Below are 138185 nucleotides of genomic sequence, written 5' to 3' on the forward strand. Positions count from 1 at the left end.
AACATATACATGTACGTACGAAATGCTGATACATTTTAAGGAGCCTTAATGCGTTGTCAATTGATTCTTTCTGACTTTTTGTAATTTTGATATACGCTTTAGTATGTTTTGTTTATGAATTAGACATGAATTAAAGAGATAAATATATGACCTTTCAGATAAATGTATGGGGGCTTGGATTTTTTAGTTCTTGTTGCTAAAATGAGCTATCGCAAATTCAGGTGAAACGATTGATCAGGCGCTAAAGCTCAAATATTGTATCGACACTAATTAAGGGCTGTAAGTTCGGCGCTAATATTTCTCTAAAATATCCTGCGTATTTTTGCTAACATTTTTTTAGTTTTTCTGTGTAGAGTAGTGTTTTTTCTTGTTGTAAGCTTTTGTTTTGGTCTGTTTTTATTTCAATTTGATATTGCCATTATGTTTATTGATGTGGGCCTTTTTCAAAAAACGTGGATTTTCTTGTACAATCAATATTTCTAAAAAAGTGTAAATATTTTTATTCAATTTTTAGATACACCATTTAGCTTTTGGTGTGTGTAACAAGTTCCAGCAAATTCAATATAAAATTTAGCTACAGAAATTGCTTCCAGTGGGTTTCAAAGGGTCCAAAATCCCCAAAATTGCTTGTACGAAATTGAAAAACTAGTCTTTTTTAAATGCTGGTTTTAATACCCAGCGGAAATTATTATTTTTCTTTTGTTATTATAAATATATAGGTATCACTGCAGGTATGTATACACAAATACGGGGAATTATTAGATTTTATTAGCATTTTTTTTTTACTTTTCATTTCGTACTTAAAAAAATGTCAACTACATAACACAAATGAAATAATGTTGCCAATAAACAACTGATTATATCCCTTGTAACTAAGGAAGTGTTCTCTACTTACTCTTCATCCTCTGATGACGTGCTTAAAGTTACAGGATGACATCATTGATTCATTTCATTATAGATTAGTTTTGGTGAGTACAAATTACTCCGTAATTTTATTCTATGTCAACTTTGTAACGGCAAAAACATTGATAAATTTTGGCATAAATATTTTTTTTTACATAAATCATTCAAAGTCTATAATACTGACTCTAATTCAATAAAAACCATTTATCTGGTAGTATTAGGGTCAAGAAAAACATCAAAAAACCACAAATAGGTCAACTACATAACGGTCAACTACATAACGCAGTGAATCGTTACGTAGTTGACAAAAAGCGTTATGTAGTTGACAATGCTGAATTAAATTCACTTTAAAATATGTTTCTAAAAAGTGTTATTTTAACCATGTTAACTGTTTTGAAAAAAGTGTGATGATTTTTATGGAAATATATATCAAGCAAAATGTAAATATTATTAAAAAAAAATTAGGGACTGAAACTAAATCCGTTATGTAGTTGACATATGTCCCATACTTGTTTCTATGTTATTTTTTAAAATATTTTTGTAGTAGCATTTAAGATTGCATATTTTTATTTCAGGTTGTATTGTTGTTAAACTATTCAATTTCATATATTAAAGTTGAAAATTGAATATTTTTTTGTATTGTTATTTCACAACTGAAATATCCACATTTTTTGAAAATGACCCATTTATAATATTTTTTCCCTCCTTTGTATCTAAGATAAGAACACACCTTCCCGCACAAAAGATAAAGAATTAGACCTGCAGATGACTTTTTAGTTTTTGTTCAAGTAGTATTGGATTTCTGTCATAGATCTATATGGAAACCCGCATTTCTTTTTAGCTCACCTGGCCGGATGGGCTTTTGATGACATTTTTAGGAAATAAGGCGTCCATCGACGTCATCTGACGTGATTCTGTCCATCCGTGTGACATTGTTAATCATCTCCTCTGAAACTACTTTGGAGTTATAGTCACAGAAATGTATTTTTTTAGCTCACCTGGCCGGATGGGCTTTGGATGACATTTTTAGGAAATAAGGCGTCCATCGACGTCATCTGACGTGATTCTGTCCATCCGTGTGACGTTGTTAATCATCTCATCTGAAACTACTTTGGAGTTATAGTCACAGAAATGTATTTTTTTAGTAAATTTTACAGTTTTTAGCTTCCAATATCTCAAAAACTTAAGAAGTTAGAGCAAGTCTGACAAGAGTTAAATGAATATAAAGCGAAGGTAATTGAAATTAACATAACAAAAGAACGACTTGATGTACGATAAAATTGAGACTGCTTAATAAATATAGGTAGCCTTTGTGAGAAATAAATAAAGATATTATATAATAAAACAAATACTTTATTCAAATAACTATATATGGTGAGAGGTATAGATATATAGATCGATAATGATTACATGTACATGTACATTTGTACAAGGAAGGGTCAGAAATAATATTGACCCTATACAGATCATAGTATAAGGATGATGCAAAACATCGAGGTTGGGTTAGAATAATATTCAGTTTTCGAATTCCAAACTCATATTGCTTCGGTACAAATATGTTACTTTGAGGATAAAGACTTTTTAGTTCAGTTTTAAATTTATTTATTGATTCCGCATCACGAGTTGAATCATCAAGTTTATTCCAAAGACGTATGGTTGATGGAATAAATGAATCATTAGTCGATGCTAGTCTGCAGAATGGAATAATGATGTCATTTCCATTGCGTAGAGGATAGACCGTCATACTTTTTTTGGGGGGAATTAAATTTGTCAAATATTCTGGAGCATTATTTTTTGGAATATTATAAAACATTTGCATTTTTCTTCTCTCTCTCCCTTCAGCTAATGTTTCCCATCCAAGTTCTTCATACATAAATAACCCTTGAGCTTGTGAATATAGGTAACTCCGTAACTATTCTAGCAGCTTGGAGCTGTAATTGCTCCAGTTTATTGATATAACCTACCCCAATATTATCCCATACTTCACTGGGATACTCAAGCAAAGGTCTTATAAAAACTAAATAGAGCTTTTCTAAATTGTTTTTTTTTTAAACATTGCTCTGTTCTTATACATCCCGCCTGAGTCCCCCAAGGAACGGTACTAGGACCAATCCTCTTTCTTTGTCACATAAATGATCTACCGGATGCAGTAAACGCGTCAATCCGACTGTTTGCAGACGACTATTTGCTGTACAGGGAAATCAAAAATCAAAATGATCACAACAAACTACAAGAGGACATAAAATCAATGGAAAAATGGACAGACGATTGGGGTATGCGCTTCAATGCCAAAAATGCTATATGCTTAGCCTGAAAAGTAAAAGCCAACGGTTCTATAACCTAAATAACCACACTCTCGAACAAGTGTCATCTAACCATTATCTCGGGCCACAAATACAAGAAGATCTTAAATGGAAGGAACAATCAACAAACACATGCAACAAAGTCAGTTCCACGCTTGGCTACCATAGTAGAAACCTACAAAGCTGCCCTATGGGATGCCGGAAAACAGCATATATAGCACTCGTAAGATCTATTATGGAGAACGGATCAATTATTTGGGACCCATATACCCAAAAAGACATCCACATATTGGAATCCATACATAATTGTGCTATTGTAAAAAAAATTGCATTCTTGTCTTTCATTTTTGCTAAGGTGATTTGTGTAGGCCTTTTTTTTAAGGCCCTGCAACGAAGTTGTCGGTGCCATATAGTTTTACCCTTGTCCGAAATTCCGTAGTTCCGTCATTTTTGGCATGCGAGTTGACAATGATGAGTTACAGATCAAGTTTATGTTTCGTTCCGCTCCGCTAATTTGTGCTGAAATTATGGGCTTTGATAAATTATTGAAAATCACAGTTATACGGATTTTTTTTTTCTATACGCCTGCAGATTTTTAGCTGATTTTTGATATGTGAGACTATCGCCATGTTTGTGTCCACATGTGTTATTGAAATTACAGATTTTTCCACTTTTGAGGACGGGTCCATTCGTGTCGCTTTGACACATCTAGATTGGTTTCTTTTATACATATGTAATGTTTATTGGTTGTTAAGGTAACAAACAAGAAGAATCTTGTTGTATATATGCATATTTCATATAGAAGGAAGCGTTGTGTAGATTTAGACCTTCGGCGGGAGAGTCAGTGGTTGGGTCCATTGGTATGGGGTGTTTGAGAGGTACTCTTGTGTTCAGTATCGGGAACATTTAGAGAACAATACTATCCAGTAAATAGTGAATTCGCCCTAGAGTAAATAAGTGGGTGAGGAATACAAATCGGATTCTGTTGATGTTCTTACAGAAGAAGACTGGCTTACAATAGTGAGTACGCTACATAGCTGTAAGTTTGGGTGACAAGAGGACAACTTGTACTGGGGACAACTTGTACTGGGGACAACTTGTACTGGGTACAAGTTGGTCTAACATTGGAAGTTGGTAGAGCAGACTGTCTCACTCGGAGGACAAGTTGTTCCAGCCCACACTGTCTGGTAGTGATAGACTGTCCTACTAGGAGGACAAGTTGTACCAGTACGCACTGTCTGGTAGTAACATACTGTACTCGCCCGCACTGTCGTATAGGACAGATTGTTCTATTAGGATGACAGGCTGTGTTATAAATATATTTGTGTATATATAATTGCTTTTATTGTTCATTGTTACTTTGTATCGGCAAGGAGCTACTGTATATATTTTGGTTCATTGTGAATAATATAAATAGTTATAGTTTTTGGTATTGACGTATTGTTTGTGAACAACTTGGATCCAAGTATTTACTGGAACGTTCGTTTAAAATATAAACGCCTGGTTACACGTTACATATTTGGTGGCTATCGGTTGGGATTCAAGTTGTCTATCAAATACTATTTGATTGATTGATCGTCATTTAATTTATTGTCAGTTAACATCAATGTTTACTTTAATAAAAGATTAAAGTGAATCAACCGTGAGACATAGTTGTAAGTCACGGCTGAGTTGTAACACGATTGTATTATTTAATAAAAATTGTTTCATTTTGATTACAGTAACACTGTACTGTAATAAATGTGTCAAATATTGGCGATCAGATTGCTGAAATAAGTAGACAAATACAGTCTCTTAGCGAGAGCACAATACAACATGGACAAGGTTTTATATCTTCTGCACCTTGAGGTCAGGGTGTACGTCCAAAAGTTGTTGAAAACAAAGTACATGATTTGGGCGTAGTGACGACAGGGCCATCTCTATCAACATCTGTAGGATTAGCCATGGGTGATACACTACCTTTGCTAGATAGGGATATCATAAAAAATCCTCAGGTAAATAATAGAAAATCCATAGGGCAAGATAAAATTCAAAATTTTAGTCCTAAGCAGGAATCAACAAAAAATCAAATCACTGCTCATACTTTAAGCTCTGGATCAAATGATGTTAAAATCAAACCTTCAAAATATGATGGCCTTACTCCTTGGATTGATGATTTTTCACACTTTGAGATGTGCGCCCTTGTTAATAGGTGGTCTGAACATCAAAAAGGTTTGTACTTGGCCGTGTCACTGATTGGACAGGCCCAAGCAGTCCTTGGTGATTTACCAAAGGAAAAGAGACAAATATTTTCAGACCTAGTATTTGCACTGGAGGAACACTTTGCTCCATCCAGTCAAACGGAACTTTATCGGTCAGGACACTGAAGTCTGGAAAAAAGGTGGCAAATAAAGACAAAGGCGCTGTCATTTCAGCATCAGAGGATGCAGGAATGTGTGTTGAGTTACTTATTCAAGATATACTAGTCAAGTTTGTAATGGATACTGGAGCTACGTTAACTCTTGTTTCTACCAAAGTGTACGATCTTATTCCTGACTTGTATAGGCCACATCTGAAGGCTACTAAGTCACAAATTACGTCCGCATGTGGAAACTTTTTGAACCTTAGAGGTAAAGGCAATTTTAAACTAGATTTTGGTACAGAAAGGTTTACTTCACAGGCCGTAGTAACCGAGCTACAAGTTGATGGCATTCTTGGTTTAGACTTCATAAAGAAAAACAAGTGTCTGGTTGATGTGTCTGAAAACATATTTCACATCGATAACCTTAGTGTTACCTTAATTTTTCAAGGTACATTAGGATGTTTCAGGGTGGTTTCTACAGAATCTGTTACGATACCAGCTCGATCAGAGATAGTAGTTTCTGGGAAAGTTTGCTTGTCAGAAGGTTAGACATTGCCAACAAATGATGTTTTAGTAAAAGCTTGTGAAAATAAAAGGAAAGATTACATTTTGACGGCACGTTCCTTAGTCAAATCAAATGACAGTATACCAGTCAGACTCATGAATGTAGAGAACGAGACTAAGACTATATTTCCGGGCACAACTATTGCACAGATGTGTGAAATCAGCCACGTAGCAAAATCTTTGCCCTCTCAGAATGACGGACAAAATAAAAAGGCGTTGAGGTCAGATTTGCATGATCTTTTGAACAGAACATCTGACAAATTATCAAGGTCAGAAAAACAGAAGGTCAACAGTTTAGTGCAAGAATATGAAAGACTGTTTGCTGAAACAGATATAGACCTAGGTAAGACTAGTTTAGTCAAACATGAAATAGAAACTGGTAATGCTAGGCCTTTCAAAGAACCTCCTCGCCGCACACCTTTTCATTTATCAAAAGTTGTTTATGACAATATAGATAAAATGTTAGAAAATAAAGTTATTGAGCCTTCACACAGCCCATGGGCTGCAGCTATAGTTTAAGTCAAGAAAAAGGACGACACGTACCGTTTTTGTGTGGATTACAGGAAACAGAATAACGTGACTATCAATAAAGACGCATATCCACTGCCTAGAATAAATGCATCACTTGACCATCTTGTAGGCACAGCTGGTTTAGTACTCTTGACTGTTGTTCTGGATATTGGCAAGTTGAACTGGCCGAGAAAGATAAACATAAGACGGCATTTACGACTAGAAAAGGGTTGTTTCAGTTCAAGGTAATGCCGTTTGGGTTGTGCTGTGCTGTACAAACGTTTGAGCGTTTAATGGAAACTGTTCTAGCAGGGCTCCAATGGGAGGTATGTCTAGTATATCTAGATGACATTATTGTTTTTGGCAAGACATTAGATGATATTTTGGTTAATTTAAGGACAGTTTTTGACAAATTAAAATCAGCAGGCTTGAAGGTAAAGGCTTAAAAGTGTAACTTATGTGTTACCATGGTTCGTTATTTAGGGCATATAATTTCAAAAGATGGCATAGCCACTGATCCTGAGAAAATTAAAGTTGTACAAAATTGGCTTGTTCCAACAAACCCTACTGAAGTTCGTTCACTTTTAGGTCTGTGCAGCTATTATAGAAAGTTCATCAAAAACTTTGCCTCAATTGCTAAATGTCTGCATGTTCTGACTGAAAAAAGAAAAAGGTTTGAATGGATATCTGATTGTCAGCATGCATTTGATCTACTTAAACTAAAGTTGACAAACGCCCCAATATTAATACATCCTGATTTTAACAAAGAGTTCATCTTAGACACAGATGCTAGTAATGTCGCATTAGGGGGTGTCTTATCACAAAGTCATGAAGACGGTAAGGAAAAGGTTATAGCTTATGCCAGTCGCTCAATGTCTAAATCCGAGCGTAGATATTGCGTGACTCGCAAAGAGTTGCTAGCTGTGGTATACTTTGTGAAGTATTTTAAACCATATTTATATGGGAGAAAATTTACGATCAGAACGAATCATAGCTCACTTCGGTGGTTGTTGAATTTCAAAAACCCAGAAGGCCAAGTGGCTAGATGGATTGAGACTTTGAGTACTTATGATATTCACATCAACACCGACCAGGTAACCAACACAGGAATGCTGACGCACTTAGTCGTATTCCCTGTTAACAATGTGGGTATACGTTAGACTTGCAGTCAAAAACGAGCAGTGATTGTCACAAGACTGAAGAAAGTCAGGTTAAAATAGTAACTAGTCAGGTGCCTGACCATGATACAGATTGGACGTTGACAGATAAACAATCAAACGACCCAGACCTTAAATTAGTTAAACAGTGGCTGACGGATTGTCGAGGGCCACAATACAATGAGGTTTCTGGTAAAGGTTTTTTTTATAAGGTCATTATGGAATCAGTTTAATAGTTTAGAACTTCAAGATGATTTGGTATTCAGACATTTTTATAACAATGAACGGAAAATTGTGAAATTGCAACCTATAATCCCGTTGTCTGGAAGAAAACACGTTTTACACTTCTGTCATGATGCAAAGTATGCAGGTCAATTAGGTATGCGTAAGACTTTTGAGAAAATACGCCAGTCTTATTATTGGCCAGGTTTGCAAGCTGACGTTAGAGCATATGTCGCTGGTTGCGATACGTGTGCTATAAGGAAAACCCCAACGAAAAAGAAACGTGCTCCAATGGCCATAGTAGAGACAAGTAGTCCTATCGAAAGGTTAGCTACTGATATTCTTGGGGAACTTCCGGAAACTGAAAAAGGCAATCGGTATATCTTAGTTGTATCAGACTACTATACTAAATGGACAGAATCGTTCCCTATGCCCAATATGGAAGCAAGCACTGTTGTCAAAATAATTGTAGAGGATGTAATAGCTCGATTCAGTGTCCCGTCCTGGATTCACTCTGAGCGATTCGGCTTCTTGTAAACCTCTTGTTAGTCAAATATACTGCAAAGTGTATTAGGCAAAAACATATTTGCTGCAAGTTATAGAAGCCTTCTTCTGTAATGAATAACATGTATATATGCTAACTACTTTTAAAGTCCTGCTCCTTTAACAAAATCAATGTACATTTTGACAATAAAGCGTCTCCATAGGTTGTTGGTATAGTGCAGTCCTCTGCAAGCAGACTTTATCCAAATATATTCTTTTGGTAAAACTAAGTAGAGATCCCTCTCAAATTCCGTTACATTTATGACATTTACGGTTTTATTGATAAAGAATTCTTTAATTTAGATGCAAATTCACATTTTCTGGTATGTCTTATTCGATTGTATAATGCAACCTTGTATGCTGAAACTATTTTATTTTTATGAAATCACGATATTCCATAACTTGCATTTCTATTCATACGATAATATATGTACTCAATATGCAGGAGCTGTTTGAATGTACTTTATAGAAATTAAAAATTCACAATGGGGACACTTATGTAATTTAGGTTTTTGGTGCTATTATTTATTTGAATTCAAATAAATTAATTTACTAAGAAATAAACAATTTTCGGTTAAAGACGGGAAACTAAATTCATGTGTCAGAATGAAATGATATACACCTCTTGTCCTTGATTTATGTCTCATAAAAAGGGGAACTTAGAAATTAGAAATAGCTTTACCAAAGCATTTATGATTGTCTTTACACTTACATTTAGACTTTTGAAACCCATGTATTTATTAATATCTGAAACTATCTGAAGATAACTCTACCGAAGCGGAATATAATATGTACGAATAAAGAAAAAAAAACTTTTGTTTTTAAATCTTTGCACATTAATAAGATTTATTCCTATGAAGAATAAATCCGGTTATCGGAGGAAAGTGGGCTTACGTTTTGGGAGTTGTCCCGCTTTGCACACGTGGATGTATTATGAGTCGCGTTGATTATTTTAACCTTGATAACTGTGACGTCATCATTCTTTCTTTACCACGTACGATACAGCAGAGGGAAGACGCAAACAATTGGGTTCCGTATGAATTAACTAATGTTTGTTTCAAAAGTTAATAATATTTCTTTGATTTGGTATATGAAATGGATGTCTTTCAAAAAATCTTATTTTACTGAAAAGGTTCGGAAAGTTTGAAAGATAGAAAAAGCACATGGTTTTGATCCAGTATATCGATAAAATATAGTGTTAAAGATTTTATATCTTTTGTTGTTTCTTCTGTAAAGAGTTTCTAAATATTTCATTGTAAATTTTTAATTGTTGGTTTAATTCAGTGGAAATCATGAATTATATTTCCAAAAATAGAAATTTTAACAGACCCGTAATTTCAGATATCTTATATAAACTGCGCACATGGTTTTATTACAAGACACGTGTCGCATGGACGTCTGCGATTTTAAAACTATCGTTATATGAAATGTTTCATCTGCTACACAGCAAGCAATTTAAAGAGAAACCAATAATGAATAAATGTATGAAGTTTATAAAATATATATGTATATTAAATTTGCGAAAGCAAATTTACAGATCTAACATTGTTGGGTTGATGTTTAGACGAGTTGTATATATAGTATAACTTTTCAACGGTCGTTTCACTAATATTATTGTAGTAATTTTTCAGTTTTAAAAACCAAACATCTTATGGAAATGGGGAAAGCAGTGCGTATGTCACAAAGGCCCTCTAAAAGTCCTTATAAATGCAGCCAAGGGTACTGCAGAGGGACGTACCGAAACCGTTGGGAAACAGATCTAGCAATGTCGTTGGACAGCATACTTCCACGCAAGTTTTAGCTACATGTATGATGACTCCAGAACTTAGGAATGAAGTTGTTCAGATTGTCAATGCCCTTATTCACTCTTCAGCTACTGTTAACTATGTTACATCTCCTGACTCAGTCAATGAAAGGCAACAATCGAATACAGGTATAACACAACGTTCTAATATTTGCCAATAACTAGTGCAAATGATAATCTATGTTTAAATGTTTCACAAAAACTTGGAACAAAATAATTAATGGTGAATATGTAGATTTAGGTATATTGCTTTAATACAAATTCAGGCACAGAGCAATCAAATTCTCTAACTGTAGATACAAATGGACAGCTGATTATCCAAACTAAACTAAGTAATAAGATTACTGATATTAACACATGGATAGATGCTTTCCTTATTTACATAAGTATTTATGTTGGTGTACATTTAGAAGATACACAAATGAAAATATTTTAACATGTATGTATTCGGTTAAGTTGGGTGCAAGTCGTTCAATATTGGACCAGGTTCGAAGGACTATAATCAACAGTTTCGTCTAAAGAAAGCTAGAAATCCAGCTTTGTCATGGGCTACTGTTGACCAAGAACTTTGGCTGTTATATATTCATACAGTGCAGCCAAATGCACCTAGTTATGGGGTTAATATGGTTAACACTAACAGGAAATGTTTTACGAGTTCCATAACATAGGTGCATGTATGTTACCACAATGTCGATACATTCACAAATGTTTGAGATGCAATTGTCCCCATCCTGCCATAAATTGTAGGGTCCCTCAATATGAGAATGGGTAATTTATGAAAGATATGATATTTTTGTTTGTTTTTAGAACTTGTTCCAATACTATTGGCCATAGTTATATTATTTAAGTTCAAATTGAGGGACAAACAAGTTATGTTTCACATAGATAACTGTTCTTTGGTTGCTATTTAAAATAAACAGTCGTCAAACTTGACACAAGTTATGCTGTTGGCTCGACTGCTCGTATTGCAAACAATGGTGTATAATATACAATTTAACAGCATGCATGTTCGCAAGACGGCTCAACTCTGATACAATCTTTCATAACAGTAGGAAAGACATTACATTATAAACTGATATTGATACCATAAACTTATACATCATTAATTTATTATTCTAAATTTTCATAAATTTACTTAAAACACACAATCACCTATATAAGATATAAAAATTATGTGTATATGCACGAACTACTGTAAAAGATTATTATCTGATGAAACGGTACGGTGGTCTCACAAATCAAGAGCTTCTTCAATATACATACAAGTAGATTTTTATCCTTTTTCAGACATAGGATTTAACATTTTAAAAAAAAATTTCATCCAAATTATTTGATTAATATCAATAATTTTATATTTTAATATTAGACCTATTTTTGTTATATTGCGGACATTCGATCAAGAAATGAATCTCATTTTCAATTTTTCCAGTGCAAAATTTACAAAATCTCTCATTAGAGGGTATTGTTGGTCTTGCATACCTACCAGTTTCTATTGCTAATGAGTGTGCACTTGTTCTTAATTTAGTGATAAATAAAAAGTTAACCACAGTTTCCATCTTTTATCTTAGATAGTTCAAATTTAATTTTCTTTTTGTAGAAATCATCTAGTTTCTGTTTGAAATTACTATTACAATGCTTGTTAAAGGGTATTCCAATATATTTCATTAATTCAGATAATTTATTAGACCACAAATTTTCTCTGTACTAAGTAGATATTTTAATAGGATTGATTGATTGTTGGTTGCTTAATGTCCAGTGGCAAATATTTCAGGCATATCTATCAGGACGAATATTTACACAGTGTCTGTAAATTGTGTCATTTTGGGATAATTTAGTTTGTATCAAGCCTATACATTGTTATGACACAGTGTCTGTAAATTATGTCTTTTTAGAATTATTTAGTTTGTATCAAGTAGATATTTTGGTAGGACACAGTGTCTGTAAATTGTGTCTTTTTAGGATAATCTGGTTTGTATCAATTAGATCCATTGTTAGAACATAGTGTCTGTAAATTGTGTCTTTTTAGGATAATTAAGTTTGTATCAAGTAGATATTTTGATAGGACACGGTGTCTGTTAATTGTGTCTTATTAGTATATTTTTATATGTATCAAGTAGATACATTGATAGGAATTGTGTCTTTTAAGGATAATTTAGTTTGTATCAAATAGATATGTTGATAGGACACAGTGTCTGTAAATTGTGTATTTTAAGGATAATTTAGTTTGTATCAAGTAGGTACATTGAAAGGACACAGTGTCTGTAAATTGTGTATTTTAAGGATAATTTAGTTTGTATCAAGTAGATACATTGATAGGACACAGTGTCTGTAAATTGTGTCTTTTAAAGATAATTTAGTTTATATCAAGTAGATACATTGATAAGACACAGTGTCTGTAAATTGTGTCGTTTAAGGATAATTTAGTTTGTATCAAGTAGATACATTGTTAGGAAACAGTGTCTGTAAATTGTGTCTTTTTTGTATAATTATGATATCATTTAGTCACCACTTTTAGAATCACTTAAGGCACTTTTATTGCATGTAACTATATTTATTACTTATATGTCACTTGAAACAAATTAAAAGGGTTTATAGGACAGCTAACTGTTATCCGTAAAGAAAGATCACGTTGCAAAATTTTGCTAATATTGTTATAATAATAATAATAATAATAATAATAATAATAAATTCTTTATTTAAAGAGGGTAACTCAATTAGAAATAGTCTAATTTTCATTGAGGCCCTCAAACAAAATACATGCATACAGTTAACATTCATACATTCATACATTAAATTACAATATATATTACTAGTATATACACAATTCAATCATTGAAATATACTTTAGGGTAATAAATGACAATATTTGATATAGTTTTGTTAGAGGAAAACAAATTATTTGACTTGCATATAATTTTCAAGAAAATGATTATAACTATGTTTCTTGAATAATTCCACATCAGGACATTTTTTTATTTCGAGTGGTAAATTATTCCATACTTTGGTTGCAGAATAATGAAAAGATTTTTTATAAAAATTTGTATTTGGTCTTGGAACAAAAAGATCATTATTAGAGACAGATCGTAAGTTGTGGCGTTGCACATCATCAATATTTAGTATTGCTAAGTAATCAGGTGTTAGCCCATTTACAATTTTATACATTAGAATTGATTGTTGGTATTTTATTCTTTTAGTAAAAGATAGCCATTTTAAAGAAGAAAACATGAAATTAGATGGAATAGAAATATCGCATTCCAGTATAATTCTTGCTACTCTTTTTTGAAGTTTTATGATTCTATCTGAATCTTTTTGTAATAAATTTCCCCAAACTGAACTACATATGTTAGAATATATGCATTATAAAATAGTTGCCTTGTGTGTATTGGCAAATATACTTTAATTTTATATAAAAGTGATACTTTAGATGAGATAATTTTACATATACGATCAACATGATCTTCCCAGCTTAAATTTTCATCAATGTCTATTCCAAGTAATTTGAAAGAATGGACATTCTCAATACATATTTCGTTGACGGTAATACATAATTCTGATAGTTGTTTAAGTTTTTGTTTTGAACCCAATTTCATACACTTAGTTATCCCATTCTCAAAAACGGATCAATGTTGTCATGGTACATGTATAGAAATAACATAAACTAAACTAAAATATTGTCTAATTTATTGGTTAAAAATATGAAATACAAAGACCAAAGGTTAAAGTCCCCTTATTCTCTGACTTTGGTGACAAGTACCAGTGTTCATGTGTTCTAAGTTTTAAAGGTTTGAATACATGTAGGAATAATGGATTCAGTTTCATTTTGAATCGGAGATATGGTAAAAACCAATAAGCATGAATAAAGCAGCCATAAGAATGTACACCTTTGCCGCTTAGCTATATATACAATTGGGAGGTTGTTACATAAAATAGCCTGAAATATATAATAAGCCCGGTATATTCACATCTGACGGCGTTACTTTATCTCATGTGGGCAATTGTTTTTTTCTTATTTCATTACAGGGTAATTTTAATATAAATATATGTGTGTGGTCATTTAAAAGTACGGTCACGGCGGGTGTGTTGTGTCGCTACCGCATTTGTGTCGGTGGTCGAACTCAGTGTTCAATAACTCTTGGCATAGTCACTGAATTCGACCATGTGGCGAAAATAGCGACACAACATCTACAAATATATTATGCTTCTTATAATGGAATTATGTATCCGCTGAGCTTCTGTTTCCCAGGGCCAGCATCCGATATATTTTGGAAGCAATAATGTTAATAAGGATATTATATTGATATATAAGGAAATGACATTATAAGGAATAACAATAAGGTGGAAATAAGGAATAAGAATAATGTGGAAATAAGGAATAAGGAATGGACAATAATGTGGAAATAAGGAATAAGGAATGGACAATAATGTGGAAATAAGGAATAAGGAATGGACTATAAGGTTTAATTATATATACTAGGGACTTGCCAATTATGTTTCTCGGCAGTCCCATTCTTTGTCAAGCCGTGGCCGTACAATTTTGTACTTTTGCCAAATAAAATATTTCTTACTTTATATTTGTATGTCATTTGGACCCACGTTGTCTCAGATAATAAGATTTATTCCTATGAAGAATAAATCCGGTTATCGGAGGAAAGTGGGCTTACGTTTTGGGAGTTGTCCCGCTTTGCACACGTGGATGTATTATGAGTCGCGTTGATTATTTTAACCTTGATAACTGTGACGTCATCATTCTTTCTTTACCACGTACGATACAGCAGAGGGAAGACGCAAACAATTGGGTTCCGTATGAATTAACTAATGTTTGTTTCAAAAGTTACCCACCCACCCACCACTTAGATTAAAGACATACTCCTAAAATGTAGTTAATATACACGTGTTAAATATTATATTATGTTATATCATGTTGTTCGTTTTTCTGCTGTTTTTGTTCTATTTTTCAGGTTGAAATGACTGGTAGCTTATTCCGATTGTAATCCCAATCCTTCGTCACGGCTTCAGACAAAGACTCCGACCATTGTAATCCCAATCCTTCGTCACGGCTTCAGACAAAGACTCCGACCATTGTAATCCCAATCCTTCGTCACGGCTTCAGACAAAGACTCCGACCATTGTAATCCCAATCCTTCGTCACGGCTTCAGACAAAGACTCCGACCATTGTAATCCCAATCCTTCGTCACGGCTTCAGACAAAGACTCCGACCATTTAATGGCGAAAATAGCGACACAACATCTACAAATATATTATGCTTCTTATAATGGAATTATGTATCCGCTGAGCTTCTGTTTCCCAGGGCCAGCATCCGATATATTTTGGAAGCAATAATGTTAATAAGGATATTATATTGATATATAAGGAAATGACATTATAAGGAATAACAATAAGGTGGAAATAAGGAATAAGAATAATGTGGAAATAAGGAATAAGGAATGGACAATAATGTGGAAATAAGGAATGGACAATAATGTGGAAATAAGGAATAAGGAATGGACAATAATGTGGAAATAAGGAATAAGGATATGGACTATAAGGTTTAATTATATATACTAGGGACTTGCCAATTATGTTTCTCGGCAGTCCCATTCTTTGTCAAGCCGTGGCCGTACAATTTTGTACTTTTGCCAAATAAAATATTTCTTACTTTATATTTGTATGTCATTTGGACCCACGTTGTCTCAGATAATGATTAATTATTGTTATCTATTGTTCATTTAATTATTTGATTAGTATCTGAAATATGTCTACCGCTTGGTATTTAATCTCGGTGTGGTAGGAAACGATTATTACATATAGATTATATTATTTGGATGAGGATTTGAGCTAGCCTATAAAAACACATTAATTAGTTAACATACATTCGAGACCAAAGGATATTAACTTTGATAATTCAATTAACTTATTCACATATTTTTCTCTTATGATTTGTGCGTGCTTGTTTCTATAGACAGTGTATATATGGTCCAAAAAATAAAATCATAACTAAAAATGTCTTGTTCGGAGAATGATAGTACTAACAGTGGTTCCAGTCCGTCAAGAGAGGTAGCTTTTGACGAGTATGGTCAATTTGGGTACGCACTAGAGCCAGAGTATACCGAAGAAGAGCTCCATGAAATGGAAGCTGCAGAAAGTTCCCGAAATCAAGATATCCTTAGCAACCCTCGCCATTTTAACCGACATATTTGTGTTCGTGTACTAAATGCATAGTTATGCCGTTATTGACGGAATGTCTTTGTTGCCACGAATTTACTCTCTTTGATGGTAATATCGAATTGGGTGAATGTATTAGTGACAATACCGATTTCAGAACAGTTTGCCTGAACCCAGTTGTTCTTGAAACCAGGTATATTCAATTCAAAATATTTTATCGTTCAAGTATCAAATGTACATTTAAACAAAGGGATTGGACAAAAGGCAGCTATATAATTTTTTTGAGGTACAAGCGCCATAGAGGGAGAGCTCCAGACGTACTAACTCACAGCCAAAGCCGACTAATGGCTTATCGTCAGTTTGTTTGTTGGGTCAGAAAAGGGCAACCACTTGGCAAGAGAAACAGAGTGACTATTCCAGCTTGTGTTGTTAACATTATTAGGAAAGCATTTCCGTCACAAGATGGTGTTTATGAAGGCTTCAAAGAATGTGAAAGTGACACGTCAGACGCAGAATAGTTGTAAAATAGACATATGCTAGATTTGAGGCTCAAAATATTCTTTTGTATGTGTATAGATAAAATATATATGTCTGCTTTAATTCTTTCATGTTCACATTTAGTTGAATTATACAATATACTTTTACTATTGTTCACTGTTGAAGGCCATACCGTGACTTATATAGCTGCTTAAGTCCACTTCATTTGGGTACGTGTCTCCCAAGAAAACAAACCACAACTTCTTATTTAATCAAAGGACTCATCTTTTTGCGAAAGTTTGGTATGCAAAAGTACAAAGTTATAAATGGGTGTCTTGCAATATCGAAGTGATAATCTATTTGTCAGATCTCTTAAATCTTTTGACGAAATCAAACCATCATGGTATATTCTGCTTTTGTATAGACCCGTCACCGAAGTGTACTAAATGATATTCATATTATACATGTTAAATGAATGAACAAATAATAAACTTATCTTTTTATTGTTTTCCGCCTATGCCGTCTGCTCATCGCTAGAAATAAAGTTTCTCGCACGAAAAAATTGTATTAATTCCAGAGTAAAAATTTAAAGAAATTATTTTCCATGTTTTCTGGTATTGTACGAAAGAGAATTGACCTAACAAAAGAACTGCTATCTTATGCTGTTAGTAACACATGTAGAGCAGTGGGTCGTTGTTGGAAATATAAATCTTAGAAAGTGTATCATCTGTTAAGCTTGCAGGTCACTGAAAGGGGAAGTCCCATACGGAAGTAGGTGTTGAGAATGATTTTTTTCTTATATCCAATGACACATATTACATGCGTGTTCTTGAACGTTTGATACATTATTTACTTAATGTTCTCATCAAAATATTTTAAATCTCACAACGCATGAATACTTTAGCTATTTGAAAAAAAAAGATATTTTAAAAAATTGACAGGAAATTTAAGGATCTTCTTGGAATGGAATGGAAAAATTACGAATAGATATTCTTTTCAAGTGTGAAAAACGTCAACCAAATTTATTCATAATCGGGAACGTCCTTATTAAAATAGTCTTCGTCTCACAACGTATAATACTTTAGCTATTTGACCAACGATGTTTAAAAACAAAAGACAACGAATTTAATGTCATCTTTCCCTATTTTTGAATGTAATGATAAGTCTCTTCAACTGGCAAGAATACCCCTAAAGCGGACAAGCAGTTTAATCTTTAAATTGCTGTCATTGAATATCAAGAAAGAAAATAAATCCGAAATTTATTTAAAACTTTAATACTCAATAGTTTTCCTAGAAAATATTCACATCCCTTGGGGATTATTAGTGTATGTCCAGTTGCATATATATTACATGAATGTTGGAACAATTGTGATAATGACGAATTTCTTCCTTTATTCGAGAACAATCTAATTGATATATAAATCTGTGATTTTACTATGTTCATAACTTCGATGAACCAAAGCAAGTTATATATCGACCTTATTTAAATCAAATTGGTTCTCTTCGACTAATCATCATTATGCCTAGAATGACCGACTAATCATCAACATGCCTAGAATAACTGACTGATCATCAATATGCTAAGAATAACCAACTGTTCGTCAATATATTCTAAGAATAAGAATAACCGACTGATCATCAATATACTAAGACAGGCTGACTGATCATCAATATGTCTAGAATAACTGACTGATCGTCAATATGCTTAGAATAACTGACTGATCGTCAATATGCTTAGAATAACTGACTGGTCATCAATATTCTTAAAATAACCGACTGGTCATCAATATGACTAGAATAACCGACTGGTCATCAATTTCCTAAGAATAACCGACTAATCATCAATATGCTTAGAATATTAAACTAACTGATCAGCTTCTTCTTCTTCTTCTTCTTCTTTTGGTATACAATAGTCTATCGAATTCGTTGATTAAATACTGTTGGCATACGTGGACTAGTCTATTTACAAATCTTTTCCCCAATTTACACAAAATGTATGTTTCTTTCTTATGTTCAATGTATATATGTATATATTTTAAATTGCGCTATAGTTCCGTAACTTTCTATCCAGGCGTATAAACGAATCGTCGACAAGTGCGTACATTTTTTAAATCAATATGTCTGGTATGTTCCAAATTGTCCTTTACTATTGACAACGAGTATATATTACATTTTCCCAAATTCACCCTTGGAAAAAATATGTAAACAGATTTTTATTTCTTCAAATCTTTTTTTTTTGGGGGGTATTATTTATATTTTATAAATAATATTCTTTACACCAGAAATGTTATTTATAAACAAGCGTATGAGTTAAGTAATGACTAGTATCAATTTCGGACACGAAAGACAGAGATGTATATTATACACCTGATAGTTAAAAATAGAAAGTTATAAGTTATCGGCCGTGTACACTGACCAATACCTACAGAAGTGAAACGATGCATGAACTTGCAAGCCCGACAGGAAATCGATTGAATACCTGGACGTGTCACCTCACACCCCTCACAATACCTTTGGGAGTAATACCTTTAGCCATGCTGGTGATCAGATGAGCGAAGATCCGAATTTATTTGAATAAAGTTTATTACTTTAAAGAATTATGAACGAATTAGATTTTCGAAAACAATTTTCACGGAACACTTATTTAAGATTTTAACTTTGACTTTTTCACTAATTCCAATATTAACAGTTTAAAAATAACAGACTATGGTTATTTCAAAAAAATAAGAACATTTTCCGTATCAAGTTAGTTAGTCAGATAAAACAACCGTACGATTGACAAGATATCGACACGCAATTACGACTACATCGGTTACTGTAGTTTTGGTCCTTTGTGGTTTATAGACATATCGTGATTATTAATCGTAGAAGATGACAAAATGGCGGAACGCAGAGAATTGATACTTAAAATTTAAAATCGATGGTGATCTCTTATCTAGCGGAATAAAGCTTTAATATCTATAAATTTGAGAATTTTTATACAGAATGGACATAATATCAATTTTTGATTTTTTTGCGAAGTTTCCCTTTAACATGTTTAAGGTAAAGGAGGAACTAGTTGATCGTATATGGTAGAAATTCCATAGGAACATAAACCGATCTCTAAATCTTAACAATGCTAAACCATGTCGATGATTGCACTTGCAAAATGCAAGTTCTCGGTACTTTAACTTCTAATTTAGGAATTGTTCTACCCTGTACAATATGCACGTGAAATCTTTGAATGAATCATTTATCAATGACTTGGATAAATTTGGCAATAAAGAGCATAATACAGCTACAGTAGTCGCATGTGCACACAAAGTTGTAAGTATTTGATCTAAACTTGTGTTTTATGCTTTTTGGTTTGTTTTGACAAAATATGTTCAAAATAACATGGCTACTAGTATCACATTTTCCCCATAGACTGACATTATTTTAAAGACTTTTTATAAGGAGTTTAAAACAATTGTTGGCTGGTGTTTGGAGATTTTTTTTATTGTTTTTATTTTGTTAAATGTCTAGACTGCAACAAGAAATCTATGTCACGACATTCAGGATTCAATTTATTAGACATTGTTGCTTACCTAAGCAAATACGAGATTAGTTATGTTTACCGTACTGTGTAATACATTCTGTTTGGATGTAAAAAGAATAATTCAATAAATTCACTTAAAAGACATACTGCATATGTATACTGTGTATGTTTATTCACACATATAAAAATGTGATTGAAAAGATGGTATTCTTTCAAAAGAAAATAATGAAATCGACAGCAGATGTTTTCTCTTTATTATAAACAGTTTTGTACGATACCATCTGTCAAGAGTCAATTATATTATGCATTTGTTATCATAATTTTTATTCAAAAATTGTAACTTCTTTCTGCTGAGTCAATTTTTATCTTATTTAAAATTGCAATATTGCGCAATTAAAAAAAGCAAAAATTTTATATCTTACAGGAAATAACTAATTCATTTCTACGTTTTGTTTAAGATCTATTTCAATAATTTTTTTACAACATCACACTATATATAAATGTTCATGCATCCAAAGCGCTTTTTTGAATTTACCTTCATAAGATACGCTCAAAACCAATTATTTGAAAGCCTAAGATTTATAAGAACAGAAACAGTTGAAGATCTATATGACCAAAATATACCAAATAAAATAGCTGAAATCCAACTTTAACTTTAATCATCAATATGCTTAGAATATTAAACTAACTGATCAGCTTCTTCTTCTTCTTCTTCTTTTGGTATACAATAGTCTATCGAATTCGTTGATTAAATACTGTTGGCATACGTGGACTAGTCTATTTACAAATCTTTTCCCCAATTTACACAAAATGTATGTTTCTTTCTTATGTTCAATGTATATATGTATATAACTGAGGGAGTGGAAAACTTTTTTTTTATTTAATTAAAAATTTTATATACACAAAAATAAAGTTTCAAGCTACAGAATGAATGGTGTTATACATCACATGATACAATACTTATCATTTAAAACAAAACAAACTGTTTTAGATTAATGGCAAAAATTATAAATTAACTGGTTGTTGCTTGATCATTGCATCTACTGGTTTATTTTTACGAAATAATTTTTTAAAATTATTTTCCTGCATTGGAATTTTGTAGATTTACTGACGACATTTTTTCTAGGCTGTTGGTTTCCGTCCCACTGAGATATACTCTATTCTTGTTTGTTATTTTAATTTATTTCATAATTGTAATTTAGTTTTCCAGATGAAGGAAGGAGCAAATTAAACAACCTTAGTGAGCACGCTCATGTACCCCACGTCCCCACATTGTCATTGGAGAAATTAAATAAGTATAAGAAAAAAAAATTGTATAAGAAAAAATATTGAATAATAATTTCCTGTCAATAAACATAGTATGTCCTTATTATCTACAAAATTTCATGAAATTCTGTTGTGTGTTTTCAGAGGAGTTGAGATGACAAACTGTTGCAGAAGTACATTGAAGCAAATAAGTTCAAAGGGGCATAACTCCTAGAAAAAAAAATTGAACCGTAATTTCCTGTTGATATGCACATCTACATAGTATGTCCTTATTATCTACAAAGTTTCATGAAATTCTGTTGTGTGGTTTGAGAGGAGTTGCGATGACAAACTGTTGCAGTAGTACATTAAAGTAAATAAGTTCAAAGGGGCGTAACTCCTAGAAAAAAAATTGTAACGCAATTTCCCGTCGATATGCACAACTACATAGTATGTCCTTATTATCTGAAAAGGTTTCGTGAAATTCATTTGTGTGGTTTGAGAGGAGTTGCGATGACAAACTGTTGCAGTAGTACATTAAAGTAAATAAGTTCAAAGGGACGTAACTCCTAGAAAAAAAATTGAACCGCAATTTCCCGTCGATATGCACAACTACATAGTATGTCCTTATTATCTGAAAAGGTTTCGTGAAATTCATTTGTGTGGTTTGAGAGGAGTTGCGATGACAAACTGTTGCAGTAGTACATTAAAGTAAATAAGTTCAAAGGGGCGTAACTCCTAGAAAAAAAATTGAATCGCAATTTCCCGTCGATATGCACAACTACATAGTATGTCCTTATTATCTGAAAAGGTTTCGTGAAATTCTGTTGTGTGGTTTGAGAGGAGTTGCGATGACAAACTGTTGCAGTAGTACATTAAAGTAAATAAGTTCAAAGGGGCGTAACTCCTAGAAAAAAATTGAATCGCAATTTCCCGTCGATATGCACAACTACATAGTATGTCCTTATTATCTGAAAAGGTTTCGTGAAATTCTGTTGTGTGGTTTGAGAGGAGTTGCGATGACAAGAAACAGGACTGACGGACTGACGGACGGACGGGCCAAAAACATTATACCCTCCGCAACCCGTTGCGTGGGGTGTAATAAAGGTGATATCAATTTGGTTTCATACTTTTAATATTTGTTTCAAAAGAGGGTCATTAAGATTTGTTAAATTATTTCTAAGAGCAAAAGAAATGTTTTAGTCGGGTGATTTGTTGGAATAACATCCATCTTCAACACTTCCAGATTCAATACCTGATACACTTTTGATGAAAATACGACTGTTGTATCTATCATATTCTTTATTTTGTCAACATTGTTTAAATCATGAAATCATGAATGGGTTATTCATTACAAATTTCGCATGCATATGCTACAGGATAGGACATTTTCTTTCTATATCCTAGGTTAACCATAGTTATCGTGCAGCAAGCATCACATTGATACTATATGGTTAATTTATAATATAAAATAAAGGAGAAGTGTTATGATTGCCACTACACATATATCCACCAAAGGCTAAATTGAATGACGTATAAATATATACCTTGTTTATTGGGTATGTTATTTTCTTACGGTGTTTATTTTGCGTGTTTTTTTTTCTGAATTGTTTTTCGATTTCTATATTATACAATTTTGATCAACTAATCGAGATTAAACGGTGATTTTCAAACCAGGCTCAAGCTAGCAGCCACTCGCCAGCAGCCACTTCGCTAGCAGCCAGTTTTCAGATATGTCTATAAACCCAAAAGTTGCAAAAGATTCAAACGTACTTTAAATGTTTTTATCAATCATATAATCACAAAATAATCTGTTTTTATATATGAGTGAGTAGCCGAAGACACTATTTAATGTTTTTTTTCTTCAAATTAACATGTAATTTCCTGATCATTACTTTATTCGCTTTTCATATACCAAACATCGTGCTGCGCGCAATTTTAAATAGTGTATGAAGAATAGTAAATAGCTATGCACTTATTTAAATGCTGGCAAAATTGTTGTTACATGACATCGACGTTTCCATAAGAAATCAATTTTGTGATATTGTAAGAAATAGCTTTCCATAGTCTCGGTAGTTCCTAAAAAGTATTAATAGTTTTGCATTACAAGAATAGAAAATTGCACTCGTGCTTTGCTATTTTTTTGTCAGACACATTTATTTTGACAAAAGATTCTACTTCTGAACAAGCGGAATGCGCTCACATTTGATTATACGAAAGGTTTAATTGTTGTACTTAATGTATGGTGTGCACGGAAAATATAAATTAGCAATTTATAAAAGAAACCTACCTTTGGACCTATGGTGAAATTTTCCCACCTGGACCTTTTGACCCATTGGACCTTAGACCTTTACCTATCATTTGCACCTATTGGGTAAAAAAGTATTGCCGTAGGGAATTTTTGACAGGCTTTTGAAAATTTGGGGTAGGCATGTTTGACCCTTAAGACCTAAGTTCGGACCTATGGTGAAGACAAACTATGAGTTGTCCCACCTGGACCTTTTGGCCCATTGGACCCTAGCCCATTACCTACCATATCCACCTAGTGGCTAAAAAGTATTGCCGTAGGGATTTTTTTACACTCCTTTAAAAATTGGGGTAAGGCATTTTTTTTAAATCTAACTTTGGACCCATGGTGAGGACAAACCATGAGTTGTCCCACCTGGACCTTTTGACCCATTGGACCTTAGACCTTTACCTATCATTTGCACCTAGTGGGTAAAAAAGTATTGCCGTAGGGAATTTTTGACAGACTTTTGAAAATTTTGGGAAGGCATGTTTGACCCTTAAGACCTAAGTTCGGACCTATGGTGAAGACAAACTATGAGTTGTCCCACCTGGACCTTTTGGCCCATTGGACCCTAGCCCATAACCTACCATTTCAACCTAGGGGCTAAAAAAGTATTGCCGTAGGGATTTTTTTACACTCCTTTAAAAATTGGGGTAAGGCATTTTTTTTAAATCTAAATTTGGACCCATTGTGAGGACAAACCATGAGTTGTCCCACCTGGACCTTTTGACCCATTGGACCTTAGACCATTACCTATCATTTGTACCTAATGGGTAAAAAAGTATTGCCGTAGGGAACTTTTGACAGACTTTTGAAAATTTGGGGTAGGCATTTTTGACCCTTAAGACCTAAGTTCGGACCTATGGTGAAGACAAACTATGAGTTGTCCAACCTGGACCTTTTGGCCCATTGGACCCTAGCCCATTACCTACCATTTCCACCTAGTGGCTAAAAAAGTATTGCCGTAGGGAATTTTTTACACTCTTTTAAAAATTGGGGTAAGGCATTTTTTTAAAAATCTAACTTTGGACCCATGGTGAGGACAAACCATGAGTTGTCCCACCTGGACCCTTTGACCCATTGGACCTTAGACCATTACCTATCATTTGCACCTAGTGGGTAAAAAAGTATTGCCGTAGGGAATTTTTGACAGACTTTTGAAAATATGGGCTAGGCATGTTTGACCCTTAAGACCTAAGTTCGGACCTATGGTGAAGACAAACTATGAGTTGTCCCACCTGGACCTTTTGGCCCATTGGACCCTAGCCCATTACCTACCATTTCCACCTAGTGGCTAAAAAAGTATTGCCGTAGGGAATTTTTTACACTCTTTTAAAAATTGGGGTAAGGCATTTTTTTAAAAATCTAACTTTGGACCCATGGTGAGGACAAACCATGAGTTGTCCCACCTGGACCCTTTGACCCATTGGACCTAAGACCATTACCTATCATTTCTATCATTTGCACCTAGTGGGTAAAAAAGTATTGCCGTAGGGAATTTTTTACAGACTTTTAAAAATTTGGGCTAGGCATGTTTGACCCTTAAGACCTAAGTTCGGACCTATGGTGAAGACAAACTATGAGTTGTCCCACCTGGACCTTTTGGCTCATTGGACCCTAGCCCATTACCTACCATTTCCACCTAGTGGCTAAAAAAGTATTGCCGTAGGGAATTTTTTACTCTTTTAAAAATTGGGGTAAGGCATTTTTTTAAAAATCTAACTTTGGACTCATGGTGAGGACAAACCATGAGTTGCCCCACCTGGACCTTTTGACCCATTGGACCTTAGACCATTACCTATCATTTACACCTAGTGGGTAAAAAAGTATTGCCGTCGGGAATTTTTGACAGACTTTTGAAAATTTGGGCTAGGCATGTTTGACCCTTAAGACCTAAGTTCGGACCTATGGTGAAGACAAACTATGAGTTGTCCCACCTGGACCTTTTGGCCCATTGGACCCTAGCCCATAACCTACCATTTCCACCTAGTGGCTAAAAAAGTATTGCCGTAGGGATTTTTTTACACTCCTTTAAAAATTGGGGTAAGGCATTTTTTTTAAATCTAAATTTGGATCCATTGTGAGGACAAACCATGAGTTGTCCCACCTGGACCTTTTGACCCATTGGACCTTAGACCATTACCTATCATTTGTACCTAATGGGTAAAAAAGTATTGCCGTAGGGAACTTTTGACAGACTTTTGAAAATTTGGGGTAGGCATTTTTGACCCTTAAGACCTAAGTTCGGACCTATGGTGAAGACAAACTATGAGTTGTCCCACCTGGACCTTTTGGCCATTGGACCCTAGCCCATTACCTACCATTTCCACCTAGTGGCTAAAAAAGTATTGCCGTAGGGAATTTTTTACACTCTTTTAAAAATAGGGGTAAGGCATTTTTTTAAAAATCTAACTTTGGACCCATGGTGAGGACAAACCATGAGTTGTCCCACCTGGACCCTTTGACCCATTGGACCTTAGACCATTACCTATCATTTGCACCTAGTGGGTAAAAAAGTATTGCCGTAGGGAATTTTTGACAGACTTTTGAAAATATGGGCTAGGCATGTTTGACCCTTAAGACCTAAGTTCGGACCTATGGTGAAGACAAACTATGAGTTGTCCCACCTGGACCTTTTGCCCCATTGGACCCTAGCCCATTACCTACCATTTCCACCTAGTGGCTAAAAAAGTATTGCCGTAGGGAATTTTTTACACTCTTTTAAAAATTGGGGTAAGGCATTTTTTTAAAAACTTACTTTGGACCCATGGTGAGGACAAACCATGAGTTGTCCCACCTGGACCCTTTGACCCATTGGACCTTAGACCATTACCTATCATTTGCATCTAGTGGGTAAAAAAGTATTGCCGTAGGGAATTTTTGACAGACTTTTGAAAATTTGGGCTAGGCATGTTTGACCCTTAAGACCTAAGTTCGGACCTATGGTGAAGACAAACTATGAGTTGTCCCACCTGGACCTTTTGGCCCATTGGACCCTAGCCCATTACCTACCATTTCCACCTAGTGGCTAAAAAAGTATTGCCGTAGGGAATTTTTTACACTCTTTTAAAAATTGGGGTAAGGCATTTTTTTAAAAATCTAACTTTGGACCCATGGTGAGGACAAACCATGAGTTGTCCCACCTGGACCCTTTGACCCATTGGACCTAAGACCATTACCTATCATTTCTATCATTTGCACCTAGTGGGTAAAAAAGTATTGCCGTAGGGAATTTTTTACAGACTTTTAAAAATTTGGGCTAGGCATGTTTGACCCTTAAGACCTAAGTTCGGACCTATGGTGAAGACAAACTATGAGTTGTCCCACCTGGACCTTTTGGCTCATTGGACCCTAGCCCATTACCTACCATTTCCACCTAGTGGCTAAAAAAGTATTGCCGTAGGGAATTTTTTACTCTTTTAAAAATTGGGGTAAGGCATTTTTTTAAAAATCTAACTTTGGACTCATGGTGAGGACAAACCATGAGTTGTCCCACCTGGACCTTTTGACCCATTGGACCTTAGACCATTACCTATCATTTGCACCTAGTGGGTAAAAAAGTATTGCCGTCGGGAATTTTTGACAGACTTTTGAAAATTTGGGCTAGGCATGTTTGACCCTTAAGACCTAAGTTCGGACCTATGGTGAAGACAAACTATGAGTTGTCCCACCCGGATCTTTTGGCCCATTGGACCCTAGCCCATTACCTACCATTTCCACCTAGTGGCTAAAAAAGTATTGCCGTAGGGATTTTTTTACACTCCTTTAAAAATTGGGGTAAGGCATTTTTTTTAAATCTAACTTTGGGCCCATGGTGAGGACAAACCATGAGTTGTCCCACCTGGACCTTTTGACCCATTGGACCTTAGACCTTTACCTATCATTTGCACCTAGTGGCTAAAAAAGTATTGCCGTAGGGAATTTTTTACACTCTTTTAAAAATTGGGGTAAGGCATTTTTTTAAAAATCTAACTTTGGACCCATGGTGAGGACAAACCATGAGTTGTCCCACCTGGACCCTTTGACCCATTGGACCTAAGACCATTACCTATCATTTGCACCTAGTGGGTAAAAAAGTATTGCCGTAGGGAATTTTTTACAGACTTTTAAAAATTGGGGTAAGGCATTTTTTTAAAAATCTAACTTTGGACCCATGGTGAGGACAAACCATGAGTTGTCCCACCTGGACCCTTTGACCCATTGGACCTAAGACAATTACCTATCATTTGCACCTAGTGGCTAAAAAAGTATTGCCGTAGGGAATTTTTTACTCTTTTAAAAATTGGGGTAAGGCATTTTTTTAAAAATCGAACTTTGGACTCATAATGAGGACAAACCATGAGTTGTCCCACCTGGACCCTTTGACCCATTGGACCTAAGACCATTACCTATCATTTGCATCTAGTGGGTAAAAAAGTATTGCCGTAGGGAATTTTTGACAGACTTTTGAAAATTTGGGGTAGGCATGTTTGACCCTTAAGACCTAAGTTCGGACCTATGGTGAAGACAAACTATGAGTTATCCCACCTGGACCTTTTGGCCCATTGGACCCTAGCCCATTACCTACCATTTCCACCTAGTGGCTAAAAAAGTCTTGCCGTAGGGAATTTTTTACTCTTTTAAAAATTGGGGTAAGGCATTTTTTTAAAAATCGAACTTTGGACTCATGGTGAGGACAAACCATGAGTTGTCCCACCTGGACCTTTTGACCCATTGGACCTTAGACCTTTACCTATCATTTGCACCTAGTGGGTAAAAAAGTATTGCCGTAGGGAATTTTTGACAGACTTTTGAAAATTTGGGCTAGGCATGTTTGACCCTTAAGACCTAAGTTCGGACCTATGGTGAAGACAAACTATGAGTTGTCCCACCTGGACCGTTGGGCCCATTGGACCCTAGCCCATTACCTACCATTTCCACCTAGTGGCTAAAAAAGTATTGCCGTAGGGATTTTTTTACACTCCTTTAAAAATTGGGGTAAGGCATTTTTTTTTAATCTAACTTTGGGCCCATGGTGAGGACAAACCATGAGTTGTCCCACCTGGACCTTTTGACCCATTGGACCTTAGACCTTTACCTATCATTTGCACCTAGTGGGTAAAACAGTATTGCCGTAGGGAATTTTTGACAGACTTTTGAAAATTTGGGGTAGGCATGTTTGACCCTTAAGACCTAAGTTCGGACCTATGGTGAAGACAAACTATGAGTTGTCCCACCTGGACATTTTGGCCCATTGGACCCTAGCCCATTACCTACCATTTCCACCTAGTGGCTAAAAAAGTATTGCCGTAGGGATTTTTTTACACTCCTTTAAAAATTGGGGTAAGGCATATTTTTTAATCCTAACTTTGGACCCATGGTGAGGACAAACCATGAGTTGTCCCACCTGGACCTTTTGACCCATTGGACCTTAGACCTTTACCTATCATTTGCACCTAGTGGGTAAAAAAGTATTGCCGTAGGGAATTTTTGACAGACTTTTGAAAATTTGGGGTAGGCATGTTTGACCCTTAAGACCTAAGTTCGGACCTATGGTGAAGACAAACTATGAGTTGTCCCACCTGGACCTTTTGGCCCATTGGACCCTAGCCCATTACCTACCATTTCCACCTAGTGGCTAAAAAAGTATTGCCGTAGGGAATTTTTTACACTCTTTTAAAAATTGGGGTAAGGCATTTTTTTAAAAATCTAACTTTGGACCCATGGTGAGGACAAACCATGAGTTGTCCCACCTGGACCCTTTGACCCATTGGACCTAAGACCATTACCTATCATTTGCACCTAGTGGGTAAAAAAGTATTGCCGTAGGGAATTTTTTACAGACTTTTAAAAATTTGGGCTAGGCATGTTTGACCCTTAAGACCTAAGTTCGGACCTATGGTGAAGACAAACTATGAGTTGTCCCACCTGGACCTTTTGGCCCATTGGACCCTAGCCCATTACCTACCATTTCCACCTAGAGCCTAAAAAAGTATTGCAGTAGGGATTTTTTTACACTCCTTTAAAAATTGGGGTAAGGCATTTTTTTTAAATCTAACTTTGGACCCATGGTTCGGACAAACCATGAGTTGTCCCACCTGGACCTTTTGACCCATTGGACCTTAGACCTTTACCTATCATTTGCACCTAGTGGGTAAAAAAGTATTGCCGTAGGGAATTTTGACAGACTTTTGAAAATTTGGGGTAGGCATGTTTGACCCTTAAGACCTAAGTTCGGACCTATGGTGAAGACAAACTATGAGTTGTCCCACCTGGACCTTTTGGCCCATTGGACCCTAGCCAATTACCTACCATTTCCACCTAGTGGCTAAAAAAGTATTGCCGTAGGGATTTTTTTACACTCCTTTAAAAATTGGGGTAAGGCATTTTTTTTAATCCTAACTTTGGACCCATGGTGAGGACAAACCATGAGTTGTCCCACCTGGACCTTTTGACCCATTGGACCTTAGACCTTTACCTATCATTTGCACCTAGTGGGTAAAAAAGTATTGCCGTAGGGAATTTTTGACAGACTTTTGAAAATTTGGGGTAGGCATGTTTGACCCTTAAGACCTAAGTTCGGACCTATGGTGAAGACAAACTATGAGTTGTCCCACCTGGACCTTTTGGCCCATTGGACCCTAGCCCATTACCTACCATTTCCCCCTAGAGCCTAAAAAAGTATTGCAGTAGGGATTTTTTTACACTCCTTTAAAAATTGGGGTAAGGCATTTTTTTTAAATCTAATTTTGGACCCATGGTGAGGACAAACCATGAGTTGTCCCACCTGGACCTTTTGACCCATTGGACCTTAGACCTTTACCTATCATTTGCACCTAGTGGGTAAAAAAGTATTGCCGTAGGGAATTTTGACAGACTTTTGAAAATTTGGGGTAGGCATGTTTGACCCTTAAGACCTAAGTTCGGACCTATGGTGAAGACACACTATGAGTTGTCCCACCTGGACCTTTTGGCCCATTGGACCCTAGCCAATTACCTACCATTTCCACCTAGTGGCTAAAAAAGTATTGCCGTAGGGATTTTTTTACACTCCTTTAAAAATTGGGGTAAGGCATTTTTTTTAATCCTAACTTTGGACCCATGGTGAGGACAAACCATGAGTTGTCCCACCTGAACCTTTTGACCCATTGGACCTTAGACCTTTACCTATCATTTGCACCTAGTGGGTAAAAAATTATTGCCGTAGGGAATTTTTGACAGACTTTTGAAAATTTGGGGTAGGCATGTTTGACCCTTAAGACCTAAGTTAGGACCTATGGTGAAGACAAACCAAGAGTTGTCCCACCTGGACCTTTTGGTCCATTGGACTCTAGCCCATTACCTACCATTTCCACCTAGTGGCTAAAAAAGTATTGCCGTAGGGATGTTTTTATACTCCTTTAAAAATTGGGGTAAGGCATTTTTTTTAAATCTAACTTTGGACCCATGGTGAGGACAAACCATGAGTTGTCCCACCTGGACCTTTTTGGCCCATTGGACCTTATATCATTACCTATCATTTGCTTCTAGTGAGTAAAAAAAGTATTGCCGTAGGGAATTTTTGACAGCTTTTAAAAGATTAGGGGTAGGCCAATGGAATTTTGCAAATTGAAAGCTATGGTATGAAAAAATCCAGGCGAACTGGGTATGATTACCACGACTTTCACGGACGGTAGGTCAAGATATGATTTTTAGGACCAAAAAAATTGTGTCTAATAAATTGAATTGGGGATGGTGGTTGGGGTAACCTAAATTGATCTTTTTTATTGTTGGGATGAAGACATGGATCCAATAGCGGACATGGAGTAGGTTGCTGAAAATGTCAAATCCCTGAGAGGTATTACCAAAATGAACCACCTTTGATGGTACTCCGGTTTGGGAAAGATCAGTTGGTTGAGTTGATTGTAACAAGAAACCAACCTTAAATATCAGTGCGTCCGAAACCCAAGACGAGGAAGACGATTATCACCCAGGCAAAAAACTTGGGTTGAAAGGTATTAGCAGGCTGTCGATAGTGCATCCGCCAACGAAAGCCTTGAAAGAGGCATATACTACCTGGAAGATGACCCCCATTATTGCTATGGATGTGCAGACTTTCCTTGACGTCTCTCAGATGTCACTGGAGGAACTTATAACAATTTGGACATTGAAAGGAGCAAAAATCAATGTGGTGCTACACTGTACCTTTGTGAATATTAATCCATCAGGTAATGCAGATGATGAGAACAAGGGATACTTTCACTCGAGATTTTCACCGAGGTCACGATCTTAGCTGAAACCCTTGATTAGATGGACAAAAAGATCGGAGTAAAGATTGCCCAGTGAACCTCTGAAAAATGTGGCTGAACATTGAAAGCAATTGTAAAACTTCAAGTCAATATTAACAAACACCGGCCGCTGGGAGGGTCACAGTACTTTGAAAGAAGGCTGTAAACAATATGAAAAAACTGATGAGGATTGTTTTAAGTGGGTCATACTTTCGGCCTTGCACCATGACGAGGTATACCCAAAACATACAGACATGATAACACAGTACCACCGTGGCAGGAAGAGCTCAATCTGAAAAAAAGATGTAGTTCTCGGTCAGCCTTAAGGGTTTTGGTTTGAGAAGGTCAATTCAACCCTGACAGTTAATGTATTATAAATTAACGACAATGAAGTATATCCGCTGCGCATATTAGACGTTAGCGAACAGCGGGAGAGAGACATCAACTTGGTGCTGATAAAAAAGTCTTGGCTGGTGTTGAGCCAGACTTTGGACCACAATTGTGAGACCCGACTGTGCTACAGGTGCGTGAACCAGTTCATTTAAGAAGTCCTGGAGACCCACAAAGAGTGTTGCGTCAACCACAAGACGGTTAAGATCGAGCTGCCCAAGCTTATTAAGGAAGGGACATACCAGACCTTTGACAACACTCACTCGTTAGGAGTCCCTTTCGTGGTATTCGCGGAATTTAAGTGTTTAACCGAGAAGGTTGAAACCAGGATTTATAAACCACATACGAAAGCCTACCAAAAGCACATGCCTTCGTGTTTCTGCTACCCCATCAAGTGCTTTTGACGACAAGGTGTATACCAAGGCACCAGTTCTGTATATCATGCAAAAGCCGAACGAAGATGTGGCACAGATCTTTGTTGAATGCCTTGAGAGAAAAAATCAAGGCCATTTACACCTGAAACTATCTTATGCAGCATATGGTCTTGACGAAAGAGGACAAGAAAACCACCAGGATGCCACGCACAGCTGGTTGTGTGATTGTTCGCTTGGTGAGGACAAGATGAGGGATTACTGCCACTTTACCGAAAATATAGGGGCGCAGCACATAACCAGTGTTACGTGAAGTACAAAATGTTTATACCTGTATTTTTCACAATCTGGCCGAGTATGATAGTTATCTGTTCATTAAGAACCTGGGATCGACACCGGGGCAGCTCACATGCATTCCCAATTCGGAGGGAAAATACATCTCGTTTAGCAAGACATTCCATGTGAGCGAGTACAAGATGAAAGACGGGGAAATGAAACCCCTTCACCAGAGTTTGAGGTTTGGACAGTCTCAAATTTATGATTGCGAGCCTGAATAGCTTGGTAAACTCAAGTCCAACAGCAGCATTCAAGAATGTATTTGGTAGAGGAGCGTTTGATCCCGAATTGTACCGGGTGATACCCGCGGAGTCCGAAAACGGTCGGAAAATCACACTGTGCGAGGTCATAGACAGGCGTAAGCGAATATTTTGAGCTGGGAAGCAGGCTTATAACAGGGAAGAAGCTGGACAAGAACGCACATCTGACACTCATACAGGGCTACCTTGCGCAGGAGTGCCCAACCTACATTTCTATCCTGGTACTGTCACGACAATAGTATCAACTGCGCCGGGCTCGACGCCTGCATTGCGACGAGTACATGACAGATAAGATTGTATACACGGGAAATGTCTGGGACTAAGCCAAGGCACATCTTTTGGCCATCATTAGTGGGACTGAGTGGGAGGCAGGCCAAGGTTACACTGAAGGATCCGAAATGGTATCAGGACTGAGACATATCACAGACTCTATTGTTAAATTGCAGCCGTACCTTTATGAGCAGGCGAAAAATTCAAAGTAATGTAGGGGCACCGACTACAACATCGATGGAAGTACGGTGAACTATGTAATTTGTTGTTTGAAGAACAAGGCACTTATGATGGCGTTTGATTACTTGACAGAACAGGACATTGAAGTTGAATCACTTGTAATTGACGGTATCGTGCTTTACATGGACCATTTGCCACCAGAACGAATTTCCTGGGTGCTCGCCGTCTGTTCATAGAACGTCAAGGAGGTCAATTGATGTAAAATCACCTCACCAGACATGGATGAAGGCTATGATATACCAGTTGAAGTGCCGGCCATGGACGAAAGTTAACTCTTGCGACAGAGTGTGTACCCTGTTGATTATATGGATGGGTTCAAGCAACTTGAGTAAACCGAGTAAGACGAAAAAGCATTGATGGCAGCGTTCGATTCGCTGACAAGCCCATTTGGATCGCTGGAGGTCAATGGCAGCACGATCAACAAGGACAATGAGCACGCCGGGTGCTCACAGATAGTCAAGGAAGTAATGGATGAAGGTAATGATAAACTTGCTGACGCGCCGGGGAAGTCTCTTGAAGAAGGTTTACTCTTGCGAAAGGGTGTGTACCCTTATGACTATGTGGATGGGTTTGAAAAACTCCAGGAGACCGAGTTGCCACCCAGTGAAGCATTATACAATACCATCACCGGTGAGGGAGTAAGCCATGAACTAATACGCGCAGCAAGTGTGTGAGAAGAGATGGATATCGCCAGCATGAGAGAGTATCATGACTTGTATCTGAAAACGGATGTACTCTTGCTGTGCGATGTGTTTGAGAACTTCAGAGATGCAAAAGGGATTAGAGGTGGCACAGTGCAGCTAGCGCAGTGGTTTGCCAAAGTCAACAACTCTTATGTCGAAGGATTCAATGCCGACAAGCCCACCAACTACTTGATGTATGCGGATGCTGATAACCTGTATGGATGAGTAGCTATCCACCGATCGGTGGCTTTGAATGGATTAACACCGACGTAACCAACCTTTGAGACCCTTGCAGTGATTTATATTGGAGGTAGACTTCGAATATCTCATGGAACTTCATGACTACCACAATGGCTACTCGCTTGCCCCGGAAACTGTACAGCTGAACAAAGTAAAGAAACCTCGGAGACAAACTGAGGTATGTTGTATACTACGTCAACCTAAAACAGTACTTGCGCTCAGACTCAAGATCAGAAAACCACACGGTTATAAGTTTAAACCAGATCATATGTGACTGAAGATTTATATAGATCTAACCACCGCGCTCAGAGCCGCTGCCACCACTAACTTTGAAAAATACTTTTTCAAGCTCATGAACAATGCGGTGTCGGAAAGACAATAGAAAATATCCGCAAGAGGGTTGACCGACAAAGTATTACTTTGACTCTTATTTTAAAGAGGAGGCATGCTGTCAAAAATAGTATTATAATTAATACTAATAATCTATGTTTTTGTTTTTCTTTCAATGCTACATGTTTGTAGTGTTTAATGACTATCGTTTTGAATTTAATATGCCACTGTCTGTTTGTTTGTTTTTGTTGTATATTTTAGTAACAATCCTATTGTTTGGATTTTATACTAATAAAATTCTTATTCTTATTCTTATTCTTATGGTTTGCCAACGCCCGACGAGATTTGTAGCCTGAGATCCTTTTCAAAACTGATGAACTTGAGACGCGAGAGGATGTGGTGTGTGGTCACTTTTGTCTGTCCGTTTTGAAGATGCTGACAATGGGAAAATCGTGGAAAATGCAATCTTTTCGCTCTATAAATAATTGGATAAGTTTGGATCCCATGCAAGACAGTGCATATCCGTCTGGTGGATCGTGCATCATTTCGATATGAACGACAATCGCATTACTAGCCCATGATATCCCAAGGACAGCTCGAATGCTGTGACAAAACGGTAGGTGACCAAGCAGTTGAAAGATGGTATAAAAGACAACAATGAGCTAGAGGCTGCGCTAGAAGCGATCGTGAAATAGCTCTCGAGGACATAAACAAACACCTTGTCGGTATCGAGAAAAAAAGTGGAAAAGTGTCTACCTTGCGGCACAAGAACTAGTGACCAAAGGATGGTATATGCAAAGAAGAATAAGGAATACTAGTAGTTTGGCATTCAGTGTAAACATTGCTGGTCAAAAGCCTATGTATTTGTAACCATCGATATTAAAAGCACCAAGGCAAATGGAAAATATCGATGCAATTTGATGAGTTTTATAGGTATAGTATCAATAATAAATTGTTACAAAGATAACCCCTCGAAGTACAAGGATTCAGAGTTCCTAGAGTATTCATTGTCAGATATTGAACTGGAGTTCGATCCCCAGCCTAAGAAATACGAATGGCCCTGAAATGTAAATTTGAGTCGGCCCCGGGCAAGGTATGAAGACTGTGTTACAAGTGTGGTTGGGTTGTGTTTCATTATTTATGTCCCGATATGGATGAAAGTCTGTTGAATTGGCTATAAACATAATGGAAGATCCCAACGCCCACAACAACCCAAATGCCCGTCAAAACTTTTTCCGGTCATCAGTGCAATCACCGATGCAAACCGCGTAAAGACGTATGTCTCAGATACAGGAATCTTCAGAAGATGGGCATTCGACCCACACTTGAACCATCGCATATAATCGATCGACCTGGGTCGACTTGGTATTCGAACCAACACTATTGGGGTGTTCAAGGCAATCAAAAGCGTTCACACCAACGCCTAGGTGCGTTCGAATGCGTTCTTTCAAACCCTTGAAGGCGTTCGAAGCCGTTCACACCAACGCCTAGGGGCGTTTGTTCCAACGCTATGAATAAATGACGTGCATCCAAATTCCCGTTCCAAAGCAGCGGGAGGCACTCTCAAAGGAGTTGCATGTAACTAAGCGGAGCATTCAATCCTGTAACATGCAGCACCGCCCTGACATGATTGGACCTTTCCAAAGTGTTTAAGCCTGAGGTTGAGGCTCAGCGGAAAGCAGTTTAAAAAAATCACCAAAACAATTGAAGATTTACCTCCAGTTGTGCCAGCCCTTCCTTCTCCAACGCCCGAGTTTGCCGACCCTCTACCTATTGCACCACCTACAACCACCGTCCTCGGATCTCGAGCACAGCAGTATTTGCAGCTCAGTATGACTCCTTCCGCCGACCACAACCTTGGATTGCGATCTGAAAACGATGGTTTTTTCATCCGAAGTTTATCAGTTACTTTTGACGGCGATGATATTTTCGTGGATGGTGTGAGGTACAAAGGAACCCTTGGCCTCTGGGAACTAATGGTGAAAAAGAAACCAGATTCGTTCGACGCTGACGACCTTGACGACTTTGAAGAGATCCTGAAAAGTTCCGGTGCCATGTATCAATGCAATTCCACCCTCTTAAAAACGGCGAAGGCGAACAAGAGTTACAAGGAAGGAAATCGTATCCCACATCTACTAGAGGGATAAGTTTGGCAGTGGGCTGCCAGTCGTGTTTCTTCCTGCCAACTTCATGCAGCTTCTCGATCGCTTGGAACTGTGTGCTGCAGCTTACCGAGCAGGAAATAATGGTGTGCGCAACGAAATTGTGTCGATTATTGATACTATGAAAAAGGGTAGACATATCAGCATTGAGGAATATAAAGCGCTTCATCGTAGCTTCCTATAAATAAATGTTGCAAATAAAAAAAGTTACGCACGAAAGTACGACTACGGTAGGACAGGTTTGTTTGACACAGTAGCCTTGAAAGGTGTTGAAAAATGTGGTTGGTAAAGTGGTATAAACCATCTTCTACTTCGTCAACGCTAAAAATACATATATTATGTTTGACATCCTTACAATCACCGAAGGATTGACTTTCGATGAAAATCTCCAGGGATTTATCAGGTTCACGAATACGAACCTCAAACTGGTGCCAACCTGAATAATAAAGGTGATATCCTAATCAATATCGAAACCCAAGACTTATTACTCCATCCCGCTGAAAGTTATCTTTTGGTAGAGGGGCAACTGCAAAAGAACGACAGTAGTGCATATGCTGATGCAGATCTAGTGTCTCTCTTTCACAATGGAATCATGTATCTCTTCTCTCAGGCCAGCTAATCGAACATATCAATAACCCAGGCGTTGCCACTACCATGTTGGAAATTCTGATTTATCACGACAATTTCTCCAAATCCCAAGGTCTCAACCAGCTGTGGTGCATGGATACATCTACCGAAGCTGAGACCGAAAACACAGGGTTCGCAGCACGTCATGGTAAAATTATCCCCAAACCTGCCAACAAAGGAGCTTTTACATTCACCATACCCCTAAGACATATTTTCGGCTTTTCAGACGACTACGACAAGATCGTACACGAATTAAAGCATGCATTGTCACTAGTGCGCGTGATTCAGACGCCGATGCCATGCACTGAGCCACCGCAGTCAACGATGTGGCAAATAATATTCTGAGTCAGATCTCTTGGTTCGTTCTTCACGTCAGACAAAAACAAGATGTGGCTGTACAAAACCATACAAAGTAAAAGTAAAATCGACTGGGGATTTCGCATGAGGCAGTGTGATTCTTTTGTTGTAATTATTTTATTTTTGAAGATGAAACGTGATATTACATAATACAGTATTAGACACAAGTATAAGAAGTTAAATAACACTTGTAAGGTCAATTAAATCATAATGGTATAATAAGATATAAATATTACAATTGATTTTGTTAATTTAATGCTGCTTCTAACAATTGCCACTTCTGATCCAATTTTATTTTTTGTGTAGGGGTTAAGAAACATACAGTGTATTTTTCTATTTTGATCCAATACTTTAAATATTCTATCCCACCATATTTTGTGGGCAATACGCTCTTACATCTACATTTGTATATATAGTATTTAAGTAACAACAAAATATTATTAACTGTTTTACTGTTGACAAAATCCTCAGACACACCTAAAATGACCTCTTTTGCACTAAAAGGCAAGAAGATGTCATAATTTCTAATCCAATCTATAATGGAAAACCAGAAGTTTATTGTTACATTACATTCCCAAAAAATGTGAAAAATATTGTGATTCTATCACCGTTCCCAAAAACACACAATTCAACTGGCGCTTATCTGCCACAAGTGGTACTTAAAAGCCTACATATACAATCGTTGCAATCCAAACCGACAAAAGTGTGGATAAGACCCATGACGCCGCCGTGTGCGATCACTGTCGATTGCGGAACATAGATATTACTGTCAACGCTGAACGCTACCCAGCCGTCGTATTTAATGCCTTTATTAAATAAAATAGGGTTGCCAGAGTGTTCAAGGAGGCTGCAGACATCAGAAAGAAACACTACAACATGGCCACCCTCCTCAGTAACGGCGGCGTCAACACCGATACCTCTGATTTCACAGGCCTATAGCCGGTGTTTATCATTTATGCATGTCATCAGTCCGAGCGGCTGAAAGAATCCACGGTGGACATCCAGATACGAGCCGAATTCGATCGTAATGTTTCCGCCAACACCGAAGCATTTGCACTTGGAATCTCCGACAGAGTTCTTTACTTCGAATCTGACGGACACAAGATGAACGTCGTGTTTGAAGCCCGAAAATAAATGAACAAAATTATTTTGCAGCAATTCGTAAGTAAAACCGATCTAAAGCAGGGGTTCTCGTTCATAGTATCCGGGAACCATAGCCTAATTCATACCCGCTTCAATCCACTAAAAATTGGAAAGAATTATGAGATGTCATTGGTAAATCATGAGACCTACTACGTATACTCCATCCCCAACATTCACACAGATTCCTATGGCATCAACGATGAAATACAGCGACAGCTGCGGCTCAACAAACACAAAGCCAAAATCATTATCGATGCAAATCGGGAAACCCTAAGAGCATCACTAACTCTCGCCAGGCACTACGAAGAAGATTTCAACTTTACAAATAGCCGCAACACCGTCTTAGGATTAGAACGGCAAATTTACACCTACGATAGGGCTATACAGAAGGGGAACACATTGTTAGTATCATCAACATCATCAGCATCCAGCTGGCAAATAGCGGTATTATCTATGGGAGCTATGTTAATGAAAAGCAGTAATCCACCATCTGTAGTTTCTTTCCCGGTGTCGATACTGGTATGAAGACCCCCCCCCCCCCCCCCAAAAAAAAAAACTGGTGTACTTACCAGTGACCCTGAAAACCATCAATCGCATGTGCACTTATCTCACCGATCAGGATGGTGACCCCATCAAACTCCACGGCGAACACCTCACTATCCATTTTCATCTTCTAAGGGAATAAATAATAACTTAACACGATAATGGTTTGAAAGGTCAAGTAAATAAACTACACCGGGCTGCCAAGAAAGGTTGTCAAGTCTCCATTTGTTTGTCCCATGCAAACCTGTAATGCGAACACAAGATGTGACTCACCTCTCGGCAGGTTAAAAGATTATCAAACTTCTTCAAAAAGTTACTTGTGTTATTAATCTGGAGCTGAGTACCACCCAGATAAAGAAAACATAAAAAAAGGTGGATACCTACACATGTTCGTAGGGTTGGCAATGAGGGCATTTCACATGGTATCTAAAACCATTCTATCTGCCTTGGGTATTGGAGACTTGATTGCTTTGGGTGGTGTACCCGTCAACAAGGCATTGGGATCATGAATTTACCTGAAACTTGGTGGATGCGTTTGAAATTTTAAGATATTTTAATTCTGGTATCTATGGTGAATTTATTTGCACAGTCAATCCCAGTGGTAACGATCTCCACCTCAACCCTCAAACGCCAAGATCACCTATGATGATGGACTTTACTTGAGGCGTGCACGTGGTCAGCAATTCAACGACGAAGCCGGTCTGATATTAGGTGCTACCAGCACCTTCAAAGACACCTCTCCTCGGTATGCTCCTATAAATAAATGAACGATTTAGATATTTAGATTCTGGGTACCGGCAACTAAAGATTTCTACCTCCTGAGTCTGATCAAACATACCTTGTGTTTATTATGTGGCTTTTTTCTCTCTTCTTTCACAAAGGTACATTGGCAGGTAATAATTCAAGGTCAAATTGGCCAAACGGCCAGGTGTAAATCATAGGTAATGGTCTAAGGTCCAATGGGTCAAAAGGTCCAGGTGGGACAACTCATGGTTTGTCCTCACCATGGGTCCAAAGTTAGATTTAAAAAAAAAAATGCCTTACCCCAATTTTTAAAGGAGTGTAAAAAAATCCCTACGGCAATACTTTTTTAGCCACTAGGTGGAAATGGTAGGTAATGGGCTAGGGTCCAATGGGCCAAACGGTCCAGGTGGGACAACTCATAGTTTGTCTTCACCATAGGTCCGAACTTAGGTCTTAAGGGTCAAACATGCCTACCCCAAATTTTCAAAAGTCTGTAAAAAATTCCCTACGGCAATACTTTTTTACCCACTAGGTGCAAATGATAGGTAAAGGTCTAAGGTCCAATGGGTCAAAAGGTCCAGGTGGGACAACTCATGGTTTGTCCTCACCATGGGTCCAAAGTTAGATTTTTAAAAAAATGCCTTACCCCAATTTTTAAAGGAGTGTAAAAAAATCCCTACGGCAATACTTTTTTAGCCACTAGGTGGAAATGGTAGGTAATGGACTAGGGTCCAATGGGCCAAAAGGTCCAGGTGGGACAACTCATAGTTTGTCTTCACCATAGGTCCGAATTTAGGTCTTAAGGGTCAAACATGCCTACCCCAAATTTTCAAAAGTCTGTCAAAAATTCCCTACGGCAATACTTTTTTACCCACTAGGTGCAAATGATAGGTAAAGGTCTAAGGTCCAGTGGGTCAAAAGGTCCAGGTGGGACAACTCATGGTTTGTCCTCACCATGGGTCCAAAGTTAGATTTTTAAAAAAAATGCCTTACCCCAATTTTTAAAGGAGTGTAAAAAATCCCTACGGCAATACTTTTTTAGCCACTAGGTGGAAATAGTAGGTAATGGGCTAAGGTCCAATGGGCCAAAAGGTCCAGGTGGGACAACTCATAGTTTGTCTTCACCATAGGTCCGAACTTAGGTCTTAAGGGTCAAACATGCCTACCCCAAATTTTCAAAAGTCTGTAAAAAATTCCCTACGGCAATACTTTTTTACCCACTAGGTGCAAATGATAGGTAAAGGTCTAAGGTCCAATGGGTCAAAAGGTCCAGGTGGGACAACTCATGGTTTGTCTTCACCATGGGTCCAAAGTTAGATTTAAAAAAAATGCCTTACCCCAATTTTTAAAGGAGTGTAAAAAAATCCCTACGGCAATACTTTTTTAGCCACTAGGTGGAAATGGTAGGTAATGGGCTAGGGTCTAATGGACCAAAAGGTCCAGGTGGGACAACTCATAGTTTGTCTTCACCATAGGTCCGAACTTAGGTCTTAAGGGTCAAACATGCCGACCCCAAATTTTCAAAAGTCTGTCAAAAATTCCCTACTGCAATACTTTTTTACCCACTAGGTGCAAATGATAGGTAAAGGTCTAAGGTCCAATGGGTCAAAAGGTCCAGGTGGGACAACTCATGGTTTTTCCTCACCATGGGTCCAAAGTTAGATTTAAAAAAAATGCCTTACCCCAATTTTTAAAGGAGTGTAAAAAAATCCCTACGGCAATACTTTTTTAGCCACTAGGTGGAAATGGTAGGTAATGGGCTAGGGTTCAATGGGCCAAAAGGTCCAGGTGGGACAACTCATAGTTTGTCTTCACCATAGGTCCGAACTTAGGTCTTAAGGGTCAAACATGCCTACCCCAAATTTTCAAAAGTCTGTCAAAAATACCCTACGGCAATACTTTTTTACCCACTAGGTGCAAATGATAGGTAAAGGTCTAAGGTCCAATGGGTCAAAAGTTCCAGGTGGGACAACTCATGGTTTGTCCTCACCATGGGTCCAAAGTTAGATTTAAAAAAAAATGCCTTACCCCAATTTTTAAAGGAGTGTAAAAAAATCCCTACGGCAATACTTTTTTAGCCACTAATTGGAAATGGTAGGTAATGGGCTAGGGTTCTATGGGCCAAAAGGTCCAGGTGGGACAACTCATAGTTTGTCTTCACCATAGGTCCGAACTTAGGTCTTAAGGGTCAAACATGCCTACCCCAAATTTTCAAAAGTCTGTCAAAAATTTCCTACGGCAATACTTTTTCACCCACTAGGTGCAAATGATAGGTAAAGGTCTAAGGTCCAATGGGTCAAAAGTTCCAGGTGGGACAACTCATGGTTTGTCCGAACCATGGGTCCAAAGTTAGATTTAAAAAAAAATGCCTTACCCCAATTTTTAAAGGAGTGTAAAAAAATCCCTACGGCAATACTTTTTTAGCAACTAGGTGGAAATGGTAGGTAATGGGCTAGGGTCCAATGGGCCAAAAGGTCCAGGTGGGACAACTCATAGTTTGTCTTCACCATAGGTCCGAACTTAGGTCTTAAGGGTCAAACATGCCTAGCACAAATTTTCAAAAGTCTGTCAAAAATTCCCTACGGCAATACTTTTTTACCCACTAGGTGCAAATGATAGGTAAAGGTCTAAGGTTCAATGGGTCAAAAGGTCCAATGGGTCAAAAGGTCCAGGTGGGACAACTCATGGTTTGTTCTCACCATGGGCCCAAAGTTAGATTTAAAAAAAAATGCCTTACCCCAATTTTTAAAGGAGTGTAAAAAAATCCCTACGGCAATACTTTTTTAGCCACTAATTGGAAATGGTAGGTAACGGGCTAGGGTTCAATGGTCCAAAAGGTCCAGGTGGGACAACTCATAGTTTGTCTTCACCATAGGTCCGAACTTAGGTCTTAAGGGTCAAACATGCCTACCCCAAATTTTCAAAAGCCTGTCAAAAATTCCCTACGGCAATACATTTTTACCCACTAGGTGCAAATGATAGGTAAAGGTCTAAGGTCAAATGGGTCAAAAGTTCCAGGTGGGACAACTCATGGTTTGTCCGAACCATGGGTCCAAAGTTAGATTTAAAAAAAAATGCCTTACCCCAATTTTTAAAGGAGTGTAAAAAAATCCCTACGGCAATACTTTTTTAGCCACTAGGTGGAAATGGTAGGTAATGGGCTAAGGTCCAATGGGCCAAAAGGTCCAGGTGGGACAACTCATAGTTTGTCTTCACCATAGGTCTGAACTTAGGTCTTAAGGGTCAAAAATGCCTACCCCAAATTTTCAAAAGTCTGTCAAAAGTTCCCTACGGCAATACTTTTTTACCCACTAGGTGCAAATGATAGGTAAAGGTCTAAGGTCCAATGGGTCAAAAGGTTCAGGTGGGACAACTCATGGTTTGTCCTCACCATGGGTCCAAAGTTAGATTTAAAAAAAATGCCTTACCCCAATTTTTAAAGGAGTGTAAAAAAATCCCTACGGCAATACTTTTTTAGCCACTAGGTGGAAATGGTAGGTAATGGGCTAGGGTCCAATGGGCCAAAAGGTCCAGGTGGGACAACTCATAGTTTGTCTTCACCATAGGTCCGAACTTAGGTCTTAAGGGTCAAACATGCCTACCCCAAATTTTCAAAAGCCTGTCAAAAATTCCCTACGGCAATACTTTTTTACCCACTAGGTGCAAATGATAGGTAAAGGTCTAAGGTCCAATGGGTCAAAAGGTCCAGGTGGGACAACTCATGGTTTTTCCTCACCATGGGTCCAAAGTTAGATTTAAAAAAAATGCCTTACCCCAATTTTTAAAGGAGTGTAAAAAAATCCCTACGGCAATACTTTTTTAGCCACTAGGTGGAAATGGTAGGTAATGGGCTAGGGTTCAATGGGCCAAAAGGTCCAGGTGGGACAACTCATAGTTTGTCTTCACCATAGGTCCGAACTTAGGTCTTAAGGGTCAAACATGCCTACCCCAAATTTTCAAAAGTCTGTCAAAAATACCCTACGGCAATACTTTTTTACCCACTAGGTGCAAATGATAGGTAAAGGTCTAAGGTCCAATGGGTCAAAAGTTCCAGGTGGGACAACTCATGGTTTGTCCTCACCATGGGTCCAAAGTTAGATTTAAAAAAAAATGCCTTACCCCAATTTTTAAAGGAGTGTAAAAAAATCCCTACGGCAATACTTTTTTAGCCACTAATTGGAAATGGTAGGTAATGGGCTAGGGTTCAATGGGCCAAAAGGTCCAGGTGGGACAACTCATAGTTTGTCTTCACCATAGGTCCGAACTTAGGTCTTAAGGGTCAAACATGCCTACCCCAAATTTTCAAAAGTCTGTCAAAAATTTCCTACGGCAATACTTTTTCACCCACTAGGTGCAAATGATAGGTAAAGGTCTAAGGTCCAATGGGTCAAAAGTTCCAGGTGGGACAACTCATGGTTTGTCCGAACCATGGGTCCAAAGTTAGATTTAAAAAAAAATGCCTTACCCCAATTTTTAAAGGAGTGTAAAAAAATCCCTACGGCAATACTTTTTTAGCAACTAGGTGGAAATGGTAGGTAATGGGCTAGGGTCCAATGGGCCAAAAGGTCCAGGTGGGACAACTCATAGTTTGTCTTCACCATAGGTCCGAACTTAGGTCTTAAGGGTCAAACATGCCTAGCCCAAATTTTCAAAAGTCTGTCAAAAATTCCCTACGGCAATACTTTTTTACCCACTAGGTGCAAATGATAGGTAAAGGTCTAAGGTTCAATGGGTCAAAAGGTCCAATGGGTCAAAAGGTCCAGGTGGGACAACTCATGGTTTGTTCTCACCATGGGCCCAAAGTTAGATTTAAAAAAAAATGCCTTACCCCAATTTTTAAAGGAGTGTAAAAAAATCCCTACGGCAATACTTTTTTAGCCACTAATTGGAAATGGTAGGTAACGGGCTAGGGTTCAATGGTCCAAAAGGTCCAGGTGGGACAACTCATAGTTTGTCTTCACCATAGGTCCGAACTTAGGTCTTAAGGGTCAAACATGCCTACCCCAAATTTTCAAAAGCCTGTCAAAAATTCCCTACGGCAATACATTTTTACCCACTAGGTGCAAATGATAGGTAAAGGTCTAAGGTCAAATGGGTCAAAAGTTCCAGGTGGGACAACTCATGGTTTGTCCGAACCATGGGTCCAAAGTTAGATTTAAAAAAAAATGCCTTACCCCAATTTTTAAAGGAGTGTAAAAAAATCCCTACGGCAATACTTTTTTAGCCACTAGGTGGAAATGGTAGGTAATGGGCTAAGGTCCAATGGGCCAAAAGGTCCAGGTGGGACAACTCATAGTTTGTCTTCACCATAGGTCTGAACTTAGGTCTTAAGGGTCAAAAATGCCTACCCCAAATTTTCAAAAGTCTGTCAAAAGTTCCCTACGGCAATACTTTTTTACCCACTAGGTGCAAATGATAGGTAAAGGTCTAAGGTCCAATGGGTCAAAAGGTTCAGGTGGGACAACTCATGGTTTGTCCTCACCATGGGTCCAAAGTTAGATTTAAAAAAAATGCCTTACCCCAATTTTTAAAGGAGTGTAAAAAAATCCCTACGGCAATACTTTTTTAGCCACTAGGTGGAAATGGTAGGTAATGGGCTAGGGTCCAATGGGCCAAAAGGTCCAGGTGGGACAACTCATAGTTTGTCTTCACCATAGGTCCGAACTTAGGTCTTAAGGGTCAAACATGCCTACCCCAAATTTTCAAAAGCCTGTCAAAAATTCCCTACGGCAATACTTTTTTACCCACTAGGTGCAAATGATAGGTAAAGGTCTAAGGTCCAATGGGTCAAAAGGTCCAGGTGGGAAAATTTCACCATAGGTCCAAACAGGGGCGTAGCTAGGCCAAAGTGATGTGTACTCAATGCCGGGGAAAGAAGTCTTACGGCGAGGGGTCTGGGGTAAATGGTGCAAAATCCTGCATTCTCGCGATTTCCTGGGACTGAAAATGACCTCACAGAAATCTTATTTTCATGAGTAACAAGTCAACTTTTGAAAATAATTAAATTTGAAAAAAAAAGTTAGAGAAAAAAAACTTCTAATGTGTAGTGGGTAGAGCTTATTTATATATTATGTAACAATTAAAACATATAGTGCCACCACCATATATTTTAATTGCTACCTATTCAGTCTCAACCCACTATACATTCACTGAGAAAATCCAAATTTCTAAGCCTTAAAGGGTATTTTTTTTTATTGTGAAAATACATAAATAAATCGAATCACATTTCTCTATGTTTTATTTTATAAGAGAACAAGCAGTCTTTCTTTTAGCTTTTAATTCTGAAAGTTAGTTCTGAAAGTAAATGACCATTTCCTTTCCAGTTATCCAAAACCGTGTCTGTTGAAATTTATTTTTCGTGGTATATGTTCAATAGAACAAGCCCAGATAAACAAATGGATTTCATTGTATTTCCTTGGTCGTCTCATGGTACTGAAAGATTGTTCTATTGTTGCCGTCCAGAACGACATACATGCATATATGTTTTAAGTATTTTAAAGATTCCCGGGTATAAATCCTTGTTTATAACATCAAAGTTTGGAAACCTTTAACTATACATTTGTATATAAATACTTTTGAAGTCCCAAAATCTACAAGGAAAAGTTTCAAATTAAATCTGTAACTCCAAACTCCAAACTCCAAAACGAGTCTTTTATTTTTACAAAGCAAGGAAAATAAGCACTTTAAATTTTGCACATGGAGAATAAGCACTTTTAATCTCGAGACACGTATAATTAAATTAAAGAGGCACCCATCTTGCACGACCGAACATAAAATAAAAAAGTAAAAAACACGTTGATCGTTAAAAAAAAACCGGCGAATAGGTTGCAAAAATATTACCCTTAATAGAACATCACTTTTTATTTCATCAGTCATTTTGAAATCTTCATAAAAGATGTCAGGGTAAGGAGGCATAGTAGACGCACTTATTGTATTCTGAAACCCCGAGGACTCAGCTATTTTAATTGTTTGCATCAGCAGCACAATCACGATGCTGGTCCCGAAGGTGTAAAGAGAAAATTAGTTTCCGGAACGGAATATAGTTACAAAGTGACTATTAACATATTTTTATAACACTTTATAATTAATTCTATTACGTAAGTTTTATTCTAACTAGATTTACCATATTTTTATTTTTGTCAAATTTTCGATGTGTACGCAACTGCGTTTTTGCGTACGGGTTGCTACGCGCCTGCCAAAGGTAGGTTTCTTTTATAAATTGCTAATTTATATTTTCCGTGCACACCATACATTAAGTACAACAAATAAACCTTTCGTATAATCAAATGTGAGCGCATTCCGCTTGTTCAGAAGTAGAATCTTTTGTCAAAATAAATTTGTCTGACAAAAAAATAGCAAAGCACGAGTGCAATTTTCTATTCTTGTAATGCAAAACTATTAATACTTTTTAGGAACTACCGAGACTATGGAAAGCTATTTCTTACAATATCACAAAATTGATTTCTTATGGAAACGTCGATGTCATGTAACAACAATTTTGCCAACATTTAAATAAGTGCATAGCTATTTACTATTCTTCATACACTATTTAAAATTGCGCGCAGCACGATGTTTGGTATATGAAAAGCGAATAAAGTAATGATCAGGAAATTACATGTTAATTTGAAGAAAAAAACATTAAATAGTGTCTTCGGCTACTCACTCATATATAAAAACAGATTATTTTGTGATTATATGATTGATAAAAACATTTAAAGTACGTTTGAATCTTTTGCAACTTTTGGGTTTATAGACATATCTGAAAACTGGCTGCTAGCGAAGTGGCTGCTGGCGAGTGGCTGCTAGCTTGAGCCTGGTGATTTTCAAGTGGTAAAAAAGTAAATTCCAACCACACATCAATCAAGTTTAGATTGCAAATTTCTGTCAGTTTCTCGTACGTGTATTCACAGCCTTTCTACCATTTTCTACACAGGGAAACGACTGTACAAAGTCAGGAATATGACAGTTGGTTTTTTTCCCATTTGTTTGAGTTTTTTTATTTTGCTATTTGATAAATGACTGTCTGTTTAGCATTTTCCATGGAGTTCGGTGTTTTTTGTTACTTTACTTTTACCCAGAATTAGTGCCGAAATTTGTGGATATTCTTCACATCACATCATCTCGTGTTTCGCTAGAATTATATATCAGAAAAACGTCGCCTGAAGGATTCTTTGGAAATATAGTATATTTTTTTTTCATTTTCACCGCCATGTGGTAAAATTGTCAGCGATTGTCACATATCTTAAAAATCATCTGTTTATTATAATGAGAGAGAAATCATGAAGGATAAGAAAATGCCCAGAATGTCAAGAGAATCATACTTTCTATTGCCACTAAAAATATCCGAAGACTCTTTATAAGAATCATTGCCTTTAAATGACACACTTTTTTCTTCTTGTAGAGTTCCCGCTCAAAATTTTGGAAAATACGATACACACTGTCAGACATTATGTATACGAAACGCGCGTCAGCGTAAATATAAAATTTCGATCCTGGTATCTATGATGAGTTATATTTACAACCACTGGGTCGATGCCACTGCTGTTAGAGTTTTAATTCCCCGATGGTATCACCAGCCTAGAAGTCAGCACTTCTGCGTTGACTTGAGTTATCATTGAGATGTTTATAATTATAAAAGGACTGTTAACAAAACTTTGATCTTTTGAAATACTAAGGCGTTTCTACCTCAGGAAAAGATAACCTTGGTCGTATTTGGCAAAACTTTTAGGAATTTTAGTCCTCAATGCTCTTCAACTTCGTACTTTATTTTGGCCTCTTTAACATTTTTCGATTCGAGCGTCACTGATGAGTCTTTTGTAGACGAAACACGCGTCGGCGTCAATATAAAATTTCAATCCTGGTATCTATGATGAGTTTATTTACAACCTTCTCAAATGACTGAAGCTGTCAATTTAAACCTATCTAATAGAAACAATTTACCTGTAATGAATTTTAGTGTTGAAAACTGATCGATAGACAGAAGCTGTAAACCAACCGGAAAGTAATCACAACTGACAAGACATGCTTTGCGTACAACTTTGCCACATGAAAGAAATATTCTAATGACTTTTGATTATCTGAAAAAAGGATGTTCCGAGGGACAATCATTAGTCGAAGTACAACAAACCAAAAGCCACATAGTAAAACGATGAGAATGCAATGCTATCATTTATTAATAACAATTAAATACTGGTAATATCAATGGAAAGTCCTATAATAAATTGTTCAGATTACTGACTACTTTCTCAGCTTTTTCTTGCACTTCTCCAGATGCTGAAAAAGAAAAAAAAAGTATGTTTTATTAATTTTCTGAAAGAAAATAAAAAACATCTTAATTTGCTTAAATTATGTTTGGTAAGTGTCTCACTATTAACAAATTTCTAGTTTCCATCAGACTCGTTGCGATTGAAATTGTTTTAACATGCATTGGCAGCTTAAATAAAGAAAAGCGCTTCGGACACGCAAAAGTAATATATACAATGAGATAACTCGCACAAAATATGCATTTGCATATAGAAATTATTCAGGTGAAACTTTTTACAACTTTTAATAGATTTTTTGCGACTGGAAACATATTGCACATGCTGCGATAATAAATATATTTTTTTAAATTGTGTTTGCTATAACAAATGAATTATCTGAATTGAATATTTAGTTTGTCGAACCCTTCACACTAAAAAAAGGCCTTACCGAACCCTATCCGGCATCTTAAAGAGCTTATATTCATTGAAATCATATACAAGCAAGATTGATATTTAAGTCACTGATTTTTTATTAACAAAAATGTATCAATTTTAGTATAGAAAATGTTTTCTGTCTTACTAGCTACCTATATGTCTTCTTCCAAAAGCCAAAACTAAATGTCCTTTTGGACATAAATGGTAGATAATTCATTAGACGAAATTTATATAGTAAAATTGTATATATGAATTAAATATTACCTGTTGATAAACAAGCATCACATTTACAGGATCCAGCTTTTATTACAGGTATGTAAGCCTTTGTCGGTCCAACTGGGTCAACACATACAATATCCAAAATCTGGAATCTTTCTGTTGTTCCTGAACAACATTTACATTGTTTGTTAAAGGACATTGAAGTATCTATGGCGTCTAGTACAAGGAGGGGCGCCATGAAACTAGTTCCGCATCCACCAGAACAGTAGGATATTTCTATACTTCCATTTGTACGACAGAGGCTTGATCCAATTCCATATTCAAGAACCTTACGTTCAGTAACCATTTTACATGTAGCTGTAAATAAAGATATCGTTATCTATAATCTTTATATGAACACCATGTGTTATTTTAATTCAAAAACAGTTACTGTTGTTGTTAAAGAGTTTACATTCTTCTTTCATTGGAACTCTGTTGTTTGAGCTTTTGATTTCGCCATTTGTTGATGGACTTTCTTTGGAATTGGCATTTGTTTATTTCTCTTTTTTGTATAATTGTTGCATTGACACTAAAACCATGCACGTTTCCTTATTTTATACTAGCAGTTATACGGAATTCATCTTCTTTTATATTAAAAAACGTTTTGTGGACCTAATATTTCTACATCTGCAAACAAATATCCATGTTGCCTGAAATTTGTTTTACAAGCCTGCAGCAAAAAGGAAACTAGAATTATCCACTAAGGACTTGTACACATGCTGTTGATAATATTATAGGTACTTCGGATTATAAGTTCTAACCTTATATAGATTAGCAGGTACTTTAACCGATGTTCAATTGTAGATTTTAAGAGGAATACCGTCCTAAGTATTCTTGCATTAATATGTACTGTATTATGTCATGTAATGTTGTCATTTAAGCGGTATATTTAACATTGCCATAGAGCGCAAGGTTTGGCTAGACACAAAGCCAGGTTCAACCCATTTTTACTTAAAGTCTCCTGTACCAAGTAAGGCGTATGGTAGTTATTATCTAATAGGCAATTTTTATGTATGTTGCATTGTCGTTTGTTTTTTATTGCACTTCATTTTTCCCGTTGCTTCGTTGTTTTCCTCTGATAGTTGACGTGTTTCCCTCGGTTTTAGTTTGTAATGTTATGACTTTTGAACAGCGTTATACTACTGTTGCCTTTATTTTCATCTGCGTTGACGATATTATAAAAAGAATCAATCATACAAATCGCTATATATGTTTTATAAACTTACTCTGCTCTGGAATACATGATCGACAACACGCATCGTCTGTTACGTAATCAAGTACTTCGCCCTAGAATGGACAAGAATAAAAATCATTTGGGTATATAGCAAACAAATTTTAAGTTGAGAAATGGTTACTTTTCTTTTTTTTTCATATCGGTAAACTACTGTTGCAAAATTTATTTAAATTACAATTCGGACAAATGGATCAATTCTTATAAAAAGGGGGGGGGGAATATACTGGCTCTGTGGCTCAATGATTTATAAAAAGTATATTTTCTATACACACTGGTAGTCATTCATCATTCAACGATTTCTAATAGAACATTTACTGTACATACCGGTAGACATTCGGTAGGTTCATCACACTGTCTCGTACATTTTACTTCACCATTTATACATTCGCATATTTCACATCGTTCCTCAGAGTTTATAATGAAATCACCCGGCTGAAATATAAATAAAAATATATTAAGCACGACCCAGCCTATCATGGTACGATCACTACTCAAAGGATAATTCAAGACTACAACAAAGGAAACTATATCAACTATAAGTTGAAGGAAGAAAGACAAAATATGTACTTTTTGTTTCATGCAATTGTTGTCTGATTGCAAGATAAACAAATTTATTCGACCTTCTTTAATTGATATTAAACCACAAAACCAACTATTCTGAATTGCAAATTTATTTATTTTAATGATACATAAACCCAACACAATAAACCAAACATACCATATAATCAACGTCATTATAGCGACATTTCGCACACTCCTCAAATGTTACACATTCATGTAATTCATTCCTAAAGAATCCTTCTCCACATATACAGCCTTCGTGATCACAATCGGCACTCATTTCAACAGGACTTGTTATGTTGGCACAATACTTTTCAACACATGTAGAATATACACTCCACATTTCATTTTCCTTCTCACATTCTAAAACGTTAACAAGAAAACGTGCATGATTAAAAGAGAATTTTATACAATACAAACGTTGGTCGCAGTCATCAATAATGCCCTTATGGTTGTGGTCTGTTATCCATTTCATGAATGAACAGATATTTCTAGTATCACACTGCACGGAGCAGTTAATTGCATTAATTTAATTTGCTTATCCAGAATCGAGACGATATAATAATATTCCAAATGAATATCGTTAAGTTATTGTTGACTTGAAAGGGTTGAAACAATGTACATTTCGTCCATGACATCGGACATATGACATGTGAATTCTCACATAATATACAAAGCTCACACTTTTCACCTTAAAATCATCGTTTGTCAAATTGTATTACATTTTACTACGTTTTATTGAATTAGTTTTGAATAATTACCACATGATGGAAGATGGCATTGTTCATATATAGTATCCTGGTCAGCACAATCGTCACTACCACTTTGTAACGTGCCAAGTAGTTCTCGTACTCCACTACCACAGTCTTCTCCATTGTTACTGTAACATTGATCAGCCGGGACATAGTTATAGATACATTCACCTACAATTAAAAATAAAAAGTACAAATTGCTGATTGTTTTAGACATCTTAGTGTAATCAGAGATGTACAGAATTTTACACATGTGGGTTAAGTTCTCTATTATGATTTTATTTACTTATTTCTAGAACCGTATGTTAAATTGAAAAAAAAATATTATGAAGAACTATTTTTTTCAACACAGATGTTGCTGTCATTAGATTATATTGCAAGATGTTGCTTCATAAGACTTAAACTCTTTTATTGTTTTAATGGTAGTTTGAGGTTTAAATATGTTGGCAGTCGTCCTGATGCTAAGATGTCAGTTCGATTTAACATTTTCGAATAGTCTTACTACTACGGAAGGATTTGCTTGTCTGGAAACCTTGCTGTCACAATGTAAAATCAGAAATATTGTCTGTTCCTAGCAACGCACAAAATAGAGTGGCACATAAAAGAGATTTACGAGAACAAATATAAGGAATACATACATATGCAGTGTAAACATGTCATGTATTTTAAAACTTATTATGACTACAGAGGGTTCTACATATTTTACAGGTACTTACAATTAGTAACGGTACATTCACGAGTGTCAACCAGTTCAACACCAGGACAAGTTGTTGAATTAAACGGCCCAACAAACTGGCGAGTTCGTACTTGATTTTCACCATTACTGCAACTTGTTGGACATTCTGTCCAATCGCTCCAATCATTTGTTGTACAACCTAGAGTAGATATTATACCAAATACAATGCATATTTTATGCTAACATAAATTTTATCACGGTATCATGTCCCTTATTCCCATTCGATTGTCTAAATATAACATACCATAATTCATTAATTAATTTCTTGGAAAACAGCACAGTAAGAAAAATTTAACGTCTGAATTTATTACTGATTCAGACGGGTTTTTTTTATTTACTTCAAAGAAAAAATGATATTGATGAAATTGAAGTTAGTTTACAATTCAAGACTTGATCTTTAGATTCCAAGCCGAACAAAGTATAATTCTCAATTTATTGTATTATAAGAATCATCAATTAACATCCAATATCTCCATCAGTTAATTTTGCGTATATCTTGAAACTTTAAAAATATTTCAAAATAGAAGCAAAAAAATACTATACCAGATAAGATTGGAGTGTGACTTACATAAAACATCGATGTTGCATTGTTCATATTCTTGATTTTGACCTTGACAAGGTGACCCGTTACACATAGGTAGAGGATTATTGCACTGTCTTGTTCTTGTCTTCATGCCACCTTCACAAGATGTCGTGCATATTGACCAGGATGTCCATTCATTCCAATTTCCATCAACTGACAACACAAAAATGCATAGGATATATGTTTTTATCATTTTTTTTATTTGAACAGATATTTGATTAAACTTTCGAAAAGCCTGATAACATTAACAGGATAAGGATATTATTATGACGTACAACAAATATTTTTGGTAAATCCAGTTTATTTTAGATTAATGTTTTTGTATTATACATGTTCTTGGTTTTATCTTTTTAATAGCATGGTAACAACAGCTTTCCGATCGTTGATATCTTCGAGTTTTATTACAATTGGCAGTAAATAATCAGTCCACTTTTTTTACAGAAACATTCAAGAATTTGTTTGTGGAATATTTAAAGTAGACGAAGAAAATCATTTGATTTTGTATTATGGCTATAACTGTTTATTTTTATACAAATAACATTATGTTGGGTTTTTTTTGTTTGTATTTATTAAAACCTTTACTTTTTTTTCTGGCATTTCCTGTTATGATACCCATTTCTGATATCCAAGCTACCTATATGCATGGCTGTTTGATGTTTTCTTATTTCTGATATCCACGCTACCTATATGCATGGCTGTTTGATGTTTTCTTATTTCAAAAGTAACTTCTACTGTACCAATAACAACTCACCGTTTGTATTTGGGTCATTAACACACTGTGGACCATCAGAATAACAGTAACTGAAGTTGAAAAAATCCAGAATGAATATGTAAAGTATTACGCTTTACAACAGAATTTGTAATATTCAGCCTTACAAAATATTATTCTTACTGAGCCTTTGATATAATGATTGTATGAAGATGTACTACAAAGAGGTATCTTTTACCTTTTAAACTTTTAAAACCTTTTGCATTGAAATCAAATAACATTTACATTTGACCAGGTATACTCCTTAAAGTCTGAACCTTCTTCAAAGAAAAGAAAAAAAAACAATGTATGGAAGTTGTGGAAAGAAAAAGATATAACAGTAAGCATTATATATCTACCATTTGACACATCCACCATTCTGAGTACTAATAAGATCTCCGACTGCATAAGATACACCATCCACCTCACACACGTGGCATTCCGTTGTGTCCTTAGGTTCACAACTTTCGGTTTCCATGTCATTACCACAAAATTTTAACTCCCCAATATTCAAGGTTCTACAATATAAAAGTATTATTTGCATTGCTCGACTTATTCTCTATATACATGTGCATGTAATTTTATACGGACTCGGTAATTCTTTAACTCGTTTTTTTTTAATCAAAACTTTTTATTTATCATATTTGCTCAGATAATTACTTTTCGGGTTGTTTTTTTTCTGTAATCAATAATCCAAGAGTCCAAGAAATTGGCGCTCGGCTGAAAATGATCAATTGGTATTTATTTTTTATTTTTTTGCATGTGCTTTCGATGCACATTTTCTGGCTAATTGAAGTGCAATCGTGATCAGCTGTTATCGAAGCAACATGTTTGAAAATATTTAGGATTTGAATCGTTATGATGTACATATAGTCCCTTTAATACTGTTAAATAACGACTCTGTTTGTAATGTTGTCTCACCTATATCGCCTTTTGACACCAGTTTGTAATGTATTCTCACCAATATCGCCTGTTGACACCAGTTTGTAATGTTAACTCACCTATATCGCCTTTTGACACCAGTTTGTAATGTTATCTCACCTATAGCGCCTTTTGACACCAGTTTGTAATGTTATCTCACCTATAGCGCCTTTTGACACCAGTTTCACAATTAGAGTCGCATTCACCCCAGTCTGTCCATTCGTTCCATTCACAACCTTTCAAAACAAACTTTTTTTTTTATTATATGCGAACGACAGCATTTTATTGTGAATATTATATGGTAAATCCATAGATTACTAGAAACAAAGTAATCACAAAATTTCTTTTCAGTGGCTTACATTTTAGTATTTTGTCCACGGAATCTGTTTGATGGTGAAATACTTGAGTGTGGCAAAAGAGGATATTGTATGATTGCCAGTGAAACAACTTTCCGCCAGAGACCAAACGATGTAGAAATTAGCAACTATATCAGGTTTATAGACGTGAGTTTTCTGAGACGTCCTGCAACTATATCAGGTTTATAGACGTGAGTTTTCTGAGACGTCCTGCAACTATATCAGGTTTATAGACGTGAGTTTTCTGAGACGTCCAGGTTTATAGACGTGAGTTTTCTGAGACGTCCAGGTTTATAGACGTGAGTTTTCTGAGACGTCCAAATCAAACCAATATCAAAACCAATCCATTGAGAGAATTAAAACTTTAACCCCGAATTTCATTTTCTAAGGTGGACCGAAAAAATAAATAAGAAAATCGAAAACCAAAACGTGAATGTACTTCAATAGTTTGTATTGCAGATAACTGAATAAAATGTAAATAGATTTAATATCAGTGATTTTATATCAACACATGGCAAGCAATGTATGGCTTGTTTTGATTTGAGAGTAAAGCATTATAAGAGAAGGTACAGTACTTACAATCAGGTTTTTCATAGCAAAAATAGTTTGATGGTCCATTACAAATGCTGAAAAAAAGGGAAAACATTTTCTTCAAATGACCAAACGTTGTGTTCGGCAAGTTATGGAGTTTTTTTTTCAAAATGATATCTTTTAGTATATTTGTAACACTCCCAAACGTGTCCTTCCCCCCAAAAATGTCCGATTCCCCCAAACGTGTCTATTCTCCACAAACGTGTCCTAAATATTCAATATTGCCCAAACGTATCCGATTTCATAACCCCCAAACGATTTCGATAATTGTTTTTCGCCCAAACGTGTCCACTTTAAACGCCATATCGTCTCGCGTCTTTTCGCGGTAATACATATATATATATATGTCCCAAATGACATCAATAACGTTCACGGCGGCATTTCTGTGATGGGGGACACAGTTGATGGAGTGGTTATTTATTAGCATCAGCTTGTTCAATGCCGGTTGTAACTGATTACTATAAATCCCAAATTCCAGGTATGCCTGATAATATGACCTATGTCGTTCAAATAATGCATGAAATATTTGGCACTGGACGTTATGTCTCTTATTCGTGTGTCTTTAATGATGCCGGAAACCTAAAATTTAGGAAAAATACTATTTGGAATTTGCATTTAAAAAAAGAGCGAGTAAAAATTTTGAATGACTTCAGTAAGAAACTATTTTAATCTTCGTATATAATAGAGACCGTTTTAAATGAAAGTAACGGAAATTTAAAACTAGCCGAACGGACGCTACCACTTTACTAAGGTTATTTTGCCGGATTAAAAAATATATTTCTATTTTTTAATGAAATAGTAAAATGAGTATACATTAATAAAAAAAAGTAATACCTAAATAACCAACGTATTTATAATATGGACATGAATGATAATTCCAGTAAAAAGAAAAAAAAATAAGCTAGATATGACCACGTTTGGGGAATTGGACACGTTTTGGCGTTTGTACAAATGACACGCTTTGGTGCCCTTTTACAACTAGACATGTGTTGCAGTTCAGTGACGTCGATGTGGACACGTTTGGGAGAATCAGACACGTTTTGGGGGAAGAACACGTTTCTGAGTGTTACATATTTATCAGGATAGTAAAATTGACATTGTTAGCAAACAATTAATGGTTTCGGCAATGTTGACGTGCCCGGAAAAGAAAAATAGACAATACACCTATTTTGTTATTGTCTTGTCTCATCCGTGCGAGAAAAAGTGTACAAAAGTTAATCTGATGATCAGGAACATATATATTGTTAAACATACCGTTCCCTGTGCTGATCGAACGCTATATCCGAGTATTTTCTGCTATAAAACAGAAAAGTGTGACGATGGCGTCGTATAAAATAGGCTTCGTTGACAAAAGAGGGACGAAAGATACCAGTGACAGCCAAACTCATAGATTGAAATTAAACTGACAACGCCATGGTTAAAAATAAAAATAAAAAGACAAACAGACAAATGATAGTACAGTAGACACAACATGGAAAACTAAAAACTAAGCAACACGAACCCAATCAAAAACTGGGGGTGATCTCAGGTGCTCGGGAAGCGTAAACAGATCCTGCTCCACATGTAGCACCAGACAATTATTTGTCAAATTACTTGAAGTACTAAAGTAATGCAGCAGCCGAAAATAGTACAAAATTATTCAAATGTTAGTAAAATATATGCATAAGAATAAATAATTCGGCATATGAATTAATAATAAAGTAAATAGATGAATAAATGATCATTAATTATATCATTCTTTGTTTAACCTGGGGTCACACATTCACGATTTTTTTTCTGCCGTCTTTGACAGGACCATTCCCGATTAAAATTTGTCAAAAGTCTGATCAAGATCCTGTGAATCGTGGATGGAAATTCAAACTTTAATTAAAATTTGAAAAACAAATAATTCAATCACGACAACAATCAGATATTGTTCAGAAAGCGTCGATAGTCAACCGTTTCCAAGCGAATTTATCCTGATAATCCCGTTCTCAATCCGCTTATAATCCAATTTGTATCTTTCGCCTAGTAAAATTCGACCGAGTCTGTCACGACTGCGTTCCGATTCTACCGAATGTAATCCGACAGATACATGTATCAGACAGTGAATAGACAGTGAACCGAAGCTGACGGAAGTTATTCGTTTTAAAATTGTCGGCAAATTCGGGATGATCAGGTACTGTCGACACGTAATCCTATCACGGTCCGCTCTATCGCATTGCAAACGGCTTTGTCTGGTCTCAGTCGTATTGTATTCTGTAATTGTCGTGACTCTGACGTGGGTATCATTGACCAATTTCATATTAATAACGGGACTGCTCCAGAACGGTTTCGTCAAAAACAGCAATGAAAAATTTCTCCAGATCATTCCCGTTCCACAGCACACCGTCCAGAATACACATAACATTGTTAGGATTTTAATCAGATACAACAGAATCTGTCAAGACAAAGGCACGATTGTAATCCGACTAGACAAAATCGGTTGAGTTTCCCCTAATGTTACGGGACGCACCTAACTGTCGGGATGCTTCGTCGAACTATTCGGACCCTTCCCGACCCGTAGGAATCTGTTACGAACTTAAACGACTGCGTTCAGACAATGAGAGGACATTCCAGATAATTGAGGATAGTAATCCGACTTTTCACTTTTCGTGTCGTATCGCTGTCTGATCTCAAACGGGAGCAATAATCGGCAATGTGTGAACCCCGCATTACTCATATAATTTATAAAATCGATACATGAACATTGATGTCCCCTGCATAACGCGAAGATTTCAAATCATCAAAAACATGAATATTAGCATTTCACTATTGGAAATGAAAAAAGAAACATCACATATATCTAACAACAAGGAGCGAGCTAGTTTGTAAAGCATCAGTTATGTTGTTTTACATTACTGAATCCTGTCATTTTCAATGACAAGTAATATCGTGCCAGACATATGATAAAAAAACGATTATTGATATTGTCTACGGTATTACTGAATAAAGTCCGTTGATGTCTGTGTTTTTGTGTGATAATGCTGTATTTTGGGGTATCTGTCTTGTCGATCTGTAACCGTTAACTTGTCTTCATTTATTCCTATAATAATACTATCAAACTATATAAATATTTTAATATATTATAACCCATTAAACATTACCATTCTCGACAGGCTGAAGGGCCTGGGAAAGTCATTCCGACATTAACTGGTACTCCGTCAGATTTGTAGCATACACAGTTCTCTACTGGAATACAGTTGTCAGTGGCTTCATCAATAACATATCCTTCTTTACAACCACATCTTGGTGAAAAGTCTTCATCTTCGGAACAAGTTTCAGGATTTTGTAAGGTAAAGCATGACATCTCACATCGAGGTTTTGTCAGTAAGATTCTTGGTTCCTCACAAACTGAAGTCATAAATAAACATTATTTTCCTGATAGATTTGAATTAAATCTTTATGGTTTGTATCAGCAATCTCTTTCATATCAAAGTACAAATACAATAAGCATAGTTTGTAAATGCTACTTTGAACGCTAACAAATTGTCAAATTATCTCGTTTATTAACGAAAACAACAGTCATCACTATACTTGCCTGGATTTTTAGGACAGTCATTTGAACAGCTTTGTACGTCACGTATAATTTCACCAGTACAATTTCGTTGTCTCGACCTTGTACCTTCTGTACACGGTAGGTTGCTGCTGTCAACACTACAATCTGTCCAATCATTCCAGGGTCCACAAATATCCGCCGTTGCTAAGTTAAAAAAATATATGTTCTAATTGATTATACATGTAACGTTATGTGTTTTCACATACTTTTCGATATCCTATCACCAACTTCAAGTGTATTCATGGGTGGTAGATCAACTTCACTTCAGTTGCTGAAAGTCCTAGACAAGTGGACAAAGGTACTTGAAAAAGGAGGTATATTACACTTGATTTATATGGACTTCATGAAAGCGTTTGACAAGGTGCCACATAGGCACCGTGACATATGAGACTACTACACAAGATTAAACACTATGGTATCAATGAACAAATTACAAACTGGATAAGAAGCTTTCTTAGTAATAGACAACAGTGCGTACAGGTCAATGGATCAAGATCTAGTTGGAGGAATGTTACCAGTGGAATTCCACAAGGCTCTGTATTGGGACCAATTTTGTTCGTCCTATTCGTTAACGACTTGCCAAACAATGTTATATCAGATGTATTCATGTCTGCAGACAATACCAAATTATTTAGAGAAATAGTCGACCAGAACGATCAGAACTTTATTGAGGAAGACCTCGACATCCTCTTTGATTGGAGCAAAACTTGGCTATTGCAATTCCACCCGGACAAGTGTAAAGTTTTACCGATTAGTGGAAGAAATACTACACATGAACCTCCAAACTACAAGATGAAAAAGTATGAAGGCGGTTGCACTAACCTTGAAAATGTTAAATCAGAAAAAGATATTGGTGTAACTATTGACACGAATCTGACATTTGCAAATCATATTCAAAACCAAGTTAATAAAGCTAATCAGATCGTAGGCCTCACTCGCCGTTCCTTTGTCCACCTAGACAATCGCACATTTACATTAGTATTCAAGGTACTTGTAAGACTGAATTTGGAGTATGCAAACAGTATATGATCACCCTACAGGAAGACTGACATTACAAGTATTGAGAAGGTGCAAAAGAGAGCGACCAAAATGCTGCCTACATTGAGAGACAGACTTGCCACACGCAGACCGCTAACGAAAGCTCAAGCTTCCAACCCTCCGTTTCCGCCGTTTACGAGGTGACATGATAGTAGTGTACAAGTTATTGACAGGATTATACGACACTAGAGTAACAAATGGTTTACTAGAGATGCACAACACAACTACAACGAAATGATGCCACTAAGTGAAGCTTATGAAACAACGAAGTCGTCTGGATCTGAGGAAGTATTTTTTCACCAAAAGAATAGTGGACATATGGAACAGCATCCATGAAGAAGTTATATCAGCAAAAACTTTAAACACTTTCAAAAATAGATTAGATAAATTTTGGGCCAACCAACCATTAATGTATAATTTTGAAGCAGGACATGAAATTTTATCCGGAAGCGAGAAACGTACAATTAAATACATCGATCATGAGGTAGAGCAGAATATAGTGGTGCAACAGTGCCAACGTTCTGAAGATCCATAGGTATCCATAGGTATTGTTCTACTAATGTTAATAATCTCTAGTTTCCATGCTATTTTTAACTTTTTCAATTTCTGAAATCAGAAACAAGGTTTGTTCTCTTCGATAGTTGTAGTCAAACGGGTATACGTAGTGTATATTATCTTCCTTTAAACATGCGTTATACAATCGTAGACAAAATATTTTTTACTTTTATACTTTTCTATTTGTATATGATCGGAACCAATTGACGACATTTAACATACAGTTAAACAACTAAATAGTTATTGTATCCTTTCAATACAGGTCAATGAAAATAGCAAATATCGTGCAATGTTTAAGATCTTTAGTCAAAGTTGTGATGCCATTACTTACTTGGTGTAGGACAATTGTGAATGTTACAATCTTTCGTCTGAATCAAGTCATCTGGGCACCTATCTGGAGTTGTCAGAGAGAGCTTGGTTCGTGTTCTAGACATTGATCCTACATCACAATCCCTTGTACATTTAGACCATTCTCCCCAATCTGAATATTTACAGTCTAAAACAGAAAGTATAAAAACGTTAAAAAAAATAGCAAAAGGTTTCACAAACTTTTCTGAACAACGACAAACATGTTGTTATACCTTATGAAATAGAAACTTTATCAAAAAATTAATTTGCACAACAAAAATACAACATTATATTGTAGATAATTATTTTGAAGTTTTTTTTTATGAAAATTTATTGAGTGTCTGTTAAAATCGGTTCTTTTTTTATTTGAATTAGAAAACTACAATGCTTGTTCAGTTTTATCCTATTAAAATCTATCAATCCTTATAATACCTTGACACTCTCCAATCTCACAGCCAATTGATCCGTCTTCTTCACATGAACTGGAAGTGTAAAACATGAGTAAGAATATACGAACATGATGAAATGAGGTCGTATTGAGGAATGTTTACGACACAAAAAAGGCCTTCATCAGTATCATTCTTTTTTATCTCCTGTATAGTTATCTTGTTGCTCAAATATTGACTTTTATAAGTTGGCCTGCTTGTACGATCCGGTACTTATTGGATTACGAAGCGTGTGATCCAAAAGGAAGGTTGACAAATAGGAAAATCTTATCAAAATACAACAAAAGCAGCATTTCACAATTCCAAGGAACGACATGTATGACAAATTTTCAAACGAATTGTACCTTTGTAGTCATTGGAGAATTTCAAAGAAATAATTTGTTCTTTTACCAAAAAATAAGACAGCTCATAATTTGTGTCATGTTTGTTTGGGTTATACGGTAAATGATACCACAGAGGTAAACATTCATATATATACTGTATATATAAGTCAAAATATACTTTACGTTAGTTCAGAAGACATTGCTTGAATATGTGAGATCATTTCAAAGTTAATATAGTATTCAATTATTTTGATTTCTACCGACAAAGCTAAGTCAATTACATGTATCTTGTGTAAAAAGTTATTTAATAATTGGCATATATGACTCCAACGGAAACTGTATGATACCACCCTATTCCCACGGAAACTGTATGATGCCACCCTATTCCCACGGAAACTGTATGATGCCACCCTATTCCCACGGAAACTATGATGCCACCCTCCCACATCCTGAGGAGACTGCGTGATGCCACCCAATTCCACGGAAACTGTATGAAGCCTCACTATTCCCACGGAGACTGTGTGATGCCCCTCTTGTGTTTGACCATATCAAATCGTTATTTTGATTTGACCCGATTTATGTGACTTGTGGGGCTTTTTCTCATATTTTTATACATACCACACTAACACAATTTTGTTCCCCATTTATACAACGCAAGGGGCATTTGACAATGGTGTGGCAATCTTGTTAAGTCTATGATAAGATCAAGTCTATGATAAGGTCAATTCATTTTCATACTTTAATCACACAATTTTCTTTTATTAAATTTAAATTTATTTTTTGCTATATGACTTCAAACTTCTTGCATTTAATGCAACCGACATAGAAAAAAAAACTAGGTTTCATTTTAAGATCTTTTCATTATTTATAATCGGGTATTCAAATTCTTGTACATTCGAATAGTGAATTGACCCTAGCGCATAAATCCACGTGCTTAGGTCCCTGGTGTATAGTTGTCTCATGGTTAATCATAACACGTCTTCTTATTGCTAATCTATTAGGATTGAACCAAAACATTTAAGAGAAAAACACTGGTAACTTCATGTAGCCTTTTTTTTTTTTTTTTTTTGTTAAACATAACTGTCGAGAGAATGTGCTAAACATCTGTTCCATAAATACAGATTGTTTTCCATTAAGGCACTTTAATTTTTATCTTTTACAATAAGGAAAATACGTACGCAATGAGAACTACTTGTAATCGTTGCCTACTGTCGTAATTTCATATAATACAAGATACAAGATCTCAACATCTGTCTATAAATTTAAATTGTAAATTGCAAATTTTTCAAAGTTATTTGATGAGATGAAATTTGTTTGGATTATTTCATCTGAAGATTTCTTTGTAACTTCAAACTTATCTAATAACATTAACGGTACCAATTTTCCTGCACCAGATGCGCATTTCGACAATACATGTCTCTTCAGTGATGCTCGTGGCCAAAATATTTGACATCCAAAGCTTATATAAAAGATGAAGAGCTATAATCCAAAAGGTCCAAATAGTATAGTCAAATCCGTGAAAGGAATCAGAGCTTTGCATGAGGGAGATACATTCCTTAATTTATAATAATTTCTTACATTTTGTAACAGCAAATTTTAATAACACTAAAAAAATCCGTATTTGCATGCCAGTACCGAAGTACTGGCTACTGGGCTGGTGATACTCTCGGGGACTTACAGTCCATTGCACACCCTAATTATAGAGCAAGATAATCTTTTAGAAAATATCAATGTGGAAAGAGTCGATCAGGAGTTGTCTTCCTTAGGCTAGATCTATAAATTAGATATGAGAAAACGTATCAACATTGTTTATAAGTGTCAGACCAACAATTACTAAAGAATCCCTATCTGTTCAACAAAATTTTACAATTCTCACAGCTTTCTAGATATTTTACCTTAAGTTTAACTTCATAGAAACCAAGTATATCCTGAATTGTACATGTATCGGCTTTCTACATGCCAATTTTCAACATACTTTTTAAAGCCTTCTAAGAAAAAGAAACTGACCTTCGAACAGAGGTACTCCAAAAATAACAGAATAACATCTGGTTTTCCGGAAATCTTAAATTAGTCCTAAATTTTTAATGCAAACTTATAGACAAGTAAATATTGGCTCAAAATGGTCTAAATATATTTCTCTTTCCCTAAAAGTTTCATTTCTGCAAATTTGTTGGTTAGTTAAAGTCAAAAGCACTATTTTGTGTCAGTGTAGGGTTACTTTTACTGTATTTTTTTATTATTATTATAGTATTATAGTAATTGGTGGTCTGACACCTCTGTTACTTTGTTAAAATGTATATCAATGTTAAACTTTAATCACTCTAATCATTATAATCATTTACTTACGTTAATTGTGAAACAATTCATTTGACTGTATTGCTCAAAAGTGCATGATGATTAGTTAATAAAATATCATATCTTAAAATATCTTACCAGTTACTACATCCCACCATGACAACAACACCTGCCTCCACGGTAGATCCGATATATATCTTTTCCTCGTTATCAGTTATTCCTGGCTGGTTATCTTTCTCAATATATCCAATAAGTCCCATTTGTTCAAACCCAAAGTTGTCAAAAAACTCGTTTTGGGTAAATTTACAAAAACCTGGAAAGTAATAATCTCATATTACTGCCAAATTTTTTAAAGATAAGATATAAACAACGACTTTTCTTTTTATTATTAAATGATATGAGCAAATCAGCCCTGATACGGACAAATCAGCATGTACAATACTTATGAAGTTTCACTGTCGACAAAAATTAAGAGTTTAATATATTGCTTTTCACACAGAGCCAATACGGAAAAACAGGACTAATACAGAAAAAGTTAAAATTATGTTCAGTGTTTTTTAACGTCTTGATGTCTTGAAACGGAAATATATCACAGACTTTTCGAGTACGACTTTCGATTATTGATACTGTTTCATTTCCGTTGATCAATCATCAGAAAGCAAGTAAAAAAAATAAACTGTCTGATCATTTCTTCCTAGATAATTTGTATTTCCTAGATAGCATAATATTAAGTACTTGGACGAGAAAGCAGAAATTACATTTAACAATGTTGACAAAAAATCAATGGACGTGAATGCGAATAGACAACTTTAGATATGAAATTCTGTATCTTTTGCTAGGAATATTCTAAAGTTTAATCGAATTAAGATTATTAAAATCCTTTCTTTAGAGTGCAATGAATTGGCTGTTTCTGTATTGGCCCTGATAAAGATTCTCGATCACCTGCATTGGCCCTCATTCACCGCGTCTCAGGTTCAATACAGCTAACCTTAAATCTATCAGTACTTATACCTTGAGACGGTGTTTCTTTTGCAGATGGTTGACTTGTTGTTACTGCTGTAGATGGTCCTGCAGTTGTAGAAGGTGGACCAGTGCTTACACCTGCAGATGGTGTTCCTGTTGCCGAAGGTTGACCGGTTGTAACTGCTGTAGATGATCCTCCAGTAACAGAAGGTGGACCAGTGGTTACACTTGGAGATGGTGTTCCTGTTGCAAAAGGTTGACCGGAGGTTACTGCTGTAGATAGTCCTCCAGTAACAGAAGGTGGACCAGTGCTTACACCTGGAGATTGTGTTCCTGTTGCAGAAGGTTGACTTGTTGTTACTGCTGTAGATGGTCCTCCAGTTACAAAAGGTAGACCAGTGCTTACACCTGGAGATGGTGTTTCTGTTGCAGAAGGTTGACCGGTGGTTACTGCTGTAGATGGTCCTCCAGTTACAGAAGGTGGTCCAGTGGTTACACCTGGAGATGGTGTTCCTGTTGCAGAAGGTTGACCGGTGATTACTGTTGTAGATGGTCCTCCAGTTACAGAAGGTGGGCCAGTGCTTACACCTGGAGATGGTGTTCCTGTTGCAGAAGGTTGACCGGTGGTAACTGCTGTAGATGGTCCTCCAGTTACAGAAGGTGGTCCAGTGGTTACACCTGGAGATGGTGTTTCTGTCGCAGAAGGTTGACCGGTGGTTACTGCTGTAGATGGTCCTCCAGTTACAGAAGGTGGACCAGTGCTTACACCTGGAGATGGTGTTCCTGTTGCAGAAGGGTGACCGGTGGTTACTGCTGTAGATGGTCCTCCAGTTGTAGAAGGTTGACCAGTGCTTACACCGGTTGATGGTGTTCCTGTTGCAGAAGGTTGACCGGTGGTTACTGCTGTAGATGGTCCTCCAGTTGCAGAAGGTGGTCCACTGGTTACAACTGGAGATGGTGTTCCTGTTGCAGAAGGTTGACCGGTATTTACTGCTGTAGATGGTCCTCCAGTTGCAGAAGGTGGACCAGTACTAACACTTGGAGATGGTGCTTTTGTTGCAGGAGGTACACCCGGTGTTGATCTTGACGATGGTCCGCTAGTTGTAATAGGTGAAACAGTATTTAAAACTGAAGATGGTGTTCCTGTTGCAGATATTTCAGCGGTGGTTACACCTTGAGATGATGTTCCTGTTGCAGAAGGTTGTCTGGTTGTTACTGCTGTAGATGGTCCTGCAGTTGTAGAAGTCGGACCAGTACTTACACCTGGAGATGGTTTTCCTGTTGCAGAAGGTTGACCGGTTGTTACTGCTGTAGATGGCCCTCCAGTAACAGAAGGTGGACCAGTGCTTACACCTGGAGATGGTGTTCCTGTTGCAGAAGGTTGACCGGTTGTTACTGCTGTAGATGGTCCTCCAGTTACAGTAGGTGGTCCAGTGGTTACACCTGGAGATGGTGTTCCTGTTGCAGGAGGTTGACCGGTGGTTACTGCTGTAGATGGTCCTCCAGTTACAGAAGGTGGTCCAGTCGTTACACCTGGAGATGGTGTTCCTGTTGCAGAAGGTTGACCGGTGGTTACTGCTGTAGATGGTCCTCCAGTTACAGAAGGTGGTCCAGTGGTAACACCTGGAGATGGTGTTCCTGTTGCAGAAGGTTGACCGGTGGTTATTGCTGTAGATGGTCCTCCAGTAACAGAAGGTGGACCAGTGGTTACACCTGGAGATGGTGTTCCTGTTGCAGAAGGTTGACCGGTAGTTACTGCTGTAGATGGTCCTCCAGTTGCAGAAGGCGGGCCAGTGCTTACACCGGTTGATGGTGTTCCTGTTGCAGAAGGTTGACCGGTGGTTACTGCTGTAGATGGTCCTCCAGTTACGGAAGGTGGTCCACTGGTTACAACTGGAGATGGTGTTCCTGTTGCAGAAGGTTGACCGGTGGTTACTGCTGTAGATGGTCCTGCAGTTACAGAAGGTGGTCCAGTGGTTACACCTGGAGAGGCTGTTCCCGTTGCAGAAGGTTGACCGGTGGTTACTGCTGTAGATGGTCCTCCAGTTACAGAAGGTGGGCCAGTGCTTACACCTGGAGATGGTGTTCCTGTTGCAGAAGGTTGACCGGTGGTTACTGCTGTAGATGGTCCTCCAGTTACAGAAGGTGGTCCAGTGGTTACACCTGGAGATGGTGTTCCTGTTGCAGAAGGTTGACCGGTGGTTACTGCTGTAGATGGTCCTCCAGTTACAGAAGATGGTCCAGTGCTTACACCTGGAGATGGTGTTCCTGTTGCAGAAGGTTGACCGGTGGTTATTGCTGTAGATGGTCCTCCAGTAACAGAAGGTGGACCAGTGGTTACACCTGGAGATGGTGTTCCTGTTGCAGAAGGTTGACCGGTAGTTACTGCTGTAGATGGTCCTCCAGTTGCAGAAGGCGGGCCAGTCCTTACACCGGTTGATGGTGTTCCTGTTGCAGAAGGTTGACCGGTGGTTACTGCTGTAGATGGTCCTCCAGTTACGGAAGGTGGTCCACTGGTTACAACTGGAGATGGTGTTCCTGTTGCAGAAGGTTGACCGGTGGTTACTGCTGTAGATGGTCCTGCAGTTACAGAAGGTGGTCCAGTGGTTACACCTGGAGAGGCTGTTCCCGTTGCAGAAGGTTGACCGCTGGTTACTGCTGTAGATGGTCCTCCAGTTACAGAAGGTGGTCCAGTGGTTACACCTGGAGATGCTGTTCCTGTCGCAGAAGGTTGACCGGTTGTTACTGCTGTAGATGGCCCTCCAGTAAAAGAAGGTGGACCAGTGCTTACACCTGGAGTTGGTGTTCCCGTTGCAGAAGGTTGACCGGTTGTTACTGCTGTAGATGGCCCTCCAGTAACAGAAGGTGGACCAGTGCTTACACCTGGAGATGGTGTTCCTGTTGCAGAAGGTTGACCGGTTGTTACTGCTGTAGATGGTCCTTCAGTTACAGTAGGTGGTCCAGTGGTTACACCTGGAGATGGTGTTCCTGTTGCAGAAGGTTGACCGGTGGTTACTGCTGTAGATGGTCCTCCAGTTACAGAAGGTGGTCCAGTCGTTACACCTGGAGATTGTGTTCCTGTTGCAGAAGGTTGACCGGTGGTTACTGCTGTAGATGGTCCTCCAGTTACAGAAGGTGGTACAGTGGTAACACCTGGAGATGGTGTTCCTGTTGCAGAAGGTTGACCGGTGGTTATTGCTGTAGATGGTCCTCCAGTAACAGAAGGTGGACCAGTGGTTACACCTGGAGATGGTGTTCCTGTTGCAGAAGGTTGACCGGTAGTTACTGCTGTAGATGGTCCTCCAGTTGCAGAAGGCGGGCCAGTGCTTACACCGGTTGATCGTGTTCCTGTTGCAGAAGGTTGACCGGTGGTTACTGCTGTAGATGGTCCTCCAGTTACGGAAGGTGGTCCACTGGTTACAACTGGAGATGGTGTTCCTGTTGCAGAAGGTTGACCGGTGGTTACTGCTGTAGATGGTCCTGCAGTTACAGAAGGTGGTCCAGTGGTTACACCTGGAGAGGCTGTTCCCGTTGCAGAAGGTTGACCGGTGGTTACTGCTGTAGATGGTCCTCCAGTTACAGAAGGTGGGCCAGTGCTTACACCTGGAGATGGTGTTCCTGTTGCAGAAGGTTGACCGGTGGTTACTGCTGTAGATGGTCCTCCAGTTACAGAAGGTGGTCCAGTGGTTACACCTGGAGATGCTGTTCCTGTTGCAGAAGGTTGACCGGTGGTTACTGCTGTAGATGGTCCTCCAGTTACAGAAGATGGTCCAGTGCTTACACCTGGAGATGGTGTTCCTGTTGCAGAAGGTTGACCGGTGGTTACTGCTGTAGATGGTCCTCCAGTTACAGAAGGTGGTCCAGTGGTTACACCTGGAGATGCTGTTCCTGTTGCAGAAGGTTGACCGTTGGTTACTGCTGTAGATGGTCCTCCAGTAACAGAAGGTGGACCAGTGCTTACACCTGGAGATGGTGTTCCTGTTGCAGAAGGTTGACCGGTTGTTACTGCTGTAGATGGTCCTTCAGTTACAGTAGGTGGTCCAGTGGTTACACCTGGAGATGGTGTTCCTGTTGCAGGAGGTTGACCGGTGGTTACTGCTGTAGATGGTCCTCCAGTTACAGAAGGTGGTCCAGTCGTTACACCTGGAGATTGTGTTCCTGTTGCAGAAGGTTGACCGGTGGTTACTGCTGTAGATGGTCCTCCAGTTACAGAAGGTGGTCCAGTGGTAACACCTGGAGATGGTGTTCCTGTTGCAGAAGGTTGACCGGTGGTTATTGCTGTAGATGGTCCTCCAGTAACAGAAGGTGGACCAGTGGTTACACCTGGAGATGGTGTTCCTGTTGCAGAAGGTTGACCGGTAGTTACTGCTGTAGATGGTCCTCCAGTTGCAGAAGGCGGGCCAGTGCTTACACCAGTTGATCGTGTTCCTGTTGCAGAAGGTTGACCGGTGGTTACTGCTGTAGATGGTCCTCCAGTTACGGAAGGTGTTCCACTGGTTACAACTGGAGATGGTGTTCCTGTTGCAGAAGGTTGACCGGTGGTTACTGCTGTAGATGGTCCTGCAGTTACAGAAGGTGGTCCAGTGGTTACACCTGGAGAGGCTGTTCCCGTTGCAGAAGGTTGACCGGTGGTTACTGCTGTAGATGGTCCTCCAGTTACAGAAGGTGGGCCAGTGCTTACACCTGGAGATGGTGTTCCTGTTGCAGAAGGTTGACCGGTGGTTACTGCTGTAGATGGTCCTCCAGTTACAGAAGGTGGTCCAGTGGTTACACCTGGAGATGCTGTTCCTGTTGCAGAAGGTTGACCGGTGGTTACTGCTGTAGATGGTCCTCCAGTTACAGAAGATGGTCCAGTGCTTACACCTGGAGATTGTGTTCCTGTTGCAGAAGGTTGACCGGTGGTTACTGCTGTAGATGGTCCTCCAGTTACAGAAGGTGGTCCAGTGGTTACACCTGGAGATGCTGTTCCTGTTGCAGAAGGTTGACCGTTGGTTACTGCTGTAGATGGTCCTCCAGTTACAGAAGGTGGTCCAGTGCTTACACCTGGAGATGGTGTTCCTGTTGCAGAAGGTTGACCGGTGGTTACTGCTGTAGATGGTCCTCCAGTTGTAGAAGGTTGACCAGTGCTTACACCTGGAGATGGTGTTCCTGTTGAAGAAGGTTGACCGGTAGTTACTGCTGTAGATGGTCCTCCAGTTGCAGAAGGCGGGCCAGTGATTACATCGGTTGATGGTGTTCCTGTTGCAGAAGATTGACCAGTACTAACACTTGGAGATGGTGCTTTTGTTGCAGGAGGTACACCCGGTGTTGATCTTGACGATGGTCCGCTAGTTGTAATAGGTGAAACAGTATTTAAAACTGAAGATGGTGTTCCTGTTGCAGATATTTCAGCGGTGGTTACACCTTGAGATGATGTTCCTGTTGCAGAAGGTTGTCTGGTTGTTACTGCTGTAGATGGTCTTGCAGTTGTAGAAGTCGGACCAGTACTTACACCTGGAGATGGTTTTCCTGTTGCAGAAGGTTGACCGGTGGTAACTACTGTAGATGGTCCTCCAGTTACAGAAGGTGGTCCAGTGGTTACACCTGGAGATGGTGTTCCTGTCGCAGAAGGTTGACCGAATGTTACTGCTGTAGATGGTCCTCCAGTTAAGGCAGGTGGACCAGTGCTTACACCTGGAGATGGTGTTCCTGTTGCAGAAGGTTGACCTGTGGTTACTGCTGTAGATGGCCCTCCAGTAACAGAAGGTGGACCAGTGCTTACACCTGGAGATGGTGTTCCTGTTGCAGAAGGTTGACCGGTTGTTACTGATGTAGATGGTCCTCCAGTTACAGTAGGTGGTCCAGTGCTTACACCTGGAGATGGTGTCCCTGTTGCAGGAGGTTGACCGGTGGTTACTGCTGTAGATGGTCCTCCAGTTACAGAAGGTGGGCCAGTGCTTACACCTGGAGATGGTGTTCCTGTTGCAGAAGGTTGACCGGTGGTTAGTGCTGTAGATGGTCCTCCAGTTACAGAAGGTGGTCCAGTGGTTACACCTGGAGATGGTGTTCCTGTTGCAGAAGGTTGACCGGTGGTTATTGCTGTAGATGGTCCTCCAGTAACAGAAGGTGGACCAGTGGTTATACCTGGAGATGGTGTTCCTGTTGCAGAAGGTTGACCGGTAGTTACTGCTGTAGATGGTCCTCCAGTTGCAGAAGGCGGGCCAGTGCTTACACCGGTTGATGGTGTTCCTGTTGCAGAAGGTTGACCAGTGGTTACTGCTGTAGATGGTCCTACAGTTACGGAAGGTGGTCCACTGGTTACAACTGGAGATGGTGTTCCTGTTGCAGATGGTTGACCGGTGGTTACTGCTGTAGATGGTCCTCCAGTTACAGAAGGTGGTCCAGTGGTTACACCTGGAGAGGCTGTTCCCGTTGCAGAAGGTTGACTGGTGGTTACTGCTGTAGATGGTCCTCCAGTTACAGAAGGTGGGCCAGTGCTTACACCTGGAGATGGTGTTCCTGTTGCAGAAGGTTGACCGGTGGTTACTGCTGTAGATGGTCCTCCAGTTACAGAAGGTGGTCCAGTGCTTACACCTGGAGATGGTGTTCCTGTTGCAGAAGGTTGACCGGTGGTTACTGCTGTAGATGGTCCTCCAGTTACAGAAGATGGTCCAGTGCTTACACCTGGAGATGGTGTTCCTGTTGCAGAAGTTTGACCGGTGGTTACTGCTGTAGATGGTCCTCCAGTTGTAGAAGGTTGACCAGTGCTTACACCTGCAGATGGTGTTCCTGTTGCAGAAGGTTGACCGGTAGTTACTGCTGTAGATGGTCCTCCAGTTGCAGAAGGCGGGCCAGTGCTTAAACCGGTTGATGGTGTTCCTGTTGCAGAAGGTTGACCGGTGGTTACTGCTGTAGATGGTCCTCCAGTTGCAGAAGGTGGTCCACTGGTTACAACTGGAGATGGTGTTCCTGTTGCAGAAGGTTGACCGGTGGTTACTGCTGTAGATGGTCCTCCAGTTACAGAAGGTGGTCCAGTGGTTACACCTGGAGATTGTGTTCCTGTTGCAGAAGGTTGACCGGTTGTTACTGATGTAGATGGTCCTCCAGTTACAGTAGGTGGTCCAGTGGTTACACCTGGAGATGGTGTTCCTGTTGCAGGAGGTTGACCGGTGGTTACTGCTGTAGATGGTCCTCCAGTTACAGAAGGTGGTCCAGTGGTTACACCTGGAGATGGTGTTCCTGTTGCAGAAGGTTGACCGGTGGTTACTGCTGTAGATGGTCCTCTAGTTACAGAAGGTGGTCCAGTGGTTACACCTGGAGATGGTGTTCCTGTTGCAGAAGGTTGACCGGTGGTTAGTGCTGTAGATGGTCCTCCAGTAACAGAAGGTGGGCCAGTGGTTACACCTGGAGATGGTGTTCCTGTTCTAGAAGTTTGACCGGTAGTTACTGCTGTAGATGGTCCTCCAGTTGCAGAAGGCGGGCCAGTGCTTACACCGGTTGATGGTGTTCCTGTTGCAGAAGGTTGACCGGTGGTTACTGCTGTAGATGGTCCTCCAGTTACAGAAGGTGGTCCAGTGGTTACACCTGGAGATGGTGTTCCTGTTGCAGAAGGTTGACCGGTGGTTACTGCTGTAGATGGTCCTCCAGTTACAGAAGGTGGTCCAGTGTTTACACCTGGAGATGGTGTTCCTGTTGCAGAAGGTTGACCGGTGGTTAGTGCTGTAGATGGTCCTCCAGTAACAGAAGGTGGGCCAGTGGTTACACCTGGAGATGGTGTTCCTGTTGCAGAAGGTTGACCGGTAGTTACTGCTGTAGATGGTCCTCCAGTTACAGAAGGCGGACCAGTGCTTACACCTGGAGATGGTGTTCCTGTTGCAGAAGGTTGACCGGTGGTTACTGCTGTAGATGGTCCTCCAGTTGCAGAAGGTGGTCCACTGGTTACAACTGGAGATGGTGTTCCTGTTGAGGAAGGTTGACCGGTAGTTACTGCTGTAGATGGTTCTCCATTTACAGAAGGTGGTCCAGTGGTTACACCTGGAGATGGTGTTCCTGTTGCAGAAGGTTGACCGGTGGTTACTGCTGTAAATGGTCCTCCAGTTACAGAAGGTGGTCCAGTGCTTACACCTGCAGATGGTGTTCCTGTTGCAGAAGGTTGACCGGTGGTTACTGCTGTAGATAGTCCTCCAGTTGTAGAAGGTTGACCAGTGCTTACACCTGGAGATGGTGTTCCTGTTGTAGAAGGTTGACCGGTAGTTACTGCTGTAGATGGTCCTCCAGTTGCAGAAGGCGGGCCAGTGCTTACACCGGTTGATGGTGTTCCTGTTGCAGAAGGTTGACCGGTGGTTACTGCTGTAGATGGTCCTCCAGTTGCAGAAGGTGGACCAGTACTAACACTTGGAGATGGTGCTTTTGTTGCAGGAGGTACACCCGGTGTTGATCTTGACGATGGTCCGCTAGTTGTAATAGGTGAAACAGTATTTACAAATGAAGATGGTGTTCCTGTTGCAGATATTTCAGCGGTGGTTACACCTTGAGATGATGTTCCTGTTGCAGAAGGTTGTCTTGTTGTTACTGCTGTAGATGGTCCTGCAGTTGTAGAAGGTGGACCAGTACTTACACCTGGAGATGGTTTTCCTGTTGCAGAAGGTTGACCGGTGGTAACTACTGTAGATGGTCCTCCAGTTACAGAAGGTTGACCAGTGCTGACACCTGGAGATGGTGTTCCTGTCGCAGAAGGTTGACCGGTTGTTACTGCTGTAGATGGTCCTCCAGATACAGCAGGTGGACCAGTGCTTACACCTGGAGATGGTGTTCCTGTTGCAGGAGGTTGACCGGTGGTTACTGTTGTAGATGGTCCTCCAGTTACAGAAGGTGGTCCAGTGGTTACACCTGGAGAAGGTCTTCCTGTTGCAGAAGGTTGACCGGTTGTTACTGATGTAGATGGTCCTCCAGTTACAGTAGGTGGTCTAGTGGTTACACCTGGAGATGGTGTTCCTGTTGCAGGAGGTTGACCGGTGGTTACTGCTGTAGATGGTCCTCCAGTTACAGAAGGTGGTCCAGTGGTTACACCTGGAGATGGTGTTCCTGTTGCAGAAGGTTGACCGGTGGTTAGTGCTGTAGATGGTCCTCCAGTAACAGAAGGTGGGACAGTGGTTACATCTGGAGATGGTGTTCCTGTTGTAGAAGGTTGACCGGTAGTTACTGCTGTAGATGGTCCTCCAGTTGCAGAAGGCGGGCCAGTGCTTACACCGGTTGATGGTGTTCCTGTTGCAGAAGGTTGACCGTTGGTTACTGCTGTAGATGGTCCTCCAGTTACAGAAGGTGGTCCAGTGGTTACACCTGGAGATGGTGTTCCTGTTACAGAAGGTTGACCGGTGGTTACTGCTGTAGATGGTCCTCCAGTTACAGAAGGTGGTCCAGTGTTTACACCTGGAGATGGTGTTCCTGTTGCAGAAGGTTGACCGGTGGTTACTGCTGTAGATGGTTCTCCATTTACAGAAGGTGGTCCAGTGGTTACACCTGGAGATGGTGTTCCTGTTGCAGAAGGTTGACCGGTGGTTACTGGTGTATATGGTCCTCCAGTTACAGAAGGTGGTCCAGTGCTTACACCTGGAGATGGTGTTCCTGTTGCAGAAGGTTGACCGGTGGTTACTGCTGTAGATGGTCCTCCAGTTGTAGAAGGTTGACCAGTGCTTACACCTGGAGATGGTGTTCCTGTTGTAGAAGGTTGACCGGTAGTTACTGCTGTAGATGGTCCTCCAGTTGCAGAAGGCGGGCCAGTACTTATACCGGTTGATGGTGTTCCTGTTGCAGAAGGTTGACCGGTGGTTACTGCTGTAGATGGTCCTCCAGTTGCAGAAGGTGGACCAGTACTAACACTTGGAGATGGTGCTTTTGTTGCAGGAGGTACACCCGGTGTTGATCTTGACGATGGTCCGCTAGTTGTAATAGGTGAAACAGTATTTAAAACTGAAGATGGTGTTCCTGTTGCAGATATTTCAGCGGTGGTTACACCTTGAGATGATGTTCCTGTTGCAGAAGGTTGTCTGGTTGTTACTGCTGTAGATGGTCTTGCAGTTGTAGAAGTCGGACCAGTACTTACACCTGGAGATGGTTTTCCTGTTGCAGAAGGTTGACCGGTGGTAACTACTGTAGATGGTCGTCCAGTTACAGAAGGTGGTCCAGTGGTTACACCTGGAGATGGTGTTCCTGTCGCAGAAGGTTGACCGAATGTTACTGCTGTAGATGGTCCTCCAGTTAAGGCAGGTGGACCAGTGCTTACACCTGGAGATGGTGTTCCTGTTGCAGAAGGTTGACCGGTGGTTACTGCTGTAGATGGCCCTCCAGTAACAGAAGGTGGACCAGTGCTTACACCTGGAGATGGTGTTCCTGTTGCAGAAGGTTGACCGGTTGTTACTGATGTAGATGGTCCTCCAGTTACAGTAGGTGGTCCAGTGCTTACACCTGGAGATGGTGTTCCTGTTGCAGGAGGTTGACCGGTGGTTACTGCTGTAGATGGTCCTCCAGTTACAGAAGGTGGGCCAGTGCTTACACCTGGAGATGGTGTTCCTGTTGCATAAGGTTGACCGGTGGTTACTGCTGTAGATGGTCCTCCAGTTACAGAAGGTGGTCCAGTGGTTACACCTGGAGATGGTGTTCCTGTTTCAGAAGGTTGACCGGTGGTTATTGCTGTAGATGGTCCTCCAGTAACAGAAGGTGGACCAGTGGTTATACCTGGAGATGGTGTTCCTGTTGCAGAAGGTTGACCGGTAGTTACTGCTGTAGATGGTCCTTCAGTTGCAGAAGGCGGGCCAGTGCTTACACCGGTTGATGGTGTTCCTGTTGCAGAAGGTTGACCAGTGGTTACTGCTGTAGATGGTCCTACAGTTACGGAAGGTGGTCCACTGGTTACAACTGGAGATGGTGTTCCTGTTGCAGATGGTTGACCGGTGGTTACTGCTGTAGATGGTCCTCCAGTTACAGAAGGTGGTCCAGTGGTTACACCTGGAGAGGCTGTTCCCGTTGCAGAAGGTTGACTGGTGGTTACTGCTGTAGATGGTCCTCCAGTTACAGAAGGTGGTCCAGTGGTTACACCTGGAGATGGTGTTCCTGTTGCAGAAGGTTGACCGGTGGTTACTGCTGTAGATGGTCCTCCAGTTACAGAAGGTGGTCCAGTAGTTACACCTGGAGATGGTGTTCCTGTTGCAGAAGGTTGACCGGTGGTTAGTGCTGTAGATGGTCCTCTAGAAACAGAAGGTGGGCCAGTGGTTACACCTGGAGATGGTGTTTCTGTTGCAGAAGGTTGACCGGTAGTTACTGCTGTGGATGGTCCTCCAGTTGCAGAAGGCGGGCCAGAGCTTACACCGGTTGATGGTGTTCCTGTTGCAGAAGGTTGACCGGTGGTTACTGCTGTAGATGGTCCTCCAGTTACAGAAGGTGGTCCACTGGTTACAACTGGAGATGGTGTTCCTGTTGCAGAAGGTTGACCGGTGGTTACTGCTGTAGATGGTCCTCCAGTTACAGAAGGTGGTCCAGTGGTTACACCTGGAGATGCTGTTCCCGTTGCAGAAGGTTGACCGGTGGTTACTGCTGTAGATGGTCCTCCAGTTAGAGAAGGTGGGCCAGTGCTTACACTTGGAGATGGTGTTCCTGTTGCAGAAGGTTGACCGGTGGTTACTGCTGTAGATGGGCCTCCAGTTACAGAAGGTGGTCCAGTGGTTACACCTGGAGATGGTGTACCTGTTGCAGAAGGTTGACCGGTGGTTACTGCTGTAGATGGTCCTCCAGTTACAGAAGGTGGTCCAGTGGTTACACCTGGAGATGGTGTTCCTGTTGCAGAAGGTTGACCGGTGGTTACTGCTGTAGATGGTCCTCCAGTTACAGAAGGTGGTCCAGTGGTTACACCTGGAGATGGTGTTTCTGTCGCAGAAGGTTGACCGGTGGTTACTGCTGTAGATGGTCCTTCAGTTACAGAAGATGGTCCAGTGCTTACACCTGGAGATGGTGTTCCTGTTGCAGAAGGTTGACCGGTGGTTACTGCTGTAGATGGTCCTCGAGTTGTAGAAGGTTGACCAGTGCTTACACCTGCAGATGGTGTTCCTGTTGTAGAAGGTTGACCGGTGGTTACTGCTGTAGATGGTCCTCCAGTTGCAGAAGGCGGGCCAGTGCTTACACCGGTTGATGGTGTTCCTGTTGCAGAAGGTTGACCGGTGGTTACTGCTGTAGATGGTCCTCCAGTTACAGAAGGTGGTCCACTGGTTACAACTGGAGATGGTGTTCCTGTTGCAGAAGGTTGACCGGTGGTTACTGCTGTAGATGGTCCTCCAGTTACAGAAGGTGGTCCAGTGCTTACACCTGGAGATAGTGTTCCTGTTGCAGAAGGTTGACCGGTGGTTACTGCTGTAGATGGTCCTCCACTTACAGAAGGTGGGCCAGTGCTAACACCTGGAGATGGGGTTCCTGTTGCCGAAGGTTGACTGGTTGTTACTGCTGTAGATGGTCCTCCAGTTGCAGAAGGCGGGCCAGTGCTTACACCGGTTGATGGTGTTCCTGTTGCAGAAGGTTGACCGGTGGTTACTGCTGTAGATGGTCCTCCAGTTACAGAAGGTGGTCCAGTGGTTACACCTTGAGATGGTGTACCTGTTGCAGAAGGTTGACCAGTGGTTACTGCTGTAGATGGTCCTCCAGTTACAGAAGGTGGTCCAGTGGTTACACCTGGAGATGGTGTTCCTGTTGCAGAAGGTTGACCGGTGGTTACTGCTGTAGATGGTCCTCCAGTTACAGAAGGTGGTCCAGTGCTTACACCTGGAGATGGTGTTCCTGTTGCAGAAGGTTGACCGGTGGTTACTGCTGTAGATGGTCCTCCAGTTGTAGAAGGTTGACCACTGCTTACACCTGGAGATGGTGTTCCTGTTGTAAAAGGTTGACCGGTAGTTACTGCTGTAGATGGTCCTCCAGTTGCAGAAGGCGGGCCAGTGCTTACACCGGTTGATGGTGTTCCTGTTGCAGAAGGTTGACCGGTGGTTACTGCTGTAGATGGTCCTCCAGTTGTAGAAGGTGGACCAGTACTAACACTTGGAGATGGTGCTTTTGTTGCAGGAGGTACACCCGGTGTTGATCTTGACGATGGTCCGCTAGTTGTAATAGGTGAAACAGTATTTACAACTGAAGATGGTGTTCCTGTTGCAGATATTCCAGCGGTGGTTACACCTTGAGATGGTGTTCCTGTTGCAGAAGGTTGTCTGGTTGTTACTGCTGTAGATGGTCCTGCAGTTGTAGAAGACGGACCAGTACTTACACCTTGAGATGGTTTTCCTGTTGCAGAAGGTTGACCGGTGGTAACTACTGTAGATGGTCCTCCAGTTACAGAAGGTGGTCCAGTGGTTACACCTAGAGATGGTGTTCCTGTCGCAGAAGGTTGACCGGTGGTTACTGCTGTAGATGGTCCTCGAGTTACAGAAGGTGGACCAGTGCTTACACCTGGAGATGGTGTTCCTGTTGCAGAAGGTTGACCGGTGGTTACTGCTGTAGATGGTCCTCCAGTTACAGAAGGTGGTCCACTGGTTACAACTGGAGATGGTGTTCCTGTTGCAGAAGGTTGACCGGTGGTTACTGCTGTAGATGGTCCTCCAGTTACAGAAGGTGGTCCAGTGGTTACACCTGGAGATGCTGTTCCCGTTGCAGAAGGTTGACCGGTGGTTACTGCTGTAGATGGTCCTCCAGTTACAGAAGGTGGGCCAGTGCTTACACTTGGAGATGGTGTTCCTGTTGCAGAAGGTTGACCGGTGGTTACTGCTGTAGATGGGCCTCCAGTTACAGAAGGTGGTCCAGTGGTTACACCTGGAGGTGGTGTACCTGTTGCAGAAGGTTGACCGGTGGTTACTGCTGTAGATGGTCCTCCAGTTACAGAAGGTGGTCCAGTGGTTACACCTGGAGATGGTGTTCCTGTTGCAGAAGGTTGACCGGTGGTTACTGCTGTAGATGGTCCTCCAGTTACAGAAGGCGGGCCAGTGCTTACACCTGGAGATGGTGTTCCTGTTGCAGAAGGTTGACCGGTGGTTACTGCTGTAGATGGTCCTCGAGTTGTAGAAGGTTGACCAGTGCTTACACCTGCAGATGGTGTTCCTGTTGTAGAAGGTTGACCGGTAGTTACTGCTGTAGATGGTCCTCTAGTTGCAGAAGGCGGGCCAGTGCTTACACCGGTTGATGGTGTTCCTGTTGCAGAAGGTTGACCGGTGGTTAGTGCTGTAGATGGTCCTCCAGTTATAGAAGGTGGTCCACTGGTTACAACTGGAGATGGTGTTCCTGTTGCAGAAGGTTGACGGGTTGTTACTGCTGTAGATGGTCCTCCAGATGCAAAAGATGAACCAAGGCTTACAACTGGAGATGGTGTTCCTGTTGTAGAAGGTATACCGGTGGTTACTGTTGTAGATGGTCCTTCAGTTACAGAAGGTGGACCAGTAATCACAATTGGAGACGGTGTTCCTGTTGCAGTAGTTTGACCTACTGTTACTGGTACAGATGGTAATCCAACTTTAGTTGGTATTCCTGTGGGGACTTTTGTAGATTGTGATACTGTTGAAGAAAGTTGAAAAATTAAATAAGTACAACCAGGGATATTTGATTGTTTATTTTAACTATATAGTCGTTTAAGGTAGCACAATACAAAGATTTTATACCTCCAATTCTCCAGTTTTAAAATGCTGTAACTATCTTTCTAATGCTTGAAAATTTATAAAAGTGGTATCTGTGGATAGCTTAAAGATTTCTCTTTCAAATTAATGCACTGTTAGTATTATACAACAATTATGTAATCAATTATAATGATAACTGTGTCTACAAAATTTTACAATAAATGTTCACTTTCAATTGAAATTAGCTTCTTCATGGATCCCCCGAGAGGGATGATTTTATGATATTTTGTTCCTAGAGCCATTATCTGCAAAAGGGTGTCTCAGATTTTGGATAGAATGTTTAGATCAAATTTTACCCCTAATCATACACTATCTTCTTTTATGTGGTTAGGATGTTTACACTAATTACAGATTTATGAGAGAATGGAATACGATAGCGATAATTTGGACACCATTTTGTAGGTCCTGCTGTGTTGATTAAGATAACGTTAAACTTTTTTGTGTAGCTATAGAGATGAAAGAGCTAAATTCATTCTAGTGAACTGACCAAGATTTTGCCATTGATTGCATAATACTTAATTACATAATGATTGCATAACAAAAATATTGCATTCATTTAAAAGATCAATCTTTTATATATCTATGTATACCTCTTTTATTAATTTATATGCAGTTTTAAGAAAGTAACAGCATTTTAAAGATTGGAGATTGGAAGTAAAAAAAATCTTTGTATTGTACTACATTAAGTAAAATTTTCTGATATCAATTTAAAAAAAAAACGTTTTACTCATTAATACTTTATTTTATCAAAGTCCTTCTATTTGCATAGTCAGATAATTTGAAGTCACACGTATTACTGAATACTCATTTGCTAGTGTAATTATATACTGGTTTGTTTAGCATTAAGTAGAGTAGATTTTTTGCAGTTCATAATTTGAAAACATACCGATGAAACAGGCGTTAAGTTTGACGTCTACATAGTACGGTTGATTAGGATTATTCTTTGTCAACAATGTAATGATAACTTTATCTGCAAACACACCAGAGGGGAATGTTGCTATTTCGTCTCCGTTGTAAACCTTGAATACAGAAAAATATAAAAAAAATAGTTATATAAGTTAAACAGATCAAACAAATATTCACTACAAACACGAATCACTATAAAACAGACTTTAACTGTTTGGACATCTCCTAAAGTAATATGTCAATGAGACAGCTACTATAAAAGTAAAAACACATCCGAAAGACAGCTAGTGATCATTATACAGTATTATCTATAATGTTTTTAAAATGTATGAAGATATTCTGAATAAATTAAAATGGTATTTCCAACGATCTGTTATTAACACCATATCCTCAAGAAAAACAGATTTAACAAAATGTGTCATACAACAATCACAGATAAGATATTAGACTCAACAAAGGCATGTGCATAAGTGGTAGTGGTTCGCTAGTTGTTTGAACATTTCAATTTTACTACTCCTATTGAGATCTTGCTGGGTGGACTTCAAAAGGTACATACATGAACAGACAGAACAATCAACACGGGAAAATGATTAAGGTTTAATGAGCCATAAATCATAACCAAAGCAATACGAAACAAGAGTATATGGTATCCACAAATGCTCCCATCAACTCAATGTCAGATTAAAATACCTGAACTGCTGATTTAAAATTATGTTATCTTACAGTCTAAGATCTGATGATGTCTGTCAATGTAATTTTAAATCGTTTGTCATTGACAGTTCATAAGGATGCAATCTTATAAAATTTTAATAACAAACAGTATCTAGTTATAGCAGTAAAAACGAAAACAATATCACATTGATTGATGATATTCTTATAGTAATTTTAATCTCAAAATTGGAAATTAGCAAAGATGTAACATTGGTTTTAGAGCATGCTTCAACATCGATATGTTGTAAACAGATATCGAAGTTGTTGTTATGTTTGTTAATTTGTATAATTTTGGAGACAGTTTTATAGTGTGGGAGCATATCCTACTAACTAATAATGCAGAAGGTTTATATTTCGGTCAACTGTACTTTGTAATGGTATGGAAATGAAACGCTTCATGTTCTGCCACCTTTCGACACAATCGAAGTGGGAGATTTTTCAGCGCCATATGAACTTTATAAATCCAATACTTTCGAAAAAATTCTTTTTCTCTTTTTTTTTAATTGCGGAGGGGATTGAATATTGAGGAATGAATTGACTCACCTTTCCAATCTGGTGTGGCAGTACATCCTGTGAATCTTGTACACTTACAATGTATGTATTTACATTGCTTTCATTGGAACTTGGGTAAATTTCTACACTTTCTAACTCTGGTTTCTGTCTAAGCAAAATAGATATCGTAGGGATTACAATCTTATTGTCCAATATGATTAATGAATCACCTCCAGGTCGAATTTTCTCTATATCGTTTTGTGTTGGAACATTTATTCCAATACTTCCGTCAGGAATTAATGCAGGACTTGACATACCATCGACTGAATTGCATGTTGATGCTGTAAATTAAAACAAATTGTCTATAATATCATCAACTATTTTAGGATGCAATCCAATCTTAACAAAATCACTGCAAATGGTGTAAGCATTCATTGCAAGCACTTCGAGGAATATGCAAAACATAATAGTGTCCTATGTAAAAAGCTATCTTGTTCTTTTCAAGACAATTTTACAAGACAGTTGTTTATTCATTATGCCCAATATTCTTATTTTCGATAAAGCAAGAATAAATCATGCAGTCCGATAAGTTTGAAAGTTATTTACAGAAGTAATGTTTTTATTAATACGGGAAGTTTTTCTAATGTTTCGGGCTCCAGAACACGTTCCTCGTATTTCGAGTTACAACGCGTTTGTGTTTTTTTAAATTATGTCATCAGTTTCATACGACAAAGTTAACTTTAGTGCTAAGGGTTGAAGCGTACCAATTTCTAAATAGCTGAACTAATTGAACATACAAATCATTAATGGAAACGAAAAAGGAAGAATTTTTTAGTGTAGACGTCCTAAATTGTATGAATTAATTGAAATATAGTACATACAATGTGCCTGAGGCGAGAGATACTGATATATACACTATGTATCTATCATGCAATGATGAAAAAAGGAAAATACCAAAACTAATAACTATTCAAAACACTTTAGTTAAATTACTATAAATAAAATACCAGCAAAGAATCAGACATATTCCTGAGAGTGGTGTGCTCATTAATGCATAAGCAAATATTAACAAAACAATATCCGTTTACACACTTCTTAGTCGTTGTATATAAAGGATCAACGCTGTGGTCCACCAAATGACCATCTGACCCACTAACAGTTAAATGCAATAGAACTAATAGTTATATGAAGCACAACTTCTATAGCTTACCATTATCTAAATGCAAAAGAGATGGCACATATATCAATCTGTTATATATTTTTACCATGATTGAGGGGGAAGGAACAAAATAATCCCATTGAAAATTAGAAGTGCAACGGCTTATACATCTGCAAAACTAATATCATTGACCTACCACTAGTGGTTCTGCATAAACTGATATAATCACAAATTAAAACGGGTTAATTAAGCACAACTTTCAACGTCACTAGACCATGACCATGACCATCACCTGATTGTGTATTTTTACTTGATACCACAGAAATAAATTGATACCTTTGAAATGAAGTTTAAACAACTTTAGCGTTCTAATTGGAAAGATCAAACAATCAAAAATCTGAAATATATTTACGATGATGCAAAGCTAACTCGGTTTTAGGGAGGCCGAACATTTGTGTCGCTGTAAAATAATGTCTCACTCATATCCCTTACTATTTTGAGACAGAGTAGTAGTTCTTATAATAGAAATCAGTATATAAATGTCTATGCAAGTGTACTATCCCGTTCAAAAAAGATACTAAGACAAAACAGACGTAATTCATAGGCCTCAAATATTTACCTGAAGCTGTAGTCAAGGAAGGTATAATCGAATTTGGTTCTGAAGTCATGAGATGTTGACTTGTTGTTAAAGATGACGTTCTTGGTAGATCACAGACAACCAATTCAATCATATCAATGGACACATCATTGTCTTCAACTCCAGTAAAGGATATTTTTAATACTTTCGCAGCGTCATAATTCAATAATGTATCTTCATTACTATTAATAATGACCTATAAAAAATCATATCAAATTAGATCTAAAAATGTCAGAAAAGTAAATTATGAATAGTGGTCTATAGGAAGTAAAAACTTTCAACGTATGTGCAATTGTAGTCTTTAACAATATTTTATTTAAATCTATTTTTTTGGAATTTGTTAACCCTAATAAAGGATAAAAGAGGGACGAAAGATACCAAAGGGACAGTCAAACTCATAAATATAAAACAAACTGACAACGCCATGGCTAAAAATGAAAAAGACAAACAGAAAAACAATAGTACACATGACACAACATAGAAAACTAAAGAATAAACAACACGAACCCCACCAAAAACTAGGGGTGATCTCAGGTGCTCCGGAAGGGATAAATTAGATCAATTTCACGGAGGTTTAGATAAATAAATAAAAATTGAAAAGTAAACCTTTTTTCAAAAAAAGTCTTCTGAATTCATAATCTATGTATTGTAGAATAGTTTCATACACTTACTGTTTTTATCACGTTTGTGATTTCATCTGTATAAGTCAAAGTTATCTTCTCAATATTGTCTCCATTCACATTGATTGACACAAGTGTTGAGATCTGCGTAAGTGAAATAGTCAAAGTTGATGATGATAGTACAGTTAAGCTTCTATTATCATCCGAGCTTTGAAGACCATTCAAAGTGTCAGCTGAAATTTTCTCATCGTCATATGATATTGACAGACCAATTCCTGAACCTTCCATCAAATTAATAGATGGACATTCCTCAGGTGCAGGTGATGATGCCACTGTCGCCATTGAAACTGATGTTCCTTCTATTGAACCCGTCGATGGTGTTGTCGTTGTACTCGGTGCACCTGTAGTCGAACCTGACGGTCCTGTTACAGTTGAGGATGGTGTTCCTTCGGTTGCACCTGTCGTCGATGGTGCTGCTGTAGTAGATGGTGGTCCCCCTGTTTGACCTACTAGTGGCACTGTCGTTATACTTGATAAACCTGTGATTCCACTTGTCGTCGGTGCCGATGTAGCTGATGAAACAGTGGTTGGACCTGCTGAGGTTGACTTTTCACATGCAATTAGTTCTATCTTATCAACAGAAACATCAATGTCCTTATTCGATGCAGTAAAAGAGATTTCTATTTCTCCGGCTATAACATAGTTCAATGGTGTCTCTTGATTTGCAACAGTAGTTACCTGGAAAGAGTTTAATAACACTGTAGACATTTTATGAACGTTGCATTAATTATAATGCAAGACAATTTTATCTCATATTATTGTTTTTCTCGACTAAAAGAAGTATTCTAATAAAAAGTGGCGACCAATATTATAATAAAACCGTGTGACTAATATCATAATAACAAAATGTTGCTTATATGATTAATAATAACCTTTTTGGACTAATTGTCTTAAGACTGTGTTTAGTCGTTTGAATAATTTGTATTGATTTTTTTAGAATATTTCTTCCTCAATTTTCACTAGTAACAAGCCATGTGGCTAAACAGTAATGAGTTTCCAGTGATATTTAAGTCCGACAATTTACAGAAAGAAACAACATAATTTTCTTTTGAATTTAAATACTTACTGCAATATGGTTGCCTATACGTACCGTTTTTTTCTGGTTTATGGTTTCATCTGTAAAGGTCAACGTAATCTCCTCAATATTGTCTCCATTCACATTGATTGACACAAGTGTTGATACCTTGGTAAGTGAAATCGTTACGGTTGATGACGGTGTTACAGTTAGTTTTCGATTATCATCTGAGCTTTGAAGACCAATCAAAGTGTCAGCTGATATTATCTCATCGTCATATGTTATTGACAGACCAACTCCTGAGTCTTCCATCAAATTAAGAGATGGACATTCCTCAGGTGCAGGTGATGGTGTCGGTGTCGCCATTGAAACTGTTGGTCCTTCTGTTGGACCTGTTGATGGTGCTGTCGTTGTACTGGGTGCACCTGTAGTCGAACCTGATGGTCCTGCTACAGTTGAGGATGGTGTTCCTTCGGTTGCACCTGTCGTCGATGCCGATGTAGATGATGAAACAGTGGTTGGACCTGCTGAGGTTGACTTTTCACATGCAATTAGTTCTATCTTATCAACAGAAACATCAATGTCCTCATTCGATGCAGTAAAAGAGATTTCTATTTCTCCGGCTATAACATAGTTCAATGGTGTCTCTTGATTTGCAACAGTAGTTACCTGGAACGAGTTTAATAACACTGTAGACATTTTATGAACGTTGCATTAATTATAATGCAAGACAATTTTATCTCATATTATTGTTTTTCTCGACTAAAAGAAATATTCTAATAAAAAGTGGCGACCAATATTATAATAAAACCGTGTGACCAATATCATAATAACAAAGTGTTGCTTATATGATTAATAATAACCTTCTTGGACTTATTGTCTTAAGACTGTGTTTAGTCGTTTGAATAATTTTCTTTGATTTTTTTAGAATATTTTTTCCTCAATTTTCACTAGTAACAAGCGATGTGGCTAAACAGTAATGAGTTTCCAGTGATTGTTAAGTCCGACAATTTATAGAAAGAAACAACATAATTTTATTTTGTATTTAAATACTTACTGCAATGGTTGCCTATACGTACCGTTTTTGTCTGGTTTGTGGTTTCATCTGTTAAAGTCAAAGTAATCCCCTCAATATTGTCTCCATTCACATTGATTGACACAAGTGTTGATACCTTGGTAAGTGAAATCGTTACGGTTGATGACGGTGTTACAGTTAGTTTTCGATTATCATCTGAGCTTTGAAGACCAATCAAAGTGTCAGCTGATATTATCTCATCGTCATATGTTATTGACAGACCAACTCCTGAGTCTTCCATCAAATTAAGAGATGGACATTCCTCAGGGGCAGGTGATGGTGTCGATGTCGGCTTTGAAACTGTTGGTCCTTCTGTTGGACCTGTTGATGGTGCTGTCGTTGTACTGGGTGCATTTGTAGTCGAACCTGATGGTCCTGCTACAGTTGAGGATGGTGTTCCTTCGGTTGCACCCGTCGTCGATGGTGCTGCTGTAGTAGATGGTGGTCCCCCTGTTTGACCTACTAGTGGCACTGTCGTTATACTTGGTAAACCTGTGATTCCACTTGTCGTCGGTGCCGATGTAGCTGATGAAACAGTGGTTGGACCTGCTGAGGTTGATTTTTCACATGCAATTAGTTCTATCTTATCAACAGAAACATCAATGTCCTCATTCGATGCAGTAAAAGAGATTTCTATTTCTCCGGCTATAACATAGTTCAATGGTGTCTCTTGATTTGCAACAGTAGTTACCTGGAACGAGTTTAATAACACTGTAGACATTTTATGAACGTTGCATTAATTATAATGCAAGACAATTTTATCTCATATTATTGTTTTTCTCGACTAAAAGAAATATTCTAATAAAAAGTGGCGACCAATATTAAAAAAAACACCGTGTGACCAATATCATAATAACAAAATGTTGCTTATATGATTAATAATAACCTTCTTGGACTGATTGTCTTAAGACTGTGTTTAGTCGTTTGAATAATTTGCATTGATTTTTTTAGAATATTTCTTCCTCAATTTTCACTAGTAACAAGCCATGTGGCTAAACAGTAATGAGTTTCCAGTGATATTTAAGTCCGACAATTTAAAGAAAGAAACAACATAATTTTATTTTGTATTTAAATACTTACTGCAATGGTTGCCTATACGTACCGTTTCTATCTGGTTTGTGGTTTCATCTGTAAAGGTCAAAGTAATCTCCTCAATATTGTCTCCATTCACATTGATTGACACAAGTGTTGATACCTTGGAAGGTGAAATCGTTACGGTTGATGACGGTGTTACAGTTAGTTTTCGATTATCATCTGAGCTTTGAAGACCAATCAAAGTGTCAGCTGATATTATCTCATCGTCATATGTTATTGACAGACCAACTCCTGAGTCTTCCATCAAATTAAGAGATGGACATTCCTCAGGTGCAGGTGATGGTGTCGGTGTCGCCATTGAAACTGTTGGTCCTTCTGTTGGACCTGTTGATGGTGCTGTCGTTGTACTGGGTGCACCTGTAGTCGAACCTGATGGTCCTGCTACAGTTGAGGGTGGTGTTCCTTCGGTTGCACCTGTCGTCGATGGTGCTGCTGTAGTAGATGGTGGTCCCCCTGTTTGACTTACTAGTGGCACTGTCGTTATACTTGGTAAACCTGTGATTCCACTTGTCGTCGGTGCCGATGTAGCTGATGAAACAGTGGTTGGACCTGCTGAGGTTGACTTTTCACATGCAATTAGTTCTATCTTATCAACAGAAACATCAATGTTCTCATTCGATGCAGTAAAAGAGATTTCTATTTCTCCGGCTATAACATAGTTCAATGGTGTCTCTTGATTTGCAACAGTAGTTACCTGGAACGAGTTTAATAACACTGTAGACATTTTATGAACGTTGCATTAATTATAATGCAAGACAATTTTATCTCATATTATTGTTTTTCTCGACTAAAAGAAATATTCTAATAAAAAGTGGCGACCAATATTAAACAAAAAACGTGTGACCAATATCATAATAACAAAATGTTGCTTATATGATTAATAATAACCTTCTTGGACTGATTGTCTTAAGACTGTGTTTAGTCGTTTGAATAATTTGCATTGATTTTTTTAGAATATTTCTTCCTCAATTTTCACTAGTAACAAGCCATGTGGCTAAACAGTAATGAGTTTCCAGTGATATTTAAGTCCGACAATTTACAGAAAGAAACAACATAATTTTATTTTGTATTTAAATACTTACTGCAATGGTTGCCTATACGTACCGTTTCTATCTGGTTTGTGGTTACATCTGTAAAGGTCAAAGTAATCTCCTCAATATTGTCTCCATTCACATTGATTGACACAAGTGTTGATACCTTGGTAAGTGAAATCGTTACGGTTGATGACGGTGTTACAGTTAGTTTTCGATTATCATCTGAGCTTTGAAGACCAATCAAAGTGTCAGCTGATATTATCTCATCGTCATATGTTATTGACAGACCAACTCCTGAGTCTTCCATCAAATTAAGAGATGGACATTCCTCAGGTGCAGGTGATGGTGTCGGTGTCGCCATTGAAACTGTTGGTCCTTCTGTTGGACCTGTTGATGGTGCTGTCGTTGTACTGGGTGCACCTGTAGTCGAACCTGATGGTCCTGCTACAGTTGTGGGTGGTGTTCCTTCGGTTGCACCTGTCGTCGATGGTGCTGCTGTAGTAGATGGTGGTCCCCCTGTTTGACTTACTAGTGGCACTGTCGTTATACTTGGTAAACCTGTGATTCCACTTGTCGTCGGTGCCGATGTAGCTGATGAAACAGTGGTTGGACCTGCTGAGGTTGACTTTTCACATGCAATTAGTTCTATCTTATCAACAGAAACATCAATGTCCTCATTCGATGCAGTAAAAGAGATTTCTATTTCTCCGGCTATAACATAGTTCAATGGTGTCTCTTGATTTGCAACAGTAGTTACCTGGAACGAGTTTAATAACACTGTAGACATTTTATGAACGTTGCATTAATTATAATGCAAGACAATTTTATCTCATATTATTGTTTTTCTCGACAAAAAGAAATATTCTAATAAAAAGTGGCGACCAATATTAAAAAAAAAACCGTGTGACCAATATCATAATAACAAAATGTTGCTTATATGATTAATAATAACCTTCTTGGACTGATTGTCTTAAGACTGTGTTTAGTCGTTTGAATAATTTGCATTGATTTTTTTAGAATATTTCTTCCTCAATTTTCACTAGTAACAAGCCATGTGGCTAAACAGTAATGAGTTTCCAGTGATATTTAAGTCCGACAATTTACAGAAAGAAACAACATAATTTTATTTTGTATTTAAATACTTACTGCAATGGTTGCCTATACGTACCGTTTCTATCTGGTTTGTGGTTTCATCTGTAAAGGTCAAAGTAATCTCCTCAATATTGTCTCCATTCACATTGATTGACACAAGTGTTGATACCTTGGTAAGTGAAATCGTTACGGTTGATGACGGTGTTACAGTTAGTTTTCGATTATCATCTGAGCTTTGAAGACCAATCAAAGTGTCAGCTGATATTATCTCATCGTCATATGTTATTGACAGACCAACTCCTGAGTCTTCCATCAAATTAAGAGATGGACATTCCTCAGGTGCAGGTGATGGTGTCGGTGTGGCCATTGAAACTGTTGGTCCTTCTGTTGGACCTGTTGATGGTGCTGTCGTTGTACTGGGTGCACCTGTAGTCGAACCTGATGGTCCTGCTACAGTTGAGGGTGGTGTTCCTTCGGTTGCACCTGTCGTCGATGGCGCTGCTGTAGTAGATAGTAGTCCCCCTGTTTGACTTACTAGTGGCACTGTCGTTATACTTGGTAAACCTGTGATTCCACTTGTCGTCGGTGCCGATGTAGCTGATGAAACAGTGGTTGGACCTGCTGAGGTTGACTTTTCACATGCAATTAGTTCTATCTTATCAACAGAAACATCAATGTCCTCATTCGATGCAGTAAAAGAGATTTCTATTTCTCCGGCTATAACATAGTTCAATGGTGTCTCTTGATTTGCAACAGTAGTTACCTGGAACGAGTTTAATAACACTGTAGACATTTTATGAACGTTGCATTAATTATAATGCAAGACAATTTTATCTCATATTATTGTTTTTCTCGACTAAAAGAAATATTCTAATAAAAGTGGCGACCAATATTAAAAAAAAACCGTGTGACCAATATCATAATAACAAAATGTTGCTTATATGATTAATAATAACCTTCTTGGACTGATTGTCTCAAGACTGTGTTTAGTCGTTTGAATAATTTGCATTGATTTTTTTAGAATATTTCTTCCTCAATTTTCACTAGTAACAAGCCATGTGGCTAAACAGTAATGAGTTTCAAGTGATATTTAAGTCCGACAATTTAAAGAAAGAAACAACATAATTTTATTTTGTATTTAAATACTTACTGCAATGGTTGCCTATACGTACCGTTTCTATCTGGTTTGTGGTTTCATCTGTAAAGGTCAAAGTAATCTCCTCAATATTGTCTCCATTCACATTGATTGACACAAGTGTTGATACCTTGGTAAGTGAAATCGTTACGGTTGATGACGGTGTTACAGTTAGTTTTCGATTATCATCTGAGCTTTGAAGACCAATCAAAGTGTCAGCTGATATTATCTCATCGTCATATGTTATTGACAGACCAACTCCTGAGTCTTCCATCAAATTAAGAGATGGACATTCCTCAGGTGCAGGTGATGGTGTCGGTGTGGCCATTGAAACTGTTGGTCCTTCTGTTGGACCTGTTGATGGTGCTGTCGTTGTACTGGGTGCACCTGTAGTCGAACCTGATGGTCCTGCTACAGTTGAGGGTGGTGTTCCTTCGGTTGCACCTGTCGTCGATGGCGCTGCTGTAGTAGATGGTGGTCCCCCTGTTTGACTTACTAGTGGCACTGTCGTTATACTTGGTAAACCTGTGATTCCACTTGTCGTCGGTGCCGATGTAGCTGATGAAACAGTGGTTGGACCTGCTGAGGTTGACTTTTCACATGCAATTAGTTCTATCTTATCAACAGAAACATCAATGTCCTCATTCGATGCAGTAAAAGAGATTTCTATTTCTCCGGCTATAACATAGTTCAATGGTGTCTCTTGATTTGCAACAGTAGTTACCTGGAACGAGTTTAATAACACTGTAGACATTTTATGAACGTTGCATTAATTATAATGCAAGACAATTTTATCTCATATTATTGTTTTTCTCGACTAAAAGAAATATTCTAATAAAAGTGGCGACCAATATTAAAAAAAAACCGTGTGACCAATATCATAATAACAAAATGTTGCTTATATGATTAATAATAACCTTCTTGGACTGATTGTCTTAAGACTGTGTTTAGTCGTTTGAATAATTTGCATTGATTTTTTTAGAATATTTCTTCCTCAATTTTCACTAGTAACAAGCCATGTGGCTAAACAGTAATGAGTTTCAAGTGATATTTAAGTCCGACAATTTAAAGAAAGAAACAACATAATTTTATTTTGTATTTAAATACTTACTGCAATGGTTGCCTATACGTACCGTTTCTATCTGGTTTGTGGTTTCATCTGTAAAGGTCAAAGTAATCTCCTCAATATTGTCTCCATTCACATTGATTGACACAAGTGTTGATACCTTGGTAAGTGAAATCGTTACGGTTGATGACGGTGTTACAGTTAGTTTTCGATTATCATCTGAGCTTTGAAGACCAATCAAAGTGTCAGCTGATATTATCTCATCGTCATATGTTATTGACAGACCAACTCCTGAGTCTTCCATCAAATTAAGAGATGGACATTCCTCAGGTGCAGGTGATGGTGTCGGTGTGGCCATTGAAACTTTTGGTCCTTCTGTTGGACCTGTTGATGGTGCTGTCGTTGTACTGGGTGCACCTGTAGTCGAACCTGATGGTCCTGCTACAGTTGAGGGTGGTGTTCCTTCGGTTGCACCTGTCGTCGATGGTGCTGTTGTAGTAGATGGTGGTCCCCCTGTTTGACTTACTAGTGGCACTGTCGTTATACTTGGTAAACCTATGATTCCACTTGTCGTCGGTGCCGATGTAGCTGATGAAACAGTGGTTGGACCTGCTGAGGTTGACTTTTCACATGCAATTAGTTCTATCTTATCAACAGAAACATCAATGTTCTCATTCGATGCAGTAAAAGAGATTTCTATTTCTCCGGCTATAACATAGTTCAATGGTGTCTCTTGATTTGCAACAGTAGTTACCTGGAACGAGTTTAATAACACTGTAGACATTTTATGAACGTTGCATTAATTATAATGCAAGACAATTTTATCTCATATTATTGTTTTTCTCGACTAAAAGAAATATTCTAATAAAAAGTGGCGACCAATATTAAACAAAAAACGTGTGACCAATATCATAATAACAAAATGTTGCTTATATGATTAATAATAACCTTCTTGGACTGATTGTCTTAAGACTGTGTTTAGTCGTTTGAATAATTTGCATTGATTTTTTTAGAATATTTCTTCCTCAATTTTCACTAGTAACAAGCCATGTGGCTAAACAGTAATGAGTTTCCAGTGATATTTAAGTCCGACAATTTACAGAAAGAAACAACATAATTTTATTTTGTATTTAAATACTTACTGCAATGGTTGCCTATACGTACCGTTTCTATCTGGTTTGTGGTTACATCTGTAAAGGTCAAAGTAATCTCCTCAATATTGTCTCCATTCACATTGATTGACACAAGTGTTGATACCTTGGTAAGTGAAATCGTTACGGTTGATGACGGTGTTACAGTTAGTTTTCGATTATCATCTGAGCTTTGAAGACCAATCAAAGTGTCAGCTGATATTATCTCATCGTCATATGTTATTGACAGACCAACTCCTGAGTCTTCCATCAAATTAAGAGATGGACATTCCTCAGGTGCAGGTGATGGTGTCGGTGTCGCCATTGAAACTGTTGGTCCTTCTGTTGGACCTGTTGATGGTGCTGTCGTTGTACTGGGTGCACCTGTAGTCGAACCTGATGGTCCTGCTACAGTTGTGGGTGGTGTTCCTTCGGTTGCACCTGTCGTCGATGGTGCTGCTGTAGTAGATGGTGGTCCCCCTGTTTGACTTACTAGTGGCACTGTCGTTATACTTGGTAAACCTGTGATTCCACTTGTCGTCGGTGCCGATGTAGCTGATGAAACAGTGGTTGGACCTGCTGAGGTTGACTTTTCACATGCAATTAGTTCTATCTTATCAACAGAAACATCAATGTCCTCATTCGATGCAGTAAAAGAGATTTCTATTTCTCCGGCTATAACATAGTTCAATGGTGTCTCTTGATTTGCAACAGTAGTTACCTGGAACGAGTTTAATAACACTGTAGACATTTTATGAACGTTGCATTAATTATAATGCAAGACAATTTTATCTCATATTATTGTTTTTCTCGACTAAAAGAAATATTCTAATAAAAAGTGGCGACCAATATTAAAAAAAAACCGTGTGACCAATATCATAATAACAAAATGTTGCTTATATGATTAATAATAACCTTCTTGGACTGATTGTCTTAAGACTGTGTTTAGTCGTTTGAATAATTTGCATTGATTTTTTTAGAATATTTCTTCCTCAATTTTCACTAGTAACAAGCCATGTGGCTAAACAGTAATGAGTTTCCAGTGATATTTAAGTCCGACAATTTACAGAAAGAAACAACATAATTTTATTTTGTATTTAAATACTTACTGCAATGGTTGCCTATACGTACCGTTTCTATCTGGTTTGTGGTTTCATCTGTAAAGGTCAAAGTAATCTCCTCAATATTGTCTCCATTCACATTGATTGACACAAGTGTTGATACCTTGGTAAGTGAAATCGTTACGGTTGATGACGGTGTTACAGTTAGTTTTCGATTATCATCTGAGCTTTGAAGACCAATCAAAGTGTCAGCTGATATTATCTCATCGTCATATGTTATTGACAGACCAACTCCTGAGTCTTCCATCAAATTAAGAGATGGACATTCCTCAGGTGCAGGTGATGGTGTCGGTGTGGCCATTGAAACTGTTGGTCCTTCTGTTGGACCTGTTGATGGTGCTGTCGTTGTACTGGGTGCACCTGTAGTCGAACCTGATGGTCCTGCTACAGTTGAGGGTGGTGTTCCTTCGGTTGCACCTGTCGTCGATGGCGCTGCTGTAGTAGATGGTGGTCCCCCTGTTTGACTTACTAGTGGCACTGTCGTTATACTTGGTAAACCTGTGATTCCACTTGTCGTCGGTGCCGATGTAGCTGATGAAACAGTGGTTGGACCTGCTGAGGTTGACTTTTCACATGCAATTAGTTCTATCTTATCAACAGAAACATCAATGTCCTCATTCGATGCAGTAAAAGAGATTTCTATTTCTCCGGCTATAACATAGTTCAATGGTGTCTCTTGATTTGCAACAGTAGTTACCTGGAACGAGTTTAATAACACTGTAGACATTTTATGAACGTTGCATTAATTATAATGCAAGACAATTTTATCTCATATTATTGTTTTTCTCGACTAAAAGAAATATTCTAATAAAAAGTGGCGACCAATATTAAAAAAAAACCGTATGACCAATATCATAATAACAAAATGTTGCTTATATGATTAATAATAACCTTCTTGGACGGATTGTCTTAAGACTGTGTTTAGTCGTTTGAATAATTTGCATTGATATTTTTAGAATATTTCTTCCTCAATTTTCACTAGTAACAAGCCATGTGGCTAAACAGTAATGAGTTTCCAGTGATATTTAAGTCCGACAATTTACAGAAAGAAACAACATAATTTTATTTTGTATTTAAATACTTACTGCAATGGTTGCCTATACGTACCGTTTCTATCTGGTTTGTGGTTTCATCTGTAAAGGTCAAAGTAATCTCCTCAATATTGTCTCCATTCACATTGATTGACACAAGTGTTGATACCTTGGTAAGTGAAATCGTTACGGTTGATGACGGTGTTACAGTTAGTTTTCGATTATCATCTGAGCTTTGAAGACCAATCAAAGTGTCAGCTGATATTATCTCATCGTCATATGTTATTGACAGACCAACTCCTGAGTCTTCCATCAAATTAAGAGATGGACATTCCTCAGGTGCAGGTGATGGTGTCGGTGTGGCCATTGAAACTGTTGGTCCTTCTGTTGGACCTGTTGATGGTGCTGTCGTTGTACTGGGTGCACCTGTAGTCGAACCTGATGGTCCTGCTACAGTTGAGGGTGGTGTTCCTTCGGTTGCACCTGTCGTCGATGGCGCTGCTGTAGTAGATGGTGGTCCCCCTGTTTGACTTACTAGTGGCACTGTCGTTATACTTGGTAAACCTGTGATTCCACTTGTCGTCGGTGCCGATGTAGCTGATGAAACAGTGGTTGGACCTGCTGAGGTTGACTTTTCACATGCAATTAGTTCTATCTTATCAACAGAAACATCAATGTCCTCATTCGATGCAGTAAAAGAGATTTCTATTTCTCCGGCTATAACATAGTTCAATGGTGTCTCTTGATTTGCAACAGTAGTTACCTGGAACGAGTTTAATAACACTGTAGACATTTTATGAACGTTGCATTAATTATAATGCAAGACAATTTTATCTCATATTATTGTTTTTCTCGACTAAAAGAAATATTCTAATAAAAGTGGCGACCAATATTAAAAAAAAACCGTGTGACCAATATCATAATAACAAAATGTTGCTTATATGATTAATAATAACCTTCTTGGACTGATTGTCTTAAGACTGTGTTTAGTCGTTTGAATAATTTGCATTGATTTGTTTAGAATATTTCTTCCTCAATTTTCACTAGTAACAAGCCATGTGGCTAAACAGTAATGAGTTTCAAGTGATATTTAAGTCCGACAATTTACAGAAAGAAACAACATAGTTTTATTTTGTATTTAAATACTTACTGCAATGGTTGCCTATACGTACCGTTTCTATCTGGTTTGTGGTTTCATCTGTAAAGGTCAAAGTAATCTCCTCAATATTGTCTCCATTCACATTGATTGACACAAGTGTTGATACCTTGGTAAGTGAAATCGTTACGGTTGATGACGGTGTTACAGTTAGTTTTCGATTATCATCTGAGCTTTGAAGACCAATCAAAGTGTCAGCTGATATTATCTCATCGTCATATGTTATTGACAGACCAACTCCTGAGTCTTCCATCAAATTAAGAGATGGACATTCCTCAGGTGCAGGTGATGGTGTCGGTGTCGCCATTGAAACTGTTGGTCCTTCTGTTGGACCTGTTGATGGTGCTGTCGTTGTACTGGGTGCACCTGTAGTCAAACCTGATGGTCCTGCTACAGTTGAGGGTGGTGTTCCTTCGGTTGCACCTGTCGTCGACGGTGCTGCTGTAGTAGATGGTGGTCCCCCTGTTTGACTTACTAGTGGCACTGTCGTTATACTTGGTAAACCTGTGATTCCACTTGTCGTCGGTGCCGATGTAGCTGATGAAACAGTGGTTGGACCTGCTGAGGTTGACTTTTCACATGCAATTAGTTCTATCTTATCAACAGAAACATCAATGTCCTCATTCGATGCAGTAAAAGAGATTTCTATTTCTCCGGCTATAACATAGTTCAATGGTGTCTCTTGATTTGCAACAGTAGTTACCTGGAACGAGTTTAATAACACTGTAGACATTTTATGAACGTTGCATTAATTATAATGCAAGACAATTTTATCTCATATTATTGTTTTTCTCGACTAAAAGAAATATTCTAATAAAAAGTGGCGACCAATATTAAAAAAAAACCGTGTGACCAATATCATAATAACAAAATGTTGCTTATATGATTAATAATAACCTTCTTGGACTGATTGTCTTAAGACTGTGTTTAGTCGTTTGAATAATTTGCATTGATTTTTTTAGAATATTTTTTCCTCAATTTTCACTAGTAACAAGCGATGTGGCTAAACAGTAATGAGTTTCCAGTGATTGTTAAGTCCGACAATTTACAGAAAGAAACAACATAATTTTATTTTGTTTTTAAATACTTACTGCAATGGTTGCCTATACGTACCGTTTTTTTCTGGTTTATGGTTTCATCTGTAAAAGTCAAAGTAATCTCCTCAATATTGTCTCCATTCACATTGATTGACACAAGTGTTGATACCTTGGTAAGTGAAATCGTTACGGTTGATGACGGTGTTACAGTTAGTTTTCGATTATCATCTGAGCTTTGAAGACCAATCAAAGTGTCAGCTGATATTATCTCATCGTCATATGTTATTGACAGACCAACTCCTGAGTCTTCCATCAAATTAAGAGATGGACATTCCTCAAGTGCAGGTGATGGTGTCGGTGTGGCCATTGAAACTGTTGGTCCTTCTGTTGGACCTGTTGATGGTGCTGTCGTTGTACTGGGTGCACCTGTAGTCGAACCTGATGGTCCTGCTACAGTTGAGGGTGGTGTTCCTTCGGTTGCACCTGTCGTCGATGGCGCTGCTGTAGTAGATGGTGGTCCCCCTGTTTGACTTACTAGTGGCACTGTCGTTATACTTGGTAAACCTGTGATTCCACTTGTCGTCGGTGCCGATGTAGCTGATGAAACAGTGGTTGGACCTGCTGAGGTTGACTTTTCACATGCAATTAGTTCTATCTTATCAACAGAAACATCAATGTCCTCATTCGATGCAGTAAAAGAGATTTCTATTTCTCCGGCTATAACATAGTTCAATGGTGTCTCTTGATTTGCAACAGTAGTTACCTGGAACGAGTTTAATAACACTGTAGACATTTTATGAACGTTGCATTAATTATAATGCAAGACAATTTTATCTCATATTATTGTTTTTCTCGACTAAAAGAAATATTCTAATAAAAAGTGGCGACCAATATTAAAAAAAACCGTGTGACCAATATCATAATAACAAAATGTTGCTTATATGATTAATAATAACCTTCTTGGACTGATTGTCTTAAGACTGTGTTTAGTCGTTTGAATAATTTGCATTGATTTTTTTAGAATATTTCTTCCTCAATTTTCACTAGTAACAAGCCATGTGGCTAAACAGTAATGAGTTTCCAGTGATATTTAAGTCCGACAATTTACAGAAAGAAACAACATAATTTTATTTTGTATTTAAATACTTACTGCAATGGTTGCCTATACGTACCGTTTCTATCTGGTTTGTGGTTTCATCTGTAAAGGTCAAAGTAATCTCCTCAATATTGTCTCCATTCACATTGATTGACACAAGTGTTGATACCTTGGTAAGTGAAATCGTTACGGTTGATGACGGTGTTACAGTTAGTTTTCGATTATCATCTGAGCTTTGAAGACCAATCAAAGTGTCAGCTGATATTATCTCATCGTCATATGTTATTGACAGACCAACTCCTGAGTCTTCCATCAAATTAAGAGATGGACATTCCTCAGGTGCAGGTGATGGTGTCGGTGTCGCCATTGAAACTGTTGGTCCTTCTGTTGGACCTGTTGATGGTGCTGTCGTTGTACTGGGTGCACCTGTAGTCGAACCTGATGGTCCTGCTACAGTTGAGGGTGGTGTTCCTTCGGTTGCACCTGTCGTCGATGGCGCTGCTGTAGTAGATGGTGGTCCCCCTGTTTGACTTACTAGTGGCACTGTCGTTATACTTGGTAAACCTGTGATTCCACTTGTCGTCGGTGCCGATGTAGCTGATGAAACAGTGGTTGGACCTGCTGAGGTTGACTTTTCACATGCAATTAGTTCTATCTTATCAACAGAAACATCAATGTCCTCATTCGATGCAGTAAAAGAGATTTCTATTTCTCCGGCTATAACATAGTTCAATGGTGTCTCTTGATTTGCAACAGTAGTTACCTGGAACGAGTTTAATAACACTGTAGACATTTTATGAACGTTGCATTAATTATAATGCAAGACAATTTTATCTCATATTATTGTTTTTCTCGACTAAAAGAAATATTCTAATAAAAAGTGGCGACCAATATTAAACAAAAAACGTGTGACCAATATCATAATAACAAAATGTTGCTTATATGATTAATAATAACCTTCTTGGACTGATTGTCTTAAGACTGTGTTTAGTCGTTTGAATAATTTGCATTGATTTTTTTAGAATATTTCTTCCTCAATTTTCACTAGTAACAAGCCATGTGGCTAAACAGTAATGAGTTTTCAGTGATATTTAAGTCCGACAATTTACAGAAAGAAACAACATAATTTTATTTTGTATTTAAATACTTACTGCAATGGTTGCCTATACGTACCGTTTCTATCTGGTTTGTGGTTTCGTCTGTAAAGGTCAAAGTAATCTTCTCAATATTGTCTCCATTCGCATTGATTGACACAAGTGTTGATACCTTGGTAAGTGAAATCGTTACGGTTGATGACGGTGTTACAGTTAGTTTTCGATTATCATCTGAGCTTTGAAGACCAATCAAAGTGTCAGCTGATATTATCTCATCGTCATATGTTATTGACAGACCAACTCCTGAGTCTTCCATCAAATTAAGAGATGGACATTCCTCAGGTGCAGGTGATGGTGTCGGTGTCGCCATTGAAACTGTTGGTCCTTCTGTTGGACCTGTTGATGGTGCTGTCGTTGTACTGGGTGCACCTGTAGTCGAACCTGATGGTCCTGCTACAGTTGAGGGTGGTGTTCCTTCGGTTGCACCTGTCGTCGATGGCGCTGCTGTAGTAGATGGTGGTCCCCCTGTTTGACTTACTAGTGGCACTGTCGTTATACTTGGTAAACCTGTGATTCCACTTGTCGTCGGTGCCGATGTAGCTGATGAAACAGTGGTTGGACCTGCTGAGGTTGACTTTTCACATGCAATTAGTTCTATCTTATCAACAGAAACATCAATGTCCTCATTCGATGCAGTAAAAGAGATTTCCATTTCTCCGGCTATAACATAGTTCAATGGTGTCTCTTGATTTGCAACAGTAGTTACCTGGAACGAGTTTAATAACACTGTAGACATTTTATGAACGTTGCATTAATTATAATGCAAGACAATTTTATCTCATATTATTGTTTTTCTCGACTAAAAGAAATATTCTAATAAAAAGTGGCGACCAATATTAAAAAAAAACCGTGTGACCAATATCATAATAACAAAATGTTGCTTATATGATTAATAATAACCTTCTTGGACTGATTGTCTTAAGACTGTATTTAGTCGTTTGAATAATTTGCATTGATTTTTTTAGAATATTTCTTCCTCAATTTTCACTAGTAACAAGCCATGTGGCTAAACAGTAATGAGTTTCCAGTGATATTTAAGTCCGACAATTTACAGAAAGAAACAACATAATTTTATTTTGTATTTAAATACTTACTGCAATGGTTGCCTATACGTACCGTTTCTATCTGGTTTGTGGTTTCATCTGTAAAGGTCAAAGTAATCTCCTCAATATTGTCTCCATTCACATTGATTGACACAAGTGTTGATACCTTGGTAAGTGAAATCGTTACGGTTGATGACGGTGTTACAGTTAGTTTTCGATTATCATCTGAGCTTTGAAGACCAATCAAAGTGTCAGCTGATATTATCTCATCGTCATATGTTATTGACAGACCAACTCCTGAGTCTTCCATCAAATTAAGAGATGGACATTCCTCAGGTGCAGGTGATGGTGTCGGTGTGGCCATTGAAACTGTTGGTCCTTCTGTTGGACCTGTTGATGGTGCTGTCGTTGTACTGGGTGCACCTGTAGTCGAACCTGATGGTCCTGCTACAGTTGAGGGTGGTGTTCCTTCGGTTGCACCTGTCGTCGATGGTGCTGCTGTAGTAGATGGTGGTCCCCCTGTTTGACTTACTAGTGGCACTGTCGTTATACTTGGTAAACCTGTGATTCCACTTGTCGTCGGTGCCGATGTAGCTGATGAAACAGTGGTTGGACCTGCTGAGGTTGACTTTTCACATGCAATTAGTTCTATCTTATCAACAGAAACATCAATGTTCTCATTCGATGCAGTAAAAGAGATTTCTATTTCTCCGGCTATAACATAGTTCAATGGTGTCTCTTGATTTGCAACAGTAGTTACCTGGAACGAGTTTAATAACACTGTAGACATTTTATGAACGTTGCATTAATTATAATGCAAGACAATTTTATCTCATATTATTGTTTTTCTCGACTAAAAGAAATATTCTAATAAAAAGTGGCGACCAATATTAAACAAAAAACGTGTGACCAATATCATAATAACAAAATGTTGCTTATATGATTAATAATAACCTTCTTGGACTGATTGTCTTAAGACTGTGTTTAGTCGTTTGAATAATTTGCATTGATTTTATTAGAATATTTCTTCCTCAATTTTCACTAGTAACAAGCCATGTGGCTAAACAGTAATGAGTTTTCAGTGATATTTAAGTCCGACAATTTACAGAAAGAAACAACATAATTTTATTTTGTATTTAAATACTTACTGCAATGGTTGCCTATACGTACCGTTTCTATCTGGTTTGTGGTTACATCTGTAAAGGTCAAAGTAATCTCCTCAATATTGTCTCCATTCACATTGATTGACACAAGTGTTGATACCTTGGTAAGTGAAATCGTTACGGTTGATGACGGTGTTACAGTTAGTTTTCGATTATCATCTGAGCTTTGAAGACCAATCAAAGTGTCAGCTGATATTATCTCATCGTCATATGTTATTGACAGACCAACTCCTGAGTCTTCCATCAAATTAAGAGATGGACAATTCTCAGGTGCAGGTGATGGTGTCGGTGTCGCCATTGAAACTGTTGGTCCTTCTGTTGGACCTGTTGATGGTGCTGTCGTTGTACTGGGTGCACCTGTAGTCGAACCTGATGGTCCTGCTACAGTTGAGGGTGGTGTTCCTTCGGTTGCACCTGTCGTCGATGGTGCTGCTGTAGTAGATGGTGGTCCCCCTGTTTGACTTACTAGTGGCACTGTCGTTATACTTGGTAAACCTGTGATTCCACTTGTCGTCGGTGCCGATGTAGCTGATGAAACAGTGGTTGGACCTGCTGAGGTTGACTTTTCACATGCAATTAGTTCTATCTTATCAACAGAAACATCAATGTCCTCATTCGATGCAGTAAAAGAGATTTCTATTTCTCCGGCTATAACATAGTTCAATGGTGTCTCTTGATTTGCAACAGTAGTTACCTGGAACGAGTTTAATAACACTGTAGACATTTTATGAACGTTGCATTAATTATAATGCAAGACAATTTTATCTCATATTATTGTTTTTCTCGACTAAAAGAAATATTCTAATAAAAAGTGGCGACCAATATTAAAAAAAAACCGTGTGACCAATATCATAATAACAAAATGTTGCTTATATGATTAATAATAACCTTCTTGGACTGATTGTCTTAAGACTGTGTTTAGTCGTTTGAATAATTTGCATTGATTTTTTTAGAATATTTCTTCCTCAATTTTCACTAGTAACAAGCCATGTGGCTAAACAGTAATGAGTTTCCAGTGATATTTAAGTCCGACAATTTAAAGAAAGAAACAACATAATTTTATTTTGTATTTAAATACTTACTGCAATGGTTGCCTATACGTACCGTTTCTATCTGGTTTGTGGTTTCGTCTGTAAAGGTCAAAGTAATCTTCTCAATATTGTCTCCATTCGCATTGATTGACACAAGTGTTGATACCTTGGTAAGTGAAATCGTTACGGTTGATGACGGTGTTACAGTTAGTTTTCGATTATCATCTGAGCTTTGAAGACCAATCAAAGTGTCAGCTGATATTATCTCATCGTCATATGTTATTGACAGACCAACTCCTGAGTCTTCCATCAAATTAAGAGATGGACATTCCTCAGGTGCAGGTGATGGTGTCGGTGTCGCCATTGAAACTGTTGGTCCTTCTGTTGGACCTGTTGATGGTGCTGTCGTTGTACTGGGTGCACCTGTAGTCGAACCTGATGGTCCTGCTACAGTTGAGGGTGGTGTTCCTTCGGTTGCACCTGTCGTCGATGGTGCTGCTGTAGTAGATGGTGGTCCCCCTGTTTGACTTACTAGTGGCACTGTCGTTATACTTGGTAAACCTGTGATTCCACTTGTCGTCGGTGCCGATGTAGCTGATGAAACAGTGGTTGGACCTGCTGAGGATGACTTTTCACATGCAATTAGTTCTATCTTATCAACAGAAACATCAATGTCCTCATTCGATGCAGTAAAAGAGATTTCTATTTCTCCGGCTATAACATAGTTCAATGGTGTCTCTTGATTTGCAACAGTAGTTACCTGGAACAAGTTTAATAACACTGTAGACATTTTATGAACGTTGCATTAATTATAATGCAAGACAATTTTATCTCATATTATTGTTTTTCTCGACTAAAAGAAATATTCTAATAAAAAGTGGCGACCAATATTAAAAAAAACCGTGTGACCAATATCATAATAACAAAATGTTGCTTATATGATTAATAATAACCTTCTTGGACTGATTGTCTTAAGACTGTGTTTAGTCGTTTGAATAATTTGCATTGATTTTTTTAGAATATTTCTTCCTCAATTTTCACTAGTAACAAGCCATGTGGCTAAACAGTAATGAGTTTCCAGTGATATTTAAGTCCGACAATTTACAGAAAGAAACAACATAATTTTATTTTGTATTTAAACACTTACTGCAATGGTTGCCTATACGTACCGTTTCTATCTGGTTTGTGGTTTCGTCTGTAAAGGTCAAAGTAATTTTCTCAATATTGTCTCCATTCGCATTGATTGACACAAGTGTTGATACCTTGGTAAGTGAAATCGTTACGGTTGATGACGGTGTTACAGTTAGTTTTCGATTATCATCTGAGCTTTGAAGACCAATCAAAGTGTCAGCTGATATTATCTCATCGTCATATGTTATTGACAGACCAACTCCTGAGTCTTCCATCAAATTAAGAGATGGACATTCCTCAGGTGCAGGTGATGGTGTCGGTGTCGCCATTGAAACTGTTGGTCCTTCTGTTGGACCTGTTGATGGTGCTGTCGTTGTACTGGGTGCACCTGTAGTCGAACCTGATGGTCCTGCTACAGTTGAGGGTGGTGTTCCTTCGGTTGCACCTGTCGTCGATGGTGCTGCTGTAGTAGATGGTGGTCCCCCTGTTTGACTTACTAGTGGCACTGTCGTTATACTTGGTAAACCTGTGATTCCACTTGTCGTCGATGCCGATGTAGCTGATGAAACAGTGGTTGGACCTGCTGAGGTTGACTTTTCACATGCAATTAGTTCTATCTTATCAACAGAAACATCAATGTCCTCATTCGATGCAGTAAAAGAGATTTCTATTTCTCCGGCTATAACATAGTTCAATGGTGTCTCTTGATTTGCAACAGTAGTTACCTGGAACGAGTTTAATAACACTGTAGACATTTTATGAACGTTGCATTAATTATAATGCAAGACAATTTTATCTCATATTATTGTTTTTCTCGACTAAAAGAAATATTCTAATAAAAAGTGGCGACCAATATTAAAAAAAAACCGTGTGACCAATATCATAATAACAAAATGTTGCTTATATGATTAATAATAACCTTCTTGGACTGATTGTCTTAAGACTGTGTTTAGTCGTTTGAATAATTTGCATTGATATTTTTTAGAATATTTCTTCCTCAATTTTCACTAGTAACAAGCCATGTGGCTAAACAGTAATGAGTTTCCAGTGATATTTAAGTCCGACAATTTACAGAAAGAAACAACATAGTTTTATTTTGTATTTAAATACTTACTGCAATGGTTGCCTATACGTACCGTTTCTATCTGGTTTGTGGTTTCGTCTGTAAAGGTCAAAGTAATCTCCCCAATATTGTCTCCATTCACATTGATTGACACAAGTGTTGATACCTTGGTAAGTGAAATCGTTACGGTTGATGACGGTGTTACAGTTAGTTTTCGATTATCATCTGAGCTTTGAAGACCAATCAAAGTGTCAGCTGATATTATCTCATCGTCATATGTTATTGACAGACCAACTCCTGAGTCTTCCATCAAATTAAGAGATGGACATTCCTCAGGTGCAGGTGATGGTGTCGGTGTCGCCATTGAAACTGTTGGTCCTTCTGTTGGACCTGTTGATGGTGCTGTCGTTGTACTGGGTGCACCTGTAGTCGAACCTGATGGTCCTGCTACAGTTGAGGGTGGTGTTCCTTCGGTTGCACCTGTCGTCGATGGTGCTGCTGTAGTAGATGGTGGTCCCCCTGTTTGACTTACTAGTGGCACTGTCGTTATACTTGGTAAACCTGTGATTCCACTTGTCGTCGGTGCCGATGTAGCTGATGAAACAGTGGTTGGACCTGCTGAGGTTGACTTTTCACATGCAATTAGTTCTATCTTATCAACAGAAACATCTATGTCCGCATTCGATGCAGTAAAAGAGATTTCTATTTCTCCGGCTATAACATAGTTCAATGGTGTCTCTTGATTTGCAACAGTAGTTACCTGGAACGAGTTTAATAACACTGTAGACATTTTATGAACGTTGCATTAATTATAATGCAAGACAATTTTATCTCATATTATTGTTTTTCTCGACTAAAAGAAATATTCTAATAAAAAAAGGCGACCAATATTAAAAAAAAACCGTGTGACCAATATCATAATAACAAAATGTTGCTTATATGATTAATAATAACCTTCTTGGACTGATTGTCTTAAGACTGTGTTTAGTCGTTTGAATAATTTGCATTGATATTTTTTAGAATATTTCTTCCTCAATTTTCACTAGTAACAAGCCATGTGGCTAAACAGTAATGAGTTTCCAGTGATATTTAAGTCCGACAATTTACAGAAAGAAACAACATAGTTTTATTTTGTATTTAAATACTTACTGCAATGGTTGCCTATACGTACCGTTTCTATCTGGTTTGTGGTTTCGTCTGTAAAGGTCAAAGTAATCTCCTCAATATTGTCTCCATTCACATTGATTGACACAAGTGTTGATACCTTGGTAAGTGAAATCGTTACGGTTGATGACGGTGTTACAGTTAGTTTTCGATTATCATCTGAGCTTTGAAGACCAATCAAAGTGTCAGCTGATATTATCTCATCGTCATATGTTATTGACAGACCAACTCCTGAGTCTTCCATCAAATTAAGAGATGGACATTCCTCAGGTGCAGGTGATGGTGTCGGTACCGCCATTGAAACTGATGGTCCTTCTGTTGGACCAGTCAATGGTGTTGTCGTTGTCCTGATTGCACCTGTAGTCGAACCTGATGGTCCTGCTACAGTTGAGGATGGTGTTCCTTCGGTTGAACCTGTCGTCGATGGTGCTGCTGTAGTAGATGGTGGTCCACCTGTTTGACTTACTAGTGGCACTGTCGTTATACTTGGTAAACCTGTGATTCCACTTGTCGTCGGTGCCGATGTAGCTGATGAAACAGTGGTTGGACCTGCTGAGGTTGACTTTTCACATGCAATTAGTTCTATCTTATCAACAGAAACATCAATGTTCTCATTCGATGCAGTAAAAGAGATTTCTATTTCTCCGGCTATAACATAGTTCAATGGTGTGTCTTGATTTGCAACAGTATTTACCTGGAATTAGTTTAATAACACTGCAGACATTTTATCTACGTAGCATTATTTATAATGGAAGACAATTTTTTTCATATTGTTGTTTTTCTCGCCTAAAATAAATATGCTAATACAAAGTGCCGATCAATATTATAATAAATCCGTGTGGCCAATTTCATAATAAAACATTGTTGCTAATATGATTAATTATAACCTTCTTGGACTAACTTTCTTAAGGTTGTTTTTAGTCGTTTGGATATTTTATTGATTTTTTGTATATTTCTTCCTCAATTTTTAATAGTAACAAGCCATGTGACTAAACAGTAATGAGTTTCCAGTGGTGGTTAAGTCCGAATATTTACAGAGAGAAACAACGTAATTTAATTTTGTATTCAAATACTTACTGCAATGGTTGCCTATACGTACCGTTTCTATCTGGTTTGTGGTTTCGTCTGTAAAGGTCAAAGTAATCTCCTCAATATTGTCTCCATTCACATTGATTGACACAAGTGTTGATACCTTGGTAAGTGAAATCGTAACGGTCGATGACGGTGTTACAGTTAGTTTTCGATTATCATCTGATCTTTGAAGACCAATCAAAGTGTCAGCTGATATTATCTCATCGTCATATGTTATTGACAGACCAACTCCTGAGTCTTCCATCAAATTAAGAGATGGACATTCCTCAGGTGCAGGTGATGGTGTCGCCATTGAAACTGTTGGTCCTTCTGTTGGACCTGTTGATGGTGCTGTCGTTGTACTGGGTGCACCTGTAGTCGAACCTGATGGTCCTGCTACAGTTGAGAATGGTGTTCCTTCGGTTGTACCTGTCGTCGATGGTGCTGCTGTAGTAGATGGTGGTCCCCCTGTTTGACTTACTAGTGGCACTGTCGTTATACTTGGTAAACCTGTGATTCCACTTGTCGTCGGTGCCGATGTAGCTGATGAAACAGTGGTTGGACCTGCTGAGGTTGACTTTTCACATGCAATTAGTTCTATCTTATCAACAGAAACATCAATGTCCTCATTCGATGCAGTAAAAGAGATTTCTATTTCTCCGGCTATAACATAGTTCAATGGTGTCTCTTGATTTGCAACAGTAGTTACCTGGAACGAGTTTAATAACACTGTAGACATTTTATGAACGTTGCATTAATTATAATGCAAGACAATTTTATCTCATATTATTGTTTTTCTCGACTAAAAGAAATATTCTAATAAAAAGTGGCGACCAATATTAAAAAAAAACGTGTGACCAATATCATAATAACAAAATGTTGCTTATATGATTAATAATAACCTTCTTGGACTGATTGTCTTAAGACTGTGTTTAGTCGTTTGAATAATTTGCATTGATTTTTTTAGAATATTTCTTCCTCAATTTTCACTGATAACAAGCCATGTGGCTAAACAGTAATGAGTTTCCAGTGATATTTAAGTCCGACAATTTACAGAAAGAAACAACATAATTTTATTTTGTATTTAAATACTTACTGCAATGGTTGCCTATACGTACCGTTTCTATCTGGTTTGTGGTTTCGTCTGTAAAGGTCAAAGTAATCTCCTCAATATTGTCTCCATTCACATTGATTGACACAAGTGTTGATACCTTGGTAAGTGAAATCGTTACGGTTGATGACGGTGTTACAGTTAGTTTTCGATTATCATCTGAGCTTTGAAGACCAATCAAAGTGTCAGCTGATATTATCTCATCGTCATATGTTATTGACAAACCAACTCCTGAGTCTTCCATCAAATTAAGAGATGGACATTCCTCAGGTGCAGGTGATTGTGTCGGTGTCGCCATTGAAACTGTTGGTCCTTCTGTTGGACCTGTTGATGGTGCTGTCGTTGTACTGGGTGCACCTGTAGTCAAACCTGATGGTCCTGCTACAGTTGAGGATGGTGTTCCTACGGTTGCACCTGTCGTCGATGGTGCTGCTGTAGTAGATGGTTGACCCCCTGTTTGACTTACTAGTGGCACTGTCGTTATACTTGGTAAACCTGTGATTTCACTTGTCGTCGGTGCCGATGTAGCTGATGAAACAGTGGTTGGACCTGCTGAGGTTGACTTTTCACATGCAATTAGTTCTATCTTATCAACAGAAACATCAATGTCCTCATTCGATGCAGTAAAAGAGATTTCTATTTCTCCGGCTATAACATAGTTCAATGGTGTCTCTTGATTTGCAACAGTAGTTACCTGGAACGAGTTTAATAACACTGTAGACATTTTATGAACGTTGCATTAATTATAATGCAAGACAATTTTATCTCATATTATTGTTTTTCTCGACTAAAAGAAATATTCTAATAAAAAGTGGCGACCAATATTAAAAAAAAAACCGTGTGACCAATATCATAATAACAAAATGTTGCTTATATGATTAATAATAACCTTCTTGGACTGATTGTCTTAAGACTGTGTTTAGTCGTTTGAATAATTTGCATTGATTTTTTTAGAATATTTCTTCCTCAATTTTCACTAGTAACAAGCCATGTGGATAAACAGTAATGAGTTTCCAGTGATATTTAAGTCCGACAATTTACAGAAAGAAACAACATAATTTTATTTTGTATTTAAATACTTACTGCAATGGTTGCCTATACGTACCGTTTCTATCTGGTTTGTGGTTTCGTCTGTAAAGGTCAAAGTAATCTCCTCAATATTGTCTCCATTCACATTGATTGACACAAGTGTTGATACCTTGGTAAGTGAAATCGTTACGGTTGATGACGGTGTTACAGTTAGTTTTCGATTATCATCTGAGCTTTGAAGACCAATCAAAGTGTCAGCTGATATTATCTCATCGTCATATGTTATTGACAGACCAACTCCTGAGTCTTCCATCAAATTAAGAGATGGACATTCCTCAGGTGCAGGTGATTGTGTCGGTGTCGCCATTGAAACTGTTGGTCCTTCTGTTGGACCTGTTGATGGTGCTGTCGTTGTACTGGGTGCACCTGTAGTCAAACCTGATGGTCCTGCTACAGTTGAGGATGGTGTTCCTACGGTTGCACCTGTCGTCGATGGTGCTGCTGTAGTAGATGGTGGTCCCCCTGTTTGACTTACTAGTGGCACTGTCGTTATACTTGGTAAACCTGTGATTTCACTTGTCGTCGGTGCCGATGTAGCTGATGAAACAGTGGTTGGACCTGCTGAGGTTGACTTTTCACATGCAATTAGTTCTATCTTATCAACAGAAACATCAATGTCCTCATTCGATGCAGTAAAAGAGATTTCTATTTCTCCGGCTATAACATAGTTCAATGGTGTCTCTTGATTTGCAACAGTAGTTACCTGGAACGAGTTTAATAACACTGTAGACATTTTATGAACGTTGCATTAATTATAATGCAAGACAATTTTATCTCATATTATTGTTTTTCTCGACTAAAAGAAATATTCTAATAAAAAGTGGCGACCAATATTAAAAAAAACCGTGTGACCAATATCATAATAACAAAATGTTGCTTATATGATTAATAATAACCTTCTTGGACTGATTGTCTTAAGACTGTGTTTAGTCGTTTGAATAATTTGCATTGATTTTTTTAGAATATTTCTTCCTCAATTTTCACTAGTAACAAGCCATGTGGCTAAACAGTAATGAGTTTCCAGTGATATTTAAGTCCGACAATTTACAGAAAGAAACAACATAATTTTATTTTGTATTTAAATACTTACTGCAATGGTTGCCTATACGTACCGTTTCTATCTGGTTTGTGGTTTCATCTGTAAAGGTCAAAGTAATCTCCTCAATATTGTCTCCATTTACATTGATTGACACAAGTGTTGATACCTTGGTAAGTGAAATCGTTACGGTTGATGACGGTGTTACAGTTAGTTTTCGATTATCATCTGAGCTTTGAAGACCAATCAAAGTGTCAGCTGATATTATCTCATCGTCATATGTTATTGACAGACCAACTCCTGAGTCTTCCATCAAATTAAGAGATGGACATTCCTCAGGTGCAGGTGATGGTGTCGGTACCGCCATTGAAACTGATGGTTCTTCTATTGGACCAGTCAATGGTGTTGTCGTTGTCCTGATTGCACCTGTAGTCGAACCTGATGGTCCTGCTACAGTTGAGGATGGTGTTCCTTCGGTTGAACCTGTCGTCGATGGTGCTGCTGTAGTAGATGGTGGTCCCCCTGTTTGACTTACTAGTGGCACTGTCGTTATACTTGGTAAACCTGTGATTCCACTTGTCTTCGGTGCCGATGTAGCTGATGAAACAGTGGTTGGACCTGCTGAGGTTGACTTTTCACATGCAATTAGTTCTATCTTATCAACAGAAACATCAATGTTCTCATTCGATGCAGTAAAAGAGATTTCTATTTCTCCGGCTATAACATAGTTCAATGGTGTGTCTTGATTTGCAACAGTATTTACCTGGAATTAGTTTAATAACACTGCAGACATTTTATCTACGTAGCATTATTTATAATGGAAGACAATTTTTTTCATATTGTTGTTTTTCTCGCCTAAAATAAATATGCTAATACAAAGTGCCGATCAATATTATAATAAATCCGTGTGGCCAATTTCAAAAAAAACATTGTTGCTAATATGATTAATTATAACCTTCTTGGACTAATTTTCTTAAGGTTGTTTTTAGTCGTTTGGATATTTTATTGATTTTTTGTATATTTCTTCCTCAATTTTTAATAGTAACAAGCCATGTGACTAAACAGTAATGAGTTTCCAGTGGTGGTTAAGTCCGAATATTTACAGAGAGAAACAACGTAATTTAATTTTGTATTCAAATACTTACTGCAATGGTTGCCTATACGTACCGTTTCTATCTGGTTTGTGGTTTCGTCTGTAAAGGTCAAAGTAATCTCCTCAATATTGTCTCCATTCACATTGATTGACACAAGTGTTGATACCTTGGTAAGTGAAATCGTAACGGTCGATGACGGTGTTACAGTTAGTTTTCGATTATCATCTGAGCTTTGAAGACCAATCAAAGTGTCAGCTGATATTATCTCATCGTCATATGTTATTGACAGACCAACTCCTGAGTCTTCCATCAAATTAAGAGATGGACATTCCTCAGGTGCAGGTGATGGTGTCGCCATTGAAACTGTTGGTCCTTCTGTTGGACCTGTTGATGGTGCTGTCGTTGTACTGGGTGCACCTGTAGTCGAACCTGATGGTCCTGCTACAGTTGAGAATGGTGTTCCTTCGGTTGTACCTGTCGTCGATGGTGCTGCTGTAGTAGATGGTGGTCCCCCTGTTTGACTTACTAGTGGCACTGTCGTTATACTTGGTAAACCTGTGATTCCACTTGTCGTCGGTGCCGATGTAGCTGATGAAACAGTGGTTGGACCTGCTGAGGTTGACTTTTCACATGCAATTAGTTCTATCTTATCAACAGAAACATCAATGTCCTCATTCGATGCAGTAAAAGAGATTTCTATTTCTCCGGCTATAACATAGTTCAATGGTGTCTCTTGATTTGCAACAGTAGTTACCTGGAACGAGTTTAATAACACTGTAGACATTTTATGAACGTTGCATTAATTATAATGCAAGACAATTTTATCTCATATTATTGTTTTTCTCGACTAAAAGAAATATTCTAATAAAAAGTGGCGACCAATATTAAAAAAAAAACGTGTGACCAATATCATAATAACAAAATGTTGCTTATATGATTAATAATAACCTTCTTGGACTAATTGTCTTAAGACAGTGATTAGTCGTTTGGATAATTTATTTTTTTTTAAGAATATTTCTTCCTCAATTTTCACTAGTAACAAGCGATGTTGCTAAACAGTAATGAGTTTCTAGTGATCGTTAAGTCCGACAATTTACAGAAAGAAACAACATAATTTTATTTTGTATTCAAATACTTACTGCAATGGTTGCCTTTACGTACCGTTTTTATCTGGTTTGTGGTTTCATCTGTAAAAGTCAAAGTTATCTTCTCAATATTGTCTCCATTCACATTGATTGACACAAGTGTAGATACCTTGGTAAGTGAAATCGTTACGGTTGATGACGGTGTTACAGTTAGTTTTCGATTATCATCTGACCTTTGAAGACCAATCAAAGTGTCAGCTGATATTATCTCATCGTCATATGTTATTGACAGACCAACTCCTGAGTCTTCCATCAAATCAAGAGATGGACATTCCTCAGATGCAGGTGACGGTGTCGGTGTCGGTGTCGCCATTGAAACTGTTGGTCCTTCTGTTGGACCTGTCGATGTTGTTGCAATCGATGTTACTCTGGTATTAACTGAAGTTGAACCTTAAGAAGATAAAAATTATAATTAAAATCATATTGATCTTATAATTAAAATTATATTGATATAAATACTTTATAAGATTGACTGTCTTATTTGAAACAACAATTAAGTTAGGTCTCTTAGATTGAGAAAATTGTGAGGCTCTGAAAGACATTCACGTAGTTGTTGTTTCTTCAGACAGACAAAATATTTCCTGCAAAGTTTAAATATTAATTATAAACTAGAGAAATAAGAGAAAAAATATTGAAAATCAATAGAGTAAGCATGTTGTGGTTTTAAAATTAACATTAGTTCGTAAGGCTCTGGACAGCGTGCTCCTCTATCAATTCCATAAAATGTACCTTCTATGCATATATTTATTAAGTCATACTTACTGGTCGTCGGAAGCATTAAATTAATACCTAACAATATGGTATACTTGTCCATTACTGTAGGTAAATAAACAAATATAACAATATGGTATACTTACCCCCTGAAATATAACAATATGGCATACTTACCATCTGAAATATAACAATATCTGAAAATATAACAATATTGTATACTTACCTCCTGAAATATAACAATATTGCATACTTACCATCTGAAATATAACAATATCTGAAAATATAACAATATGGCATACTTACCATCTGAAATATAACAATATCTGAAAATATAACAATATGGCATACTTACCATCTGAAATATAACAATATCTGAAAATATAACAATATTGTATACTTACCCTCTGAAATATAACAATATGTAATACTCACCCTCTGAAATACAACAATATGTTATACCCACCCTCTGAAATACAACAACATTGTATACCTACCCCGTCTGAAATACAACAATATTGTATACCTACCCCGTCTGAAATATAACAATACTTACCCTCTGAAATACAACAATATGTTATACTTACCCTCTGAAATACAACAATATGTTATACCTACTCTCTGAAATATGACAATACTTACCCTTTGAAATACAACAATATATTTTATTATACTTCACGTTAAAATGCCATATTTCGATTGCCTAATACGAGGGTGTTAATTCAGTCTATCACATGGCTGAGCGGGTGACAATTTTTTTAATGTTACCATCTCGTCCATACCAATCAAAAATCGACAATTTAAAGGACAATGAATTGAATTTACATAAAGTCATTAAATACATTGCTTAAGTTCTAGCTTTTGGCTCATGTTTTTATTATTTGACTGTCAAATTAAAAAAATAAAACATCTTGCTTAACTTTTGTTGGGTTTTTTTTCTAATACCCGTAACGTCCTTATGTAAGTGACGTCATAAAAAATACTTTTAAAATAAAATTAATCTGTATAAGACAATTATGATGGGACATTCAGTATAATAAATTAAAGAACACATAGCTGAGAGGGTGATAGAGCAGATTAGTACCCCTCGAAAAAGCATTGTCAACCTTGGCTTCGCCGCGGATGACAATGTTTTTCGAAGTAACAATCTGTTCTATCACACTCTCAGCTATGTGTTATTTATATAATACTTACCCTCTGAAATACAACAATATGTTATACCTACCCTCTGAAATATAACAATATGTAATGCTCACCCTCTGAAATACAACAATACTTACCCTCTGAAATATAACAATACTTACCCTCTGAAAATATACCAATATTGTATACTTACCCTCTGAAATATAACAATACTTACTCTGAAAATATACCAATATTGTATACTTATCCGCTGAAATATAACAATACTTACCCTCTAAAATATAACAATATGGTATGCTCACCCTCTGAAAATATAACAATACTTACCCTCTGGTACTTAACCTTTTGGTCAATTATTTTGGCTGTTTAAACACCTGGGTATGTATCCTGCTCGAATAAGTATGTGCCCATTTGTGAGGAAATTGTTTTTCATTCATCCCTGAAATTACATGTATTAAATTAAAAATAAATGAAACTACATTGTGTTAAATTTCCATGATTTACCTTGTTCGTTCATATGAAAACAGCAGTCATCTACAAACCTCATAGTAGTTATAAACACCAAAGTTTTGTCGAAGTGTCTAACCATTTGTTCTACCACGACGGATGTGTTGTATCACCCTGCCTCTTTTGTCTTCTTATTAAAGTTTGGCCCTATACATTATCCTGCAGATTTTCCATATTTGATGTATATTTGCGTAGCCCCTGTAATAAATAACTGTTTTCATTAATAGAAAGATAAAATTATTCTAATTGACAGTCTGGTGTGCTTTGTTTTGATCGGATAAGTCCAGCATGTTTGCTATTTGTTCTAATTCTGTTCCTTTTCACCAACTTAACAAGTACTGGGATGGTTGAGCACTCGTATACATGATTGGCCCCACCCTATGTAGTATGTGTCTGTCACAAGTCAGGTGCCTGAAATTCGGTGGTTGTTGGTTGCTGTCTATCATATTTGGGTTTGTTCTTTGTTGTTGTTTGGTTTTTTTTTTGCTCAGTCTTTTAAAAATACATCAGGGCCGTTGGTTTAACGTTGAATTGTTTTACATTTTTCATATCTGGGCATCTTAGTCCATTATTGGTGTTAGTTTTGCTCACGGTTTTTATACATTGAACTACATTTGCTTACTTCTACGTCATTTTGGTTTCTGGCTGATTGTTTTCTCATTGGCAATTATATTCTTTTATTTGTATTTACTGAAAAACAACGAAGTATATGGAATGGTTTCGTAATGAAAATACATTTTACTGAATCTTAATATGCCGAATGTACATTGAAGGATAAAATCAATATATGAGATTGCATTTGTTCCTTTTTAACTTATTTTCTCTCTTTTTCATAAAAGAGGGTTGTTTTGGATTTTATTTTTAGGAATTTTGTTTAGTTATTATGGAAGGGTGTAAAAAAAATTATGACACATACCCCGGTAATTCCAATAGCACAAACACAAAGACAGCTGATATATTCCAAGAGAAGGAAAGTCATATTGATGTTTATAAGACAAAAATTCAACCAGGAAATAAATAAAGGCAACAGTAGTATACCGCTGTTCAAAACTCATAAATCCATGGACAAAAAACAAAATCGGTGTAACAAACTAAAACTGAGGGAAACGCATTAAATATAAGAGGAGAACAACGACACAACATTAAAATGTAACACATACACACATTCCTGACTTGGTACAGGATATTTTTAAAGGAAAAAATGGTTGGTTGAACCTGGTTATGTGGAATACCAAACCTTCCTCTTTTATGGCCATCTGGAATATAACATTAAAATGACTACACAACATTACAGGACTACAATATAAATAAATAGGAGAACACAATTGTCTTTTGACAAAGAAACACACGAATAATAGCTAACAAAAGGCAACAAGTTTAAATAATTTAATACGCCAGAAGTGCATTTTATCCACACAAGACTTACTAGTGACGCCAAGATACAAAAGTTTGAAAGCCAAAACAAGTACACAGTTGAACAGCATCGAGGACCAAAAGTTCAAAAAAGTTGTGCTAAAAACGGCCAGTGTTTTCTGTTAGGTACCAGAACATCCCTATTATTTAGAATAACTTATACTTTTGCAAACAGTAAATTTTATAAAATGACTATACAAAAGATGTACATGATAAAACTGAAGTATTAGCTAATTACAGGAAACAACCGAAATACATTACATAACCCGACAAAATGCAACACATCCGAATAAGGTTAAACCTCAACGCCAAGTGACGTCATATTAGAAACTGTAAAAAATGACAAAACAATGACGTCACATTTGAATTTGTAAAACAGATCATCAAAACATGAAAAATGACGTCACATTTGAATGAATAAGATAGAATTAGGATTGATTTAAGATTATATTTGAACTAAATACTGATATTACATTTAATAACAATGCACATTTCAATACTTATTAATAGAATAGCAAACTAGGGTAGCAATTTTAAAACTGTATTGCAAATGAAGGCGGTGATTAATTTTCTTTACCATAACACATGAATACAATAGAAAAGACGTCAACACATTTGACAAAATCCGATGAGAATTACAAATATAACATTAAACATTTAAACTAAATACATGAATTTGGGATAGATAAGTATCGTAACACGTCTTATGGTAATATAAATTCACACTCAGCAAAACAGTCACAATTGGGAATAAGTAACGTTTGGTAATTAAAAGAATAGACGACGTAATGACAAACCACAATCTACCATGTTGTAAAAATGTCCTTAGCTAGTTTGGTCAAAGACACATCGTATGGATCCACCAATTGGTGATGGTGTCCATAAAATTTACGGAGTGTCAATTTTAATCTGTCCTCCTCATAATTTTGTTGGAGCAGTTTCACACTCCTGTATATGAAGTTCGTATAGTGTGAACAAGCACGAGAATAACGTATCAATTGTGATATGTAAACACCATACGAAGGGGCAGAGGGTATGCTACTGCTGAGAAATGGGAAATTGATAATTGGGAAGTTGAAATCGTCCCGTTTATCATAGATTTTCGTGTGAAGTCGTCCATCTGCGTCAATATTGAGGAAAAGATCAAGGTATGATGCAGTCCTTCTAGTATCAATAGTATCCTTAATTTCAAGTTCACTGGGATATATGAGATGTGGGTTATTCAATGATAGAACATCATCAATATATCGGAAAGTAAAATTAAAGAATTTCGCAAGGTGCTTTTTCTTTTTGTCTTTTATAAGGTTCTGAATGAATTCTGCCTCATACGAGTACAAAAAACAAATCGGCTAGCAGGGGTGCACAATTAGTACCCATTGGAATACCGACTGTCTGTTGATATATAAATCCTCCAAACTCAATAAATATATTGTCGATCAAAAAGTCCAGCATTTTGATAATATCATCTTCAGTATACTTTCTGGAAGATTCAGTGTGATTCTTCACAAAATATGAATTATTGTAACCCAAAACAAGAAAATTTGTATCTACGATTCCCATTTTTATAGAAAAAGCTCTGTTTTATGAGATGGTGAAGTCAATCTTTCAACTGAGCATGGGGAATGGTAGTATATAGCGTAGAAAAATCAAAAGTTTTTATGTTGCTGCAAAATTGCAAAGATTGTGATCGAAGATTAAGCAGTTACTGTAGATCTTTCGATTTTTTGAGAATCCACATCTGGTTAACACCACTAGTAGAATATATATCATCACAATATTTTTGAAGACCATCTTTAACTGTAGAAAGAATAGTAGTCAGTACTTAAGAAAGATGTTTAGTCGAACATTTTGAAGACCCAGCTATGTATCGTTCTTTATATGGCGTTTTGTGTAATTTAGGTATCCAGTATAATGAAGGTAAGTTTTCTTCGTTTTCTTTGATGTTGATACCAAAAGAAAGAACGACAGATTTATGATTTTGAAAAATTTCGTCCTTGGTAAATGTTGTTAAAGAATATGTAGGGTTACCAGTAGTTTTATTTATTCCAATAATAACCCATTTTACAAATCAATGTATGTTGCTGCTCTTAATCTTAACACTTTAGTGAACAAGTTAAGCGATTGAACAGTATCAAAATCTAGCATACAATTCGGAATCGGATTGTATTCAGTTAGAAAAGAAGGTAGTCTATTTTTTCTGTTTATGAGGCCTTGTCTGACAAAGTACATAAAGTGAACCTTCTGCGCTTTTGTTTGTCTGAATGCATTATGATATAAGCTAACAATCCACATCAACTATTTGACAAGTACTATCTATAAAAAAAGGACATCAGACGCATTCAGATGTTAGCATATAATTTAAAATAAACCGTACGGTAACATCATTGCTTACATGCACTTTATTTGAATTTTGGTGGGTAGTTGTCTCAATGGCGTGTAATAAAAATTAATGAATTCTATTCTACACATAGATCTTGACAAATTATTAGAAAAATAGAATTTACCATATTTGCAATAAATGCTTTTTTTACGAAATGTACTGATATATTACCTCAGACGTTCGCTTAAAAAGTATGCATACATAATCAACACTTCGGACTTCATAAATTTTGTTATGGAGTCGATTAACTTTATTTGATGAAAATTAATCAATTTCCTTATATGAAAATGCATCACATATACAAAAGAAATGAGAATTAGATTTGCATTTGACGTGGATAGCAGCAATTATATAGGTCAATGTACAGTCAGCTGTAAACGGCCTCAGTATGACAAAACGATAAACAATTCAAACAAGAACACCATTGGCCTGGTTTATAATAAAATTATAATTAATACTAATCAATTATGGCTGAAAGAAAACAAGCTACAATCACTGAATTACAGGCTCTTGACTACAAATTGGTAAATCTTGCATTATAATCATATTTTTCCATTGTTAAATAAGTTTAGTTTTATTTCAGCAGCACTTCCATATGCACAAATATGTTTCCAGTTGACGATTTATTTATTACAGGGCACCAGTTTTCGAAAAGAGTTTACTTGATTGATGGGTTCAATTACAATGGTAAAGTTGACGTCCCTTTTCGAAAGTTTAACGGGCGCTGTCATGACTTGTTTTACGTTGTCCTCTTTTAAGTAAAATTCGTCGGACAAAGCGGCATAACTCAGATTTTAATAGGGAAGTGTAACCAATAGAAAATTGAAATAAGATAATTAAAAACTAGATGCTTTTACGATATTCAAAATCTCCGAAAGGAAGATAATAAGAAGTTTAGAAAATTAATTTTGGTATTTTAATGCAGAACGTTGCCGCATGTATTTCATTTTTTATTCTTTTATATAAATGTGTAGATCATTTGGTGTTATGTCTGTAAAGTCTTAAGAAAATGTGTGCTTTGTTTCACCAACTCATTCATTTAGCATTCTTATATGTTAGTATTTTCAAATAGACAATCGAAAAATCGTTCAAGTTCAATTTATAAATTTCAGTCACTTAAATTTTGATATAAATGAAAACTTATTCGATAAAAGTTTCTAATTACATGTAGAATATGACAGACATGAACCAAAGACAACCCCTGAATTACACGCTCCCGACTTGGGAGATAAACAAAACGAATGTGGTGGTAAACATGGTTGTGAGCACTCAACCCTCCCCGGGGCCAGTGGTGTTATATTAAAAAAATAAAAACAAACTGTAAAAAAACAGATGCGATTGACAGAATTCAAAAGATCGGTACAAGATAAAAAAAAAATAATTATAAACTTAAAACATAGGCACAAAGCACCGACATGTTGTTGGCTATTAGTTTTCATAACTTTACATATATAGCGATATACATGTATATTTAGTTATGTCATAGTTTTGGAGAGAGAAAAAACAAAACTATGTTAATTTGGTAACCTTTAAAAATAAGTTTATTCAAAGGATCAACTAGTTTCCATGGTTCGTATTTTTTCCTAAATATTGACAAAGTCACCGTTATAATTTGACTGTGATTTCACGTTTTTAATAACAGCACTACCGGTACAGCAATTATTTTGTTTTGTATCTATGAAAGAATTTGGTAAAGGTTTTAATTATTTTATGGAAAGGAATCCCTGACTTAATAATTTATAAGTTCAACATACATTTCGTTAATAGAAATCGAACACAAAGGAATGAAATATATACATCGTAGGAAGGGACCAAAGGAAAATCTACGTCCAAATAGGGCAAATTCTAAAACGGGATCGAAAAATCGTCTCTTTTGTCGTTTTTTGTTTTGTTTTTGTGATGGAGTTCCCTGTATAGAACTGAATTATCCAAACCTAGAAAGGGACAAATATTGCTGTCTGAATAATATCATTTATTCGAAATGAGTTCCTTTGGGTAAAATTTCATCAGTAAAATAAGAAAATTCTTATTATTTAAAGGTTAAATATTTTCAAGGTAATGGTAAGTGTTAAACGTATCAATAAAATGTAATTTCGACGAATCTTTACTTTGTTCGGCCATAAACTGTAATTAATCATTATTCAGGAACAAGTTTGCTACGAAACATTTTCTTTTGAGATCATGATAATAGTCTTTGGTAAAATGCAACAAACATTGAAAAGATCAAAACTTTTTTTGTTTTCAGGGGAGGTAATATTTTGACTACCCTAGTGAAGTTGATAAAGGCGCGACCAACTATCACTTGTATCCATACTATTTGACAAAGCTTGAAGTTCTGTGATGTTTGATATAATGTTGAAAGCATTCACAAGATTCTACACGTAACACTACTGTACAGATAAAGAAAATATATAAAATTACGATACAAATTTAGGGATGACATCAAAAGATCGATGTAGGATAAAAAACTTAAATCAAATAGTTTGGGGGTGGGGGGGTCAACATTGCTGCAAGTTTTGTTAATCTAAAATCGATTTTACATATATCCCTATTGGTCAATCAATTTTTCCCAAATTAAGTTAAGAGGGGGGGTGTGGGGGTCAGTGAAAAAACTATGTGAATTAAGTTTTTTATCCTTCATTGAACTTTTGATGTTGTCCCTTATAGAACACTTTTTATTTCAATTTCAAAGCTACAACTTCATGTCGTATTTGTTGACTTCCGATTCGAAATAATTTGTACAAAGTGTTAGCTTCCACAGTTTTCCTTTCCCGTTGCAATAACAGAATTTGCAATAGTCTCCAAAAGAGGTCGCATCATAGGTCAGATGAGGTCACATCATAGGTCAGTTGAGGTCAAATTATTATTTTACAAGACAATAATATATCATCGAAGTTTAGGACTCATTATGCAAAAATTATACAAAAATGTGTGATTGTTAATTACGAATTATTTTCCATATTCTGTTTTTGTAAATGTATAAAACAAAGAAAATACGTTTTATTTGCCCAACTTATACTGTCAAAATCGTAGCAAATCGTAGTCAGATAAATGGCTGACCCGTGTTAAGAGAGAGCCATATCTCTGGCACGTTAAAGACACCCTTGTAGATTTCGAAAAAGAGCAGGCTGATGCCGCTACAAGGCAGCACTCGTACCCGCATAGTGGAAAGGGATTAATATAAGTTGCAAAACTTGTTTCCCAATCCACTATGAATAAATATGTTTAAACTAATTACTATTTACTAATTACTATTACTTCACGTTTAAAAAATATATAAAATACAAAATACATAAATAAAAAAAATTACAAAGCACTTACTTAAAAGAATCAAACAAGCATATAAAAATTTATAAGATACTAAAAAATAAAAAAAATAAGATGAATAAAAAATGAAAAATGCATGTAATAAATCTTGTGCTTGGAATGGAAAAATAAACAAAATTTTAAATATGACTGAAAAGGTAAAAACATTTTACTCACATAATAGCTATATCTTGAAGATTGATGTTCAAATGCCAAATCTATGATATATTTTACATTATATATGAAGTTCAATCTATAAAATGTTGCGCACGCATATTAAAAAGCTGCAATATTTCATACGTGATTGATCTCTGGAGTATTAGGCTCCTCCTCATTGTTTTTTTGCATGTTGAATTATTTGACTGGATTTATGGGTTTTGGGGTTGTTTTTTTTAAGTTTCAAAGCAAGAAAACTGAAACAGATGTTGTATACGTCGCACATCATGACTTCTACTGTTCTAAAGTATGGAAAATATTGAGAACATGTCCTTGGAAGATAATTTTATAAACGTAGAAATATTCAGTCTGACAAAGTAATTAACCAAATGTTAACGTACAATTAAGTACAAATATTTTGCAAACTAATATTGTTTCCAAGGAATAAATATTCAAATGAGTTTCCTATTATTATTCAATACGTAAAATGTTTTCAGTTTGCTTTTTCTTTATATTAAACTGTTTCAATCAACTACAAGAATTAGAATGTTACTTAATGGCAAAAGCTCAACTAATATTAAACCGCACTAAGCTTTTTTTTTTATTTTGGTGTACTAACTCATAGTTAGTTTATTATATTTGGTTGAAGTTTTCCTAATATGAAATGCATATAAAATATTTGAGTTTGAGTGTATTATTTATTGACTCAAAATATCTAAAGCAAAATAAATAACACTTTTATTGACGTCCTTCGTCTGCACAACAAAATCTTTGATATGTTCTCGTTATACTGTTACCGTCTGATTTTCTATCTTTGATAAAAATTATGTTCTTGTTATACTGTTACCGTCTGATTTTCTATCTTTGATATGTTCTCGTTATACTGTTACCGTCTGATTTTCTATCTTTGATATGTTCTCGTTATACTGTTACCGTCTGATTTTCTATCTCTGATATGTTCTCGTTATATCGTAACCATCTATTCTCCCGGGAAATTGTTCTTATTATACTGACGTCGTCTATTCTTTCGGAAAATTGTTCTCATTATACTGACGTCGTCTGTTCTCTATTAGGATACATTTTTTTATGATACAAATGTAGTTATTTGTTCTCCTGTTCCAAGTCAGGAGTCTGTAGTTCAGTGGGTATCATTGGTTCATGTCTGACATTTATGGGTTTTTTTCTTCAAATTTATTTGTTTTATAAATTAAGCAGTTAGTTTTCTTAATTGATTTGTTTCACATCTTTCATGTAGAGGCTTTTATAGTCGATTATAATGTATAGGTTTTTCTTGTCGTTGAATGCACGCTTGCCTATCATTGCTTACATCCACTTCATTTTATTTGAACTTTGGTGGATAGCTGTCTCATTGACAAACTAATCACATCTTAGTTTTATATTTATAGAAAGGAAGTTTGAAAAAGTTTTTGTACTCTATAATGGCATGACTTTTTAAATGAAATTATTCATTTGTCGTTTGGTGTTTTAAGAATGTTCTGATTTAAAAAAAATTTAAAAAGGAAGCTCTTGTCCAAATTTCAAAATAGGCTGAATGTGGAATATCAGATTTTCTTTAATCTAGAGTATTGCTTTATTAACAAAATATTTCCATCTTTAAAACTTGTTTTGAGAAGGGTTTTTTAGAAGGACACAAACATGAAACAAGGCGTACTCTCTTTACGAACACGATCGACTTATTTTAATAGAAATGTGTTACAATAGAAAGACAGTCCAACTCTTTACAAATCTTATTGTCCATGAAATTCATCAGATAACATTTTAATTCTGTAACTGAAATACTTTTGGCATAAATAAGATCAAAGTATATTTATAACCTTTTGTATTGGTAATCAGATTTATAAGATAAAAATGACAAAATTCGTAGAAAAGCATAATGAATGATTGTAAGAGGAACATATGTTCTCTTATTGCTCAGTATAAATAATAACGTCATTTGAAAAACAAAATCAATTTGAGTTTGTCAGTGACCGTGGCGTAATCAAACCATTATAATTAAACCGAATTAATCAATTAGATAATTTCTTCATAAAGCATTCGTAGTCCTTGTAAATAGTGAACATCTTGCTTTTATATCTAAAGAAATTATAATTAAATCAAATAATTCTGCACTTTTATCAATCGTTTTTATAAGAATAACGAATAATATTTCAATGTTTACTGATAAATACGTTTTAATGACATCGGACTCGGACTTCTTTTAAACTGAGCTTTACTATGCATTTTGGGTTTATTCCCGATTGTCCCACTTTTTAAAAGGAGTAGGTCCGGTAAGGACCGATTTTGGCCTCAAATTTCAGGTTCATCTGACGAAAGACTTTGACCACTTTTTAAACACTTAAGTGTCTATTTTATTTGAATAAATTAGTTTATGTGGAAGATTTTAACAGATTTAGTCATTAAAAACCATCAGATTCAAGCTCAAATATGAAAAATCTACCAAATATGCCGAAAAATGTCATTTTTCAGTTGGTTTTTGGTAAAAATGAAAGTGGCCGCATCCGTGTTCATCCTCAACCTTTATATATGTTATGTATTATCATCAAATACAACTTACATTTTAATATTAAGGATGAACACGAATGCGGCCACTTTCGTTTTACACGAAAACCGTCTAAAATTTAACTAAAATGCTAGAATTATAAAGATTTCAGTAATTTAGCATGACTTAATGGTGCTAGTACCGGATAAATGTGCATTGTATTGTCAAAAACAGCCCATATTTATGTAGCAGAAGCATTTTACTGTCCAATGAATAACTAAAAGTTTACATTTTAACAATTTTGTAAAACTTCTATATTTTGGGGCCAAAAAGGGGTCTTACTGAACCTACTCCTTTTAGAGTTCTGATTGTCCCACATGAAAAGTTCTGATTGTCCCACATTATTTTTTTATGTGAAATGTTCTTAAATAAACAGTAGACTTGGTGTTTGTGTTGTCAAAATAACAAGAATTAATTATTACCAATTCAAAGTATTATTTTTTGGTTATATCAATTTTTTTAAGTATTAAATATGATTTTTTTTTGTTGAAATTAATGCACTTTTCATTAAATAATATAACATTTAGTATTCAAAAAAATATATCTAAAATGTTACTTTTATCTATAAAACAAATACAAATACCAACATTTATGATCATATTTGTTTTTTAAATTCAAAATAAATATCAAAATAATGCTTACCGGTACATTTAAAGGAAAAAAGGTACAAATAAAAGTAATATTTTTTGTTTAAATTCTAAATAAATAGTAAAATAATGCATACATTGCAATATTAGTTAAATATAAACTCATCATAGATACCAGGACTAAATTTTGTATATACGCCAGACGCGCGTTTCGTCTACTAAAGACTCATCAGTGACGCTCGAATCCAAAAAGTTAAAAGGTCCAAATAAAGTACGAAGTTGAAGAGCAGTACGGACCAAAATTCCTAAACGTTTTGCCAATTACTGCTAAGGTAATCTATGCCTGAGGTAGAAAAGCCTTAGAATTTCAAAAATTCAAAATTTTGTAAACAGTTAATTTATAAATATAACCATATCAATGATAGTTCATGTCAGCACAAAAGTGATGACTACTAGGCTGGTGATACCCTCGGGGAAATATATCTCCACCAGCAGTGGCATCGACCCAGTGGTTGTAAATAAACTCATCATAGATACATGTACCAGGACTAAATTTTGTACATACGCCAGACGTACGGGTACGGAGTCCCATTCGGCGGCTCGTAAGACGCGTTTCGTCTACAAAAGACTCATCAGTGACGCTCGAATCCAAAAAGTTAAAAGGGCCAAATAAAGTATGAAGTACGAAGTTGAAGAGTATAAATGAATTTAATTTGATTTGATAATCTAATTAAAGTTAGTAATTATTTTTTTGTATGATCTGCCACCTATTTGTTACATTTGGACTAGATTTGTTGCGATTTTATGATATTTTGTGCATGATGTATGTGCTATGTATGATTATGCTTTAATGATATACTTATGTATTATGTATGCTTTATTGTTGAACCTTCTACAATATGTGTGCTTTATATAATCAATTGTGTTCTAAAATGCTTGATTGAAACCCTTTATCATATAATGAAGAAATGAGTAGTGCCTGGCGGCCCGTGGTAAATATCTGATAATTTTTACTTTACATTATATTCTATGTTTGATGATACATGTATTTCATATTAATATGTGCAACATATTTAATACTCACTATATGTTCTTGTTTTTTTCATATTTTACAAGAAAATTGATTAGTTACCTGTAATTACCTACTGCACACCATAAAAACAGATTAATTACAATAAAAACAATTCCCGATTGTCCCACAATTAAACTTCCCAATTGTCCCACAAACATCTTCCCGATTGTTCCACAAAATTCCACTACCTTTTACCTGTAATTTAAAAAAGTGGGACAATCGGGAAGACACCGCATTTTGCTGTTTTTTTTTTTGTTTATTCTACTAATTCTACATTGGCTAGGGGTATTAGGTGGGGGGGCTTTGATATCACAAAACATGTTACCCCATCCGGCCGCATGCTTTATGACCGACCATTGTCGTACAGCAAGAATAGACTTATATATTCTTTTGTGTTTTTATTGAAAATTTTATTTTTCGTTATAAATTTAGTATCGTTGCAGCGACCAATGTGACGATTTTGATGTTTTTCAGAGAAGTCAAACTTTTTGTGATAAATATTAGAAATAGCAAATTCGTCCTCTATCATCATAACACTGTTGTATCCTCTGAATAGTAGCATTATCTCTCTCCTCAGTTCGTTAGTTTCCTGATCATTTTACATTTTGAGAATCAGAGGACATTGTTTCATTAAATCGGTGTCATTCATATATTGGTTTGTCATTGCACTTATCAGTTTGAGAGATGTCAACGATAGACAGAAAATACATGAGAAGAAATATAACCAAAATTTAGACTTGAAAGGAAAACTATAAATATGAGGTACAAAAGTCTATGTTTTGGCAAAATTATGTTCGTGAATGTTTGAATTTTGAAAGATTAAATACAAGTAAAATTAGAAACAATAAAATTCGCAATTTTATCATGATGACAAATGATATAAACCCAGAAACAAAAGAATTCGCAATTTTATCATGATGAAAAATGATATAAACCAAAATCTAATATTAAAGCCAAATTTCACTATAGTGACGAATAGCCAAAGACAAAAAAAAATCGATGACAATGGTCACTCAAAACATGTTGTAACAATCGACGGTATAAAAATCCTCAACGAATCAGAACGAGAGAGGGGTTTGTTAGAATATTTGTAAGAACAGAGATTTACGAAAGATTGAAATATGTATGTAATATCAATGAAGCTAAAGCAACTTAGTTTTCATTGGGAAAAAAAATAAAAACTTTAACCCACTGGATAAAAATGTATTTTTACTTTTCTTGCGAGTAGACTTATTTAGTAATGTATTTTCCGTCTTAATGTTCTCTGACAATAGGAATACATTTGCACCTGAAAGGGGAAAAAATAGGGCTTAAAAATGGAGGTGGGATTCTTGCTGCCTTGTAGGCCCATTGGGCGGTTTTCCATTGTTATGTCTGATTGTCGTCTCTTTGACATATTTCCCCGTTATCATTCTCTATTCTACTTTGATTGGAAATTGATTTGCCAATGTATGTCCTTCTCGTTCTTTATTTTGCCAAATCGTTCAAAAGCCAAGTTTACAGACATATCCCAGCAATTACAATTGGGTTAAATGTAACAAAACCCCAACACAATGTTGCTACAGCTTTAAGGTACGGTACTCACATGTGAAGGTTAAGTTTGAAATATAAGAAAAATACAGCCATAATGTGCAATAAATACAGGGGTGGGGGCAATTTAATTATTTAGAGATCTTTCTGTCAATAAGTACACATAAATTTCGGATTTTTAGTTAATCAAGTGTGTCAAACACGTCTTTACAACCTTCGGTATAATATAAATTAGACTTGGGAGTATCTTAAGAAATATACTATGATTGAATAACTTAAATGTGTAAAAAAAAAATATTCGGAAGTATAATATTTCGATACTGCATAAGTATTTAGTGTTTTTGTTTAAAGTAATGATAACTAAGGTATGACATTTTACCCGTGAAAGCAATTTTGAAACATAATACCTCTAATTGTATTTTTCATATAAGGCTGATATTTTTATAATATTAAAACCAAAAGAATAACTGCATCACCAATCCAAACAAAGCGGATCCCTATTTTTTTTAACATGTATCATTTATGTGGGGCAATCTGAACCTTGATTATAATTTATCAATTTTTCTTGATAAATCAAAACAAAGAGTAAAATGATTAGTTTATCTGACTGTGTTACACTGATACATCACATGCCTTTGATTATCTTGTGATATGGACGAATACTTTAATCTGGACCAACATGGCGGACGTCACACAGCTGATATTCTTCACCCTTGTTATATTGACATGTTACGTTTATTCCGATGATCCACATCCCATTATAGATGTTTGTAGACAGAAAAGTCCATGCCTGTGCGAATATTCCAATGGGGACTTCGTAGATCTCACATCTCTGTCTAATGATAATGACACAGAACCCAGGTAAGATGTAGCGCCTTTTCCACTGAGATCAATTCACTCAGAAGTATATATATAGAACTTCAAAAAACATTTAGAATTTGAATAAATAGAGGAATTTGAATAGTATAACATCAGCATGTTATTCGTCGCTATACATTACTACTAAAGTCTTGATACAATAAAATTGAGAAAAGAAATGGGGAATGTGTCAAAGCGACAACAACCCGACCAGAGCAGACAACAGCCGAAGGCCACCAATGGGTCTTCAATGTAGCGAGAAACTCCCGCACTCGTAGGCGTCCTTCAGCTGGCCCCTTAAAAATATGTATACTAGTACAGTGATAACGGACGTCATACTAAACTCCGATTTATACACTGATACCCACATTTGGCATCCTTAAACAACATGAACTAGTTTTATATTTATTATGCTTAAATTCAAAAGTACACATAAAAAACTTTCACACTGCGCATTTTTTATATAAAGATTGAAGAACTTTTTTAAATGGCTCTGTTTTTTAAATAATATCAAATTATTTCAAAAGACAAAACACTTCACTGACGACCAAACACAAAATTACAAAACTCGAAGCCCTCCTGAAACGACGGTCAACTCAGTAGGTGATTCGGAAGGGTACACAGTGCCTCCTATCCTGTAGGCATTCGTCATGTTCCACATGACAGTGCCAATCCGGCGATGACTCGCATTCGGAGGAAATAATACAGAACTGTGGTAACGACAAGCAAAACATATCCTTGGTCAGATTTGTCGTAGATATTCTGTATGGGGCAACCAAATCCTGTACAATTGAAAACCCTTAATTGTTTCATTACATTTCACATAAGCAGCAAACCAACAAAGAGGTCATGGTAGAAAGAGCAAGTAATGGAATAGTATATCCGCGGGAGATATATTTTCCATATTTTATATTCAATATGCAGATGTTGCTGCACTTTTGCAAAAATCTGTCCTGGTAGAAACAAATATAATATTTGATGCACACCCATTCTAGATGATAAACATTTACAAACATTCAAAATGGTTCTTCTTGTGACAGCATAAAGGTAGGAACCAATTTTGTACATAGTTTAGCTATTCCTCTTCTTCACTCAAACAGTAAAGTTTATAAGTACATAGATAATTGCTTATTATAAGCGATTCCATCTGTGATTGATTGTCCTTGATGGGAATGACACGCTTTTTGGGATATGTGATAGGAAGGTAATAAAAGCGGAGATGTGGGATAATGGGGGTTAAAAATATGGAGATTTGGAGGTAAACGCATTTTTTAGAAAACGTAAGTTAAACTCACAAAAAAGGGGAGGTTGTGGAAATATGTACCCGTGTCACCCCTTCGTTATTGTTACTGTATATTTTTTTTTATACATCATTTTTCAAGAAGTACACTAGAATTGTAAATAGTATATATCACTTTCAGGATCTTATTATATATTGAGCAGAATATTGTTTTCCCGTTGGATGGAGCAAATTATGATATTGACAGTGATCTTGCTTTATATATATATATATATTATTTAGGTTTAAAGATATTCCATCTGAAATATTTGGTGGAGCAAAGTACTCATGGAATCCTTGTCATCTATTTAGTGAAGGAGAGTGCGCAAACGTCACGGTAACAATATTTTATCTTTAATATTGGATTGCAAATGTTCGGGATTTTTTTTTATATATGTTTCAAATCCGCTCATAGTATTGTTTGCGTAAACATTAAAACTGTATTTTAGATTGCTGTTTAATTTCGTACCTTAATTGAATTTTTATCTGATTTAAGCGTCACTGTTAATCTAGGACATCATGGTGGATAAAGAAATAGAATACAAATAGCCTGACTTAGATGGAGAGTTTTCTTATTGGCACTCATACCACATCTTCTTATATTATTCTGCTCATTATAAGTTAATGATATGTTCTAATTATGCAAGCATTTTACTTTGCAATGACTACAAAGGTGATAAATTTTAATATATACAGCCTCCTCCATTTATAACTGCTGTTTCCTTTGAATCTTAAATAAGAAATCAAATAAAACAAATGTTTATGTTATTACGCATATGTTTGCGTTATGACGCAACGGTTTGCGTTTTTACGCAAATGCTTGCTTATTTCGCAAATGTTTACGTTATATAATGCAAAGGTTTGCGTTGTAACGCAAAGATAGGAAAATTTTTTTTTATAAAAAATGTGTCGCGCTAATACGCTTCCGTACATGTATCTCTTTAACATTGTATATCTTCAGTTGACTTTAATTTAAAAAAAAAAACATTGTAAGGCGTACAAGAGGGAGACATTTTCTTTTTTAGATGTGTGAAGTTATTGCTGGGGCACCAATTCCGAAATATGTACCAATTGGAAATATGATGAACGCAAAGTTCGATCATAACGAAGTAAATGGCGACCTTCAACTTCAATATGGTATAACAGGTGAAGAGAACAGGTAATGGATCTTGTAATCGAGTTGTAATCAAAAGTACTCAGACAGAAATGAGGTATCATTCATTACCTTAATTACAAACAGTAAAGGAGTAGGTCTAGTTAGACCCCTTTCAATCTAATTAAAAACCGATCTCTCATCGCTCCTGTTTCGTGACATATCAGAAACAGGAGCGATGAGAGATCTGTTTTTAATTAGATTGGACCCCTTTTTGGCCCCAAAATTTCAGCAGTTTACGAAATTGTTAAAATATAAACTGTTAGCTATTTACTGGAAAGTAAAATACTTCTGTTACATAAATATGGGTTGTTTTTTTACCATACAATGCACATATATCGAGTACTAGCATCATTAAGTCACGCTAAATTACTGAAATCTTTACAATTTTGGCATTTGAGTTAAATTTTAGACGGTTTCCGTCTTTAATAGAAGTGGCTGCATTTGTGTCCATTCTTGATATTTAAATCTAAGTTGTATGTGATGATAATGCATAACATATATATAAAGGTTGAGAGTGAACATAGATGCGGCCACTTTCATTTATGGCAAAACACATCTGGATAGTGACACATTTTGGCATATTTGACGATAGATTTTTCATAATTTAGCCTGAATCTGAGCGTCTGTAATGATAAAAACAGTTCAAGTCTTACACATAAATGAATTGAATCGACTGAAGTAGACACTTAAGTGTACAAAAAGTGTCCAAAATCTTTCATCAGACGAACCTGAAATTTGGGGCCAAAATCGGCCTTTACCGGACCTACTCCGTTTATTGTAATGATGTTTAATTAGTTTAAACAATATTTTATTCAAATGAATTGAACTGGATTGGGAAACAGGCATAGCCTATGTCAGCACTCTAATAATGTTAACAAATGATTTGTATTTTATAAATCTTGTTTCTACCGACGTCGCATTGCAATTTATGATACACAAAAAGGGATAACAGCAATCGCAAAACATATCTCGTAGTATTACAGACCACACCAACCACGAACACCGATCCCTCCGAAAGGAAGAAACAATGATCAACAATGGGCAGATAACCCCTGCCCTAGACCATCCACCATATGAGGTCACAATGTATTGGATCGAATGTTTAATTATGGTTAACTGTGTTTAAAAAGTAAACGCAGATATCCAAAACAATAATTACTTTTAAAAACCTTAAAACTATAAGCCAAAACAAAGAGAGTGATTTTGGTATTTGTCAATGAAACTGAACACATTGAACATACAACATACAACAAACAATACAAGTACAAAGACTTGCATTAATTAGAAGCAACAGTAGATTTCCGATGTTCAAATATCATTAAGCATTTTTTTTAAATACAACTCGCAAGTTAAGAAACAAAAACTGTCGCAATCGCATGAATTCCAAAAGGAACGTAATCGGGTACGACAACATAGAAATAACCAATAGTTGTTGTACTGGTCTCGTGGCAAGAAAATAGTTAAGCCGAGAGAAAATTCTTTTGCAGTACTTTATGTATTGTTGGTTAAAATTTTTGGATAGGACACTGATACAAGTTTTATATAAACAAATTGTCTAATGAAAAATCCGTGGCAGTACTTTATGTATTGTTGGTTAAAATTTTTGGATAGGACACTGATACAAGTTTTATAAACAAATTGTCTAATGAAAAATCCGTGTTGAATTTAGTGTTTATTATAGTACCTTGACAAATAGAAAAACAAAAATTGTAAGAACGCAGACACTTTTCAGTATCATTTTCCATAAGGACTTTATACAGTGTTCAAATATTAATGAGTTCTAAGCCACATGCACACGCACATAGAAACAGTTTAAATGTAATGTATAATCTGTAATCACTATTCACTATTCACAGGACAGCATATTTAATATTGTTCTGTGATAAAACCCAGGAAGGACAATTCATAGTCAAAGGTGAAGAGCCTGCAGGGAGTGGTAAATATGTAAGTTATTAAGTCATATACTAGTAGATCAATATCATACTTTTAATGCTTTAAAGATTTTTCATAAAATATTAACACCATATTCAATTCAAATGTTAGACGTATGATGCACTTAAAATCCATCCATTTGTTTTATGTACCATCGAGAAATCCGTATTTCTTAACAAATAGACCACTTTCGAGTTCATCCGTCACCGGAAAAATCTCGTCAATTAGACGCACCTTTATGACGTCATTTACCAGATAGAGGGGGTCGCCTGTATCCCTGCACTATTTACGTTCATCAAGCGTCTTAGTGATCGTCATTGTGCAAGATAAACTAGAAATAATGGTTGTTCTGTAGGTACTTAATGACAATTCCCTAATGACAGCAATGCTGATTGTCAATTTTGAGAATTCAATTTCCCGAATAATTTGTACAATATAGAATTATAGTTTTCCAACCACTCGCTCAACATTGGAACGGAAGTGACGACGCCCCTAAACGCACATATGACGTTCACTAAAACCAGAGTTTTTGACGGAAATGCATCGAACTCGAAAGTTGTCTATTGTAGTCATATAGATCTGCTCGGAACGAAAAAGTCATGACCCATGTTTAAAAGAAAACATGCAAAAATCCTTTCGGGATTCTAAAAGAATTTAGGGAGCTACCATTTGATTTTTATGGGGGGCTAGGATGAAAAATTTTGTCCTGCATTTTTTTTTAGCTGTAATCTCTGTCCTGCCTTTTTATTTTTCACTCTGTTCGGTCCTGCCTTTTTTTTTTTAGTTTATCCTGACTTTTTTTTACCTTAATTGTCGTCCTGACTTTTTTTTTTGTAAGTGTCTCATCCTGCCTTTTTTTTTTACTCAAAACTCCTGTCCTGCCTATTTTTTTCAAATTTCATCCTAGCCCCCCCATAAAAATCAAATGGTAGCTCCCTTAGTACAGGAAAGTAAACATTGTTGAAGATTTATAGAACTGAAAGAAATAGACCATAACATGTATGATAGAACGAATAAATCCAATTATAATCACATCTGATTCCACAAAATACATACATTCTCATATGTTTTCGTTTGCAGTACTTTGAGTTACATAGCAAGCATACATGTCGATTTACGACGTCTCCAACTATATCAAATCCGGACAGTGGTTTGAGTGCAGGATCCGTAATAGGTATAATGTAAGTATTAATAAACGGAAGAAGTAAATGTGTAAAGAGCACACTAAAAAAATTTACACTTAATAGGAATATCAAATCAGTCTAATTGAATAAAGCAAGTAGCATATTACGAACATTACATTTTTGAAAACTATTTGTTAACAATCCCTATTGGAGATGTAAAAAAAGGCAACATTAAGAGTGGGGCTTGTAAAAATTATAATAATTAAGGTAGCAACCATTCAACTCCAAAGGGGGTATGGATTTTAGCCTGCGTCAGAAAAAAAGCGCGGAATTTTTGTTTTCTTTCTATGCTATCAATCAAATTATTTTAGAATTTAACACTATAAGGTATTATATGGAAAATGTGAATTCAGAATAATTTTTGTTGTCATCTGCTAGACCACAACCCTGAAGTTAAATGGTTGTTCCCCAACCATACATGTAGCTCTATAAATTAAGGCACCCTTAAATTTGTATCCTGAGTGAAGATGTCTGTCCTGTGGGTTTCATCTGACTTTTATTTATTTATCTCCTTTGAATGGTTTATAATTTGTCAATGTTAACTAAGTTTTCGTTTTTATGTTCTTTTTCGAGATACGTGTACTATTTTAAGTAGTATGTCAACTATAGGTGATGCATTATTTTGATTTAAGGTGTTTCAGAATTCATCTGACCTTGACCTAATTTACATGGCTCCTTTGAAAACATTAGGTGTCTGTGATAAAGTACGTTACTAAGATACAATTAGCAACATATCAACAATATTTTGAAAATGAACTGGTTGTAAGCTGTATAAAAGTACGTTAGTCTGACCTTCATCCTATTTGAATGGTTTTAGTACATATTTAGCCGTTGGTTACTCCTTTGAGGGATGTCAAATTTTGCTTTTTTATCATCCTACGACTCCGATATAAAATCTGCATGTTTATTTCAAAAATGGCTAATGTGGTGATTCTTTTTGGAGATTATAATATGTTCTTTTGCATCATATCTATCGTACTCGGGAGTAGGTTGTTTTTGTTTTTAAACCATTATGATTGACCAACACAAAATTATGATTGTTTTCATACTGTAGAATTGCTTGTTTAATTGGAGTATATTTACTGGGAGGTATGGCATATCAAAAGATAAATGGAGCTACAGGCAAAGAAATAATACCTAATTATCCGTTCTGGTCAGCCGTGGGCTCCTCAATAAAGGTATGTACTTTATATTTGGATATTCAAAGCCTTTAGGTCTCGATATTTGCTACTGTCGCTGCACTTTCAATCCCCAAAAATATCAGCAGCCAAGTAGCAATTACTGCGGTATTTATGAATCTACTGTAGATTTCGAATAAAACCACCTCGGTCTAAGTTTTTGCTCTAAACCATTCATTTTTTTTTTCAAACTTTCCTATCTTGAGCAATGTTAATGAATTTTATAATAATCTTTTTTTCATAATAATAATCAGATACGCGTGGTGTGCACACAATTGTTATCGTTCGTATTTATGAAATATAATTGTCATTATAAATTTTGATACATCGGTGGAACGTCCTCTCGTGTAGTAGTTTTTTCGGAACGTAGCAATCGACAATTTCTAAAAAATAATGGTACAAATATATATAAAAAAAAGAATATGTGGTATGATTGCCAATGAGACAACTCCCCACAAGCGACCAAATGAGACAGAAATTAACAACTATTATAGATCACTGTACGGCCTTCACAAAAGAGAAAAGCACACACCGCATAGTCAGCTATAAAAGGTCCCGAAATGACAAATGTAAAACAATACAAACGAGAAAACTAACGGCATAGATTATATAATGATATATAGTTTATACAAAACAAATTAATACTTGTATACAA

The 138185-nt window shown here is 37.1% G+C and overlaps 2 protein-coding genes and 1 long non-coding RNA gene across 3 annotated transcripts in view; 2 read left to right on the forward strand and 1 right to left on the reverse strand.

Moving 5' to 3' along the window:
- The first annotated feature begins 9418 nt into the window (after window positions 1–9418).
- Window positions 9419–16008, forward strand: LOC143065204 (uncharacterized). Its single transcript, XR_012975420.1, has 2 exons — window positions 9419–15861; window positions 15895–16008. It is a non-coding gene; the product is annotated as an uncharacterized LOC143065204 (long non-coding RNA).
- Window positions 16009–50136: 34128 nt separating this feature from the next.
- On the reverse strand, window positions 50137–116979 carry LOC143062590 (uncharacterized). Its single transcript, XM_076234253.1, has 54 exons — window positions 116975–116979; window positions 116594–116596; window positions 115846–115848; window positions 115645–115664; window positions 115516–115518; window positions 115467–115469; window positions 114709–114968; window positions 113507–114187; window positions 112416–112994; window positions 111320–112006; window positions 110222–110908; window positions 109132–109812; window positions 108040–108618; window positions 107056–107628; window positions 105958–106530; window positions 104862–105434; window positions 103651–104337; window positions 102554–103240; window positions 101571–102143; window positions 100360–101046; window positions 99378–99950; window positions 98167–98853; window positions 97071–97757; window positions 95974–96660; window positions 94877–95563; window positions 93780–94466; window positions 92684–93370; window positions 91588–92274; window positions 90490–91176; window positions 89393–90079; window positions 88409–88981; window positions 87405–87884; window positions 86192–86878; window positions 85503–85716; window positions 83776–84065; window positions 82502–82634; window positions 66992–81496; window positions 66119–66293; window positions 63349–63398; window positions 62900–63064; window positions 60958–61119; window positions 60524–60770; window positions 57387–57433; window positions 56612–56687; window positions 55890–56048; window positions 55534–55583; window positions 54768–54935; window positions 54180–54338; window positions 53473–53634; window positions 52869–53074; window positions 52475–52582; window positions 52143–52203; window positions 50923–51234; window positions 50137–50254 (listed from the first exon to the last, which is right to left on the reverse strand). Exons 1-54 carry the CDS (start codon window positions 116977–116979, stop codon window positions 50193–50195), a joined length of 34551 nt encoding a protein of 11516 aa, XP_076090368.1. The 3' UTR covers window positions 50137–50192.
- A 13611-nt stretch (window positions 116980–130590) lies between these two features.
- Window positions 130591–138185, forward strand: part of LOC143065205 (uncharacterized) — an 8041-nt gene continuing 446 nt past the window's right edge. The window contains exons 1-6 of the mRNA XM_076238625.1: window positions 130591–130804; window positions 132324–132417; window positions 133106–133239; window positions 135093–135180; window positions 136249–136349; window positions 137407–137530. Coding sequence (XP_076094740.1) covers window positions 130623–130804; window positions 132324–132417; window positions 133106–133239; window positions 135093–135180; window positions 136249–136349; window positions 137407–137530 — 723 coding nt within the window. The 5' untranslated portion in view covers window positions 130591–130622. The remainder of the gene's footprint in view (window positions 130805–132323; window positions 132418–133105; window positions 133240–135092; window positions 135181–136248; window positions 136350–137406; window positions 137531–138185) is intronic.

This window comes from Mytilus galloprovincialis, chromosome 2 (assembly GCF_965363235.1).
Source record: "Mytilus galloprovincialis chromosome 2, xbMytGall1.hap1.1, whole genome shotgun sequence".
In the NCBI taxonomy this organism is placed as follows: Eukaryota; Metazoa; Mollusca; class Bivalvia; order Mytilida; family Mytilidae; genus Mytilus; species Mytilus galloprovincialis.

Excerpts from the sequence above, each read along its gene's own strand:
- LOC143062590 (XM_076234253.1), bottom strand. Across the intron at positions 112,995-113,506 it reads CCACAAACCAGATAGAAACG|ATAGAACTAATTGCATGTGA; the intron begins GTACGTATAGGC and ends TCTGTTGATAAG. Across the intron at positions 51,235-52,142 it reads ATCATGTATTCCAGAGCAGA|CTACATGTAAAATGGTTACT; the intron begins GTAAGTTTATAA and ends CTTTATTTACAG.